At 39.5% G+C, this 114,923-nt stretch overlaps 7 protein-coding genes, 2 long non-coding RNA genes and 1 pseudogene across 9 annotated transcripts; 6 read left to right on the forward strand and 4 right to left on the reverse strand.

Moving 5' to 3' along the window:
* Window positions 1-29,166: 29,166 nt before the first annotated feature.
* LOC117319005 lies at window positions 29,167-30,563 on the reverse strand (annotated as a pseudogene).
* A 22,841-nt stretch (window positions 30,564-53,404) lies between these two features.
* On the forward strand, window positions 53,405-54,061 carry LOC117319006 (3'-5' ssDNA/RNA exonuclease TatD-like). The gene has a single exon (XM_033873918.1). The coding sequence runs from the start codon at window positions 53,405-53,407 to the stop codon at window positions 54,059-54,061; it is 657 nt and encodes a 218-aa protein (XP_033729809.1).
* A 4,330-nt stretch (window positions 54,062-58,391) lies between these two features.
* Window positions 58,392-60,846, reverse strand: LOC117319004. Its single transcript, XM_033873917.1, has 2 exons — window positions 60,549-60,846; window positions 58,392-60,107 (listed from the first exon to the last, which is right to left on the reverse strand). The coding sequence occupies exon 2, from the start codon at window positions 59,368-59,370 to the stop codon at window positions 58,690-58,692; it is 681 nt and encodes a 226-aa protein (XP_033729808.1). The 5' UTR covers window positions 59,371-60,107; window positions 60,549-60,846; the 3' UTR covers window positions 58,392-58,689.
* Window positions 60,847-65,295: 4,449 nt separating this feature from the next.
* LOC117319008 lies at window positions 65,296-70,112 on the forward strand. The gene is made up of 2 exons (XM_033873921.1): window positions 65,296-65,639; window positions 69,124-70,112. The coding sequence occupies exon 2, from the start codon at window positions 69,126-69,128 to the stop codon at window positions 70,110-70,112; it is 987 nt and encodes a 328-aa protein (XP_033729812.1). The 5' UTR covers window positions 65,296-65,639; window positions 69,124-69,125.
* Window positions 68,152-68,709, forward strand: LOC117319007 (retroviral-like aspartic protease 1). Its single transcript, XM_033873920.1, has one exon. It carries the CDS (start codon window positions 68,152-68,154, stop codon window positions 68,707-68,709), a length of 558 nt encoding a protein of 185 aa, XP_033729811.1.
* Window positions 70,113-70,134: 22 nt separating the features above from the next.
* On the forward strand, window positions 70,135-72,491 carry LOC117319012 (3'-5' ssDNA/RNA exonuclease TatD-like). The gene has a single exon (XM_033873924.1). It carries the CDS (start codon window positions 70,303-70,305, stop codon window positions 71,374-71,376), a length of 1,074 nt encoding a protein of 357 aa, XP_033729815.1. The 5' UTR covers window positions 70,135-70,302; the 3' UTR covers window positions 71,377-72,491.
* A 3,679-nt stretch (window positions 72,492-76,170) lies between these two features.
* On the reverse strand, window positions 76,171-80,920 carry LOC117319009. The gene is made up of 6 exons (XM_033873922.1): window positions 80,545-80,920; window positions 80,008-80,211; window positions 79,245-79,444; window positions 77,889-78,336; window positions 77,415-77,511; window positions 76,171-77,118 (listed from the first exon to the last, which is right to left on the reverse strand). The coding sequence occupies exons 1-6, from the start codon at window positions 80,662-80,664 to the stop codon at window positions 76,412-76,414; spliced, it is 1,776 nt and encodes a 591-aa protein (XP_033729813.1). The 5' UTR covers window positions 80,665-80,920; the 3' UTR covers window positions 76,171-76,411.
* Window positions 80,921-83,470: 2,550 nt separating this feature from the next.
* LOC117319011 lies at window positions 83,471-86,640 on the forward strand. The gene is made up of 3 exons (XR_004530539.1): window positions 83,471-83,579; window positions 85,544-85,902; window positions 86,450-86,640. It is a non-coding gene; the product is annotated as an uncharacterized LOC117319011 (long non-coding RNA).
* Window positions 86,641-87,573: 933 nt separating this feature from the next.
* On the forward strand, window positions 87,574-94,672 carry LOC117319010. The gene is made up of 2 exons (XM_033873923.1): window positions 87,574-87,612; window positions 93,673-94,672. The coding sequence occupies exon 2, from the start codon at window positions 93,678-93,680 to the stop codon at window positions 94,512-94,514; it is 837 nt and encodes a 278-aa protein (XP_033729814.1). The 5' UTR covers window positions 87,574-87,612; window positions 93,673-93,677; the 3' UTR covers window positions 94,515-94,672.
* A 17,243-nt stretch (window positions 94,673-111,915) lies between these two features.
* LOC117319003 lies at window positions 111,916-113,987 on the reverse strand. Its single transcript, XR_004530538.1, has 2 exons — window positions 113,518-113,987; window positions 111,916-112,979 (listed from the first exon to the last, which is right to left on the reverse strand). It is a non-coding gene; the product is annotated as an uncharacterized LOC117319003 (long non-coding RNA).
* Between the last annotated feature and the right edge of the window lie 936 nt (window positions 113,988-114,923).

Below are 114,923 nucleotides of genomic sequence, written 5' to 3' on the forward strand. Positions count from 1 at the left end.
TCATACAACTGTTTCGTCTTTCTAGGACTCGTCAGTGATGCTTGGGACATCACACAACTCTTCCTTCCTTCTATGACTCGTCAGTGATGTTAGGGACACCATACAGCTGTTACGTCTTTCTAGGACTCGTTAGTGATGTAAGGACATCAAACAGCTGTTTCTACTTTTAGGACTCGTCAGTGATGTAAGGGAAATCATACAGCTGTTACGTCTTTCTAGGACTCGTTAGTGATGTAAGGACATCAAACAGCTGTTTCTACTTTTAGGACTCGTCAGTGATGTAAGGGAAATCAAACAGTTGTTTCTACTTCTAGGACTCGTCAGTGATGTAAAGGACATCAAACAGCTGTTTCGTCCTTCTAGGACTCGTTAGTGGTGTTAGCAAGATCATACAGTTGCTACGTCTTTCATACAGCTGTTTTGTCCGCCAAGAGGATGAAAGCATTTTATTCTTATCTGTGCTATACTTGAACATTCAAAAATCAGATACATCAGAAAATATTATTGTTGAAAGCCATCCGTGTTTTACGAAAAATTAAAGAAAAAATTAACCCATTGTCATGAGTGATTTTTCAGCCATCATTTGCTTTGATGCAAATTACTATGTGTTTCCATGCTAATTTTCGTGATATTTAGACTTTTTGGAGATAACATTTAATATTCCATTATATTCTTTAGTAACACGTTTGTACCGTGTCAATTTGGTTAATTCTTTTTTGACGTTAACGAAGGAAGAATATGGATTTCGTACTCAACTCTTTAATATATGCAATCTCTATTGTGTTTTAAATGGTTTACTTTGTTTAACGTCCTAATAACAGCCAGGGTCATTTAAGGACGAGCCAGGTTTTGGAGATGGAGAAAGTGGGGTTGCCCGGAGTAAAACCACCGACCTACGGTCAGTACCAGGCAACTGCCCAACATGGGTTGTAAACTCGAGTCCCAAAGGTTGAGGGCTAGAAAAGATTCGTTACACCTTACTCACTAGGCCACCGCGGCCCCGTGTTTATAGTTTGTAATGTCTAGTCATACGATTTGATGAGAGTTATGCCCCTTCTGCCATGAATTACCTCACTGATATTTTGTAAGGAAATTCGACGAAATGTTACAGACTATTTGGCGAACGTGACATTTAAACATTCACCCTTGTCTTACGAAACTTGTAAAAATCAATGACATGTTTTACCCAGCCTGTGCACGACTGATTTAGTAATAATGCGAGCGCGAGCCGAAATTTTTCTGCGAGGGGTAAGGCCCCTGGCGGGTTCAGTGTGTTACACGATAGTTTCATACAATTTTACCCACCCGCACCCCTTTTTCCGAGGAGGATTTTTTAAAGCCGTTAAAATTTAAAATATCAGATATGAGCCAGGGAATCAGGGACCCCCCCCCCCCCCCCCCCCCCCCCGGCCTAAAACTGAATGAATATATCGTGAAATACACTAGAATGCAGGATTTTGCATTTAATTTTTCCCGTGGGAGTACCCCCGAATCCCCCGTAATTTGGCACGCCCCCTAGCTGAAAATCCTGTATCCGACCTTGTTCTCCGATAATAAGAACATGATGGTAGGTACATTAATGCCCATTATTAGTCCATGTTGACTTTATAAATATGGTGTATTAACGAAAAGTCAATAACTTTCTCTACACGAGCAAGTTACAAACTTTCCATAACATTCTCGCACATGAAACTCGTCTTAAAATTTGAATTCAAACAAGAAATATGTGATAGGTGGCAGAAACAACCAAAAACCTTGCTTCTTTCTATCAGTTTATTTCTCAGTTGACAGGAGCGTCGCCACATATATATTTCAGGAGATAGGGGGAAAAAAACCTGGAAAATAAAACCATTATCTAGAATGCTACCAAGTTATAATTACATGAACAGACATTCTATACCAGCATGACAAATAGTCGCGTAAAATTGTTATTCAACATTTGTCCGCGCAATATTAGGCAATTACAGGAATTACATACCTTTAACTATCGTGGTGACACGTAGTCAGGATAATGTCAGTCAATCGTAACTGGTATATATCTTGTATTTCGACGTGGTCCCGTAGAACGTACTTGTCCGTCGATAACATGGCTAGTGCGCCGCTCCCCCCCAAACACTCCACTTAAATACACCCACCAACACGCCTCTTTTACACATTCACACTCACTTGCATGCACTTCACACTTTGACATACCTGGACACAACCGGACAAACAGGTTACAAATATAGACACAATATTACATGACCACTGAACGCACATGGACACTATAAATAGACACACAGGTAAACAGAGAACACTCTCTGTAACCAGTAACACATATAAATACACTTGACAATACAATAAGACGACGATTGACCCTACGACATACTCCCCCTGTTTAAAAATGTCGTCCCGACATCCTTAATATAATTTGACGGGCTGTCCCCCGCAATGACTGGCGTACTGCCTGACGTACAGCAGATATGGGATAACTATCTTCCCTCATTAAGCATCTTACCTCAAACCTCCAAACATTGAACGTCACATCGCCTTTCTGGTCATCTCCACTAAAAGGGGGTATCTTAGGAGTACGAGGTAGCATCATACCTTGATGGCCTGAGGTATTCAACATGGACTCCTCATTTACAGAAGATGATCTCCTAATACCAAGGTTTCCTACTGGAGGTTCCTCGAGCATACTCACACTCACCTTAGCTCTACCTCGACCATATCTCCTTGGAGTACTGGTTTGTCCAGCCTTACCCAGATTTAAGAGGTGTTCGTATTCCTCCGTGGTCAACACTTTATACTTTTTATCATCTAATTTGCTAATCAATTCACTCACCGTGTCTTTGGCTCCTTCATTGTCTCGGCAACTGGAAGGACTGCAAATCTTTATCCTCTCCGCCGGTCGCCATGATGGACCTTACTGCTGTGGATTTTATATCAACTATAGATACAATAACTATCTCTAGTAACCAAATCCCCAAAAATCCTAACATGAATGAAGATATATGTAAATATGGGTCAACACATAGAAACGATAAACATAAAACATAGAAATATAGATACGATTAAACACTAAACATGAAATATTACTCTCCCACATAAATCACACAATATATATTCACACCGAACACCCGACACTCATTCAAAACATTCCCCAAACCCTATACGATACAGTGGTGGTAAAGTGACTACTACCAGGTCGGTCCGTTCGCTGTTACACATTGTCAACCCTGTCACAAAGTTATAAAGTATGTCATACATGATATCCATGAATACAGTAACATTGTGGCGAAGACAAATACAACAAAAATGCATTGAGAAAAATGATTGTCATAGCACTCACTGTCCTAACACAAAACGTGGGTCCGTAGCCTTGACCTTGTCAATGGGGTCCTGGTCACTAGCGTGTTTGTAAGGCATTCCTCAAAGTATCCATCAGTCCTGGTCCCGTAGACGCTTAGTCACGCACTGTGAACGCGATGTGCACATATAGAACAGCGAATACACAGCTCCGCACAAACATTTTAAACTTGCAAGATTTTACACACTGTTAATAGACGAATAACACTATCCCGCGGGGTCGAAACTCGTAGGCCTACTGATAGTTTCTTCCAAAGGAAATGAAGGAATACATGGGCGTTGCTTCAATGTGAAACCAACACTGCCGTGTGCCGCTCGGGGTTTTCCCGTTCTGGTGTGGACGAACTTGTATATATACTGAAACGAAAAAGAAACGCAACATGGAAAATTGTGATTAATTTTGTATTAAATATACATATCTGTATAAAAATCGCGGAAATAAACATGCACCCTGCCTAACACCCATACCAATCTTCAAAATCACCCAAGTGTGACTAGAGACCTATGCACTTCCGGCGCGGTAAAAACATCAAAAACCGTGCCTGTACAAACATATGCGTTCTTTTTTCATTCAAACCAGTATCAATTCATCACTAACATTGAGCCACATCATCGCCAATACTTTTGCAAACAATAATTCCTTTTACAATTATGCCACGGTTATCAAAGGTTGATAGAGGACGTGCTATAGCGATGCTTCTGGCAGGGAACACGCAACTTCACGTCGCTCGACAATTCAGAGTTCACAAATCGACTATTAGTCGATTAGTTTCACGTCTTAACGCAACAGGAAGAGTCGATGACCAGCCGAGATCAGGACGTCCACGCGTAACGTCGCGACGTCAAGACCGGGTTCTTAGGTTGGCACACCTGCGTAACAGGAGATTAACGGCCGCTGAAACGGCAAGGAATACGATTGGTAATCATAACCGTCGAATTCATCCCCAAACAGTGATCAACAGACTGCGTGAGGCTAATTTGCGTGCAAGGCGACAGTACGTTGGTTTACCACTAACACCGCAACGTCGAGCACGTCGTATGCAATGGGCAACGGCACATATGCCCAGACGTTTTCCTATGAGACGTTGGAGGTCTATGCTCTTCACCGATGAATCTCGATTCACGTTATTTCGAGCAGATGGCCGTCAACGTGTGTACCGGCGTCGAGGCGAACGTTTTGCTGACGCCTGTGTTTTGGAACACGACCGATTTGGGGGGTGGATCAGTTATGGTTTGGGCGGGAATCTCCCATGGTTTGAAGACGCCTTTGGTGATAGTCAATGGGAATTTAACGGCCGTACGCTATCGGGATGAGATCCTTAGGCCCCATGTTGTGCCGTTTGTTAGGCAGCATCATCTAACCTTTCAGCAAGATAACGCGAGACCACACGTTGCAAGAGTCTGTAGAGACTTTCTTGCGACACAGAACATTGTTCCTATAGATTGGCCTCCATATAGCCCCGACCTGTCCCCAATCGAGCATTTGTGGGATGAATTAGACAGAAGAATTCGAAATCGCCGTAACCCCCCAAATACCCTCCCTCAGTTAGCAAATGCACTCGTCCAAGAATGGAATAACATTCCAATACGGAAAGTCAATGCCCTGATGAACTCAATGCAACAAAGAATTAGAGATGTGATAACTGTTCGAGGAGGACACACACGATATTAGGGCACGGTTTCAAAACTGCTGCCATTTCAACTTGGATTCACGTAGGGTACTACCAATCATGACCTTCTAGCAAAGTGACCTGTTCTTAAAAATCTCTAAACATTTAAAGGATGTTACATCAATATTCAATATTAACTATTACATATGAAATTTAAACATAATGCTCACAAGTATTATTTTATTAAACCTACAATTTGAAGTTGCGTTTCTTTTTCGTTTCAGTATATTTCATACTCCCGTCTCGTCGTGGTCGCCATTTGTGATAGGTGGCAGAAACAACCAAAAACCTTGCTTCTTTCTATCAGTTTATTTCTCAGTTGACAGGAGCGTCGCCACATATATATTTCAGGAGATAGGGAAAAAAACCCTGGAAAATAAAACCATTATCTAGAATGCTACCAAGTTATAATTACATGAACAGACATTCTATACCAGCATGACAAATAGTCGCGTAAAATTGTTATTCAACATTTGTCCGCGCAATATTAGGCAATTACAGGAATTACATACCTTTAACTATCGTGGTGACACGTAGTCAGGATAATGTCAGTCAATCGTAACTGGTATATATCTTGTATTTCGACGTGGTCCCGTAGAACGTACTTGTCCGTCGATAACATGGCTAGTGCGCCGCTCCCCCCCCAAACACTCCACTTAAATACACCCACCAACACGCCTCTTTTACACATTCACACTCACTTGCATGCACTTCACACTTTGACATACCTGGACACAACCGGACAAACAGGTTACAAATATAGACACAATATTACATGACCACTGAACGCACATGGACACTATAAATAGACACACAGGTAAACAGAGAACACTCTCTGTAACCAGTAACACATATAAATACACTTGACAATACAATAAGACGACGATTGACCCTACGACAAATATGTTTAAAAAAGATAAACGACATAGTTTCAATGCTGGTGGTTATAATGTAAAACTGCTGGTGAAATAAATTAACGAACTAATGTGTTTCAGCACGGATAACAAAATTATATCAGTTTGAATTATTTTTGATGATAATAAGACTGCATTTGAATCAGAAATATAATTTCATTAATGTTTCATTTGAAAAGATACATCCACCTATTCAACTTGCATTCAATCTTGACTTTGTTTCGTTTTTAACTGCACATTGACCAATCACGTACTTCATCTTGACCAGTAACGCCACCTGTCGCGTCATATTCGGGGCCAAAAGAATATTATACGGCTATGCCGAAAAAAATGTCAGACTTGTTTCATGAAATGTCATGTGAAATGAAAATATATATTGTTCCTATAAAAAGTACAGAAGAACTGGCGATTGTGTAAAGTTCCTTAATTTCATCTACGTCAATAATGGAAAGGTCTCCGGAGTGAAATACTACAGACAATCAGCATGACAGTATTGACCGATTTTACGTCACAGACATCACTATGAACACGACCAGCGTTGTCTGTGGCAACCACGTGTCTGACCCCCCGGCCTTGACTGTCTGTACAAGTTGGTATATTTAGAAGAGTGTGAAATACGTAAACAAGTCATTTACAGAGCACCACATGCGGTACCGAGGACCACCCGTCTAAACTGTTCTCTATTGATAGATATTGTGAGATGGGATATCCAGTGAAACCTATAGAACACAACAGGTTTGGGAGGGGGAGGGGGAGGGGAGGGGAGGGGGAGGGGGTGGGGCATTGGTGTCGGTAACTGTATAGGTTATACATACAATTCAAATTCAAATAGTTTATTAAAGTCTCACCCTCAATAAAATATTTACATATAAATAAGAATATCAACAAACATGTACAAAATTTAAAAAAAAAATAAAAAAATTAAATAGAAGTCACTCTATATAGAGTTATGAGAGACTATAAAAACATGATTAAGATAAAAAAAAAAACAGTAAACGATTAAATCTTATAAAATACATTTTTCCTTTTATCTAAAATTTGTTTGCAGGCTTTGGCACTGTAAAAACACATATCACTGTTGTGGAGTATGAAGTTGAATTTATCCGTATCACAAAAATTAGTAAAATTACTATCTAGTTGACTGGCTCTTATATCAGGAAATCCTAATGTACGAAAATGTTCTTTTATCCGGAAATTCCAATTTCGACAGTTATGTCCACTTTTATTACTGGACCAAACAAAAACCTTTCTATTAAGTATGTTGGTATTACTTCTGTATAAACGATTCCACTGTGTGTACACTGAGTCCAAAAGCTTTACATCCGTCGGGACCCAACCAATATCACCTTGCACAGCTGCATTAGGTGCGTATTTTCCAAGTCCCATAAAGACACGCGCAGCGCGGTTCTGTATCGAGTTAATGCACGATTAGGACTTAAAGCCCCAAATAGCTGCACCATAGTTGATAACCGACCACACCAGTGACTCGTAGAGTTTAGAATAAGTTTTAAACTGAAAACCTCCAAATGATTTATATTTAGCTATTACTAGCCCGAGCGCGCGACTTGCTGATTTAGCAACTGCCTTCGCCATGATATCGTAATCCAAATGTTCCGTAATAACGAGACCGAGGTATGAGTATTTGTCGGTAACATCGAGCACAACATCTCCACATGTAAAACAACGGGTTGTCCTAGGGACTGACGGTAGTCTGAAATGCATGATTTTAGATTTAGCATTATTTACAGACATTTTATTATTTCCACACCAAAAGTTCAAAGTTTCAAGTAAGGTTAGAAGATCGTCCTCCGTTTCGGTAATTAGTACGACGTCATCAGCATATACCAATACACACACTTTATCACCGTCTATATCAATTCCAATATCTTGTGAATTTAGTAAATGTATAAGGTCGTTGATGTAAAAATTGAATAAAATGCCGGATAATAAGCAACCTTGTTTCAATCCACAATTAACAGCGAAGAAATCTGTATTCAAATTGTTGACGCGAACACAACAAGATACGTTTTCGTACAATGACGTAATAGCTCTAAGCATTGGGCTTCCAATACCTAGGTCATGAAGCTTTTTGAAATCCTATCGATAGAGTCAAAAGCCTTACGAAAATAGATGAAAGCTGAAAAAGTTGATTTTTTCTGAGCCTTACGCGTACCACAATAGACGTGAATGTCGATAAATGGTCAATAGTACTACGGCCTTTCCGGAAACCGTTTTGCTCGTCACATATAATAGAGTTCACACTTTCCCATAAAACGAGGCGTTGATTCAAAACACTACAATAAAGTTTATATACAGCAGAAGCTAGGGTTATTCCACGATATCCAGATGGGTCCCGCGGATCCGTTGTTGACGATTTTGGAATAGGATTTATAATTCCTTTTTTTCCACAAGCTAGGAATAATCCCGAATTCAAAACATTTGTTAAAAATAACAAGCAGACAGTTTATAGCAGATCTGTTACGTAGTACCTCCAATGGAATTTCATCTATCCCGACAATATTAATATTTTACTGCTTACATACTTATTTGTGGATATCTAAGCTTCAATCAAATATTTAATACATAGATCAATAATTCAGTATATATACATGTATATATATATATGTATAACATAATCAACTGAACTGGGATCCGAATTTTAATACAGTCCTTACTTAATGTGTTGCCAACTTAACTAGTTAAACATAAGAGGTAAAATGTCTCAATAGAAGTATATCCCGGTAGTGGAACACACTGGGACAAGTACTACATGTACATGTTTTCAAACTAGTAATGAAGACATGTCCAACGTGTTTCTTTTATTCCTTTCTCAAAATGTAAAACAACTGGTCATGACTGAATGTAAATATTGTAATACTGTTAACATTGTATATAGGTTAATCAATCTATCTATCAAAGTAGTTTAAGCAATGTACAATGCTAGTCTTTATCATGGAAAACAAAGTAATCAATATGCGATAACATGCCTATAAGTAATCAACTCCCGGTTGAAATGGGTCAAATTAAATGGAATCTTCGTTGTGTTTACAAGTGTACAAACAAGATGAAGTTGCTGACACCAAGCATGTAATCTTCATATATGACATTGGCCGCCTAATCATAATTATTACATAAAAGGAATATATGACTCCTCTTGATAATTAGCCTGCGAATTGCCTCTCAACAGATCAAGATACTTCCTAATACATTGTATATATTATTTAGAGAAAACTACTTCTCTGCCAGTGGATCACTAGTAGACCTATAATTAAGGGGTCAGACAAACGTTCACATACATGTACACAAACACCATCCCTCACACGCACACCACATACACTGTATATATCCTAAGTAAATATATAAGTATGTACGCGTACGGGTTATGGATAGTATCGATCGAACTTAAAAACCGTCAAGACTGGTATAATGGTAAATTATAAACACTATAGATCTATTCAAGTAAGTTTCCTACTAAAAGTATATACTTTATATACTACTAACACTGAATTACAAGTAATCACTACATACATGTATTTTTATAAAATATGGAGTTAATATGACCACATAACTCAAATGTCCTTTGCTTTGTATACATCGACAAATTATATACACACAACCAGTCCACACGTGTTAAGCCACGAGCGTTTGGTGCATGCGCGCCCTCCCTAACGAAAGCATCCCCTTTGCAGAGACCTCTTTTTCGTAAATGTTTTCATCACAACATAGTATTCGATTTTTATTTGTTTATGTTGATTATAATACCGTAAGGGCTAAACGGTTAGTAAAAACAAAAATCCTATACTACCGGCCTTCTTCCAGAAATTATACTAATTATTCTGTATCAAAATTATAGGTCCATTTTCACAAAAGTAAGCGAACCAGCGAAAAAATACCCACTGAATCTAGATCAACCAAGTGTTTGCGTCTTGTACTTTTTTCACATACCTTACTTATGCATGTAACTGATCATGACTATTATATTATTACAAGCATGTTCGGATATTTATCCGTGTCACCACGCTGTGACAGCTGAACCCACAGGGGCTTGGCACGATTTTCCAAATGATAGTCTATATATATATGTATATTTATATAAATATTATCATTAAATTTTCATTATCTTCCTCAATCTGAACATCCGTTTACTCTCGCGTTGTTATAATGACCGTGGTGTTAAGCAAATCATTATTATTGTTACTTATACAATCACACACATACATATATATTGTAACTGTATTATCTCTCTCAATTTGAATATCTGTCATTCTCTTTCACTCTCACTTTGTTATCATGGCCGTGATGTTAAACAAAATCATTAGTAGTATTACTTTAATTAATTACGTATAGGTATGGCTAGAGGTAGTCCGAGTGGTTGGGCCAATCCCTACCGACAAAACTTCCTCCAGTCATATCTATCACATAATTATCAAATGTTAATGGTCTCTTAGATAAACAACCATTTAGCAATACTAATTCTTTAACAAATCAATACCACAAAATACCTGATTGTATGGGTTATCGCTTCGGACTTTTATCCGCCATTACCTTTCAATTAATGTTACTAGATAGAAGGTACATAATTATACATGTGTAGATATGGCTAGAGGTAGTCTCAGTGGTTGGGCCAATCCCTACCGACAAAAACTTCCTCCAGCCATATCTATCAGATACTTGAAAGTAATTGTTCCCCCTTCAAAGTGTTATTCTAAAGTGTTAATTGCGTTATGATATTTTGCGCAATCTCAATAGACAATAGTTTCTTTTTCTTCGAATTAACATAAAAGCGCATATTCTCTAATAAAGAAGAACGAAATTTGTTACACGTTTCTTCCATTGTATAATTACGGCTCTTGTATTTTACGTCATTTCTGTTCTTCCAGATTAGCCACTTTACAGTAACGATGATTGTATTAATTATGATTAATTCCTTATTGTTTCCATGGAAACCAATCATCATTACTTCCTCGGATATCTGATTCCTGTAATCTGGAATAACACAAACCACTAAATCACAGCAAGCATTTATGATGTTTTTCACATGAGCACATCCATAGAATAGATGGTATATATTTTCTTCATACACTTTACAAAAATGACATTTCCCGTTTGATTCGCCGAACTTACGCATTTTAGATTCTGTGTATAAAATGTTATGGATACATTTCCATTGAAATTCTTTCATTTTCTTGGATGTTATTGTCAACCTAATATTATCCCAGATCAGGTCCCATTGAAATTTTTTCTGAAATTCAAATTCCCATTTATCTTGACAATTCGGTTTGCCTTCATTTAATTTCACCATCAAAGTTTTCAGTTTAATTTTTTCGAATGAAATTTTTCGAAAATTTTTGTCAATTAAATCACAGTTCACATCTATTCTAGGATATGTACACTGCACCGTTTGATACTGCACATACTGAATTACTACCATCTTGGATTGTTGTAACATGGGTGTCTAAAGTTTGAGTCCAGAATATTGCTACACCGCCGTATCCTCTTGGTCGTTGTGCTGGACTGATTGGATCGTCCGAATCAATGCACTTTGCGAATACTGAGTGCTTAGGAGAGATATTGTCAAGGTATTCTTTTTCAAAGTCAAAAAGCCAATGTTCTTGTATACAGAGAATGTCGGTCGAGTCCAAAAGTTTTCTGATATATGCAGTATTTTGTTTCACATTTTTTGTATTGAGGATCAGCATCGATAGCTCGAACTTATTTCCTGTATTAGAGGGTTCACATGCTGGCAGGATGTAGGATCGGCTGGTAGTGTTATTTTGTTCTTGGTTTTTCTGTGGCTTATCTCTAAAAAATGACAGTGGTCAGTTTCACTATGCTTGTTATTATTGGATGGTTTGTTCTGATGAGAGATGATGCATTCTTCATTTTCCTTGTTACTGTGAGAATTGGTTCTGTAATGAGTTTCTAGGGGCAGTAGAAAGTTTTTGCCCTGCATTTCTGTTGGATTTTGCAGCTTAGCCTTTTTCGGTGGTTCAAGTTGAGTTGGGTTTTTGTTGCCAGGATTTGGTTTTCTTTTCCTTTTTGGGATCGTGTTGGGATATGGTTCGGTATAATTGGTTTGCTTGAGCTTAGTATCAAGGATTTCGACTTTTTGACTTAGCATTTGTATTTCGATATTAGATATTCTGGTTGATAAGGCTTCACTTTGCTGTTGGTAGACATTTGGAGTGCAGCTAGGCTGGTACATACTTTGCGCCGGTGGGTTTATGATTGGCGGAGGGGAGGATGCGCCCATGGGAACTGCTGCAGATTATCTGTTTCTTGAGCTTTTGGTTTTATTTGGCAGTTACCCTGATAAATTTTGTCTAGTTGCGCAATCATTTGAAGTTTTAGTAACTTATTAGTTTCTTCTATGTCGTTCAGTTTATTCTCTAGTTTGATGATCATCGATTTTGCGAGGGTTAGTTGCCCCGTTAAATCTTTGACGTCGAATTCTTTACTTTTTAATTGTTTTTGTAGGTCTTTGATGGTTTTTTCCTTCTCCTTATCACCGTTGTTTATATTGGTCTGTTGAACATTGTCATGATGGTTGTTTGGAGTTGTCGTACAATTTCTGTTATTGGATCGAGTTGGCGATTCAGATGATGATTTATTCTGCATTTTAGTTTTTGAGGATCGTGGCTGTGAAGTTGTGAGGTTCCCTGCTGGCGCAGTGGTTACTGGTTGGGGGCTATTGCAGACAAAGTTAATGGCATTGTTGGTTGGCGGTCCACTAGTCAGGTTTTTCGATCTATCTTTTGGATTTGGGGTTGCAGTTTTATTTAGAAATGCACATGATACGTAGCAAAAATCTAGCCCATCGTCGATTACTGCACTATTATTGATTGGGAGCTTTTGGCAGCTGGTATGCGCCCAGCCAAGACAATGAGAGCACTGTATCGCTGATTCAGAATCTGTGAGATCGACACTACAAATGTCACATGCTAAGGTGTTGGTTTCGTTATCTTTTATGGCGTTGGCAATGGCTAAATTTAATGGTTTTGGTGCTTTATTACTGGTGTTGGTTACGGGATTTGTTGTTTCCTGTTGGGTGGATTTTGTTGATATAGCTTCACTATTATTGCTAGTAGTTTGTTGTCTAGTAGTATTTTGGGGTTGACTGTTACTTTTGATATTACTTTCTTTATTGCTATTGATTATAAAGCCAATACACATTTCTTTAAGCTTGTGGTTCATTTCATCAAGATGTTTGGATTGTTCAAGCTTTTTAATAATGTTCAGGTGTTGTTCCATAAATATTTGTAGGTTCGCACCATTGACCATGATTCTGGACGTTGTGTGATACATGTTGATACGGTATAGTTGTTTCTCTGCTTTACTGTTTTTAATTTGATAGGATGTTTCCACTACATGTGGTTATATCAAATTCATTAGCTATTAATTTTCAATGGTGCCCAATACCAGTTTTAATTAAAAGATGATAATCTCTCAAATTTTACTGTATTTCTAATTCTACTATAGAACACAGTATATACATAAGGTTGGTAGAGACATTAAGTTACATTGTAGTTACCAGCTATGTTACCGTTACCAACAATATTAATGTTGCAAAATTACATTTGATTCACACTTAACCTTATTTTCCCCTCACAGATTACTAAATGTACTGCCACATGAAATGTGTATATTACTGGAATGCTTCCATTTGGCACTAATATTTGGGATATCTAATGATAATGTGATATTTTTTAATGAAACACTTTCCTGTTGATTATCATATTGGCATCGAGTGAAAATGAAAATATTCTATAACTAAATATTTAATAAACCACATTTGAATCTATAAACCAGTCAAACATAATGGTGTGACAGCTTGACTAATTGTATGCATTTGATTTTCCTTCCTCTATAATAAACATCGGTAACTACAATATAATACAAGTGAAATTTTGAAACTGTCTAATCTAATCCCTGAGTGTTATTAATCCATGACCTTATCCACCATCAGTAAACATATCTTATCCGACCCCCACCCCCTGAGTATTCTAACATCCATGATCTTGCCCGATATGAATCCTGAGCTTTCTAATTTACCAATTAAAATACATGTAAAATGTAGGTACATATGTTTTCTATTTTCTTGTCTATAAAGTAAACAGCAAGCATGTCAAAAGACTTCATGTATAAGGTGGGAATAGCACATACATAGAATATATACATCCTATTTGTTGTGATATTATAAAGCATACTCCGGACAGGTAGAAAAATGAAAGCTTTAGCTTAAGAGTGTTGTCATTAAATGAAAAATATGAAGAGAAAAAAACATTTGTAACTATTGTATTTTTTCAGATACAGCTTTGGAAGTTTTGTCAGCAGCAGCTGAAATAAAGAGGCTAGAACAACAACTACATAGATATGAGCTGCTGAATTTGCACCATGAACAACAAAATACTACATCTTTCTCAAGTGTTATATTGATAGTGATATTAAGCAGAAATAAAATCGATTGACATCCTGAATTGTAACTGTTGTCTAGATTTTTTATCCATCCTGGATCCACTTCTGGTTATAACTAGATATAACATTGTTAGACCTGTACTGTACTGTACTGTACTGCACTTTATAGTTTTAATTACTATACAGGTTTAGGTATTACATATTTTAAATTACTCATTTAAGCTCACTGATTATTCTACTTTGTATCAAGGTTAATAAGGGGAAAATAATCAAAGACAATTAACAGTCCAGTGTCTTGGTTATAGCTCTGTCTACATTGGAACTTAACAATTGTTCCTCTAATCAACCACAGGGACATGTCTTGTCTTATATTAAAAAAAATAGCTAGAAATACCTATATAAATTAACATATAGCAATTTCTGGCTACAAAATGTATTTATTTTTAAATATAAGACTAGACATGCCCCTGTGAATCAAGTGTACATGTTCACAATCGGCGTTGAAGTGATGCAATTTTATGTTTATCATTACATGATCATTACATGGTGATTTTTCTCAAAGACTGAGAAAGCACATCTGTACAGATATGTATAAAAACTGGATTTTCTGGGAAGATTTAAACAAAAATAAAATTGGTTCAAAACATCAATTTCTAACTCCACATACAGGAAACATACGCTATTCAATAATGGTTGGGCTACACTTTCTGAAGTGAAAGCAGCAGCAATTCATTTGGATATTCACATAAAAGTATGGTTGAAATGAAGCAATGGAAATAATTGGCATGTATTCAATGTCATGCTTCGATACTACATTGGGCCATATACCTACAGTTGAACTGCTGTTAGAAAACTCTCATTTTAGGTATATACAGAGATATATGTCTGGTATATAAACACATTATATGCAATAACTCATTCATATGTCTCTGGTAATGATCACATATACTGTACTATGTAAAACCAAGGGCGACACCAATTCCAAATAGTCAACCCCAAACAGAAAATTAAAAAAACAAGTTGGGTTTTGAAAGTCAGCACAAAGCAATCGAGATAACCAATTCACAAACATTCCTGCAAATTCAAAAAATCCTTTGCATGTTGATATTGACCATACATACTACAAAGCATTTCACAAGTTTCTGAGAAATAGCATCTTCAGAAGTCTCTTTGGTTTCCGGTTATAATTACTTTCTAGTTATTAAACGGCGAAACGTTTATCACTATATTTTTATGTTATACATTGGCATACTAGCAAGCTTCGCTCTTTTCATGTATTGCCTGTTTCATATTAATTAGAAGTAGGTTATATTATCTACAGCACATGGGGCTAGTAACCATTTAAAATGTGTCCGAGTAATAGGCCTACTAGGCTACTGTATAGTAATTCAGTGTTCTAGCTAGGTCGGGTTACCAGGGCACGGCGCCCTGCCCTTAATCTGTAAATTGAAAATGCGCCCTGCCCTTTTTTCTTACGCCCTGCCCTATTTCCACGCGCCCCGCAATATGCCCTGACGATTTTTTCATCGTCTTTCATCCCCGTAACTTCAGCTCCGCACTTTCCGCCCGTCGTTTCTAAATTTACGTAACTTCCCGCTTCCTATCTGCTCGCGCATACCGTCCATGCATTCTTCTTTCTTCTTCTTTAATTATGGAACCTCCGTCAAAAATGACGATTATGGTCACAGGAAGGATCGTTGTATGCTTTTAAAAGAAGTAAAAAAGTGCGGGGATTTGGTTACAGTGAGAGGTGTTTTTTTCAAATTTTTTAGTGGAAACTCTATAAGATAAAAACATTATGAGGGTGTGTTTACGGTGTGTGTTTGAGATCATCAAGAGCTGCATTGTGTATATGTGCCTTGAAGATCTCTAGTGTAGTGCATTGTACTGCTGCCACCGGGAGGAGGTTCCATTGTGTTATTGTGTGTAGGAAAAAGGAGTATTTGTATGTGTCATTGGTGGCAGATAGGTGTCTGAAGGTGTAGGGGTGTGTTTGCCTTGTCCTAGGGTCTGCTGGGTGCATGATGCCGTGTGGGTCTATTGCGACATGATGGTGAATGATTTTGTATAATAGTATGAGTCTGGTCTTGAGTCTACGTGTTGAAGTGTGGGCCAGTTGAGTTTGTCCATCATGTCTTGTACTGAACTTGTGCTGTGGTATCTGTTTTGTACGTATCGTGTTGCTCTGCGTTGAATTTTTTCTATTTGGTTGATTTGGTTTGTGTTGTGCGGGTCCCATATGGAAGAGCAGTATTCCAGTTTGGGTCTCACTAGGGCTTTGTATGCATGTTCTTTTATATGTTGTGAGTTTATTTTCAGGTTGCGTTTTAGGAAGCCTAGTGATCTGTTGGCGTTTGCAGTGATGTTGTTGATGTGTGTATCCCATTTGAGATTTTTCTGTAATGTGAGTCCTAAGTATTTGTTGTCGTCGACTTGTTGCAGTGTGTGGTCGTGTAGTTTGTAGTTATAAGTTGTTTTGGTGCGTTTGTTTGAAGTGGATATGATATTGCATTTGTTTGGGTGAAATTTCATGAGCCAGTCTTGTTCCCACTGTCCTGCTGCGTTTATGTCTTGTTGTAATTTGTGTGCGTCGTCTATGTTGTGGATTGTCTTGTAGATGATGCTATCGTCGGCGAAGAGTCTGAGAGTGCTGTGTTTGATGTAGGTCGTTGATGTATATGAGGAAGAGTATGGGGCCCAAGCAGGTTCCATTCGACTTCCGCCATACAATAAACACAGAAAATTTACAATGCCTTCTCGCCAAAGACGTATTCAAGAACTCAGCAAATCGGCAAAGAAATGCCACAACATCTAGTCAATGTTCAGGTACGTATTTGTGCTTATTGTTTGTTATAAATATTGATTGGTATTTTCGTCTGTCGGCTCTCCTTTGATGTGCGAGATGTAATTTAATTTTAACAAAATACACCAATTTTTTTTTAGCCATCAATTGCTGAATTTTAGTAGGCACATTTATAAAATAATGTGCCATTTCATTCGCAAATTAATATTCAAATAACATACCAACAATACAACAGTTCTGGATACTCTGGTTTGTGAGAAAAGACAAACACACGTACAGTAAAATGATGCGTTATATTCTATACAAAACCCGCTTCTAGTCATGAAGAACACTTAATTTAGAAAGTAATATATTATAATCATCATGATCTACAATATACTAAATCTCTCTCCCATATGAATTCCAGTGTTGAAGTCTACAACAAACTTCTACATATACAGATTTTATCCTGGGTATTTTACATGCCATGGTCTCGGGGATTAAGGACGATTAAATGCTTGAGAAAGATATAATTTATATACGATCGTTGTCAGTGAAATTATATCAAATTGATTCGCAACAACTACACCAGACATGGTGACAGGGCCAGAGAAAACTCGGGCTAAAACCATAGGTACTTATTTAAACCATCATTTTAGCTCCGTTTTTTATGATAAAACACATACAATTTATTTCATCGCGACTAATCATAATTAATACTAAAACTTATAAATTCGTAATTATTTTCGTGTATGATTTTTTTTCTTCAAATTTTATGTATTTTTTGCTATTATTTTTGTAATTGTGTCATAATTATCCGAGACCTATATACTAAAGTATAAAGGTATCTGTTATTATGAAGTGATCGATATCCTTGTGGTTTTGCTTTCCATTCGTTTCGCAAGTCATATCTTCACTTAAAAAGGGACTTTTAAAAGATGTATAAACATGTTCGAAGAATTACGAATTCTCAAGTTTGAATTGGTTAGTATACCGCTAAACAATTACCAGGTGTGGAATTACGGTCCACAAGCTCGTCACAGTTGTCACTGCACCACAGGTGTCCGTGATTTCTGGTGTTCTAATCGGCCCACGCCGATAATTGCTTGTGAGTTCACGCGTTTGGTTTCCATGCACTTCAAAAATGTTCCGAAGATATGCTTTTACAGGTTGTACGTTAATTGAGCTTGAACTTTATTAAGAATTGCGTTTATACTATAGGGAATACGTTTCAAGTTGTTGAAATCAAACACATTATTTTTGGAATTCAGTGAGTTTTGTTTTCCTTACAAGCGAATAAAATTCGTATCTCAAAGGTTTGTCTATATAATAATTAACCTAAGTTGCTTCAATCATATGTATACCCACGATGTTGAAAAGTTACTCTATGAATCTTGTCTGGGAGTTACTGATCTTTCATGGACAAGTTTTATCAATTTCGGACAATTATCCAAAAATCACAAATAACGGTATCTTCAAGTGTATTTTCAACGTATCCATTGCTGTTTTGGCTGATAAAAACTCAAAATTTTCAGCTTTTATTTCTCATCGTGTATGAATTACATTTTAAACTTCTATTACTAGAAGTATTATAACCGAAATCAATATTTGTATGTAACAAACCGGTCATGCCCTCATAATAAAGGCTATATGATGTAAATCGTTATAAACGGCCCGTTATTCAAATGTCATACATGTTACAACGACCCGTTAAAATAAAACAATATTCAAATTTTACATGTTATATACGACCTGTTATAATAGAAAATAAATAAGATGATACACGTTGTATTTGGCCCTTTATAATAGAAAATTAGATATTACATGTTGTACACGTATATGGCTCGTTATGAGAGAAAATCAGTGAGATGCTACATGTTATCTATGGCCCGTTATAACAGAAAATCAGCGAGATGCTACATGTTATATATGGCCCGTTATAACAGAAAATCATACGTCCCTGGTTTCGGTAACACTTATAATTAACTAATTAGCAAATATAACTCAAAAATTGTATTCATCAATTTCATTTTGTTGGCTAATTTGCATTAATTAGGCACGTGTTCGCGTTTGTTTTTATATATTACGGCCTTGGGCTTCAGGTGTGTTTTAGAGAAAAATCCCAATTACTCTAATACTAAAGTTGCTATGAAAGTCGGACTTTCAGCATTTTCAGTTTCATCCTAAATCACATTTTTTAAACTTTTCATAGCAAATCGTTCCGGGTACACTTTCAGTAAAAGCATTATGCCCCCGAGTAATGAGTATAGGAACTTTCCAACACTTTGATACAATTTTTAAGAAATAAAATGAAAATTTTCTGTGTAATTTTAGGTGAAAATGGCACAATAAGTTCTCTGAAATTTTCGAAGTCCAATCGCTGTACCATTCTGACAGAGTGAAACGAGGGGAAGTAACTCTGATAGGTAAAAATGCTACAATCGCAACATCTCGGGGACATTTCCGGCAACACTCGGAAATCTATATTTCCGAGTGTTGCCGGAAATGTCCCCGAGATGTTGCGATTGCAAAATGCTACTGTAGAGGTGAATTCTCTTACCATACCGCCAAGGGGACGTAACCATTGGTAAACCGTTGAAAAATAGCTCCATACGAGACATACATGTAGAATAAAACATTGTATAAGTTGGTCCTCCGACGGGCTCTACGTCAAAAAGTGATTTTAATTTCGGAAAACACCCACCAAAGTTGTAAATAGCCCAATGATGCAACTTTACGTTAATTTAATGAAATATTCATTGCAATTAACAACGATTATATAATGGAATATCTATTGCAATTAACAAACAGATTTTTGCAAATAAGAATATTGATATGTTATCGATTTTTATCAAAAAACAGTTTTTTACGTTTATTTTTTTTTTGAAGGCGGTAAAGTCGAAACATTCCAATATACGTCCTTCATCGTTACATGTGTCAAATATAAACATGTGGGAGAAAAAGAAAGAAAAGTTACAAGAGTTTAGGAAGGGTGACGCTGGGGGCATTTGTTAATTTTAGGAACAAACGCTGATTGCATGATAACAGAGAACATAGAGCCATTGGGGCTGCATGTGTTGTTGAAAGCAGTGTAAATACTTATACAAACAAAACTGCAGATACAATTTTAAATTGACAATATAGGGCTATAATTTACACTGATACAATATGTAGATCTAAAATAAACACCACGACAATAAACTGAGATTCTAAAGTAAAGGATATCGCCTTTTTAAGGGAAAAAACCGCTTAGACTGACGAATAAAGTTTTGGGCAAAATGAACTAGTTCTATTGTACCGAGCTGTCATATTTGGAATACCATGCAGTAAGGGGTTAAACTTATAATTAGGAGCAAAACCCTTAAAAATGAATTCCTATTTGCAGTTACATGTACACATCGTTCCATCATTTCCCCAATAATTGATAGTCGAGAAATATAACGATAATTTCTTAAATAAGTAGATCTTCTTTTTTAAACTGGTGTGAATATTAGCACTTTCTAAAGATGAATACATGGAGTGAGCGAAAGATTCAATACTTTAGTGGGTAGCTTAGAACATCGACAACTCCTTAATTTAACAAGGACTTACCAGGTCAGGACGAACGGTCGTGGCGTCAAGGGCGTGTATTGCACCGCGAACATCTTGTCGAGATATAACAACGTCAGAAAGTGTATAAATTTGAGAAAGCTTACCACAGGGGGTCAATATTAGTGTCATCAATAGAAGATTATGATTGACATTATCGAGATCGTCGTATAAAATGTGGCTTTTGTCAAACATAGGAGGGATGACACTTTTAGCGATAGACATACAAAATGTATACGAAAATGTATCATTAATAAATTCCCACCATTCCCTGGCACTAGTGTCATTACTATGTACAGTAGTTGTAGTTAATTTGGATTTACAAACAGCATTTATACTAGTATTTCTGTATTTTATGACATTTAGACAAATCATCTACTTTGCCAAATTGCTCAGCTTTTCGATGAAAATATTTTCTTTTTTTTTCCCGGATCAGTTTCCTGATGGTTTTGTTCAGCCATACAGGAGCGGCATTCTTACAGTTATAGTCTTATTGGATATACATTACATAGCCAATATAAGTACTTATTACAAAATATGTCACCCATGATTAAGATTCATTTTTATTGTAATTATATTCAATATAATGTCAGTAAGTAGGTCGGCACTTTTGTCCATGTCCTTACTATCTAAAGTGCCGCCCCAGTTGATTTTAGAAAGTTCTTTCTCTGTATTCGTCATTGTGACCAAGGTCATCGTCATAGATACCAAGGTCGTATAGCAAAATGTTACGTTTGAACCATGATTAAATGAACTTGGAGATTTTTATGAGTATTATACACAAGACAATGGTAATAGCCTGATTAAGGAAGTTTCATCGACAAGGATGGATCATTTGTACCAACTATGTCTGGGAAAGGGGAAGACAATTCAGCGCAGAAGATGGATTGGCAACGCTCTGGGTAAGATTGAAAGAAATTGTTAAGGTGTGTAAACTGAAGCAATTGGTTACCACTATGAAATAAAGCAAGTTCGATAGAATGAGCAATTGGATTCCAAGAAGATACTGGTTCATCAGGGGCCTATAGAACTTCCCATATAAGATTTATTTGCCAAAGTTGCAGCCGTACGGACTTGACTGTGGGTAATTCTAAGCCTGATTTACGCTGTTACTTACTGTACATATACCGACCCCCCCCCCCCCCCCCCCCCCCCAGAAGCAGAAGCAGCAACTACCATTTTTAAAGACTCTGGTATGTCTCGGCCAGGGGGACAGAACCCAAAGCCTTCCTCACAGGGACGAACGCTCAACTAAAGGCCAAAAGTGAGGCATTGCCAAGGGAGACATTAGGAAGAATAAAGTTGTCAAGAAAGAAGAGAAAAAATAAGATCCCAAATTTAATCGCCTCTTACGATCATGCAATGGAGGCAGCAGGTACAATTCTAATGCCCTACCTGCAGGGCAGCTATAACTCGGTCTTTCCCTTAATTACGAAAACTAAGTGTCCACAGCCGTGTTTTGTAAATACAGTACATTCCAGTTAATCGGGTAACGCTTAATAGGGTATTTCGTTTATTGGGGTAAAAATTCAAAAACCAAAACCATTTTCTCTTGAATCATGTTAAAAAATCGTTTAATTGGGTTGTAAAAGTCGTAGTTTTTCGGTTGTTCGACTACGATAATTTGACAAAAAAAAAAAAAAAAAAAAAATTAGAAATGCTCCGATTTTAAAAAACGGTCTAAAATATGTTACCGCTCGTTAGCAGAACGTTGTGCACGGACTCGTCACTCGCACTCACCTGCTTTCTTTCGGCTCTGATAAAAACATCAACCGAAGTAAATAATAATAAATATTTTTCTTTTGTTAAACCCGTGACAGCGTTACCACAATCCGAAGTCAAATCTTGCGCTGCCGTATATCAATGTGACATAGCCGTCACTGGTTCAAGTGACCGGCGAAAAAAATGTACTTCGTACAATTAAACATAAAATCAACAATTTGATTTGGACGTTTTAATCAATATATTCAAACTGAAGATATTCGTCATTTATATAACATAACTACATAAATCGCTACGAGTTACGCCGATCAGTCTGGCTTTTTCAATTCGGTAGCATGATTTTTTGTGACGTCAAAATTACACCTAATGCAGTGACGTCAGAAACAAACATTGTTCTTCATATCACTACACTAATGAGATTTTTTTTTTTTTTTTTTTTTTGCTTTTGTTTGTTGTTTATTTGCAAGTTCATTTAGTGACATTACGGAGCAAAAGGAAATATTAAAAATCATGATAATATATTTGATATTTATTTATGAATTTCTTCGCGATTAAATTCATCTCCTGGATTCGTTGTACCCAAGTTAACACAGTCATGTATACACGTAGTAAGATGTTATATACACGTAGTAAGATGTTATATACACGTAGTAAGATGTTATATACATGTAGTAAGATGTTATATACACGTAGTAAGATGCTATATACACGTAGTAAGATGTTATATACACGTAGTAAGATGCTATATACACGTAGTAAGATGTTATATACACGTAGTAAGATGTTATATACACGTAGTAAGATGTTATATACACGTAGTAAGATGTTATATACACGTAGTAAGATGCTATATACACGTAGTAAGATGTTATATACACGTAGTAAGATGTTATATACACGTAGTAAGATGTTATATACATGTAGTAAGATGTTATATACACGTAGTAAGATGCTATATACACGTAGTAAGATGCTATATACATGTAGTAAGATGTTATATACACGTAGTAAGATGCTATATACATGTAGTAAGATGCTATATACACGTAGTAAGATGCTATATACACGTAGTAAGATGCTATATACACGTAGTAAGATGCTATATACATGTAGTAAGATGTTATATACACGTAGTAAGATGCTATATACATGTAGTAAGATGCTATATACACGTAGTAAGATGCTATATACACGTAGTAAGATGCTATATACACGTAGTAAGATGCTATATACACGTAGTAAGATGTTATATACACGTAGTAAGATGCTATATACACGTAGTAAGATGTTATATACATGTAGTAAGATGCTATATACACGTAGTAAGATGTTATATACATGTAGTAAGATGTTATATACATGTAGTAAGATGCTATATACATGTAGTAAGATGTTATATACATGTAGTAAGATGTTATATACACGTAGTAAGATGTTATATACATGTAGTAAGATGTTATATACATGTAGTAAGATGCTATATACATGTAGTAAGATGCTATATACACGTAGTAAGATGCTATATACATGTAGTAAGATGCTAAATACACGTAGTAAGATGCTATATACACGTAGTAAGATGCTATATACACGTAGTAAGATGCTATATACACGTAGTAAGATGCTATATACACGTAGTAAGATGTTATATACATGTAGTAAGATGCTATATACACGTAGTAAGATGCTATATACACGTAGTAAGATGCTATATACACGTAGTAAGATGCTATATACATGTAGTAAGATGCTATATACACGTAGTAAGATGCTATATACACGTAGTAAGATGCTATATACACGTAGTAAGATGCTATATACACGTAGTAAGATGCTATATACACGTAGTAAGATGCTATATACACGTAGTAAGATGCTATATACATGTAGTAAGATGCTATATACACGTAGTAAGATGCTATATACACGTAGTAAGATGCTATATACACGTAGTAAGATGCTATATACACGTAGTAAGATGCTATATACACGTAGTAAGATGCTATATACACGTAGTAAGATGCTATATACATGTAGTAAGATGCTATATACACGTAGTAAGATGCTATATACACGTAGTAAGATGTTATATACACGTAGTAAGATGCTATATACATGTAGTAAGATGCTATATACATGTAGTAAGATGCTATATACACGTAGTAAGATGCTATATACATGTAGTAAGATGCTATATACATGTAGTAAGATGCTATATACATGTAGTAAGATGCTATATACACGTAGTAAGATGTTATATACATGTAGTAAGATGCTATATACATGTAGTAAGATGCTATATACATGTAGTAAGATGCTATATACACGTAGTAAGATGCTATATACACGTAGTAAGATGCTATATACACGTAGTAAGATGCTATATACATGTAGTAAGATGCTATATACACGTAGTAAGATGCTATATACACGTAGTAAGATGCTATATACACGTAGTAAGATGCTATATACATGTAGTAAGATGCTATATACATGTAGTAAGATGCTATATACACGTAGTAAGATGCTATATACATGTAGTAAGATGCTATATACACGTAGTAAGATGCTATATACACGTAGTAAGATGCTATATATACACGTAGTAAGATGCTATATACACGTAGTAGATTCTATATACACGTAGTAAGATGCTATATACACGTAGTAAGATGCTATATACACTGTAGTAAGATGCTATATACACGTAGTAAGATGCTATATACACGTAAGTAAGATGCTATATACACTGTAGTAAGATGCTATATACACGTAGTAAGATGCTATATACACGTAGTAAGATGCTATATACACGTAGTAAGATGCTATATACATGTAGTAAGATGCTATATACATCGTAGTAAGATGCTATATACACGTAGTAAGATGCTATATACACGTAGTAAGATGCTATATACATGTAGTAAGATGCTATATACACGTAGTAAGATGCTATATACACGTAGTAAGATGCTATATACACGTAGTAAGATGCTATATACACGTAGTAAGATGTTATATACACGTAGTAAGATGCTATATACACGTAGTAAGATGCTATATACACGTAGTAAGATGCTATATACATGTAGTAAGATGCTATATACACGTAGTAAGATGCTATATACACGTAGTAAGATGCTATATACACGTAGTAAGATGCTATATACACGTAGTAAGATGCTATATACACGTAGTAAGATGCTATATACACGTAGTAAGATGCTATATACACGTAGTAAGATGCTATATACACTGTAGTAAGATGCTATATACACGTAGTAAGATGCTATATACATGTAGTAAGATGCTATATACACGTAGTAAGATGTTATATACACGTAGTAAGATGCTATATACACGTAGTAAGATGCTATATACACGTAGTAAGATGCTATATACACGTAGTAAGATGCTATATACACGTAGTAAGATGCTATATACACGTAGTAAGATGCTATATACACGTAGTAAGATGCTTATATACACGTAGTAAGATGCTATATACACGTAGTAAGATGTATATACACGTAGTAAGATGCTATATACACGTAGTAAGATGCTATATACACGTAGTAAGATGCTATATACACGTAGTAAGATGCTATATACACGTAGTAAGATGCTATATACACGTAGTAAGATGCTATATACACGTAGTAAGATGCTATATACACGTAGTAAGATGCTATATACACGTAGTAAGATGCTATATACATGTAGTAAGATGCTATATACACGTAGTAAGATGCTATATACACGTAGTAAGATGCTATATACACGTAGTAAGATGCTATATACACGTAGTAAGATGCTATATACACGTAGTAAGATGCTATATACACGTAGTAAGATGCTATATACACGTAGTAAGATGCTATATACACGTAGTAAGATGCTATATACACGTAGTAAGATGCTATATACATGTAGTAAGATGCTATATACACGTAGTAAGATGCTATATACATGTAGTAAGATGCTATATACATGTAGTAAGATGCTATATACATGTAGTAAGATGCTATATACACGTAGTAAGATGCTATATACACGTAGTAAGATGCTATATACACGTAGTAAGATGCTATATACACGTAGTAAGATGCTATATACACGTAGTAAGATGCTATATACATGTACATGTATACTGAAATTGTTATTTTGTTTTACAGCCACACTGGCATGTCTATAGTGCCAATATATATATATATTTAATCGGTACACAAAGTTTCTACGAGTTTTATTCTATATATATGTATATACACATATACATAAATATATAAACATACACTATTGCACAGATATTGCCCATTCTGATACTTCTATTAAAGTTTGTGTTATTTCCAATAGAAATATTCAATATAATTTCTGTTTTTGTATTTTCCCTTATTACTGCAGAGTAAACTAATAACACGGATCCCCTCATCTTAAAAAAAAAAAACAACTACAGACCCAAGGTGCATTAAATTATATCAATTTTAAAGGACTTAAATTGAAGATCCTTCTACCATGTGTAATATTTGATTCTGCCATATATTTGGAATGGAATATAGAACATTTTGAACTGTTATTCAGTCACTCATTTTTGGGCAAAACCGCTTTGGACCGAGGACATGTACTTATAACATATGATTTGAAGATCTGTTTATTGAAGATTTGTTTATAGAGAACTTTCAAAAGAAATTCACTTAACAGTTAACATTGTGCGCCTTTAAAAATAAAATATGAATCAACTTTGGGATTACATCAGTATATAATGTTCTGTCAATTTTGTAATATCTGATTGAAAGTTTAAATTTAGTTATTTATATCAGAGTTTTCGAGTTGTCAAACTTTAAATTACCTTATATATATTTTATTACTATAAAAACAAAGATTTTAACTTGGACCAGTGAGATACTTTAATTTATAATCAGTGTTTTTGAGTTATCATAGTTGAGCTAATTAATTTTGATTGTAAATACATGTATACTCTTGTCTCCACTAAAACAGAATTTGTAGCAAATTTATAAGTTAAACCTACTAAGAGTCAACACCATAGACAATTACTCTCCTTTTTGTCATTATGATTAATTACAAAATAATTATAGAAATTCTATAATCTTCCAGGCTTTGCAAATTAACAGCGGTTATTTATAAGGTTTTAATCATATTACACTGTACATGTACATGTGTTCATAAACATTATAATAAATTTGGTTTAAATTTGGTTTACTTCATTTCAAGGGTCATCATAATCCTTCATTACTTTAAATTCAAAGGTTTGGTCATCAAAATTAAACTTATTGGAAAATATGATTTTTTCCCCAAGTAGTAAATCTTTAATTTACATAAATCAAACAGTTTGACTCGCAGGGTAATTAACACAAGTTCTTCAAATTCTAAGTCCTAAAAATTCTTTATTCCTACCAAAATATCACTTTGTACTTGAAAGCCAGTCAGTATTTTTGCAGGATTCATCATTTTGCTGTACATTTTGGCATTGATTCATTTCTCTGTTCAAAAGTGGATTTCATCAGTAAAAAATGTACATGGTTCTGATATCTGAAAGAAGGAATGTCCCTCTTAATTGAGTCTCATTATATAATTAACTGCCAGGGTCATTTAAGAACATGCCAGGCATTGGAGAAGTGTTGGAACTTCGAACACCTAAGATTGTTATAAATTTCCTTTTTATTAATTTCAGGCAATATTTTGTGAAATAAACAGTTACTATACTTAGCAATAGAAATCTGATCTATAATACTCTCAACAGTATAATATGACAATGATTTTATAAACATTGCAAAGAATTATTTTTCAGATAAATTTCATTTAAAATCCAATCATTATTTTTGGTACAACCTACATATGTTCCATGTTGATCTATGTTTATTTCTGCTGACTAATGTAGACTAACTACACATGTACTAAGCCTGCATTTCATAAATGATGAACATCTAGGGTTATCACATGGGCTTTATATAACACTATACAGTAGCCTAGTAGGCCTATTACTCGGACACATTTTAAATGGTTACTAGCCCCATGTGCTGTAGATAATATTACCTTCTTCTAATTATAATAAACAATGCGAGTCAGACACATCGTATCATCTGTAACTAACAATACAAAAGCTGGGACGTAACCGATAGGCATTTGTTTCCAATGCATATGCCTAGCCTAGTTGTCTTTCGGCATGTTATTGTTTACAATGTAAATCAAGTGCCTGTGTGAGTATATGGGTCATACTAATATAGTGAAACCACGTGTAGCGTCACCACATATAACATACATATACAATAATGGTCACTGACATATCACATAGTATGCTTACCAAGCAACGCGGGCGCAGCACAAACAGCAATACAATATATATCACAATAGGTGGAACTTCAAACACAGTGTTCACAGGTTGGCGTTGATCTCAAGACTGGCTTGACTCGCGCGCTCTCACCGGAAGCTCGAAGACACCCGAGACTTCCCGAATGCCCACGGCATTCCGGCAAGGAGGACAACTACTGTTGGCTCAGTCCTGTTTCACCACACTCCTCCCCGTTCTAAAGTCCCTCCTACTCCGTTAAAAGTATAAATAATAGGAACATCAGTCTCCCGTCCGGGAACACGTCCAAGAGGTTGAGCACCATATATATAATACATATTTACAGTCCAGGTCTCGGCTCATCAGTGGTGACGGCATGAGACCTGAATAGATCCCCTGATGGCAAGTTGGAGAATCTACTTTCTACAACCCGTACAGGGCTGTAGCGTTGCTGGTGGCAAGCTCCAGGATTTCCGGGGTCCTAGCATCCAGGTGGGCGGCTACAATGGCGGCTGTCTCTCCGATGTAAGCTGGAGTGCTGATTCTGGTCTTTCCGGGTGGGAAGTACGGAGAGTCAGTCTCCAGGAGCAACCTGTCCCTAGGGATCGCTCGGAGACCCTCAATCTGGGGGTCGTCGAACCGTCTGACTGCGGCTGTGACTCCAAAATATGTTTTCGGAAACCTCCGGAGCCATGCACGCACGACGTCCTCTTCCCCCATGAAGCAATGGAGATGGATCCCCTGCTCCTTGGAACATGCATCCTCCACCATGACTAGAGCAGACCTGTAGACATCTGTGCCGTAGACATCCTCCTTTACTCCCCTCAAGTGCAGAACCAGAGGCTGCGCTGGTCTCGCCATCCTGAGTAGTTTGGCGAAAACCTCCCCTTGGCGTCTCCACTTGGCGGCAGGAACGTACGGTCTAGTCCACACTCTCCTAAGGCTACAACCTTTGGATGCTCCAGTAGTCGCTGGAGGCAGATCTTCCGGTCGACTGTGAGTGTCTCAAAATGCTTTGGATGGACACCCACAGCCACTCTCCAGGGCCCCTGCAGCGTGAAATCCACAGGTGGATAGGTGCTGGGCTCACTGTAGACAATGACACCCCCAACCACGTCCACTGGCAATCCTGGTCGCTCGATCACACTGTCAGAATAGCTGTATTCCAGCAGGTCCTCGACGGTGTGACCGCTACTTTTCCCCCAGATCTGGCGGCTTGTCCTGTCGAGGTGAAAATGGCTGTCAATCACTCGGAGTCCTGAGTGGCGCGAGGGCTCTTCCTCGTCCGAGCTGACTTGGTCCACAACGACGTACTCCTCTAGTCCGGGTAGCTCTTCATCGTAGGTGGTCTCTGGGGTTGGTGATGAAACCTCGGTGACGCTAGTTTCAACCACATGAGTTGGTGGCAGCTCCACTGTGGTCCGGGCCATCCTGTAACTGTAAAAGTCCAGTCTCTGGGCTGAGGTACAGGACTCCAGAATGGTCAGTAGGCATCTCCAGAATAGCAGCACTGCTGGGGAGTTGACGGGGTGAAGGGAGAACTTCTCCGGTCTCTGGATTCCCAGCACTCCACATGCTTGTCTGAAGACGTCCTCATGGCATGGATCTAGGACGCTCCCTACTGGAATCATCCTAGATGTGTTGACCTTGTCCACAGCTGTTTGCAGAGTTGCCTTTCTCCCATAGGCTTTCCGAACTAGCCACTTCAATGCCTCTACTTGGCCAGGAACGTTGGAACAGACGTCGGCAAAAATGGCAGGCAGATGTTTGGCCACTGCATGTCGCTTAGTCCGCTTGTCCTTCGAGTCACAACCACGCATGTGGGTTAATGTTGCGTCCCATTTTGTTGCTCATTAGTGTATTCATGTAAAATATACATTGTTGTACATTGTTGCAACTTGTACATTCCAATGACGTCACATTGTTTACAGATCCCGCGTTGTGTCTGCACTGCCTGACACGAAGGCTTCATTCTGTGTTTTTAGTGTTTTTGTTAGTTTTCTGATAATTCAATTGATCAGGAATGATTAAACAACCCCAATCAATATGAGGTGTGAATGTAATTTTAAGTTTAAACCGCATGTTGCGAAAAATACTTCAACTTTCACTTTGTCAGTGCATTCGTGATCGCAGCTTCGATCGGCTGTCATGGCAACGACGAGGACGGTGGTTTCATCACAGTGACGAATTTACAAACTTGCATGTGTACAGCCGAAAACTTCTAACTATACCTTATGTTTTTGGAAATCATCTGTAAATAATTAATTGAATTAATTTCGATCTATTGCATTCGTTTATTAACGTTTGTTCGTTTCTATATGCCGATTTCGATACTTAAAACACTGAAGAGTTCCAATATTGGAAAATGAACATTAACACTTGCTCTATGAATCGTCCTAGAGCACCCGACTACCCTAAATCAATACTTATGAAACAGGTAAGAGCGTGAAGGTAATTTTATGAGAACAACGAAAAGTGCTGTACATTCTTACGAAAATGACAAACATCGTCAAAATTACTTAAAAAGTAGTCAATTAATCGGCACTTCTTCAATTAACACTAGTTTACAACGCCGTTATGTAACCATACTTGAATAAATAGAAGAATGTACAGCACTTTTTCTCGGTTTCTTAGCACGATGAATAAGTGTATCATATTTGTTTGTACGAGAAAATACGTTGGTCGGGTGCTCTGGCCATATTTACCGACCAAGTGTTAATGTAGTCCTTCGTGCCGGTCACGTGACCACGCGAGAACACGAGGAACGACGAAAACATCCCGATAAAGACGTTGGACACCTAACATTAAAATCCGATCAAAAAAACAAACAGAACTAACCGGGAAATCATTAAATATTGAATTAATATTAAAACATGACGTTTTTTGTTCTTTTTAATTATAAATGCAACATTAACCCACATGCGCAGATAGAGGACAGAAGATAGGCACAGTCTTTGGCTGCTGGGCTGGTTTTGATGACGGTGATGGCGACGGTGAGGGTGCACGCACTGGGCTCACAGGTCTGGTCACCTTCTTCGGGGGTTGCTCCCTGGCGGTCAAAACCAAAGGCCTCTTGGTTCCAGCAACGCCCATATCACTCTCGTGATACGGACGACAAGGCTGGGTCTCGCTGGCTGAAGGGATAGGTGCTGGCGACAACGGTGCTAATGTGTCCATGGCCTCCTCCTGATGTCCCTGGGAAACAACAGGTGTAGATACTGGAACACCAGACGTAAGGTCCAAGTCATCATTGTCATTGGCTGTCGCCATTGGCCCTCCTTCACCGGCGTTGCCGCGGAACACCGACAGTGACGGGTCAGTTTTAAGACGGATGTCTTTGCACATCCCCGGTGCCGGCTCCCTGGGCGTAGCAGCGGCTTTCCTCCTGGGTCTGGATAGACGACTTCCATCCACGGACGGCAGGTGCTGTTCAATCCACTCGTCTGGCAGATCGTAGCTGCAGTTGGTCCTCGTCTCGTGGATCCATCGTCTATCGGTCCGTCTCTGGGCCAGATCATACTGGAGGCAAACCGCTTCCTTCAACTCAGGGGCGGCTAGAGACACTACAGATGTATAAAATGCTGTAGGCTCCAGCAACGTCCCCTCCTGTGTCACTCGACGGACACACTGCAGGATTGACTCCTCCTCGCGTCGAAGACCCTTGACAGTCTGTCGGGAGATCTTTTGAGGGCCGCGCATCCCCGCTGACGATCTGGACGTCCGGGTTTTTGGCCTGGGATGGCCCTGCTTCCAGGATCTCTTTGGGTTAGGACTGTCAGACATCTCTGAGGAAAGAAGAACACACTAATTATTCCCTGGCAAACACTCAGGACAGAGATAAACATCAATTAACTCTGCATGTTCCCTGGTTACACACACACGACCCATGATACCAATCCCTACATTCCTCGCACTGTATCATGAGTTCACCGTTGTCAGGGCCACGACATACACAGAAATTACTCTTGTCAGCTGTGACAACAGCCGGTTGACCCTGAGCACTGTTGCTAACATGGTGTTTGCGCTGTTTTAGTAACCAGGCCGGTAGATCTCTATCTTTGCAAAGCTCGAGACGATCATGGTTAATCGTTACAAGTTTCTTCCTGAGCATTACTTCGTAGACGTAATCAGTGAGTTTACGTACCACTAATGCGGGTCCTTTCCAGGTTGGGGACAGTTTACTGCATCTTCCCTTGACTGTAGCTGTATCTAGAACATATACAGCATCACCCATTGCGTATGATCTAGTATAAGCTTTAAGGTCATAGTCACGCTTGTTGATAGCTTGACTCGTGACCAGCTTACTACGAGCGAGTTCATGAGCACGCTGTATTTCTGTAGCTAGAGTCGAGACATACAACTCATAATTCTCAGAATCTTCATCAGGATGAGGACCTGGGAACACAAGTTCAACTGGTGTGTTTACTTCCCTCCCCAACATTAACATATTAGGTGTGAACCCAGTACTACGATTTACAGCCGATCTGATAGCCCCTGCTAACTGCGGTAGGAATTCGTCCCACTGGCTAGTGGACCGACTTGTGAAACACCGTACTGCGTCCATTACCGTGCGGTTAAATCGCTCAACCTGTCCGTTGGCTGATGGTCTAAATGGTGTTGTCCGAGTTTTGTGTATCTTGAGCTTTTCACAAAGCTGTTTGAACAGGTGACTCTCAAAGTTTGTCCCTCGGTCTGTGAATATCTGGAGGGGGTACCCAAACCTTGAGAAAAACTGATTAACAGCAGCCCTTGCTGTGTCCTCCGCAGACTGATTCAAAAGTGGGATACATTCTACCCATTTGGTAAACTGGTCCACTATCATTAGGATATAAGCGTTGTTGCTACGCGTAACAGGAAACGGCCCCATGAAATCCAAATGAACGCGTTCCATGGGCGCGCTGGCATGATAGGATGTTAATTTAGCCCTTGCCTTCCTGCTTGGCTTCTTGTTGCGATTACACGTTGGACATGAAGCAACATAGTTTCTTACATCCCTTGATAAGTTGTACCAGTAGAACTTGGTTTTACATCTTCCGATTGTCCTCTCCTGACCTTGATGTCCGGCGGACGGCAAGTCATGTGTAAGGGCCAAAATCTCCTTCCTCAGATTTTCGGGGACAACCAAGAGTTTGCTAGTTAGACAGCTTGCATTCCGCTTCCACAAAACACCATCGTCATCAAGGGCAAACAGTTCCCTGTTAATCCAATAATATTTTATCTCGGGGCTGCTTAACATCAAAGCATCTTCGGCGGGAGTCTGACGTGATCTAAGCCAAGAACATAAAATGCTTAGCTTAGGGTCCTCCTGCTGAGCTTTAATAATATCTGCCCAAGTGTACCCCAGCACCCAGGTGAGTTTGTCGACGTCCTGAGTAACCGTTCTAACTGCTGGTGACGGATTTGCTAGCGGCACGGCATCGTCAACGGAGTCAATAAAATGGCTCCACTCGCGGTGCCTCTTTGTGCAGTAATCACATCCACCACACGGCAACTGTTCCGGCAAAACGCTATGTCTGTACTCCTGGCAGATGTAGTCCTCAGACATGCGCGAGAGGGCGTCGTCGTTGACATGCTTACCTCCGGATCGGTGATGAATCTCCATCCAGTACTGACTTAACTCTTCCAACCAGCGTGCCAGTTGACCGTTAGGATTCTTAAAGTTCATCAACCAGTGAAGGCTACTATGGTCAGTCCTGACTTCAAAATGGCGCCCCAACAAATAGTGACGGAAATGTCGCGAAAACCGAATAACCGCAAGGAGCTCCTTCCTGGTGGTGCAGTATTTGCGCTGCTCTGGAAATGCATCTCTCCTCTCCGTCCTGTACTTGTAACAACTCGGCCCCGACAGCGAAGTCAGATGCGTCAGTGTCCAAGATAAACTTACCCTCCGGCGTCGGTATTGTCAGCACAGGGGCGCTACATAAAGCTTTTTTGAGCTTATCGAAGGCATCCTGTTGTTCTGACTCCCAATGAAATTTATTCTTCCCGGTCAGGGCGTACAGCGGTACGGACAGTTCAGCAAAGTCTTTGATAAAACTCCTGTGGTAGTTGGCAAACCCGCAGAAACGCTCGACGTCCTTTGTACACTCAGGAGTCTGCCACTTGCGCATGGTCTCGATCGATCCCTTGCTGATCTCCATCCCTTGGCGCCCTACAACCCTACCGAGATACTCGACCTCTGTTTGGAATAGGTCACATTTCTTAGCCTTGAGTTTGATGCCGTATTCACGAAACCGTTCGAACACCTGGGCAAGATTGTCAATATGATCCGTGAAATCATTACCGAGGACTAACACATCGTCAAGAAAAGCGAGTACTATCTTCCAGTGCAGCCCTCTCAATATCAAACTCATGACTCTCGAGAACGTGCTAGGTGCGTTGGTCAAACCAAAGGGCATCCGCTTGAACTGATACAAACCGTATTTGGTGGTGAATGCTGTCTTACACCTATCTGCGTCCTTGACCTTAATCTGCCAGTTTTGAAAACCACATGTTCCCTGACAGAGTGTCAATACATTCTTCCACTGACGGCAACGGAAATACATCCTTCTTGGTAACATTGTTGAGAGCCCTGTAGTCAATGCAACATCTCACACTCCCGTCACGCTTTCTTACCAACACTGGAGATGACGCCCACTCCGACATTGAGGGTTCAATGACATCAGCTCTGAGCATTTTCTCCAAGTGCTTCTCCTCCTCCCCAACAAAACAGCTTGGCGTTCTGCGGAAACGCTGTTTAATTGGGCGAGCATCGCCTGTGTCAATGGCGTGCTCTATGGCCCGAAAATTCCCGATATCAAATTCGCTCGCAGAAAAAACATCGGCATAAGTAACTAACAGCTGTTTTAACTCTGCACGTTGCCTCTCATCAAGCTCTGTACAGGACCGATGATACAAGTCCTGTAAATGTTCTGGAACTTCCGTGGCTTCTGATGTAGAGAGTTGACGGATACGGAATGTGGTACCCATTTCCGGTGATCCCTCGGGAACAATCTCATCTACTTCATATGCGACACCAACCCGCTGATTTCTGAACAGGGTAACCTTTTTATCGGACGGGTTGATAAATGACATCGTCGGACCTTGGTTACCGTCAAAGCATACACGGCACGCAAGAACTGCCTTAATCTCTGGCTGTATGAAGTAGCTTTTCTCCTCAAGGGGTTGCTCGGCGACACACTGTAACCGAAGAACAGATCTCGCTGGCACAGTAACCCGACGAGCTATTCTGATCCTGACAGCCGAGACAGCATCAACGGAGGCCTCCAGTTTCGTTTTGAAGGGCACTGTTCTGTCCTGAATATGAAAAGTATTCTCTTTCATATCCACTGTAGCTTTATGTTTGGCCATAAAGTCCAACCCAATCAGCATATCGTCCTCAATCGGTGCAACATACAGATTTTCTTGGAAGCTAAGGCCATCAAGCTCTAACTGGGCTAAGTCCAACAAGCATCCCTTCATCTCCATCTCCCTACCGGCACCTCGCAAAGTAAATTCCTCAATGACTACAGGTGGATTTAGTAAACCTTGATAAACCTTGTCGGAAATCAATGTAACCTCCGACGCAGTATCAATTATAGCATTAATTTTCTTACCATGGACTAATACCGGTATAACGATCATAGATGGAGACTTTAACTGTCGTATGACTAGAGGTCTCGGCGTTTTTTGTAGGCCATCTTCAACTTGGATCAGACCTTGGCCTTCTAGGCTGATCCCTCCCCATTTAAATCTTGGGAGAAGGACACATGCTTTGCACTAGAGCCTGCAGCCCTATTGTCGCTTTTCTTTTTTGGACAATGCCGGACCATGTGCCCGGCACCGTCGCAATAAAAGCATCGGCCGTTGTTAGGAAGTGGCGAAGGTGACCGTGACCTTGGTTGACCAGCAGACCTGGGCTCGGATTTTTTAGACTCCAGGTGGCGCAGTAATGAGCGAATATCAGCTTGGACACTTTCCATCCGTTCGTCCAGGCTGTCTATCCGTTTGTCGACATTCAAGTCTCTCTTTGGCTTATCCAAATGACAGGAACGTCGACTCTGGCGCGCTTTGGGTGCTGACTCTGGTTCACCATCACTGCTCGAGTCAGTGTCACGGGACACCAAAACTTCGCGAACTTCGCGTTTGGCACTTGATTTGTCAAAGATCGTTTGATGATTGAACTTAAAACTTTTTATTTTGTCCAACACCAACTCGACCGAATCACAACTCAAGTTCGCAGCGTATTGTCCGGCCTCTTTATCTATGCAGCCATGGCAGATCCTCTTCATAGCCTGCCGCTGCATAAACTCCTCGGGAAGATCAGGGTACGCTCGTATTGCCAACTGCATCACCCTGTCCGCCCAATCCTCAATAGACTCCCCGACCTTCTGACTGGACGTTGCTAGTTGGTCTTGCGCTGTATCTGGTAACAGCATACCACCAAAACGCTTTTCCAGCTTTTGAAGCAAATCGTGGAAGCCTATCCCATCATGCCTCTGGACTGTGTTGGCGTAGTAGTCACTAGCCTTTCCTTCTAAACTCCAGCAGAGATTGTCCCTCATTTCATTGACAGTCCAGTTTTTCACTTCAGCATACCTCATGAATTTGTGCTTGAAGCCCACCCAGTTGTCCTTCCCGTTAAACTTTAACCCATTGGGTGGGGTGTCATTTCGTCGGTCGTTGCCTGCCGCTGGTTGTCGTTGCCTAAGTTGCAGTGGGGGCTGAACTTGAGGTGGCACTATTTGGCCTTGCGGTGGCATCTGTGGCGGACCTTGACCCTGGGGTGGCATCATAGGTGGAACGTGACCTTGATGAGGCATCTGATGTGGCACATGACCTTGAGGTGGCATCTGATGTGGCACATGACCTTGAGGTGGCATCTGAGGTGGCACATGACCTTGAGGTGGCACATGACCTTGATCAGGTGTCTGACCTTGGAATGGCATGTGGCCCTGAAGTGGCAGGTAACCAGGATGTGGCATGTTAGGGTAACCAGGTGGTGGCGGTATGGGGTAATATGGATACGGTGGGTAACCATACTGCTGGCCGTGGTAATTCCCATAAGGAGACATGGGCTGATAACCCTGGGGGTACCCTGGTGGTGTCTGTGGCATATATGGTGACGGTATTCCACCATACACGCCATTAGGCATGCCATAGTGATTTGGGGGGTACACACCAGATAGGGCTTGACTATATTGCCCTGGTGACATATATCCCGGAGTCTGACCATGATGGCTGGGATAACCTGACATAGCTGTTGGTGTCATAACGGTGGACATAGACATTACAGGATGACTCGCAGGTGTGAATGTACTCAATGCTACTGCAGGAGACAACGTATCTGGAGGTGCGAATACCTGGGTTCTAGGGGTTTGTGGCAAAGTAGGCAGTTGGTACTGACCCGGTAGCTGAGCTCCAGGTGCCCTAGATTTAGGTTTAACACCTTGATCCATGCTGGGTGGCTCCTGTTTAGCATGACCTCTACATCCTGAATCTTGTTATGTACAAGACTTCCCACGTTGGCCAACATTTTGGACATATCATCTTTTGTGTCCTCCGTGAGTGAAGGCTGACTGTCCAAACTCTTATCGAGCTGAACTTTGTTGTCCTCACCCCCCATATTTGAAAAATCAAATTCTGGATTTGGCTCAAAATCAACAAAGTCCATTAACTCATGGGCCTTTACATGTCTTATAGACTCAAATGTTTTCTCTGTGATATTGATGAAGCTGTCCTGTCTCCCACCCCACTTAAAGTTTTAAGCTCCTTTGCTGTTGCAAAGTTTACTTTGACTAGAGTACTAGTATTGTCCATAGTGTAAGCAGTGGCCATGACAACAATTAACTATCGTGTTATTCACAGGGAATTAAACAGTTTAGAACCAGGGAACACACGAAAATATCAAGGCAACAATGAACAATACTCAACGACTCGTTGTTGTCGAGTAAAGTAGGTATTATCAGCAAATATCCAACGACTATGTAACGTTGTCAACAATTGACAATCACATACGCTGAAAAAATTCACCGACAATTCTTAACATACAATATATATAAATACTCAAGAACCTAATAACAGTGAAACTTCTTCGAAAATGTACATGCCAAGCAATGACAAATACAACGTCGAAAATTCACTGTCACTGTTACAATAATATGTGCAGACGACAAGTTCCACACACAGAAAAATACAACAAATTATATATAACGCCTGTCAAAATATTGAGTCTTGGATACTTATCACTGTTTAACAATAACATAACAGTGAAATATTTATGAAACAATAATAAATGGCAGTATACTACATGTAAATTATCAGCGACACAAAAATTCAAAAATGGCGACGACTTGCACGTGCTTTTCAAACTTTACAAAAAATATGCCCAGTTCGAAAATTTGCCGACGACGCCAATATAGTGAAACCACGTGTAGCGTTACCACATATAACATACATATACAATAATGGTCACTGACATATCACATAGTATGCTTACCAAGCAGCGCGGGCGCAGCACAAACAGCAATACAATATATATCACAATAGGTGGAACTTCAAACACAGTGTTCACAGGTTGGCGTTGATCTCAAGACTGGCTTGACTCGCGCGCTCTCACCGGAAGCTCAAAGACACCCGAGACTTCCCGAATGCCCACGGCATTCCGGCAAGGAGGACAATTACTGTTGGCTCAGTCCTGTTTCACCACACTAATTACAGCCCGGTACTGCCCGGTACTGCCCGGCACCGCCCGGTACTGCCCGGTGCTGCCCGGTACTGCCCGGGGAATATATATTGACCGCCCGGGCTTTTATTTATATCCAAACACTATTTAAACTATTATATATGGATAAATGGTAGCTTAATCAATAATATGGCAAAATATGGTGAAAATATATCAATATTTGACAGAGCTATGGCTACGTGAAATTAGCGATCTCGCAACCTAACGCTCGGGATGAGCTATAATCTTGTTATTTGCAATTATACGACCGCCCGGGCTTCAATTTTTCTCCAGACACTATTAAAACTATAATATACGGATAGATAGTAGCTTCATCAATAATATGATCAAAAAATGTTGAAAAAATATCAATATTTGGCAGAGCTATGGCTACGTGAAATTAGCGATCTCGCAACCTAACGCTCGGGATGAGCCATAATCTTGTTATTTGCAATTATACGACCGCCCGGGCTTTTATTTATATCCAAACACAATTAAAACTATAATATATGGATAGATAATATCTTTATCAATAAAATGGTGAAAAATTGTGAAAAAATATCAATATTTCACAGAGTTATGGCTACGATCTCGCAACCTAGCGCTCGGGATGAGCCATAATCTTGTTATTTGCAATTATACGACCGCCCGGGCTTTTATTTATATCCAAACACAATTAAAACTATAATATATGGATAGATAATATCTTTATCAATAAAATGGTGAAAAATTGTGAAAAAATATCAATATTTCACAGAGTTATGGCTACGATCTCGCAACCTAGCGCTCGGGATGAGCCATAATCTTGTTATTTGTAATTATACGACCGCCCGGGCTTTTATTTGTAACCAGACACAATTAAAACTGTAATATATGGATAGATAGTAGCTTCATCAATAATATGATAAAAAAATGTTGAAAAAATATCAATATTTGACAGAGCTATGGATACTTGAAATTAGCGATCTCGCAACCTAGCGCTCGGGATGAGCCATAATCTTGTTATTTGTAATTTTACGACCGCCCGGGCTTTTATTTATATCGAGACACTATCAAAACCATGATATGTGGATAGATAGTAGCTTCATCAATAATATGATCAAAAAATGTTGAAAAATATCAATATTTGGCAGAGCTATGGCTACGTGAAATTAGCGATCTCGCAACCTAACGCTCGGGATGAGCCATAATCTTGTTATTTGCATTTATACGACCGCCCGGACTTTTATTTATATCCAGACGCTACTAAAACTATAATATACGGATAGATAGTAGCTTCATCAATAATATGATCAAAAGCGGTGAAAAAATATCAATATTTGATAGAGTTATGGCTGTTACATGTATTTGCATTTATACGATCGCCCGGGCTAAGTATGGGATCGTTTGGATGGTTGGTTAATTGTTTTGTTAAATATAATGCAAAGTTTGCTATTATTTACAGAAGGAAATGCTTGAAATATTATGCCTTTTACGAGTATGAAATTTCCTATGTCGTAACATAGGCTACAGACTTGTTATTTGCATTTTACAAAATATCAAAAATTGACAGAGAAACTGTCTACGTGAAATGGGCAATTTTAGCATGTTTAAAATCAGAATTAATGCCAAACCCAAGGTCTCTATTGTTATGTGTCCTCTCCCTCATCAGTTCGTGATTGTGTGTTAATGTTACAAATATTTGTTGTTTGGGTATTTTTATTATTATCATCATCATTATTGTGTAATTGTTTACTAGATTTGGGAAATTGATAGATAGAAATGGTTAAGAAGCGTATTTCGAGCATCAATTGGCTTTTTGGGAAATTTGGTGGCCCTAAAAAGGGCCGTTTCAAGAATGTCCTTAAAGACACGAGTTAATGGTTCTGCGTATGCTGTGAAAGAACCTCTGGTTCCCCAATCTGTTCAGGTGGACCCCATCAGCATAAAACATGAAACTATGGTGCCAGTAGTCAAATATGCCTTGGGTGGCCATAGTCTTCAGGAGGTAATTGACGGTCTGCTTTTTCCGGTGATAAGCTGTAGACGTCATATTCCGGGGTTTGAGGCGGGGAAACAGGGAACCTACGATAACATGTGGGACCCCAAGGGATCTGATGTAGATGGCAAGTTCTTGGAGCTCCGACGCGATACTTTGCCCTGATCTCTTGGACGAGATGTCGTTGGAGCCCACTTGTAAAAAGACAATGTCTGGCCTCATCTGTGTTATCAAGTAGCTGTCTTTGAGTTTGGTATCATTGATCTTCCTCCCTCCGACTCCGTAAATAGTCAACTGGTACCCTTGGGGTTGGTAGAAATCTTCTGTCTTCGTCCAGTCGTCGAGTCTTCTGGCGAAGCTGTGGCCGAGTACAAGTGCAGTCTTCATACTTGATTTTATGTCTGTATACGTTTTGGTGTGATTATTATATACTATCTTCATAAAGTATACGAGGTTTTCATTGGCTAAAGTCCTCGTCTGAAATTCCAAATTCGCCAGACTCCTTGTCGCCAAAAAAAAAAAAAAAAAAAAAGTTCAGAAGTGCCAATGTCGTTTAGTCGCGGGTGAAGTTGATTAGATTGTTAGGGAAAAAAAAAGGTGACACAGATCATAACACAATAAGATATACTGTACTATATACAGCTATTGTAACAAGATGAAAGGTGACAGACATTCTGTCACACTGTTTCAAGCGATATTTTATATATAAATTAAAAAGAGAAATATTTTATATATAAATTAAAAATAGAAATATTTTATATATAAATTAAAATAGAAACATTTTTATATAACATAAAAATTGGAGAACAATTTTTAAACTTCACATACGTTTAGAATTAGGATAGTTTTACTGTTGTTATTGGAAATTAATTTGTATTAGAATTAATTGGTGTTAAGAAATTCTGGACATAGTCTTAAATAATAGACGCTATGTTGTCTAACAGGTATAAGCCAATTTAGGTGTCTGACACAAATCTCTGCTATAGTCAAAAAGGTATACCAATTATAAACATTCCAAACAGTATTAACCATTTGAAGTTAGGTAATTATATAATTAAGCAAGCTTTCACATGCGCTTGTGACATTCCAGTACAGGTGAAACGCGCATAGGGCGATTATCACCTGGGATTAAGAACACGCTGTATAGTTACGTATACATGTTGTGTAAAACAGGTTTTAACATATAGGGTATACTGCACACATGCGCAGACCCCATTTTTAGTCTACCCTTTGGGTAAATATTGATTAGGGAAAGTAATTTCATTGGGTGATAATTAATCCCTACAAATTTCATTGGTCAAATGAAATATCTCGAAGTTGAGATATACCATCTGTTTCCAAGAGAAAGCGTCACTCTGGACGCAGCAGTCAAAGAATAAACATATCGATCTTGGAAACTGATTCTTGCGTATATCTCAGGTGAGTAATAATATAATCATTTTTGTATTTTGCTATTATTTTAAAGTTAAGTCAAATATAGATATAAATGATAAAGTTAATAAATGTTTCAGTTTTTATAATTTTCAATGTGGTATGTACTACATATTTTGTAAATAACATTATTCATATTTTTCTTGTATCAAACTTATCGATACAGTGTATAGTTGAATTTGTTTTATGCTTGTACATACATATAATTTTTACTTTAAAGTTGTGATCATTAGTTGTGATTATTACTAATCATTATTTATCTATAATCAAATAAATAAGTTATTTATTTAGATATATAGATTTGTATTTTTATAAAAAATAAGTTTTTTTTATCTAAAAGCTAAAATAGACAAACTAGCAATATCCGGAAAATTTGGATACTGTCCGGAATTGGTTCTAATTTTATGTATAGTTGTTTAATTTCCGGCTCAATTCGCGTGTTGTAAAAAGAAACAGATTAGACACTTAAAAAGGGAAGTATTTAACTACTCAATAATCTCAGATTATTTATTTTGGTATTTCATTATTCATCTAAGCGTTATGCATCATGTATGTCCATTGATAATTAATTGTATACCATCAATAATTGTAAAACACTTATGTTATGATGTATTCATGTAACGTCACTCTGGACGCAGCAGTCAAAGAATAAACATATCGATCTTGGAAACTGATTCTTGCGTATATCTCAGTTATTCCAGATAAATACACAGCATCCAAAGAAAAAGGTACGACAACCCTCATCACAATTCGATAAATGTTTACATTTTAATATTTTCTATAGTTTTTTTAACCGGTTTGATTACCTGTTTTCATTTTATGCCCGGGATATTCATATAAAACGCTATATTGTGAGATACTACTAACCATTCATGATAATAAATGCATTATTATTAAATTTTGAAATCTAAAAAAAAAAACACTAAATATATTCATTTCATTTCAACAAAGTTTATTTTTTAAAATAATAATAGGATTGAACATCAGGCTTAGCCTATTTGAAGTTATCTCCGTGTTATAATAATATTGTAGTGAAAATCCAAGGAGAGTGATCTCCCTTGGTAGGAACTCGCTCCGTGCACGAGCTGGAGGTGCGCTCGTATGTAATCCCGCGAAGTGACGGAGAGCGCCCTCTTTATCTCAAACCAGCGAACGGAATAGACGCACCAAACGTGAGTAGTCACTGTATTGTATGGTTTTGGGATACGGGAGCATTCATTAGTCTTCTAGAGAAGGCTGGTGATAACCCACACCAGTTTTCTCTACACTGGTGTCAGAGTGTGTGAGAATTTCACGCCAAATTCTATTTTTTTCTACATGTTTGTTCAACTTAGTGTCGTCCTGTTCCGGACAGCACGTGTCAGCGCCATTTTGTTTTGACCTGCACATGTTGCCTACGGAGCAGAACGACACTCTGTCGGACTATTAGGGTTTTTTTGCTAACTATTTGTAGGTTAGGGTAGGTTGGAACGATTTAATTGTCGTTCCAACAAACATTTTTTTTTTTTTTTTCGTGTTTTTGCTGGTACACTTGATCGTGTGGGCCGCCCATATCGGCGGCATACAAAGGCCGAGTGTACAATCATACAGTAACATAGGTTTTTTTTTAATTAGAAATTAGTTTAGGTAGTTATTTTTATACGGCTACGCACCTGTGCTGTGGGCCGCCCATTATATTTTGGCGGCGTACGGAGGAGGTGTGTTATAATCGCACGTATTTTAGGTTAGCATAGTTAGATTAGGGAAATTATTTTTAGTTATAGGAAATTAGTGTTAAGTTAGTATTAGGATAGCATAGATTAGATATAATTACATGTATTATTGGTGTTATTTTACATAGCACCACACAACAGTAGCCTACAAACACATGTAAAAACTGTGTTGTGTTCTTTATTTACACCACCCCTTTTGCATACAAAAACTGTGTTGTGTTCTTTATTTACACCACCTGTGTTGCCTTCTTTATTTTTCCTGTGATAACCATGCCTTGTATTAATTTAAGGGAAGCAACAGAGGAGGAACTCTGTTCCCTTCCAGGTATAGGGGAAGTTTATGCAGGGAAAATAATAGAAATCAGGGGGAGGGAAGAATTAACATTGTCTTCCCTAAAGGAATTAAGAATTAGTAAAGACACTTGGCTAGATTGGGTATGCCAGGGAAGGATTACAGGTATGAACCTGAGGCCAACCTCACCACCCCATTCACCCACTCCCTCCAGAGGGTCACACTCCCCTAGTAAAATCTTAGAAAGTCGCCTGGATAAACAGGACGATGCAATGAGGGACATGCACCTCAAATTTACAGAGTTATGGGGTAAGCTTGATAAATTTATGGTAGACAGGGGGACAGCGGATCTCTTAAAGGAGGAGTCCGCTGTTACCAGGTCAATTCCTGGTAAGGTGGTACAACCGGGAACAATTCAGCTAACCACCCCTAGTGGGGCGCAGTACATCCATGACCAGGTACCACTAGACCCCCAGCCCTTAGAACCCACAGTTCCTGACTTTCCGCCAGTATGGGGGGAACCCACCCAACAACGGGAGGCACCAGGGGGGTTGGTCATGTCGGGGACCCTTCCACAAGGTAACCCTTATCTGGACAGCATCATAAATGTATTACCTAGGGATGGTCGATACATAAGGGATCGAGTTACCTCATACCCTCCTCAATCTAAAGCCAATACATGGGGGATACAGATATCGCCTGAACAACAAGAAATTAAAACATCTTGGGGTTTTACAGAACCTCAGAACAACATGAACAGTTCTGTGGATCAGCCACTGGTATCTAGGGATACTATGGGCATTACCATATCCCATGTTGGGGACAATCTACCATGTCAAAGTATTCAACCTATAGCCAATGACATACCTGTAGGTTATGGATTTCAACCAGGTCCCCAGGTAACAGGCAGGCACCCAGTATCTGCTGGAGTCCAGGCATTTGCTGACTTAGACCCTTTATGTTCCAGGGACCTGGGTGGTTATGGTGGTAACATTACTACCAAACTACCACCAAATGATTATGGGGGTCTACACCCATACCACACCCACAGATACATGACTTGCCCACAGCCCCTGTATGTAGGCCCAATGTAGAAACTCCCTTATTAGGGTACATAGATGGCCTCAGTATACCAAACCGTGTTAAACCGGATAACTCAGGGGATAGTAAACCTCCTCCCAATATGGGAACAGAGACCCACGTGGAAAATACAGCTGTTAAGTATACCCGTAGAGGTTCGGTAGACAGACAGTCAATATACCATAGAGACCCAGGGGGGGGGGGGGGGGAGGCACACATATGATAGGCATAATCGGGACGACCACGGTTCTCGGCGCGGCTCAACCGATCGAGGGGCCGCTGACAATAGGCGTGCCCGCAATCCGCGTCGTGCCCGAGTGGAAAACCGCCGTGCCGACTCATCGGACAGTGAATCATCTGACTTAGATTTCTCGAGTCAGGAGGAGCCTAATGTGGAGTCATCCAGTGACAACTTCAACCGACATCGGAGAGATGGACACCGCCACCACCGACATCGCAGTAAAAGCCCGCAGCGCCACAAGATGCCAACATTTACTGGTAAGGATAGATGGGAACCCTTCATCCTAAAATTTGGCCGCATAGTAGCCGACAACGCATGGTCAGAGCGTAAGACAATTAACCGGTTCTTTGATTGTCTAAGCGGGGACGCGCTAGAATATGCAGATAAACTACCCGGCGCGCTCTCCTTTCATCGGCTTAAAAAGAAGATGAAGGAGAGATTCAGTGACAAGGATGTACCTGTAGTAGCTAGGCGCGAGCTCCAGTATGCCAAGCAGGAAGAAACGGAGACCCTTGCTGAGTACGCTCAGCGTATCCAAACGCTTACCAATGATGGGTATGCTTATGCTGATGAGACCACCCAAGATCAAATCGCGACAGAATCCTTCTTAAAGGGATGCCGGGAGAAGGTGGCGGCTCAAAAAGCAATGGAAAAGAATCCCAAGACGGTTCATAAGGCCCTTAAATATATAAAGGCCTCGGTAGCGAACCAGCGCGCTTTATTTGGCACACGCTCATCACATTTTCCGAGTAGACAGGTGGAGTTCGCTGAAGGCACCAAACCCGGGGACGGTGAGACACAGCAGGAGATTATTAAAATGCTACGCGATGAGGTAAATGATCTCAAACGGTCGCTTACGCGTGGTGGGACAGCTAACTCACCGTACTACCAGCCTTGGCCCCCACCTCCATACCACAATCAGGGTGGAGGTGAGGTGGTATCTCCGTATTACCCGCCGGCGGGGGATCCACGTTGGTATCCTCCGTATCGCGAAGGGAATCGAAATCCCGACCGAAGACCTCGATCTCCCGGGTACGACAGTTCCCCGCGGCGCTTCCAACGGTCAACGGATAATGACAGCCGTCAATTTCTGCCTAGGGACCGGGATCGTTCCCCTACTGCTGACCGGAAGACGTGGGACCGAGGACGTAACTCTACGCCACCAGGATGGAGTAATGGTAGGAGCCAGGGCAACACGGAAGACAGCCGCGTCCCGGTAAACAATTCCATGTCCCCAGACCGCCAGAAAAGCTTTCCTACGCGGTCCCGCTCACCGTCACCCGCGAATAAGGGATCAAGGGATTCATCCCCTCATAGGGAAATAAAGTTAGTAGTCTCAGAAGGGAGTAGTCTGACCATACCTGTGACCTTGAATGGGACAACCATAAGGGCAGTCGTAGATACAGCCGCCACCATGACGTTAGTCCGGAGAGGATTACTGGACCACCTGAACGGGCCGTTAATACTTGGAAAGCGCGTACAGCTCCGAGGGTTCACCGGCAACGTGGAGAACGTGTGGGAAATAAAAGATCTACTCATCGGCGTGGGAGACATAGTAACCCCCTGGACGGTATGTGAAGCACCGATTACCGACGACATGTTGCTGGGGGTAGACTTTTTAGCCAAAAACAACTGCGTTCTGGATATGAACTCCGGGAGGCTCCTGATGGCGGATCAGATAATTCCCCTCACCCCGTATAGGGAGAACAAACAGAATACCACTAAGGTGTCGGCGACTCAGACCACCACTATCCCTCCAAACTCCATAGGATTTTGCAATGTAGCCTGGGATAAAACCGTCCAGCAGTCAGCCATGATCCAGCCTCATTCCAGCCCAATAGGACCGCTACTCAGCAACACATTTGTAGCCTCGGGAGTGGACCATGCTATAATGAGAGTGGTGAATGATTCCCTGAAGTCCTTTAAAATTAAAAGGGGGAAGGATGTTGGGAAACTGGAAACCGTGGAGCTACTTACACCACTTCCGGCACGGGAGCAAAGAGAAGTTCGGAGTGCCCCAGCTTCTGACCAGGAAAATAGGATACCAGAATTTCTACGAGATCTAATCAGTCGGTCAAGCCAGGAGCTGAGCCTCAGTCAACGACGGGAACTAGAAGACTTACTATCGGAGTTCCAAGATACGTTCGCCAAACATGATCTGGATATAGGGTGTTTACAGGAGATAACACACAAGATTGACACAGGCTCCGAGGACCCCGTTCGGCAGAGAATGAGGAGGACCCCTGCTCATTTCCAGGACCAGGAACGGGAACACCTGGAGAAGATGCTAACCGCTGGTGTTATCCAACCCTCAAACTCGGAGTGGTCCTCAGCCCCGGTGTTGGTGAGGAAAAAGGACGGAAGCCTAAGGTGGTGTATCGACTACCGAGCCTTAAACGACAAAACCGTCAAAGACCGGTTCCCATTACCCAACATAGACGACTGCCTGGACTCGCTGAAGGGGACCAAGTACTTCTCAACGTTGGACATGGCCTCCGGTTACTATCAGATAGTCCTTGACGAGCAAGACCGGAAGAAGACGGCGTTTATAACCCGGTACGGCCTATTCGAACACACCAGAATGGGTTTCGGGCTGTGTAACGCCCCAGCAACGTTTCAGCGTGCCATGAACCTTGTTCTGCGGGGACTAACTTGGTCCGAAGTATTAGTGTATCTGGGCGACATAGTCATCCTCGGTAAGAACTTCCCAGACACTCTCAACAAGCTAAGGAAAGTCTTGGAACGGTTCCGCCAGTATGGGTTAAAGCTCAAGCCCAAGAAATGCGAGCTATTCCGGAAAGAAGCTGTGTTCCTGGGTCGCCTGGTCAACGAGCAAGGAGTCTCCATTGACCCTAAGAAGATGGAGGCAGTAAAGTCTTGGACGGTTCCCACCGACAGGATTAAACTCATGTCCTGGGATTTGCGAACTATCATAGGAATCATGTTCCCAACTACGCCGGGATTACTCAACCGCTCTATGAGCTAACAAAGCTGACAGTAGATTTCCGGTGGGGGGAGGAACATCAACAAGCGTTTGAGCAAGTCAAATCAGCCCTGTGTGGTGCACAGTGTCTGTCATACCCAGATGGTGAAGGGGAGTTCATACTCGACACCGATGCCTCGGACACCACCATAGGAGCAGAGCTGTCACAAATACAGGACGGGGAGATCAAGGTCATCGCCTATGCTAGCCACGTACTGATTCCCGCTCAGCGTAAATACTGTACCACCAGGAAAGAGTTGCTGGCAGTGGTGAAGTTCTGCCGGCATTTCCGTCATTACCTCCTAGGCAGGAAATTCTTCGTACGCACGGACCACAACAGCTTAGTCTGGCTTACTCGGTTCAAGCATATCGAGGGTCAGCTGGCTCGCTGGCTCGAGGAACTGGCCCAATTTGACATGCAGATACTCCACAGGCCTGGGAAAACCCATGGGAACGCCGATGGCCTTTCCCGGATTCCGGACACCAGAGGAAGTTGCAATTGCTACCAGGCGGGAACGAAAGTGGAGAATCTACCGTGCGGAGGGTGCCAGTTCTGCCAGAGGGCGCACCAGCAGTGGGAGAGGTTCAGCGAGGATGTAGACGACGTAGTCCCCCTTGCTCATCGCAATTTCTGCTCCCAGGAAACCCAGGAGCTCCAGGGGAGTATCAAGCGGGCGACAGCCTCACATTTGGATGCAACCTCCTCGGACGAGGACGACTCTGACAACGAGGGGGACCCCTCAGGAAGACCTGACACAGTCGTTAACTGGATGGAAGGATTATCCAGTGAGACCCTGGGTAAACAACAAACCCAGGACCCCTGCATCGCGCCAATCTACCACTGGTTAGACCAGAACATCGAACCGACAGAAGGAGAACTATTCTCGTATGGTCGATCCGTGAAAGCTTTGTGGTTGCTACGCGCCATGTTATCCATCAGGCAGGGAGTGCTGTACGTCGTTCCAGAGGGACACCAACGTCCCAGGGTGGTTCTCCCACAACAACTCCAAGCGATGGCCTTGACCTGTGCCCATGATCACACCGTAGCGGGCCATATGGGGGAGAACAAGACCTACAAAAGACTGAAACACCATGTCTGGTGGCACACGATGAGGTTGGATGCTAAACTGCATGTCCGTTCCTGTACCACATGTACCCGCAATAAGAAAACTAGGAAGCCTAGAACGAGCTTAGGAACCTTCCACGCAGGTTTCCCCATGGAGAGGGTCCATGTGGACATACTGGGACCTTTCACACCCAGCAAAGCCGGAAATCGATACATCTTAATGATGGTAGACCAGTTCACTAAATGGGTCGAGTTGGCCGCGCTCCCGAATCAGTCCGCGGAAACCGTCGCGTATAGTTTTGTCGAACAGATTCTGTCCACATTCGGGTGTCCTCTCCAGGTACACACAGACCAAGGCAGTAATTTTGAGAGTCAGCTGTTCACCGAGCTGTGTCAACTGCTAGAGATTACCAAAACCCGCACAACACCCTACCACCCGAGTTCAAACGGACAGGTGGAACGCCTAAACCGGACAGTACTGCAGATGGTGAGATGTTGCATACAGGGACAGGATGATACTTGGGACTACTACCTCCCAATGATCAAGATGGCTATGCACGCAACTGAGAACAGAAGCACGGGATTCACCCCAAACATGCTAATGCTGGGACGGGAGGTGTTTCAGCCTTTGGACCTGATGGTGGGTTCACCACCGCCTAAGGCGGAGACGTCCCACCAATGGGTTAGGCACCTCACCGAGTCATTTTCCCGTATACACGAACTAGCTCGACAACACCTAGGACGCACACAGCGCCGACAGAAGAGAGATCACGACTCAAAACTGACAGAGAACATATTTCGGGTGGGAGACATAGTATACAAAAGAGATTCATCCACCAAAGTCGGGAGGAGCTCCAAGCTCAAGCCGCCATGGCTGGGACCATATCTAGAAGAAACATGCAAACACCCAGTCTACAAGATCAGGAACCGAAGAGGGGCCAAGTATTGTCACCACGATCGCTTAAAGCTCTACGCGGGGGATACGTTTCCCATATGGCTACGTCGCCTAAGACACAACCTCCTACCGGAGGCCGCGTACGATGATCCCTCGCGGACGGAAGTACCCTCGGACGAGGAGGACATAGACCCGTGTAACGCGAGTTCAGGGGAGGACAATGACGCTCCGACGGCGAGTCGTGGGGGGAAACACCCCGGAAGCGGTAGTAACACACCGCCAAGTGTGGTGTCCCCGAAAAAACCATCAACAGGCCCCGGGGTCTCGAACCGCTCGAATACCGTTGGCTCTCTCGATAGCATTTTGAGGGGGGACCAGAATAAACCAGTAACACGTACGGGGAGACAAACCAGACAACCCCGTAGATTTGACAACTACTTCCTACCCTAGGTTACACTACGGGAGGGGGGTAGGTAAGTTAGGCAAGCGAATACAGGTGGTGTGTGTAGGCACAAATGCAGGTGGTGTATAGGAGTATATAGATAGAAAATGCTACTATTCCGGTCCATACAATGCAACTCTCAGTCAATTCTGTTGCAGGACTACAAATGGATATCCTCGAGATACACCACAGGGAAGATGGGCTCGAGGACCTCCTTAGGGTCCGACTCCTCATTTGGAGTCGGAGACTTCCTCGCCCCCAGGGTCCGTCCGTGCTCCCCTCGCAGAGCCGGAGAACACGGACCTCGAGGGCGACAACATTCCCCCTGAAACGTCCGGGGGGGATACCCCTTCACCAACCCGGGGCCCCACTCCCACTAAAACATCGGGCCTGCCTTCTGGGGAGCCAGAATCTGATCCCCAGGAGGCCAGTCCAGAGCCCCGACTGTATCCCCGGGGGATACCCTTCAGGACTGCTGATTGCCCGGACGGGCCACTGGCTGTCCCGAAGGTGCCCCTAGGGGTACCGCTGCCCACCCTCAGGCTCATGGAGGAAATGAAGGCCTCCGCGGTTCCATTGGAACCCCGGGTGGCACCTTCCATGAGCCACCCCACATCCGGTCCAGTTCTCTCGACCCCTGCGGAGAAAGCATCCCTGCTAATACCCGGGGTGATCCCCGCGGGAGCCGAGGGGACATCTGCACCAGGAAGCGCTTCCTGGGGATGGGGAGACGCCGACCGTGTCCTCCACCCTAGGAAGAGGAGGAGATCCCGGAGGAGGCGGGGTAACACCCCCAAATCCGGGCTCCCCGCTTCAGAGTCTCCCCTGTCCAGCCCTCCCATGCAGGGAGGGGGATTAGGAGGGACTCCGGGCCCAAATCGACCTTTGCCCTCGCCGGGCCGCCCTCCTATACAAGGAGGGGGTTCGGCGAAAACGCACAAGAGAAATCAACAGCGGGCCCGTAAACGGGAGAGGGAGGCCGCGTCCAATGCACAGTTTGGCTTCGCCGTTAAGCCTACAGCATTGCCGGCGGCCTCCCTAGCCGGGAAGCGCCCAGAATGGCCTCTGGGATCCCGGCCGCGCCCGGCAAACACCGACGGTGATTCAGTCACCGTCCGTGTCTGCCGGGATGGCGAGTTGTGCCCCCTTTGCCATAGGGAGGTGACCAACCTTCGGTCCCACGCGCTGGAAGTTCATTTGAACTTCCTAGCCAGCGTGGACGGTGGTTGTTTCACCTGCCGGCAGGGGGGGGGGGGGGGGGGCCTCCAGGATCTCCCACTTAAATGGCCATTCTGGTCATCGTGGGACCCTGGAGGAGAATGTGGCCCCGTGGATCGCGGGTCTGAGACGCATGCTCTGCGCTCAGGCCCACGATTGCGGGTGCGAGGAGGTCGGGGAGCTGTTAGGCCTGATTAAGGGCTTACACCTCCCTACAGAGGAGGGGCCTTCCGGGGAATTCTCTTTGCGAGAAGGGGAGGTGGCGGAGGCCATCAACTCCGAATTCCAAGATCCCCGGGATGTCTCCCCCTCGCCTCCTCGGTCCGTTGGGAGTCTCCTCTATTGGAGGCTCCAGCTGACCATTTTGGGCAAGATGCCCCCACACCTGAGGGAGGGCTACCGTGAGTCCGGGCGCTTTCTGGTCCCGGGCTCCGGTGTTCCCCCGACTAGATCTTCCCGAGTGGCAGTCTATGACTGCCACTTCCACCTCGACGCCCTCCTAGCTCGGACAGGAGGCAGGTCTTTCGCCGAGTTGGAGAGGGCTGAGGATGGAGGGGGGAAGGCAGAGATCACCCTACTCGGGGGGTAGCTAACTACGCCTACCCGAGGGGTTGGTCACTGATGAGGACGCAGGTCCAGGGAGATACCAGGATCGTGGTATCCGTGGGCCTGCACCCTCATCAGGTGGGGGAGGGCCAGCACCTTCTACCATTTCTGAGGTGCTTGGACAACTCGGCCTGCGGGGCGTTGGGGGAGGTCGGGATAGACCTCACCACCAACTGCGCCTGCCGGCCGAGATGCAGAGATCCAGTCGCCTGCAGGAGGGGTCAAACGGAAGGGCAGGAGGTCGTTTTGACCACGGTCCTTCAAAGGGCAGTGGTCAGGGCCTCCCTACCGTTGGTCCTTCACTGCAGGGACGGGGGAAGCGGCCAAGCGGCCGCTTCGGCCCTGAAATGTATTCGCCAGGTGCCCGGCGCCACCGAGCTTGTGATACATTGGCACTGGGAGAGGTACCTCCCAAACCTGTACCTGGGGGTGACGGCTCTGTCCCTCAGGACCGAAGCCTCTCGCCGGGTCTTGAGGGAGCATGACTCCAGCAGACTGCTATTGGAGTCGGATGCTCCCTATCTGGTGCCTTCTGGGGCAGGGGAGGGGCCCAACACTCCCTGGCTCCTGGGGCACGTGCTCCGGGGGTTGGCCGGTCTAAGGGGGGAGGATCCAGGCCAGCTGGCGGTGGTGCTGAACACCACTGCCAGGAGGGTCTACTCCCTCCCATAGAACCGCCCCTCAGGAGGTTTCAATCAATGCCAGTAAGTATGCCAGCTACGCCCCTACGGGGGACGTCTAGACCAACAGCCATTATAGGGTCTTATTATGGATTTTCTTGAAACTTCAAAGTATCTCCCTTTACGAAGGGAGGGGGGAAGTTATAACGGGTTTTTTTGAAACTAAATAATGGTAATAAGGTTACAGTACAATTACAATAAGGACATAAAATTAGGGAATAGTAAGGTTGTTCAGGGAACCCCTGGGGTAACTCAGGCTGGGGCCTTCGGAACAACCTCAAGAGTCGGTAATTTAGGAAAGAAAAAAAAAACAAATAAGCGTAGTTGTTCAAGGATCCCCTGGGGTAACTCGGGCTGGGGCCTTCGGAACAGCTCTCAAATTTCACCCCTAGAGTATAAAAATTATAGGTGTCCGCTCAAAGGGAGCAGGATTGATAGTTAGGGAATTTGGGAGTAAGAGCTCCCCGCCATCCGTCGTCTATATGGCAGTTATGTCTAGAACTGCCAATAGAGAAGAATGAAATACGTTAGAAAATAAACAATAGTTCCCCTCTTTTTCTCATATACCCTAGGTAATATGATAGGGCTTAAAATAAATTATACCAATATAAAATTCCATGAAGGGAACGGTTCAAAATAAGTAACGTTCCTATTCATGGGTAAAACTAAAAGTTTAGCTTAAGGGGGCTCATACCACTTGTTCCTCACGGGAGATTCCTCGACCCGGACACCCACAGGCTAATCTTGGACCCATGAGCATCCTGAACGACTCCTCTCCACCTGTTTGCCCTGAGGAACCAACGTCCAGAAGGGGGCCTTCATAAAACGGGGAGGAGTGTAGTGAAAATCCAAGGAGAGTGATCTCCCTTGGTAGGAACTCGCTCCGTGCACGAGCTGGAGGTGCGCTCGTATGTAATCCCGCGAAGTGACGGAGAGCGCCCTCTTTATCTCAAACCAGCGAACGGAATAGACGCACCAAACGTGAGTAGTCACTGTATTGTATGGTTTTGGGATACGGGAGCATTCATTAGTCTTCTAGAGAAGGCTGGTGATAACCCACACCAGTTTTCTCTACAATATTAACAAAAAAGAAACCATCCGGTATTAATAGCATACGATATAGAGTAATATTTAGTATTGCACACACACACGCACACACACTCGCACATGTTATACATGTATATGTACAGGGGAAAGAAATTCAAATTCTCTATGTATATATAAAGTGGGTTTTCCATTACTGTTATAATTAGAATTTATAAATATGTTTGATATTGCATGCTATTTGAATACACACCTTCCCCCCAACCCAGGCAGACACTATGCACACATATGTGTTTTTAACTTTTTCTTTCCAACTTAGAATAATTAATTATAAACTCAGAGTATTACATGGTTTAGTATTACTCATCCAAACTGGGTCACCTACACAGATTCTTGCGCAAAACTGCACAGACATGAACAAAATTTTAAGATGTTCATAATATCTCATCAACTATATACAAGGATACATGACAAATACAATTTAACTAAGATCTTAATCTGATCAAAAATTTGATCAAAAATATACATGTACTAATGAACCACTAAATATCCTACACTGGTTTAGTCTGACCTTTACCCTTAAGACCAACTAATAGATAATAGACTTCCAGTACAAAAGACTTGAATAAGACCCCGACTTTTGACTTAATGACTAATGTAATAGTCTATTTGTGTTTTTAATATATCTAATTACATTATTAAAGATATGAGTGTTTATATCATCACTGTAACTGTCAGAACCATTTAGGAGTATGTCAATATGAAAATATTCCTGCTTATGTAATCTATTAGAGTATCTCTATGCACTCTCTATGCACAATATAGTTAAGGCATAACAAGAAAAAATGATATGAATATTTCACGGTGTATCCCATCTCGGCATTGTTCTATATATATTTTTAACAGAAATATATATGGATTGAACGGTGTTTTATTGCGGTGGTATGAACGCAATGGGATACAGACATATTCTATATAGCGGGTTACAATAGAATATGTCTGTATCCCATTACGTTCATACCACCGTAAACGAAATAAAGAAACTATTAAATTCATATATTTAAATCAAACAAACACAAAAAAAATGTATTTGTTTTGTTTTAGTTTGTTGGTTTTTTTTGCCAAATTTTATTCCTTTATAAACACAGACAGTTACAACAATGTCATACATGTTTGGTAACTATGGCAGTCGTGGCTGCTAAGATAGCATAATTCCGGTGAATCTACGTTAAGACACCAGTACTGTTTACAAAATTAAAAGAAACAACTCAACATTCTTATTTAATTCAATTTACGTTTTCAATCAATTCATATATATAAACACACCACAATTTCGGTCTCGAATTAACTATGATTGTTAAACACAGGAGGTATTGACACAGATATAGGAACTGTAAAATTGCGTTGATCAGTCCTTTGAAAATCCTTTATAAAGGATTCAAAAGTCAAAAGATTCTTACCAGGTTATTTCGATCTTCATTCATAGAAAAGAAAACACCTATGGGAAGTTACGTTAATGTAAGCTGGTTTTAAATTTACAAAACATATTTTCTAGGCCCTTTTAGCTCTCTTGAAAAGAGTCTGAAAGTAACTAGAACACTGACACGTCAGAAAGGGCCCCGCTATGTGTCTGACCCTTCAGGGTAAATGTAATAATTATTGTCAGTGTTTTTCCTGCCTACATAACTGGGTGCGCCAAACCATGGCAACAGACGGTTTCATAAGTGGTACCATTGTGTTTGGCTTCCCTAAAAACCACTATGTACCAATTTTCACCGAAATCGAACAATATAGAAATTTCAACCAATCAGAAACCTCCATTTGTTACCATGGCAACAGACGGTTTTGTAAGTGGTACCAATTTTCACCGAAATCCTTCAACTCTTGTCAATAATTTGGCGCAAAAGAAAAAAACGGACAGACGGACAGACAGACAGACAACCTGATTACTATAGGGCACCACATCTTCGATGCGGGGCCCTAATAAACCAGGTTATTTATTAAACAAAATTACAGTTAACCTGGTTATTGCTACAAATTAAAATCAATCAGGTTATAAGATTAACCAGGTTATAAGTACAAACTTCAATGGGAAATTTATATAATTAACCAGGTTATTAGTACAAACTACAATAAGTTATATAATATTATATTCAACTTAGGTTATTGGTATAGGAGCAGTTGATGGTGATATCACGTCGGAAAACTAAGTAAGCACAAACATTTCATGTTATTAGATGATTTGTGCTGAATAAAGCCTTTTGAATAATGATAGGATTACATTCCTTTTCTAAAAAAAAAGTAAATGACAATTTTAGACCTTTTAAATCCTTCAAACGAATTTAAATTGTTGAAGCAATCAAAGTTTCCAATTGAGAACAAGATCATTCATTGATAAGAAAATGTCAAAATTGTTTTGACTGCTAAAATCCAAAAGGGTCGATTACCTGGCATTTTGAAGCCGACCCAGGATGACCTTGACCGTTGACCTTTGAACTTGTGACCTTGAACTATGAGTTTGATCATTCTGTCAGTTAACTCTTGGTTTATTTCTTGACAACTTTGCATAATCGAATAGTGAACAGTTAAAAACAACAAAGATCCAGTATTTTCATGTTAATGTTAAAATCCAATATGGCCGCCTAACAGCCATTTTGAATCCGAATGAAATACTACACATCTGATCTAGGATGCATGAGGAATCATCAGTTCCAATTTGATACAAATCCTTCATCTCCTTCAATCATTTTTGTGCAGAAGAAAAAAACGGACAGACGGACGGACGGACAGACAGACAGACAGACAGACAGACGGACGGACAACCTGATTACTATAGGGCACCCGCATCTCTCGATGCGGGGCCCTAATAATCACTATCAAGTTATATACAAGAACATCTTCTGAATAAACTGACTTAAAAGAGTAAGATAAAAGATTATTGAAGAGTTCGAAATTGACAATCTAATGATAAAATCAAATTCCATGATGTGAGCTAAGGAGTTCCAGAAGACTTTATTAGCTCAATTTCAGCCCTTTTACAGTAATATATTTACCCAACATCAGGACTTGAGCTTTTGTATAGAAGTAATGAATACAAAACAGAATTCATAAATAATTAGAAAGAAATCTCCAAAACATGGTTAAACTTATTTATGTTGCATTGGAAGTCCTGAGGTCAGGTAAATATATTAATGGAAAAGCTGATCATATGTCACAATATAATGCGACCATGAGAAAACAAATAACAATTACTATGTACGTACATGTAGTATTAAGTTACCAGTAATTTTTATTTTTCAGGCAATTAATTAAAAGTCAAATTGAAATCAGTTGTATTTGATGAAAACAACTTTTTAACCCTCACTTCAAACACATCAGTGATTTTCAATGCTTTAAATTCATATTATTCTGTGTCATGTTGATACTTCACAGAAATTTATCCGTCAATTTCTGGAAACAGTTCAATTTTCAAAGTTTTAACTGATGCAGCATCAAGGAGTAATGTTAATTGAAATAGTCCTACACATCACTTAAACATGAACACTCTGTAGGTCCTCAACGAAATTTGGTAAAAGTTTAGTAAAAAAATGTTTTGCAAACTTTCACGACCTGCTTTTGGAAAAAATCCTTGTCACGCTTGATTTGTACAGTTGTCATATCATTTGGTGGAACAAAAACCACAAAGTCACAAATATCAATTCCAGTCAAATTCAACTGGCACTGAACTTGAAAGTAGTAGTCATGGGTCTTTCTCAAGAGTACTTCACCACCTTCTGAATATAAGTAGAAGTTTTTGTCCCTAAGTTGGTTTTCAATTTTGGTTTTCCTTTGAAATAATGAAAAGGGGCATTTGATCTCAACCAGTCGGAGCTGTCCATCAACTTTTACTAGTCTGTCTGGTGTTGCAGCTAGGAAGGGAAGCTTTGGATTGACAACAAGACCAACTGGACAGTTTTGACAGGGTTTCTTCTCCACATACTTTGCGAATGCCATTGCCTCGTAGTTTAATCCATGTCGAACACTTCTTGTGGTGAAGAACTTTTTCTTTTGCTTGAACGTTCTAACAGGATCCGTTGCTTCCTTCATTCGACAAAATGAACCAAAATTTGAAGCAGTTATTCTGTATTCTCTCTGTTCAAACCAAAATTTAGATTTGCTTTGAAGCCTTGTGTTCTTTTCTATATGACGCATGCAGTCAATGTCACTGTCAACCACTGCAGCAAAATGATGCTTCATTTCTGGTGTTGCTGTGGACATAAAGGAATCCTGATCAATTCCAAAAGAAGTATCTATGATAGCACTATATAGCTCATCATATAGATCAGAGTCAGATAACTGTTTGGTCACGACAGGTGCATAATTATTGGCCCTTATAGTTTCCAATACTGGCAGTTTCAAACCTGATGCATCGTAAATGTTTACTAACCTTCTCACTTTTTCCTCTGTCACACTGGTACAGGGTTGTGTTCCTTGATGCTGCAGCACAAATCACGTTTCATTTGTTTGTCAGGGTCATGCTTCACAAAGTTAATGTCGCTAAACAGCAGTGGTTCATCTGTAACTGGCTTACGAACATGCCACATTTGGAGCTTATCAGTACACGTCTTCACTTCTGGAATACTAGTAACACCCTGATGATGAAGGTCAATGATGCTATACAATGCTGCAACTAGGTGTTTGCACTGGCCATCGATACCTGCAGGGCATGAACATGTCACCCATTTAACTTTTTGTCCTCCTTCTTTGAAACAAACATAAACACTGTAAGCTTGTTGTCTCAGCTGCTTGGCACACACTTCTTATAAATATCTGGTTCTTTGTTGTGTTGCTGCTGAGACTGTTCACTCTTCCCTCTCGATACAGTTTCCATCCTTCCACTTTATGACGCTTTGTGTTGATTTGGTCTGTGATGACTCTTTCATCAATATCCTCTATGGGGAAATCATCACTCCATCCAGTTTTTGGAGCCACCCTTCCTTGAAATCCCAAGAGACCTGAAAACCAACATATGAAATATTTTCAACATTGCAACACAATATGATATAAATATTGTTATATTATCAAAATGCTAGCTGTACATGTGGTTTTCGAACTCAATTGTAGATGAACAGTAGATTTTTAATCCAGAAGTTCCCAGTTTGGTCCCTCGATAGCTATAGCAATGGTAGTTATTCAGATGCATATTGATTCTGCCCTCCATTAAATTTAATCTTGAGTCAGTATTTATGTTTTAAAATATAATTAAACTGAATGGAACATTTACAATACTTAGGGGTAAATTAAAATACCAACAAAGAATATGGTCAATGCATATACCAAATATCAACGTTTTCACAGAATTGTTTTGACAAGACACATTTCTTGTATATTGCATATTATTTTAGATACATCTGAAAGCCAATTAAATATTAAAGATTTTGGTAAGCATGCTTTACCTGTACGTGATATTGTTGGGTTTAATGCCATAATATCTACACATCCAGGACAACCAAGAACTCATGTCGTCAACTTCATCGCCATCAATGTTCACACAGTTCGGATGATACCATTCTTCACAGAAATCACACTGAATCATGACTTTTTCAGGATCATCCTGGGACCTACATATGCAGTATAGCCGTCTATCTTTCTTTCTACTCTCCTCAGTGTGGTTGGATTCATTTGGATCTGTAAGCTTTCTTTTCTTGGACATCTTGACACTGTTAAAAAATAACCAACAATATTTAATCATTGCAACTGGACCAAAACCGTATTATATCAGCTAAGTCCTCATAGGATTTGTCCTTTCTTATATATACTCACATGATAAATTATAACACAGTAAGTTAGAAAATATTAACTATATTACTATACCAATCCGTGTCATAACATTTAGAAACTTTTTAGAAATGAACCAGACGATTAAAACTTGTAAACAGTAACTACATAAGATATGGACTTTATTACAAAGATCAGAAGTACAGCATTACACAAAGAGAAAACCTATGACCCTTAATCCATACAGGGGTATAGTAAACATGGGACATGTAACCTGTACAACCATATTAAGGGTAGTTATGTTCCAATGAGCCAGAATATTAAAATTGCTGATAAATATCTATCAAGGACCAGGTTACAAAGAATATACCATATAATTTTTAACCTTGCCTACTGTTATGTTTAAGGTAAACAAATAAGGAAAAATGATATTTTTAATTTCATTTATGTTTATTATTCCTGTATAAATATATTAACGAATATGTACTTATTGAACAAAAATGAAGCGAAAAATAATTACTGATTGATTCACAGATTGCCAGGAATCCATTTATGAGAACATTTCCTAAAATTTACAAATATCAACTGAAACTTGTACTAGCAGCCTTATGTCACGTGATCGAAGCGGTGTCGGGTCGTTTCTGTAACAAGTCCTATCGGTACCTTTTCGGAAGTTGTTTCGGGACATTCGGAAGTCGTTTCGGTAGAAGTGCGGGTTGTTTCGGGAGACATGAGCAAGTCGTTTCGGTACTTTCAATCAACATTAACATGAATTAATCTGTTTTTAAAACGATTCATAAATACCTATTACGCTTCAGATATTTTGATTATGACAACAAATGTATCGATAATACAAACGGCATTGTTTTAACCCCCAAGCGCAGTGTTTTCTTTAAACCAGCACTGGTGGTTCTTTCCTTTATGATCGTACCTAAACACGTTATTATTTGGTTCATATTTTCAAACTTCTATTACAGAAGCAATACAATCAAAATCAAAATTGGTATATAACAACCCATGCCCGAGAAATAAAGGCTATACAGGGTGATTTCATTACTTTTTTTTTATTTCGTATTAGGTTTGTTAAATCATTATGTTCATACATGTAGGTATGGAATTAAATACGTTAAGCTAGAGAAATATATACATTTATAGAAATATATAAAGTTAGAGCACAAACGCGACGGTCGTATGCCGACGTTGGTCTAATGTGTCCAACGGTCGCATCTTATATTTGTTGTTGATTTGTAATATCGAGTTATACTAATTACCGATATTATTGTTATGGACGGTATATCATGATTGTTTGATATTAATGAAAAAAACTTAGCAAGAATTATGCTGTTTTTGTGTTGATCATTTAACGTTATCACGTGGTAGTCTACAGTAAACGTTGTAAGGGACATTAACCCCCCAGCGGGCACACAACGTCTGGAGAACGTTGCAGTTACGTCAGGATGCAACGTTGCATTTAGGTTGTAGGAATGTTGCAAATGAAAGTTTGGGGAACGTTTTCATACAACGTTACCACAACGTTACTGAGTTACGATGTGGCAACGTTTTATTTACGTTGTATAGACGTTGTCGCAACGTCGTATTATTTTAATTTCTACTATTGTTACCTATTATGTACAACAAAAACTCAAGTTGTTTTATACAGTATTTTAATGTCTTTATTTCCATGTGTTCATGTGCTTGCACTCCTCCCATCACTCCTATCTGATGTCTCTGATTACCTCGGTGCATCCAGTTATCACCATTTAATCTGTAAAGAAAAAAATCAAAACAATAATTATTGATATACCGTAAACTTTTCGGCAATATATCATAACGTGCTCGGTTAACAAATATGCGTAAAACTTAACTTATGCCCGGTGATACCAAAATCGTACATCCGTTGTACGAACGTACGTGAAGATAAATCATAACATGTCCGATCTGTTTGTAAATAAACACAAGTCAAAATCAAACGCAGTGTAATAAACAAAATACGAATCATATAGAACTTACCTTGATTTACTGATCTGTATTCAGGAAGAAAGCTGATTCCATATGTTATTTTGAAAGCAAATACATAATCCAGTACAGCAAGTCAACAGTCCGATTGAAATGTGTGTGTGTACGGCCCACGTGTGTTTTCAGAACAAAGAACCGGAAGTTAAAATTACCGCGCAAATATCAATACTGTTTTTTCTTCTCTTTATCTATTTCTTTTCCCGAAAAAAATTGCAATGGTTTCAACCAAAACATGATATTTTCATGCAGTTAAAACTGAAATGAAAGTCGTTTTAAAAAAATGGTTTTGAAATGAATTAGACTGGATTACCTGCCGTAGTTTTTCTACTCTCCGCTAGGCTTCGCTTCGAAAATACAATAGTAGTCATGAGCGCAACCTAGCGGAGAGAAATGCTACTAAGGCAGGTAATCCAGTCTAGAAATGAATGTGAATGTTTGTATTGCCCCCTGACGGATATATATTGCAACATAAAGGGAGGTAACACCGATTTGTTATCGTAAGCCTGTAAGTTCGAGTTTGATCACATTTATTGGTATAAAAGGAGGTCTAACGGCAAAATTGGATCAGGAAAGGATCAATGATCAATGTTATATTATAAGGGCACATTATAGGCGACGTAGATTGCTTTTAAACTAATCTAAACATATTCATTATTGACAAATAAAATTTCGAGCCAATTAGATAATTAAATTTATCATGAAATTTGATGTTTTCGTTCGGTATGTCTTTGGCATTTGTGTAAACTTGCAAGCCGTTTAAAATTAACAACAAATACACAAAGTTTGCATTAAAACCTTGTTACAACGTTGTTACAACGTCAAAAGCTAACGTTGCACTAACGTTTGACATAAAACGTTCTCACAACGTTGTAGGAAAGTCCCGGACGTTGTGACCTGAATAGGACGTTTTCCGGACGTTCTCCGAACGTTGTGTGTCCACTGGGCCGAGTCGTGGCTAGTAAGCATTATAGCATTATATTCCAATAATAGATTGTTGATGCAATTATAGTCACTTAAAAATGCAATGAAAACACAAAAATGATAGAATCTGCATTGTTTTATTAGTACCGAAACGACCTACCGAAGTCCCGAAAAATCTCGCGTATGTACCGAAACGACCCCGAGACTTTTCGGGACTCCCGAAACGACTTGCTACCGAAACGACTTGTTACCGAAACGACTAGCATTCATCGAAGCAGGGGGTCTTACCTGGGGACCATACTTCCACCTGTACATGTGTTTACACCTGTATAAATATAACGCGGGGGGTCTTGCCCAACGGCCATGTTTGTTTACCTGTGGATGTTCACCTGTATTATTTGGCTATATTTCCGAGAATAAATACGGCCCCAAGAATCATTATTTCGTACCACAAACCCAATAAAAATAATGTGTGTAACAACAAGATCGCTTTACCGAACATTTAACAGCGACATTTTACGTGTTGAGTCGATTTTCCAGCATAAAATAACGTACATTTTATATTGAAATAACAGGTGATTTTTGTCTATGGTCATGTAACATCATGTTTTTAGGCAATTACGTAAGAAATTGAAGATAACTTGAATGGAAATATAATCTTAAATGTTAATACTTACGTTATGCGTTGATATATACAGTTGTCGGGATGTAAATATGTCGGAAACAGCGAGTTAGCGGATCAAAATACGATTTTCTACGTAAGGTGCTGATGACACCTTAGGCGGCCATGACAGTTTTGCACACCAGGTGGCGCGGAACTAGAAATAGGTCATATTTTCAATTTATATTCGTCCGTTTTATTTTTGTTATGAAAATCCGTAAATTTACATGTAATCGGTAAATTTGTACAACCCAGTACATCAGTTAGTCTAGACTGGATTACCTGCCGTAGTTTTTCTACTCTCCGCTAGGCTTCGCTTCGAAAATACAACGACAGGTCAGGGCTATCGATCCTGTCATTTTGATTGGCCGATATAAATAAAACCGGAAAGACATCCCCACGACGGATGTCGTCTGCATCAATACAATATTGATATGGAACTTTGCGTTTGGAGCAACCCTAATTTTGATGAAATGTATCATTCTACAATATTTAAGTGGGACGGAGGTCGAGATGTTTGACACTACGTTGTTGTATTCTTTGTGTGCAGTACTCGGTCGTTTTTTCTACGTCACTGTTTGAACCAAAGTGATTGTTACGTTTACTGCTCATCAGTCCTTTGTGTAACTACTAAATGTAAGTCATTGTAATACAAGTCTGCCTCAATGGACCATGTTCTATATGTAACACATAATAATGGCGACTGGTCATTTTTTAGCAAAACTGAATTTCTCTATAAAAACAAAAATTGCATTATTCAATATTAATGAAAGTCGTTTGAAGTGTTATAATTACCTGAAACCTGGACAATTTCAGTGTGTTGTAGTGTCTCGGGCCGAGTTGACCTGATTACTTACGCCGGAAGTGCGTCACGGTTCACTGGCCCGTGCCAGATAAAGATCTACCCCGTGTACAGTCTCTTCACACCTGACCGGCAATCAGACAACACGTGTGTTAGACCATCTCTCGTTTTTAACGGAGTCAGTATATCTCTACGTAAGTAGTGTCAGTTATCTTAGTGCTCCGGGCTTTTAGCTAGGACACTAAGCCAGTATATTCTATTGGATAAGTATTTGACTGCTGTATCATCACCGTATCCTGACCTGTCCAGCGACCCGTGGTGATATAGATCGACCTCCATTGTAAACCAGATAGCGTGACCAACAGCGAGGTAACTAGCTTGTGGTGTAACAGCAACGTTACTTTAATGGTGTCAGCAGTATTGGCTAGTAATTGATAAATTAATGTTTATTCATTGAGTCCTGTATTTATCAATTTTCGCGCAGTTTTCCTGATTTTTCTGTGGTTTCAATTACGATTTTATCGAATTGTTCCTCAGCCAGCAGTCACGTGGTTTACAGATTCATGATACCGTTCCTGTGTGTTATTTTATAATACGAGGATTAAATTTGTATCATTTTCATTGCACAACATTATTCTACACCACATATTCCTGTGTTATTTTATGATACGGAGTATTTTTTACGGTGGAATTTTGTATTTATTGTATGCCTATTTTTTGAATAAAAAATATCCAACCTCTACTGTTTCATCAAAATGGCGTCAGTTCCGGTTAAAATGGCGTCGCTTCCGGCTAGAAACATAAACACGGCAACTTTTGAAGATATGGTCCGGTATTTACCTGGAATAGGGGAGACACGTGCAAGGACCCTAATTAATATGAGATTTAATTATGGGAAATAAACCGCAGAGCACATTACAGCGGCTTTTGGTGGCAGAAAACCAAGTCAGGAGTTATGGGACTCTATTTATTTTGGAGAGCCAGGCAGGCAGTCCCATAAGTCACCGGAGTTTGCTGATTTATTGGACATGGGGGAATTCCTAACCCCAGTTCTCGCCCCACCCCAGGTACCTATTACCACATCGCAGCCGTCAATACAGAGACATGGGACTCCGGAGTTTTCAGAAATATCGGAATTTGATCCCATGTCTCGCGCCAACATGGTTGGGTTCCCTAATGTAGGGAATCCTACGCGTATTTTATATAACACGGGTGTTGACGATACAGACAAAAAATGGTCACCAGTTAATACTTTGGTGAAACCTGTCAACAGCATGGATTTAATGCCAATGGACTATCCGGATGTCCCGGTATTTGACCCCAAACAGGAAATGGGGGCCATTCCCAAGTCTAAGCAGCCAGAGTCAGCCAAGTTACCTATACCTATGAAGTTGGAGCCGCCATCTTCATATGATGAGATGACTAGGCATCGACTTAGTTCACTCTGGTTAAATCGACCCGAAGTATCCAGTCAACCCCCACCCAGTCATGCGCCCAGCTACTACCCAACTGAGGACAAAGCTAGTGTCCAAGTATCGAGGTCGGACAAGACACCTCAAAGGTCATGTAAGTCTTCGAGGTCACCTAGCAAAGGGACATCGTCTTTCAGGTCTCTTAAACCAAGATCATCAAGGTCATCGAGGTCACCTGGAAAGCCGATGCATCATCACAAAACTAGGTCACCATCAGATACTAGAGCCAGTTCAAAGGGTAGGTCTGGACACCATAGGCGCCGTCATGACTCCAGGTCAACATCCAGGTCTAGAAGGCAACCTAGTTCTTCTAGGCACCGAGGATATTCGCCATGTCGTCATGACCGTATGAGCACTAGCCGGAGTGTTCGGTCTCCTTCAAGGAAAGGTTACAGCGATCGCTCTGTTTCGCGTCGCCACAAGCGCTCTGTTCCGCGTCATCGCAGTCGCGGTCATCACAATCGCTCCAGTCGTGAGAAGTCGAGATTTTATTTCGACACCTCAAGTTCTGGTAGCGAGTCCAGTGGAGATGATTATCATAGCTTGGGACCACGGGGTAAGCCACAGAAGCTACCGAAAAACCTCAAGTATGATGGTTCAACAAACTGGCTGTCATTCAAGCAGAAGTTTGACAGTTTCCGTACGGTCCTTCACTGGTCAGAGGGAGAATGCCGTGACTACCTGACGTGGGCATTAGATGGTAAGGCCTTGGATTATTTCACGATGAATGTCGGCATGGGACGGGAATGTTCTTTCCGTACAATTATGAAGAAATTGGAGGGACGTTTTGGTGCTAAGGAATTACCCGAGACGTCGACGGTCAAATTCCAACAGGCCACTCAGAAGAATGACGAGTCACTCGATGACTGGGCCGATAGAGTTATGACCCTCGCCACACCCGCATTTCGTCACCTACCGGAGAAACATGCCCGTTCCGAGGCCATTTCCAGATTTTGCCAGGGGAGCACTGACAAAGACGCAGGGAAACATGTGTTTCTCATCAGACCACGGTCCATGGAAGGAGCTCTGAACCTGATGAAACAATATCAGTATGTTAGCCAGGCCGTGGATGGAAAGAAGAAAAAAGGAAGGGAGGAAACCTCAGTCAATGCAGTGAAGTCTTCTCAAGATGAGATTAAAGCTCTAATTGAGAAGGAGGTCAACAAACTTGCAGCTAAACTGGGGAAGACCAATCTACAGGCTCAAGGACAGTCTGGTTCCAACGAAATAACCTGCTTCTTTTGTAAAGGAGCAGGCCATATGAAAAAAGACTGCCGCCGCTACAAAAGGTGGTGTGAGAAGAACCCAGACAAGGTCAAGAAGGCAAAGAACTCTACCGATTCTTTAAACTAGTAGGGCCCAGGACTACGGGCCAAGCCCCTGAGCCACTTGTAGATTTAGGCCTAGATATGGATTCTATGGAGGTTTTTAACCCCATGCCTACTACTCCCATGGTTGTTTCAACCGATCCAGCAAATGTTTTGCTAGATATTTCTTCTTCTTTACCAATTTCACAACCTGTTAACTCAGAGGCTACTGGTGCTTTTAGTACAGTAGATGATGCATTTTGTGTCACCTCTAAACCTGAGGTTGTTTATATCAATAGGATTTGTGCTAGCTCCTCATTAGTTAAGGTCACAGTTGGAGAGGTACCTATTACAGCCAGGATTGATTCCGGAGCAGAGATGACTATTATCTCCACATCTGTATTTGACAGACTTCGGAAAAAACCTAAGAAGTTGAAAGATGTTGTAATGCACTTGGCAGACACAGAATCTTCTCTGAATGGCACTTGGATTGCGCCAATTAGTCTGAAAATTGGTTCCAGCGTGTTTAAGGAAAGCGTGTATGTGGCCCCCATCAGTGATGAAATGTTATTAGGACATGATCTCCTACACAAATGGGGCACCATCCACGATATGAAAACAGATACTCTTCTGATAGGGGAGATGTCGTGTATCTTTTAGATACTGCAGTCACCAAGGGTAAATGTAAAAAACTATGTTCCCCTTGGAAAGGACCGGGAGTTATAGTGAAGAAGATATCGCCTTACCTGTATCAAATCAAGCTTCGCAGTTCCGTTTTGGTGACCAACCATGATAGAATGGCCCCTTGTAAAGATAGGAAAATCCCTGCGTGGATCCAGACCTTTAAGACAAAAGGGGGAGGAGATGCGGAGCTACCAGACCAGAGTACAGAAGTTTTTTGTGTTTGTCGTAAACCATGGCAAGGCCGGTTCATGATACAATGTGATTATTGTCAGGAATGGTATCATGGATCTTGTGTCAACGTAACTGCTACTGAGGCACTGGATATTGACAAATACAAATGTAAGGGTTGCTGTAATAAGTAATCATGTGCTCTGTTCTGATTATTTACAGATATGGCAAACAGAGGGACCACTCAGCCCATTGATGAGCAGGCAGCAGCGTGTTTACGCCGAGGTGAGCTGTTTCAGCCCCCTACTGCATTCATCGAACGGATGGCCCTCTGTATGATGTCGGATCAACGCTTTGACGAGATCGTCTTGGATATGTGCAGTTTGGCAAAGGGTAAGATGGGTAAGAAGGGAGCTAACCGGAGACAACTTGAAGGTTGGCTGAAGAAGGTCGCGGAAACCTTGGACTCGCTGCAGCTCCGTTCATTCGCCTGGATTGAGCAGCACGTCGCCCCGCTGAGTCGTCGCCCTAGAGTAGGACCTGTACCTGCAGAGTCGACGGCTTGTTACCGTGACATTCGCCTGTCTACCGACCCCAATCTGGAGCGCAGGATCGAGGATGCAGTTACCACTGAGGCCCCTGCAGCATCGGAAGATGACCTGGACCTCTTGGGGGATGACCCGATGGATATTGAGCTCATGCCCCCAGTGGATACCATGGATACCCCCGTGTTGGAGGAGCCATTGATTGGATCGCCTGCTGTATCCTCATCCCAGCGACCAGATAGCCAGACTGTACCGTCAGGTCGCGTCTCTGCCAAGGGTCCAGCCAGTGTGCGTGAGGATTTTATCCCCGTCTCCCGTGCTAAACCCAAGGTAAGTGACCGGCCATCCAGGAGTACTCGCCGGACCAGTCCTCGTAAGAAGAGTTCCCGTAGGAGTCCCTCACCTGTCCGTCATCGTTCCAGTCCGCGGAGAGCTGCCAGAAGCCCTTCAGTGTCTGCCCCTATGCGTCGGACGAGCCCCCGTAAGCGCCCTCACAGCCAGTCAACTGGACCTATTCCCAGGAAGACGGTCCACGTTGAGGAGCCCCGTACCACTCGAGTTGTGACGTCTGCCGAGACGAGGAGGAATAGTGGTAGAGGTTCCGAGAGGTTCTGGATCTACGTCGCGAAGCCGAGCGCCGAGGGTCAGACACTGTGTGATTCCTGACTGCAAGGAGGTTGGGAGCTACGCCAAGCCCCACGCGTTCAACCATCATTTGCCGAGGGTTTTTGACGAGCGCCTGCCCCCTGCAGCAATCAAGGTTCTTCGTGGACGGAAGGAGGCCCTTTTACAAGCCGCTGTATGGCTTTTGAGAAGAGCCGTGGACAACCTGGACGACCTTGTGGAGTACGTGGAGATGCAGCACCTGTTGACAACATCATCGGAGAAGCTCAGCTTTTCAGACTGCCAGATAGTGGGGATGAGGGCATTTTGTGGCTATTTGAGTGTACCATGTCCAGACAACTTCACGTTGGAACCGGTGAACTCTGTAGCCGTCCTCCTCCACTGGAAGGTTTTGTTGCTGATAGCTGCCCGGATCCCTGCTACCGAGCGAGAGTATTGGAGGACGTTATTTCCTGCCCCTGAGGAAGTGGGAACCCGAACCCCTCGGGCGTTTGATGCTCACTTCCATCTTGACCGCACCCTGAAGGCCATGGGATTACGACTGGACTCTACGTTCCAGTCCGTGTTGGATGGTACCAGGATGGACAAGGGAAAGGAGGTAATCGTCGCCGGGACTTGTGCCTCTTTCTGCGACCCGGAGACTTATCCAACCACGGATAGTCTGAAGACCCTACCAGCGGATATGGAGGTCGCAGTAGGGGTACACCCCAAGAAAAGATACTCGAGCTCGGAGTTGGATCGTGTCATCAGGAAGCTGAAGGACCTCGTACGACAACGCAGAGTGACAGCAGTTGGCGAAGTTGGTGTTGACCACTCCGTACCACCGGAGCAGTGGCCGCAGCAGTTAGTCATGTTGGAGAAGATTCTACCATTGGTGGAGCCTCGACATGTCTTGGTTCTCCATTGTAGAGGGATGTCCGGAGATAGTGGAGCAGAAGCATACCTCCTTCTTCTACACTACGTAAAGAAGGCAGTGCCTGAAGACCAGCGGATATATCTCCATTGTTTCAATGGGGATTCCTATGTCCGTGAGCAGTGGTCTAGTGCTTTTAGGAATCTGTACTTCGGATTTACCAGCATGGCTGCAGGATTCACCCCACCTCAGGTTCGCGCCTTGAAGTGGATCAACCCTGAGAGAGTGTTGTTGGAGACCGACGCCCCCTACTTCAACCGGTCAGGCCGCAAGTGGTCTGCACCCAACCAATTGTATTGGACGGCGGAGGCTGTAGCAAAACACCTCAGTTACACGGCGGAATCCCTGCTGAATGCGACCGTAACCAACGCTCAACGACTGTTTCGTCACTAGGAACTCGGAAAGGACAGTTAGGGACGGGGTTGTACCTCAGTATTTTACTAGGTAGTGAGTCTATTTTATAGGCGACCCGTACCCTCATCATCGAGGATTGTATTCTAGACATGGAGGTCGGGATTGCATCCATGTATTTTACAGGATTGTGTGTCCTTTTAGGACGACCCGCGCCTCATAACCGGATTTGACTGCAAGGGATTTTATCCCTACTATTTCCCCCTTTTTGGAGGAAGCAACCCAGTAGTAACTTAAGTGACTTCATCGCAACGCTTTTAGTGTGCAGAGTCAAAATTTAGGAACTTGATCAAGACACGGAAGATCTTTGTATATACCATTACCAACCCTCCGGCCATAAAGGACTTTCATTATAAAGTTGGGAGGAATGTAGTGTCTCGGGCCGAGTTGACCTGATTACTTACGCCGGAAGTGCGTCACGGTTCACTGGCCCGTGCCAGATAAAGATCTACCCCGTGTACAGTCTCTTCACACCTGACCGGCAATCAGACAACACGTGTGTTAGACCATCTCTCGTTTTTAACGGAGTCAGTATATCTCTACGTAAGTAGTGTCAGTTATCTTAGTGCTCCGGGCTTTTAGCTAGGACACTAAGCCAGTATATTCTATTGGATAAGTATTTGACTGCTGTATCATCACCGTATCCTGACCTGTCCAGCGACCCGTGGTGATATAGATCGACCTCCATTGTAAACCAGATAGCGTGACCAACAGCGAGGTAACTAGCTTGTGGTGTAACAGCAACGTTACTTTAGTGTGAACAGTTTACTTTCAAATTCAAAAGATGTTGTTTGCGTGTTACCGACAGGATATGGGAAATCTTTGATATTTGAAATTGTACAAAAAATTACTAACTCTACTGTCATTTTGATAAATCCACTGAACTATATTACTGCCGAGCAGGTAGACAGGTATATGCCAAATCTGTATGTGTTTGTCCTGAACTCCATAAAAAGTTTCTTTATTCTTCAAAAACATTCATTTTTGATTGGACACCCGGAGCATTTCCTGCAGGATGATATATTCAGTGTGTTACGTTCGGACGAGCTCCAGCATAATGTTAAATTCATAATTATTGATGAAGCACACTGCATTCATCTTTGGGGCGAGGAATTCCGACAAGATTTCATGAAAATACAAAAACTGAGAGCAGTATTTCCAAGTGGTGAGTATAGTCACATATATATACTGTCAGTGTGATATAGTACATTTGTAATAAGGAGATAAGATAATGATAGATTTATATGATTTGTATGGTAAAATACAATGTTTATTTCCATGTTGAAAATCACATAGTGCAAAATTTAAGTAAAAAGTTTTGATTGTATAAGCTGTATTTCTTTTCTACAGCATGATTGTTACTGGGTTGGTCTAATTAATACTTAGTCATTCTAGTTTTACAATGGATAAATACTTTAGCAGTTCCATTACAATATCTATAATGTGTCACATACAATATATAATGCAATAATACATTTTAAGCAATAAGTTGTTTTCAATCAACTGATCAGGGGTAACAATATGTTTCTAATGATTGATTGATCAATCTGTGTAATGAGATATATAATCCTGATATTTGACATAAGGGTGGCGTGATGTCTGGGATCAAATCCTTCTCTAATGGGAGAGGCCCTTATATATATCTCACATTGTATAACAGGTTATCAAATTTATGAAGGAACAAACATGAATAATTTATGTCATGTACAGAATACTGATTTCATCCATATATTATATTGTATATATTAATAAATGTGTTTTTCACACATACATAACAATATGTACAATATTTTTATCATAACAAAAGTCAAAAACATATTTATACATGTACATGGGTACAAAGACATGAGAAATAAATTTAATATACATATCTTTCAATTTTCATTCTTAGCAAAAGTTTTAGCACTGACTGGAACTGCTGGTAAAAAAACCATTCAATTGATCACATGTAATCTTTTGATGGATGACTTTGTTCTGATAAAATCCTCGTTGTGCAGAAATAACATCAAATTTAACTTTCAAAAACGCCCTGCAAATAAAGACAATGAAAGTTCATATTTATCTATCATTCAACCATTAATACAACAACTTGTAAGCAACAAGAATTTCCCTAAAACTGTTGTGTATTCAAAATTGAAATGGTGTGGATTTGCATACGAGGAATGCATCAGGATAAGCCATGATTTGAAAAGAAAAGTGGCCCAGTTTCACTCACCTTGTACACTGGATGTAAGTTCTAAAGTTGAATAATTAACAACCCAATATTTCCTGTATTAAGTACAGTTTCATTAGGTTTTTACTGTTTAATTTCATACCTGTCAATCTTCCCATTTTAAATTTGAGGAATTGATATATGCAAATCAGTTTAATTAAAAAAAAAAAAACAATTCATTGATTCATTCCAGGATCAGGTTGCATGGAAGCAAACTTGTTTTGATTTCAGAGATTTTGTTTCAATTCACATTTTATACCGGCATGCATTTGTTACACTGAACTTATTATTTGGTTGCTATAATAATCAATTAAGTCTGTTTTAACTGTTAATAATGTTCATAATGTAAAAAAAAAATGAAAATCTCCCTGCAAAAAAGTCAGAAAATAAATTTTGTAGTTTTTACTAAATCAACCAAATAAAATTTGTAGCTTTTCTTATTAGACCGATGCAGTGATATTGTTGTTCATTGTGAAGTCACACATGTGAAAGACATTTAATTAATGTAATGGAACCCACATTGACAATATCGATGACCTCAATCAACTAATGAAAAATTAACTTAATTAAGACTTCAAAAAGGTCAACCCTTTATATAGAAACTGCATTGCATGTTAGTGATAAAGGCATGCACATAATAAATAAAATTTATACATAAGGCCACTATCTATGTCAAAATGTTGTTTTGATAATTTTGATCAAATATGTAATATATAAATTTATTTAGATGAAAGATGATGTTTTGAAGAACTTCAGCTGCCCTGATGGAGACCTTCGCCTGATCTTTGCCACAGAAGCTTATAGTATGGGCACAGATGTTACAGACATAAGGAGAATTATACATCTAGGTGTTCCTTCATCCTTGGAAAGTAAGATATGCATGTACATCTTAATTTTATGACGGTTATTAAGAATTTTGAATAAAATGACTTATAATGCTAGATATGTATGATTATGGGGTGGGGATCTCAAATGCTTCAAACATATAGCCCAGAAATGAAGTCAAGACTCAACATGATTGTGTTTAAAGAAACCTGAAGTCCCTCGGGGGTGGGGAAAGACCCCTGGGCCAATTTTTACATCAGGATTGTGTTCATCTCTTGATGCCCAGCAATGCTATTTATGGTTATGGGGTGGGGATCTCAATAGTTTTAAAAATACAAGAAGTCCTTTATAGCAATATAGTCAAATTGCTCTCTTTTGCCCTGCTCATTTTTGCAATGTCATCCATTGTTTAGGTCCAGAAAAGAAATGTAAGCAATTATCCAATAATTTCTTTATATTTACAGTATATTTGCAAGAAGTGGGGCGAGCAGGTTGGGATGGACAAATGGCGGAGGCCATTTCTTACTTCAACAACAGGGACTTGGCCTCAGATGTAGTTGATAAATCTGTAAGAGATTTGTGCACCACAAAAACATGCAGGTGGACTTTTTTGTGCATTTATTTTAATTGTGTAAAAGATGAGCACCCAGTGCTTCACAACTGCTGTGACAGGTGTTGTCAGCACTGCAAGTGTAGGGAATGTTTTAATCTCAATTCAGATTTGGATATGAATGAAAATACTGCATTCCCAACAGAGGAGATGTTTCTTGGTGTTGACTCAGTAGTAGCTAGCAAAATTTATGGAACTCTTGTAGAGTATTTCTGTGAAGAAAACTCATTGCACAAAGTCCCAAATCCATCTCTGTATACTGGCTTGACAAACAGTTTAGCATCCTCAATTGCAAACAAATATCCAATTTTTCATAGTAAGCAGTCAGTTTTATGGAAAGCTAGTCATCTAAATGACATTTATGCAGAAAATATTGCATCCATTGTTACACAAATAGGTACAATGTAATGTATCATCGTTCAACTGAAATAATATACAGTACATGTATATATTAAGTAGGCTTCTAATATATAAAGTAAGGCTTCATTTCATTGTATATCAAATACATTGTATATATGATCAAAGAAATGATATTGACAAATCAGAAAAGCAAATTGTCTTTACAAACCAGTCTGGCTCTTGAAGATTTAGGACACAAGTATAATATATCATTAAAAAAACACTTCAAAGGAATAAAACAGTACATAATGTCACAATATATGTTCAGCTAATCCGACACTGAATGCCCTTTTGTAAGTAAAATCATCTTTTACAGAATACAGTGATTTTATTAAACATGTATAGCTCACAATAATCATATATATACATCATAAAATACCAGCTGGTAGTGTATATGTATTTACCACTTTAGCCAAGTATGAAAATTGTCTACATCAAGACAAATATGAAAATTGTCTACATCAAGACAAATATGAAAATTGTCTACATCAAGACAAATATATAAATTGTCTACATCAAGATGAATATGAAAATTGTCTACATCAAGACAAATATATAAGTTGTTTACATCAAGATGAATAAGAAAATTGTCTACATCAAGATGAATAAGAAAATTGTCTACATCAAGACAAATATATAAATTGTCTACATCAAGATGAATATGAAAATTGTCTACATCAAGACAAATATATAAATTGTCTACATCAAGATGAATATGGACATTGTCTACATCAAGATGAATATGAAAATTGTCAACATCAAGACAAATAGGAAAATTGTCAACATCATGACAAATAGAAAAATTGTCTTCAATATGATAAGCAAACATTGTTTTTCACTGTTCAACATCAAAGAAGCTATTTCTCTGATTGCACTGGGTTTTTTTTTATCAAATCATGAATTGTCTCTTTAATAATCATTTTTGCTTAATTTCCTAATTCTGTAGCAACTACATTAACTCGTTTCTTAATTCAGTCATGAAAATGGTCTATATCAAGATACTTCAACATTGTTTTGTGCATTTTAGGGAATGAAGAATGAAATCTTCCTGGTTGATTTTGGAAAGGCTGCAGTTGCTGTAAATCTTTTACTAATACAAGTTCATCATCAAAATAGCTTCCTCTCTGATGTTTCTTGGCCCTTGCTTTAACATATGTTTGCGTATCATATTGCTCTGCAATAGACTTCAAACACGACAGACCCCTTGTCCTTGTTGCAATGTTAGACATGGTTTTATTACTAAACATATGTTTCATATGTTTCTTTATATCTTTTACAAGGTACTCCATTTGTAGGTCAGCCGGAATATGTGAGTGAGGTGAGCCAGTGGTGTTAACAAACAAAGAATGAATTACCTTTGTTGACTCTCTCTCACTCATCAATACAAGGTGTTGGACCAAGAACCTATGACATTCAAGGGCATACTTACTGTTGTTGCTTTTTGCCTTGAATATAATCATACATTGTTTCATAACCCTAATCAACCTTTCTCTGTCTGGAAGCTTGCAGAGATCAATAAGCTCTTTGTATACAAGACCCATTTCAACTACAATGCTTGCATAGTTAAAAACAGTGTCCTCTAGATCTGTTTCTGGTGTTGTTGATGCATGATGTTTGACAACTGGCACATGTATGATCTTGCCTGAAGATAACTTAAGTACAACAAATTGTCCATCATCTGAAAGAAAAGTAAATCTCCCCTAGAAAAGATTATACACATAACTAACACAGCAATATTACTAGTGAGCTTATGCTATTTCCTGAGTAAGCTATCATTCGAAAGATTTTCCAGACACAATTGTACTTGCTACCAGTAGATATATACATGTATATACCAGGTATTCCTTTTGTTATAAGAACCCAAAGTGAAAAAACATTATCTTTTGGCAAAAATATTTATGTTACCAATTTATGTGGTATGTTCGATGACAGTGTGTTGTCTAAACAACCATGACATCATGTTCCTAAACTCACCAATGACATCGTCTGAGGTAGCACTTTGGGGCTGGTTTGAGGCAACAATTGTATCCACAAGTTCTCCAAATGTTGCAAAAACCCATCTTTTCTTCATCTGTGAAGTTGGAGAGTTTTTTTTAAAGAGCTTAGTTGCAAGACATAAGAGTAAACATTGATAAGCTCTAAGTATTTTCCTTACATAAATGTGTATAATAACTGTGTACATGATTGTTTTATAGGCGGTTTTATGATAATAGTTTTGAAATGAAAGTTAAGTTTCATTATCCAAATGATGATAATTATATTGATATTTGAAATTATAACTAATACTGGAACATGTTACTTTTTAAAGTTTATATTAGGATACAATTTATCAGGGATGTATGTCCCTGACATTATATATCTGTACAGGTTTTCACCAAACAAGTATGCTATTAATCTGTATCAGACACACAAAGGCAACTGTACCAGATCATATGGCAAAACAATTACCTCGTCATTCTCAAACTCTGGAGGAACATGTTTTTGTAAAGGTGAATATATATCCTCCATTCCGAAGAAATCTCGCATCAGCTCCACCAAATGTGCATCAACAAAACTGACAATAAAATCTTTGTCAGCGTCATATGCTTTCCGTACGTCCTCATCAAAATTTGTCCTCATAAGTCTGTCAACCTCACACTTCAGAGTTCCAATTTCCTTCGAACTGCAATTTTTGAACAATATTTTGTTGAATGTTATCAGGAAATTCATCAGAAGATGAAACATCTCAAATGTGATGGGTGATAAGTGGCCAAAACGAGATGCTATGTCTGCTGCTCCTGCACGTAGACACTTTGCACCAGAAAATCGTTCACGGGTCAATTGGTCTCCACCAATTTGTATGCTTGACAGTGGCAACTCACAAGCCCCAAAGGCTTCTTGTAAAATACTTTCATAACTGTCAAGTATAGAAACCACATGAAAAAAATATAAAAAGAACAAGGTAGAGTCCACATTCTCACGAGCTTTTCTAAGCTTTGTTTGCAAAAGGATTATCACACAAGAATTTTAGAAGCTTTCCAGATATGAAAACTTTACTTCAAAGGTCTCTATGAGGATTCTACGCTTTTTCAAGAAAAAACCTTGGAACTCTGAGGAAACCTCAGAAAAGAGACAGTCAGGAATTGCCTGCAATTCCATCTAAGATCATTAGCACATATTTTTTCCAAACTTACTGTAAACAAGTTTATTAAATAGTTCAGAGATAATCTTGAAATTCTACTTATTTGTAAATATAAATCAAAACAATATTACATGTTTTTAAATAGTTTTGTTTTTTTGTGAATTTTTTCAAACTTTGGTAAGTTGTCCGTTAACATATCAATAAACACCTCATCATATTTCTGTTCATTTTTGTTCAAAGTTTCAAGGGGAATCACTTCGGTTTTCCCATATCTCAATATTTTTGTTGGCAGATCATCAGGGATCACATCTTGAACAAATGTCAAACTTGGCATGAATTTGACTGCAACCCTAGTTATATGAAAGAAAATGTTTTACATTTAAATCTTAATTTGCTGTTTGATTTTAAAAGTTTTCATCTCAAATTTGTATCAATAAGACTACATCTAACAGCATTGTGCATTAACCGATATGGGAAAGACTACTATTAGAATTTAATCTGTTGACTGTTGTACAAATAATTCCTGTTGATCGGTGATTGAAGAAGAGAAGAGTAATGCTGTTTAAAACTGTTTAACTTATTGACCCATTAATATGAAAAGTAGATTATGATCAATGGAAAACTTCCTATGTTTAATTTGAACACAGTTTGAAAGTTCAAATGAATGAGGTAATTATTCATACCTAGCAATAAGAATTGTGTAAACTTGTCTTATATTTTTGAGGTCTGCTTCATTCACAAGAAAGTCTTGGACTGTGAGATTGTTGGGCTGGGGTTTATGATCAGGTAGGTGGTTGAAGTTGAAGTGATTGATCAAGGCAGCACTTGCAAATGCATGATGCATAGTCTGGAAATGAAGAATGGTTTTTCTTATCAACATGAAATACATGTAACAAATTACAGATATAATTTAGGCCTGGGTGATAACTGACAAAAACAACACATTTAAAAGCATTAATTTTGAATTTACAACTTAATTATCATCTTATCTATTATGGCATCTATTTCATTTGATGATGTTTGTTTTAACATAAATTTCTCAGACATGGAAACTAATTTGTTAGTGCACATGCAACAAAACAAACTTGTTTGTGCCAATCAAAAAAGAAGTGCCTATAATAAGAATGATGATTGTTAAATATTTACCATTGTATGGCACTGCCACTATATAACCCTACCAATTCAGTTGCGAGTTCACCAGCTTATGAACTGCCAACTGAAATTTGAAAATTAAAAAAAAAAAAATCGCACGACAAATAAAAAATTGCAGATGGTAAATATAAGCATTGAACGGCTTTCAGTTGGCATTCATAGTCAATATGAATGCCAACTGGACAGAGGCAAACTCAACATGAAGCGCTTCATGGAATTTGCCTCTGTCCAGTTGGCATTCATATTGACTATGAATGCCAACTGAAAGCCGTTCAATGCTTAAATGTACCTTACCTTTGTTTTTCCTTCGGTTGATTGATGCTGATCTGTAACCTTGACAGAAAAGTTGACATTGTCGCCAACTAATCTTATAACTTTTCCGGCTTTGATAGCCTCTACCAATTTTATGTTAAAGCTGCCAGCTCCAAAGATGTGGAGTACCTCAAGGCTAGTCTGATAACTCAGACACAGTCCAACAGGTTGCAAGCGATCATATATCTGTTAGATATACAATGTACATACATGCAAATTCAATAGCTGGTGTTAAAAAATAGCTTTTGTCCAGTAACATTGTTTGTAACTTATTGTTTTTACTGCAGATTACTTAGAATAGTGTTGTTGTAAAAACATGCTAACTTTATATATACCTTATATGAATTCTTAATGTGCTTTGTCCTTTGCCACTAAACATTTTTTTTATTAATTTAAAACATTTGATATTAAATTTATTAATCTAATATTCAATTTGCATATATAATGCATACAAATTTTGCAATCTCTGTTATAAGTCCATTTTAAACAATTACCATAAACATAGTACATATGTATCACCTTTTGATCTGCAATATTGTCAAACAGGATCATGGATATCATTCGCTGCACTGCTGATAGTTCAGGTATTCTTCCCTGAGATATGATTGCATATATCATACCCAGTCTGGGTAACTTCATTCTGAAATTTGAACAAGTGGCAGAACAGTGTAAAAATGTATGAACACCTTAGACTGGAACATAGAAGAAAAATTAAAAGTAGCCAATAAAATACCATTTGTTTAAGCATTTTTATACCGCTGAACAATTTCAAGAATTCTTAAATTTAGCAATATGTATGAGAAAACTTAAGGATTAAACTGTCTTTTTTTGGTGTCTATGGTCGATATAGATGCCAGAGCTTTGCAAACAAACGTCATATTAGAACACATGTATATAAACAGTAGTAGTTGTATTTTGCATGATGTTCAAGTTATACGTGATATGCATGAAAAATGTTGAAATCAGATATGGAACATCCATTGAATTACTTATATATAAAATACAATGGCATCAAACTTAATTTTACCTGATATCAGCTAGTCTATGAATTGACTCTGGTGACATCATTGTGGCAACTGTTAATTTCATAAGAAGAGGCAGTTGAGCAAAGGCTTCCTCAACAACTGCATCCCATGAAAATCTTTTTAAATCTGTGAACCCTTTTGTCATTAAAGAGCTCACAAAACCATGTTTTCTGTTGCCCATTTTTGAAATGGCCTTTCGTTGCTGTTCCACAAGAAGGCATTGTAATGCTGTAAACAGTTTAGCATTGTTGAATATATATTCAAACAAAATTGAAAGGGAACCAGTTAACACCTTTCCCACCAAAACTTGACTTTCCTCTGTTGTTAATGTCATGTTACATGATATGAAGACTGATATGAGCCAACATAAGTACACCAGAAAATTGTTGTAACTGATTCATGAAATTAAATAGATATGTATAACATAAAATATATCTTTTGAATAAAGTTCAGGATCTTGTTTTCCTTAATTTCTTTTTGTCTGTGTTAATTCTGTTTAATTATACTTGCCAAAAATCTGTGCAGTAATATTTTGTATACATGTATTTGCTATGAATATACGTCAAACATAATCAAAGTCATTTAGATATCCTTATCAATGTCCTTACTTTCCTGTAACACTTTTTTAAATATCATGAAACTGTGTTTAATCATATTTCATTCTTACTCAATACATATATTTGTTCCCTCATGAAAGTGATAATCTGTTGTGCAATGTGAGATATAAGGGTCTCTCCCATTTGAGAGGGATTCGATCCCAGACATCACGCCACCCTTATGTCAAATAACAGGATTCTATCTCTTTACAGATTTATCAATAATTCATATATCATTGGGAAATATTGTAAATTCACAGGTTCTTTCATTATTCATTAAAAAAACAAACATAGTTCTACAATAGTTGGGCTCATCACCAAGAAAGCATTGTAAAGTCTACAAATATAAGAAGCCATTTTACTTTTTTGACATTAAAAAATAATTGAATTATTATAAAAATCATAGGTGGTAACATTGAATATATAGGGGCCGTTTTACTATTTCATATTGGTTTTTTTAATGATGGATATAATTATTGTTTTATAAAAGAAAATTTAAGTAAACGTTTCATAATATATATATATATATATACATACCCCCTATGCAATAAGCTTGATGATGCATGTATGCTAACTTTAGCTACGATAACGTACTGTAGCTCTGGACTAGACTACGGACGGACAATTTCCGACAGATGGTCGCCAACCCCAACCCTGTCGGATCGGAGAGCAGTTACTCCAACAATGTTAGAGGTTTTACACGGCGAGATACTTTTGACAGGCGCCGTGTAACCTCTAACTGCCCATAGCTGATTTTCCCGATGCTGACGATGAAATTTTCAAAGTTCATATATTGAAAAAATATAGCGTGTCAACTTACATTTAAATGATCCACAGGGTCCAATATATATTTCTTTCCATAATCGAATGATTAAATGAGAATAATTTCGTAAAAAAACACAAATTATGAAGTTTTCTTCTTCCGAAGCGGAGCAGAGCTCAAGCAGACAATACTGTCGGTAGTGATAGTAGAAATACCACGTGATTTGCCGGTTAATACAAAAATGGATTACAACCTCTGTCCTACAAGCGGAATACAACAAAGTCCGTATCATTTCGTTCCGTTTGAAATAACGACACCTATTTTGTATCAACCATTAGGCAGCCATTATTAAAAACGACTAGAAAAGTGCTACAACGACATGGGCATGTATTTTGTGTGTTATACACCGTATTATACTATATATTTGTGTCTGTGACATACATATGGGATAAATATTGCATACATGATACGTAGACATCGTTGTAATGACCTGTCAACCTCTTAAGAGTTTTTTTCAAGCATATTTAGTTCCGCCCGGATTTCGGGCGGAAACTGCATCAAAGAATTAGTGCTTCGGAAATAAGAGGTCGCAGTCGGCAAAATAATATCCGATAGAAAAAGAGCCGACCAGCGGCCTCTTATGTTATAGGAGTAGGAGAGCAGTGTGTATGCATGCAGGGTATGCTAATCAGCTGACCGAATCTGGTATCTATATTCGCAATAATTTTCGATCAGTCTTTATAAATAGCATAAATGGGAGACTGCAAGCTTACAATGCTGTAATCCAAAGATAGAATAGCTCATCGAGCGGTTGCTGATACAGCTATAAATCGTGTCAGTCCCTGATTTTGTACAATCAGAGTCTGTTTTTCAAAAAAAAATCTTAATAAATGGATTCAACGCTTGTGGACGGTTTACAAACCTGTTTTCTTCATGAAAACACGAGTTGAATTCATCTATCGTTGTCTGAATGCATTATGAACGGCGGCACTCATGCAGTGAAGTTCAAGCGTAAACAAACATTGGGGGAATAGACCCTTTTCACGCAGCATGTTTTATTACCTGCCCTTGGTAGAACTCTTTTGCGTTTCGATCGAAAACGAGGCGACCGGTGTTGACTTGTTTGTTGACAAAGATCGAGTCGAAGATTCGCTGTACCGGCTTTGGCAGGTAAGAGTATTTCCGTGAAGAATATCGCACAATTTGGACAAATAGAATAAATTCCTTATTAACTAATGCATTAAAACAATACAAAGATTTTCTGTTTAACATCAGAAGGTAAATAACAAAACAAAAACGATACAATTTGCGTGTTGTCAATGTCAGAGGGGGCGGGGTTGTTTTTGTAGATGTAATTCAGTAATGTTTCTATCGGTCGTTTAGAAGTATGGCAATCACATATTCACTGTTGTTGTAACGACAATTGTCTTGTCAGTAGCCGTATCTACGAGTACGATACCAGGAACGTACATACACCACACAGGGATTGGTAGCCTGTCTCTATCTGTCTATCTATTGTAGTATATTTCGTTATTCAATTGTATTTAGTTAGAAATGTTAGTGTTAGTAGTTTTAGTAGTTCAGGTTTATGTTGACCATGAGTAATTAGATGGGGTGCCCTATTTGCCCTACATTGCCCGACTTAATTATGTACATGCTGACCGTGAGATTTTAGGCAGCATAATACACCGGTCATTCACTGATAACGTTTTAATTACCTTGATCCGTGGCTACTGGTCTACGTTTGACACTGTTTGGGATTTATTGCCCCATGGCTTCGGGAGATCACTCTGGGGGTTCTTTGTAGGTCCTCTGTCTATATTACCTATGGTCATCATATACTCATCCCTAATCACCATCTAAATGTTTACGTGTATGTGTATCCACATATCTAGGTCAACGGACCGCCTGCTCCGACAGTTTGCCCGACTGCTCCGACAGGATTTGGTCAGGTTATGTCAGAAGGTCAGTTCAGGACACGTTTGCCCGATCGGGCAATCGTTGCCCGACAGACTTTAGTATATAAGGAAGAGTGAGAGAGAGCTCGGGGAGTTCGAATTCGAGGTGCCTAGGTGTTGCTATGCTGGATTGTGCTGGATATGCTTGAGAGGGATTTACCTCAAACTGTGTAACTGTTGTACATGTTGCCGATACTGAATACAAGAGTCTGAAACTGGGAGACGGTGTTGTTTTGTGATGTTCTCGACGGCCCACGCATACTAAATTATCCAAAACTCGGACATTGTAGCGAGTGCCCGACGCTACCACTGAGGGCATTGCCGAGTGACTCCGGAACTGTGACACGGTTGTTGAGTTCGCCGGGGGTTTTCGCGCTACACTATATTAATAACGACATATACATTGCATATATGGCGAGATGACATCGAGTGAACTACAAAACCATCGTGACCTCATTCCTACTTCTCGTCAAATCCTTTTCATTTTTGAATCAGGAGAAAGTTGAATCAATTAAAAACGGAATACATTTACATTGCTTGTGATCAAGTTTATTAGTAACCTTTTTTGAAAAGTGTACTTAATTTTACATAAATTTTCAGCAGGGCTTTTCCCACTGGTTTGGGAAAGGGCCTTTTTGTCTCATTTTGGGAAAGATAATTGGTGAATTGGAAAAGATTTTTTCAGGAGTGAACTGCAAATTTTGGAAATTTGGCTTAAATATGAAATAATTTCAATTGGGAATGGGGCCCATTAACGCGCCCCCCCCCCCCCCCCCCCCCCCCCCCCCCCACAAAAAAAAAAAAGCCATAAGAAAAAGCCCTGATCAGACCTTTGATGAAATTATCCAATTTACCTTATTGCTGGTATAGTTGTAGCAACATATAGTGGTAATCACACCTTCATGGCTCAATTCACAAATACAAAACTCATCCTATGTCAGTCTCCAAACTAGTTGAGTTGCTAATTCCGCTATGTATATCCCTGACAGAACGACGGTTTTCCGGACTGGGTGTATCCCGGGCCACTTAAACTATTTATTGTAACATTTTTATAAAATGCCAATTGATATACATGTAGGTCATTTCCATTTTTCTCAGTCAAACCTGTGTAAATATTAAGATCTATATGCATTAACATATTATACATAAATATTTTTCAATAATCCATATCCACAGATATGCTGACATCCAATGGGAAGCAGTGTTCTGTTTATGGATGCGACAACTTTGCCTTCAAGAAAGATGGAACTAGCACAGGATACATTGTTTTTCAAAGACTGAAAAAGGTTTTGGAACAAAGGAAATTGTGCTCATATTCTTTTATAAATATATGAATGGAGCACATTTCCATTGGACTTATAAGTAAAAACTGGACATTAAAACCTGACCAGACACCAAAAGTCTTCTCATGGATAACTGTACATACTCCTAGAAAAAAGTCCATTGAAGAGGTCAACAACCATGAATGAGACTACCACTGGAATCGGTTGTAGATGATTCTGAGAATTTGGATGTTCCTGAACTTGTTTGGAGTGGTAAGTTTTTAATACCATGATTTTTTTTACAGTATTAGGTAGCACTTAGGTGTCGGGTGGGGGTGGGGGACTGGTTAAAGAATGCAGCATTTATTAGGGATCCATAGAGATCTAAACTAGATTGAATAATAGTAATAATAATAATGTAAACTTTTATATACCATTTATCACAACCATTAGACCAGTTCTAACCTGATCATTGGTCCATTTGCACCAAACAGAAAATTTCTCATATTTCTGGGGAGTATATAGCCAAGCAGCCGATAACGCACTTCACATTCACATGCCCAGCACATAGTAATGTAGAGTGAAGTGACTTGCCCTGTCTGGGGCTTGAACCTAGGTCCTCTGGTCGGGTTACAAGTCACACTCGCTACCACTGTGCCTCATCCCTCCTAAATTTCCAGTAGGGAGCTTGAGGGATAAATGCTGTAAAACTAAATGTAATTTACCTAATGTATATATGGAGTTTAGATTTTTTTAGTTTTAAGGATACGAAAATTGAATGTGTAATGAATTAATGCAAACAATATTTATTTTGTTTTAGGAAATTGGAATTCAAGCAGGTCCTGGCACTAGTGATGTAGGCTGCCAGACAGATGATGGTGATGTGACAAATATCTGTGATCATAACCACTCTAGCGACCACATTCTTGACCACATTTACAGTTTTCATGCCGATGATGATGGCGAGAATGAAATTGAAAATCTACAGATAGAAATTGAAAAACTGTCAACGCAAATAAATGATACGGAAGATCGATTGAATGAATTTATAGGGAATAGTTTTTCCGTTGAAAAAAATAAAAATGACCCAAAAGCAAGACTTTTTGTATACAGGATTTATTTACTGTTCTGTGTTTGAGTGCATATTAAAATACTTATCTCCAAAAGCAGAAAACTGTTATTGGTGAGGTAAAGGTGTATTTGTTTGCTCATCTGAAAAAATAAAAACTTTCAAATTTTAATTGGTGGTTTTGGTCATTCATGCACCTCACTTTGAAAACAATATTAAGGTTAAGAGTACCTAAAGCTAGAAATGTACTAAAAGATATGGGTATAATTATGTAATTATCTTATTGGTCTCCACAACACGTTTTGAATTTTTGTCATTGTAAAATTTTAAAATTACAAGATTATTTTAAGTAATTATGGTAATATTTATCAATAATATAAATCCCTGTGCATTATAATTTAACAATATACAATACTAACTTTGGGAAATTTGATGTACCGGGTAATTAAAATGTTGTTTTACATAAAAAAAAGTTATCGTATTAGTGTTGACATGAAAAACTCTTTTCTCGTTTTAATAAACCTTTGCTGCGGTCCTTTTTACCTTAAATTAGAAATAACATAATGTATACCATGTAACATATATGTAGTTTAACAATTCAAAATATGTGACAAGCATATTTTCACCTATCCAGCTGTTTGTTTATTTGTACAAATGTTATACAGTTCATAATGTTACAATACCTGTTTACTTCCGTGTTTTGATACAACCTCGGTGTCAATAATAAGCTTGTAGCATGGCGTGATTAGAGCGCGTAACATTCAAACATTTTAAAGACAAAGATATAGTATAGGAAAGTTCCGGCGGGAACATAGACGGCGCTACCTTCGGGTTTGAGAGGGTATATAAAGCCGTCTGCTAGCTTGTCAGTTAGACCAGACTTCGATGACTGACCAGGCAGCATCACTAAAAAGGTACGGTAATAAACTACGAGTTGAAGTGAGTGAGCAGACTGTAGACGTAGCTGAAATAGTGCTTTCCCTCAGTCTTGCTCTCTTCACATGCATCCCGTAGGTTAGAGCGGTCGTATAGTAAATAATATACGGGCCCTGCTGTAGTGAGCAGACGCTGTAACGCGTGCTCTGGAGTGTTCTGAGCACTGGTACCTGAGGCTGGCTGTGACTGTGAGCAGCGGTGCATTGTAGCTGTTGTGTGTGTGCGTACTGATCGGTGTTATAGGAGTTATGTCCCTTTGAGCGTACCGGCGTAGTAGTCTGGTGGGAGTACTCGGGGATCGAGTACTGGGGTCTGACATAGCCGTAACATTACTTGCTCTCTCTTATAATTTACCTTGTATTAATAGTTGATATTTAGTGTTGTTTAAGTAGTGAGCAGATATAGGTAGAGACGTTTTGCCCTTTGCTCTACATATAGTCAATATCTGTAATTATTGTTAGTTAGTTCTGCTCAGTAAGGGTGTATATATTTTATTATTGCTACCATTCTTGAGCAAGGCATGCTCAGGATACATTTTTGTATATATCGGCACTTTTTGAGCACCCGGTAAGAGCACATATAAGGGATCCCAAGAAGTAACTTGGGTACGGACCCCCGACACGTTACAAAAACTGGTGGCAGCGGTGGGATCCCTGTGACTTGAATTTATTTTTATTTTTATCAATGTAGATATCAGTTGATACTGGTAGATATATTTTGAGCAGTATTTTGTGAGTAATTAATATTTGTTAAATTACCTAAAAGAATGGCATCTTATGAAGAAGCCATGGAATCAATAAATGAGCGCCTTGAAGGTCTCCGTCAGCAGTCAGCTAGCCGTGATAGAACACCTAGCTTAGAAGCTCGCACCCCCAGAACCACATATTCCTCCTTACCACGGACTCTAAACTTACCTAGAGATTCCGGGTTTGAGTCACGACGAACCACCAGTATTGACCCTGGGTTGGGGTTCGGTAGTGATGATGATGGAGATAGGGGCATTTCCAATCAAATTGATGAGGAAATTGAGCAGCTCAAAGCACAGCTGAATAAACTTGATGTATAAAACCGGAGCGCTAGGGAAACGACTGCTAGTCCATTACCTACTTTTTATAGTGGTACACCCAACCGACGAAGGTCAAGAGTGAGGTTTTCTACCCACGAAAGCGACAGAATCGAAGGTATGGGTGAGGCTGATTTAGTACTGCCGAGTAATGTCTCAACTCGACGAAGGAGACATGCTCAGGAGGAGTTGGAATCAGAATTGGAGGGAGCAGAGAGTGATAATGACGAGACGCTTGTGAGGAGACGACGTTCAAGGACAGTCTCAGTGAAGGCTGCCACTTATGATGGTACGTCCGCCTGGCTGGATTACAAGGCACACTTTGAGGCGTGCGCTCGCATCAACGGCTGGTCAAAGAGGGAAAAGGTGCTGTACTTAGCAGTGAGTTTACGTGGACAAGCACAAGGCATCCTCGGTGACTTACCACGGGGAAACCAGGAGGATTATGAAGCCTTGGTGAAAGCATTACAGGAAAGGTTTGCTCCTCCTGATCAAAACGAGCTCTACCGTGTGCAACTCCTGGAAAGAAGACAAAAAGCTTCAGAATCCTTGCCAGAGTTGGGTCAAGCAATACGGAGGCTGGTGAACCTGGCATATCCTACTGTGCCAAGTAATGTACGCGACACACTGGCTAAGCAGCAATTTATTGAATCGCTGGCAGACTCTGAAATGAGGATCAGAATTAAACAAGCCAGGCCCCAGGATCTGACTAATGCAATTAGGCTTGCGGTCGAGTTGGAGGCGTACAATAGAGCGGAGAAACACGGAAAAGATGGACGCTCATATTTAAGGACAGCTACATCAGAGGAAAGCAACCCTGTTCCAACAGAAAAGGGAGAGACAGAGAAAATGCTGACTGACATGCACCTTAAACTTGACGCTCTCAAGAAAGAAATTGAGAAATTACGTAGTAAGAGGGAAGGAAATCAAAACGCAAATCGAGGAAAAGATCAGCCGACCAATACATCACCGGGCTCCAAGGCTTGCTACAAATGTGGAAGCAAAAATCACTTTCGGAGAGACTGTCCTCAGCTCAAGCAGGATAAGGATTCCAAGGGCCTAAAAACCCCTCCCAAACCATCTGCAAAACCTGCTCATACCAAGAGCACGGCTGGTGTAGGAATATCTTCAGCTGCTCTTGAAGCTGGGATGTACGTCAAAGCTAAAATCCAGAATATTGATGTTCAATTATTAGTTGACACTGGAGCAACAATCACCATAATATCTGATGAGGTGTACAATAGGATACCTGTAGCCATGAGACCTGAATTACAGAAAGTTACGCAGGAGATTTTAGCTGCTAATGGAGCGGCACTGGAATCTCTTGGCCGAGGTAGCTTTCTAATCAGACCAGAAGGATGCAATACCATGTGCTTTGAGGCGGTGGTAGCCAAGATAAGCACCGATGGCTTATTGGGTTTGGACTTTATGAAATCCAAGAATGGAGTAGTGGATTTGAAGAAAGGTTGTCTTACCATAGACGAGGAAGAGGTCGATATGAGGTATGAAGGGTCTCTTGGATGTTACAGGGTGTGCTGCTCTGAAAAGATAATAGTTCCTGCACACTCCGAAGTGCTAGTCCCAGGGAAGGTTTGTAAACCTGTGGAGAAAGAAATTCGGACTGACTCCTTGCTCGTTGAAGGGCTGGCAAAATTTATGCAGAGTGATAGAGCATTAATTGCCCGATCATTGGTCAGGAATGAGCCAGTGATACCTATTAGACTGATGAATCTGAAAGAGGAACCCCAAGTGATTTACCCGGGAACCTCTCTTGCTCAGGTGACACCTATTCAGGACACCTTGGAGACTGTAGAGGCGAATACATCAGGGGCTTCCTCGGAACTGAGAGCAGATTTAGAGCAGCTACTCAGTCGGTCAAAAATACATCTGAATCCTCAGCAGAGCAACAAGGTTAGAAATATGCTTAAAAGACATGAGCGATTGTTCGCGGAGTCAGACCAGGATCTAGGTCGTACCACTGTGGTGCAACATTCGATCGATACAGGGAACACTCACCCTATCAAACAGCCACTTCGCAGGGTACCGGCTCACTTCAGTAGTGAAGTGGATAAACAAGTGCAGGACATGTTAAAGAATGGAGTAATACAGGAATCTACAAGTCCATGGTCGTCGGGGATAGTATTGGTAAAAAAGAAAGATGGTACTCACCGATTTTGTGTGGACTACAGGAGGTTGAACTCAGTATCTGTGCAAGACGCATATCCCCTGCCTCGTATAGATGAGGCACTGGACCAGATGTCTGGGTGTACATGGTTCTCCACTCTCGACTTAAACGCAGGCTATTGGCAAGTAGGGGTTGAGCCGGAGGACCGACCTAAAACGGCTTTCTCCACCAGGACTGGCTTGTACGAATTTTTGGTAATGCCTTTTGGATTGAAGTCAGCACCCGCTACCTTTGAACGACTCATGGAGACGGTATTAGCTGGCCTTCAGTGGCAAATCTGCCTTATATATCTGGACGACATTATAGTGATGGGGAAATCCTTTGAAAACATGATGAGCAACCTCGAAACTGTTTTTAACCGACTTCTAGCAGCTGGACTGAAGCTTAAAGCAAGAAAGTGTCAACTTTTTGGCAAAAGAGTTTTGTATCTCGGTCACGTCATCTCGGAGGAAGGGGTCGCTACCGACCCAGAGAAAGTGAAGGCTGTAAAGGACTGGCCGAGACCAACCAATGTAAAAGATGTTCGCTCGTTCCTGGGTTTCTGCAGCTACTATAGAAGATTTATACCACAATTCTCCCGAATAGCAAAATGTCTGCATCGGTTAACCGAGAAGGGCAGGACATTCGACTGGAGCTCTGACTGCGAGGAGTCTTTCGAATTCCTAAAGCAGCAGCTCATTAGCGCTCCAGTGCTTGCTCATCCCGATTTTACAAAAACGTTCATTCTGGATGTTGATGCGAGCAACGACGCTATAGGAGGTGTGTTATCACAGGTCTTTGACGGCATGGAAAGGCCTCTTGCCTATGCAAGTCGGACACTAACAAAGGCAGAAAGGAGGTATTGCGTAACAAGAAAGGAACTTCTGTCGGTGGTGCATTTCACTAAGTATTTCCGACATTACCTTTATGGAAGGACATTCACGGTTCGCACTGATCATAGTTCGTTACGTTGGCTGTTGAATTTTAAGCAACCTGAAGGACAAATGGCCAGATGGCTTCAGGTGCTGAGCTCATACGAAATGACGATAGAACACCGACCTGGAATCAAGCATCAGAATGCTGATTCTCTGAGCAGGATTCCTTGCAAAGATTGTGGATTTGATCCTCATTGGGATGATAAAAACGAGGCGATGGTCTGTACCATCAAGGACAGGGAGATAGATTCTCAAACTAAAGTAGAAAGTGTGGAAACATTGGCAGAGAAACAGAAGAACGACCGAGGCATTGCAGAGATTCGCAAGTGGGTCAAGAATGGACAGAAACCTCCGTATAAAGAGGTTGCAAGCTGCAATGTTGGGACAAAAACCCTTTGGTCACAGTTTGAATCCTTAATTCTCCAGGATGACTTGCTCTATCGGAAAAACCCCCACAAGAAGCAATGTCTTCAAGCCATAGTTCCAGCTTCCGAAAAAAGGGTCGTGTTGACTCACTGCCACGACAACAAAACGTCTGGACACTTGGGGGTCACCAAAACCCTTGCCAAAATTAGACAAAGCTACTATTGGCCAAAGCTCCAGGCGGATGTTAAGAACTATGTGCAGGGCTGTGATCAATGCAGTAAACGGAAAAATCCCGTTCAAACAAAACGTGCTCCTATGCAAATAGCACCAGCGGGGTATCCCATGGAAAGGATGGCCGTTGACATCCTGTGCGAGCTTCCACTTACCTCTCGAGGCAACAAGCATATCTTAGTAATTGCAGATTATTACACCAAATGGACAGAATGCTTTGCGTTGCCCAACATGGAAGCCAGGACCGTGGCAAAAGTGTTTGTAGAGGAAGTAGTGGCAAGGTTTGGAGTCCCGAGCAGTCTGCACTCTGACCAGGGCTCTCAGTTTGAAAGTGAGTTGTTTCAAGAAATGTGCCACTTGTTGAGAATCAACAAAACTCGCACCACTCCATACCATCCACAATCCGACGGGATGGTGGAGAGATTTAACAAGACCCTCGTGAATATGCTGAGCATGTTCGTTAACACGCACCAAACGGACTGGGATGAGCATTTGCCCTACGTCATGATGGCGTACCGATCAACGGAGCATGAAACCACAAAGAACTCCCCAAATAATGTCATGTTGGGAAGGGAGGTGAGCACTCCGTTGGATGTCCAATTTGCCATGCGAAGAAATCTAAAGAGTATACCTCAGAATCGATGGTCCTGGGAACTCCAAGAACGAATGGAAGATGCCCATCAGACTGTAAGGGAAAATATTAAAGGTGCCATGCTTCGGCAGAAAAAGCATCATGACCAGAAACTGTCCTATGATACCTTTAAGCAGGGGGACTCTGTATTTGTCTTTTTCCCAAACGTTAAAGTAGGCACCACTTCCAAATTAGCAAGTAGGTGGAGGGGGCCATTCAAGGTTGTCAGGAAAATGTCTGAGGTCAACTATCAAGTTAGATGTGGGTACAAAGGGAAAGTGCAGGTTGTGCATGCTGACCGAATGAGAAAGAAACACTGGCAAGTGTTACATGGTGAGGGGCAGGAAGAGATAAGAGGTATGAGAGATGTGGGAACGCAAGTGAGCAAACCAGAATCCATAGCTGGTGGGGAGCAAACTGATTGTTACGAAAGCGTTGATGCTGAAAAGTGGGAGGCACTTCCAAGTGAAAATAACGACAAAAAGAGTGCGAATGATCAGAACGAAACAGTCCCAGTCAGCCCCAGGCGTACACGTCGACCGCCTCGATGGCATTCAGATTACACTTCCGCGTTCTGTGTTAACTCAGTATGTTTTGCTGATGTTCCTGTACAACCAATAAATAATTGCGTGTCTTATGTCTTTCCAGTGGATATGGTGAAGACAAAAACCACTCCCCGCAGGGAGCACCAGTGCCCCATGTGCAGGTATCAGACAATTGACATGGAAAAGTTGAAAGCACACATGGTTGACTGTGGCCTGAAACAAATGAGTAAGCAACTCCGGTGCCCCCAATGTAGTTTTACTACAATGAGGAAAAACAACTTAACCAGACACGATAAGAAACATATCAAGGATCCCATCACGTCCCTAGCAGATGAGTCAGATCCTGAGTCGCAGAAAGCGAGGGTAGACTCAGATGCGGAATCATGGAAGGGAGCCGACCCGGGAGATCTTGGAAGTGTTATTGGGTACATCACCTCAAGCGAGCCTAGTGACGAAGAATCTGGCGAGGATGAGGAGGTAAAGGACCCTCAGGCTCATGTAGTATCCCCTCAGCCTGATGAACCAGAACTTATTGAAACCGTTGAGCTGGGGAGAACCATTTCAAAGCCAACAAAGCCCAGTCAAGTATTTTCTCCGAAAAGGAAAAATGAAAGTTGTCCTACAACCGTGTCCGCCAAATACCTGGCGGGTACTATTCCAAAGAAAGTGGCAAAAGTTTCAAAACCAGCGCCCAACATGAGGGAAGTTAAGAAGAAACTGGCTCAGCACTACGCTCAGACTACCCAGTCTGCTCCTAAGGTGGGGTTGATGGCGGGATCTACAGCAACGATCACAACTAGAAGCACCGGGGTACAAACCGACCCGATGATGATAACGCTAACGCGCAAAACAATCAGAAGGTTTCGGGAAGGTGAAACAGAAGTGGAGCAAACTGAAGTAGAGGAGGCCCGGCCCTATTGTCCCACATGTGTCCAGCTGCAGTGAGGGTACTAGCTGAAACTGCGTTTCCATATGAACCATAACATTTGCAAGACAACGTGCTATGATTTTATTAGTTTGCAACTCCAGATAGGTGTTAGACTTCGGCAGGCAGCGCGAGTCCTTTTGCTCATAATGTGATTTTATCAACAATATGTGTTCCAATCGTTATTACAAGTTGTTACTCAAATACAAATTTGAATGTGTTTTTGTGTTTTAGTTTTGGACGCGAGGACGCTTTCCTCGGAGGCGTGGGTAGTGTGACAAGCATATTTTCACCTATCCAGCTGTTTGTTTATTTGTACAAATGTTATACAGTTCATAATGTTACAATACCTGTTTACTTCCGTGTTTTGATACAACCTCGGTGTCAATAATAAGCTTGTAGCATGGCGTGATTAGAGCGCGTAACATTCAAACATTTTAAAGACAAAGATATAGTATAGGAAAGTTCCGGCGGGAACATAGACGGCGCTACCTTCGGGTTTGAGAGGGTATATAAAGCCGTCTGCTAGCTTGTCAGGGAGACCAGGCTTCGATGACTGACCAGGCAGCATCACTAAAAAGGTACGGTAATAAACTACGAGTTGAAGTGAGTGAGCAGACTGTAGACGTAGCTGAAATAGTGCTTTCCCTCAGTCTTGCTCTCTTCACATGCATCCCGTAGGTTAGAGCGGTCGTATAGTAAATAATATACGGGCCCTGCTGTAGTGAGCAGACGCTGTAACGCGTGCTCTGGAGTGTTCTGAGCACTGGTACCTGAGGCTGGCTGTGACTGTGAGCAGCGGTGCATTGTAGCTGTTGTGTGTGTGCGTACTGATCGGTGTTATAGGAGTTATGTCCCTTTGAGCGTACCGGCGTAGTAGTCTGGTGGGAGTACTCGGGGATCGAGTACTGGGGTCTGACATAGCCGTAACATTACTTGCTCTCTCTTATAATTTACCTTGTATTAATAGTTGATATTTAGTGTTGTTTAAGTAGTGAGCAGATATAGGTAGAGACGTTTTGCCCTTTGCTCTACATATAGTCAATATCTGTAATTATTGTTAGTTAGTTCTGCTCAGTAAGGGTGTATATATTTCATTATTGCTACCATTCTTGAGCAAGGCATGCTCAGGATACGTTTTTGTATATATCGGCACTTTTTGAGCACCCGGTAAGAGCACATATAAGGGATCCCAAGAAGTAACTTGGGTACGGACCCCCGACACGTTACAAATACGGACACTACCTACACATACCTGCACCAATAAACAGAGGAACCTCAACTCTACGACTTCATCATTATTCAACTCTACAACTACATCTAAGACTACACAACAAAACACATAAGAGTTATATTTTATTTGATGCCGTGACCTCGGAGCGAAGCTAACACAAAGCGGACACAACGTGAAGATGAAGAATCCACTTTATACAACTATATGTCCACGCAACCACTATACGATCATCGGTGACAGTAAAATTCCATGGTAACAAGATGCAGGTACGTTGATTTTACTTCTGACTACCTTCGTAAACATTTGCCATTGATAGCTATATACTTTTTAAACTCACTTTAGGCTTTTGATACCTAAGTAGGTTTGTTTCTGAATTAAACTAAAACATTTTTTCTTACCGTAATCAATGATTTTTTTTAATGAATTATATTAATTGCGCTGTTTTCATATCATTACCAGAAAATTCCTATATACTTCAATATTAATAGTTTTTACATTTTACATATATTTACACATTTAACCTATGGTGAGTTTCGCCCACGTGATTTAACACGGGGATTATATGGTAAATGAAACATCATCATATTGTCGGAGTTCAGAGATAGTGATGCGGTTTTACGCACACATAATATATACATGGTATGATAAATCTACTGTTCTCCTTTGACAACATACTACACATACACGTGCATTATCAGATCAGAAACACTCGGTTTCAATGTATTCCAACCAGAACATCATTTATAAATGTATTACTACGGATTTTGGAATACCTCTTGACTTTATGCCGAACAATATGTTTCGAAAGTATCTGAATGTCCACATATTACACAAATACACAACTAGGATTTTTTTTTCTGGTAAATTTCATTTCATCTATTTTATCTTATTGTCAGCCTAATCAGAGTGCGACATATCATGGCTTGATTTTGTGTACGGTAGACGGCACAACAAGCACTTTTTTTTTATTCATATCTTCATTTTTGAAACAGTTTGCAAATTATGTATTTCATGAAAGTTATTTAATGAATCAATTTTAAAGTAATTTCATACAATTTTAGCGTTACTTGTTGCTGTTTTCTTTTTTTTTCTTTCTTGTCTTTCAATTCATTACATTCATCCTTTTAGCCTCAGCCTAATTGGAGAGCGAGGTATATTAAGCTTGTATAAGTAGGCGGTATTACGCCCTCAAGCTATGTTTTTTTTTCTCACTATCAGCAAATAGCGACATGTAGTGCTACAATGTATACAGTATAGTTAATTTGGAAATTACAATGTATAGTTTCCCTATATTTTAAAAACACCATAAAGAATATTTAATTCTATTACCTATCTATCTCACAATTGAGTAAGTATTTGTTTTTTAAATAATGTTTTACACAACATTTTATATGCGTAATTGCAATTCAAGGCATTATTACGATATTACTATTTTTAATGTACGGCAAATGTTTACGTAAGATTAGAAGGAAGGTTAAATCTGCAAAACTTGTTAATTGTGACACCAGATCAACATGTAACCTGTTCACTATCAGCAATACCTCCAATATCAACCTGGCCATTTGAAGACTTTCCTGAATAGATACCAACATAAATCAAAGTCGAATTGTGACCAGCTCTAAGAATATTCCTACGACCACCCATGATGTCCAACTGGCTATGGCACAGCAGCTGATTCCACCATCGTACCAGGCACAACTTTACCCACGTCTCCACAGCATCATGCCTCCTCCGGAGATCGCTGAAGAGTCCGTTTGAACAGATTACTTTAAAATATACCAACATATCAACGAGTTCCTTGTTTGTCAACACAAATTATTAATGTCTACAACCTTTAGCAGAGATTCCTCACGTGGTATTAACACGGAGTTGTTTAAGTAATTATGATTCTACTGCTAACTGTGAAGAGACATTGTTGTAACTTACGTCTACATTATTCCTATGAAGAGTTTTCCTCACATGGTTGTACATGGAGTGAACATTTTGTTTTATGAAATATAAGTGACATTATATGAAGAGTTCACCTCACGTGGTTATAACACGGAGTAATAAATAAATTGTTTAATGAACTCTCATAATATTTCGTCATGTTGTTGGACTGATTCATATCCGATGCAGTTTTTATGCCGGAATATTACAATGTATCTACGAAATTTTGGACCAGCCCCTCATAACAACTGACACAGTCACCGGAACATTTCAACCACATATTATGATTATTGAAGGAACATTTTCCTGTTTTATCTACAAATATGTTACAAGGAACTCAGCTCTACTTTACCAGTCTTAGCCTTATTGTGTGCAAGACGTTTTTATCCTGGATTAAACAGACGGTTGTACGTCACTCTTAGGAACTTTTATTTACTTTATATATTGTTCAACAGTTTTCTCGACGGATTATTGCGCGCCTGAACGTGGACCCAATACAACAGCTGTGCCAGACGAAGAACAATTTCAATAATAAAATTTAATTACCAGTGACATTCAGTGATGAACTTGTGAAACCTTCCTTTGATTTGACATTTTTAAATATTTCGATATGCTAACATTTACCTGTTAAAATCGTGAGATTTACTCAGATTTTCTTATCGTGTTAATTGTTTTAACACGCTTTTCATTCAACATTTATTGCAAATATATTATAAGCAATAATATCGCACTTTTAAGTTAATCTTGATTTACATGTTATAAACCTATATTTCAGGTTAAGAAGAATTCACATGTGTAGGTGAATTTTTAAAAGTACATTAAGTCATGATTTTTTTTTGTTTGTTTATCAATAACATATTCGTATTCAATTGATAAATTTAAACGTTGTACATAGGTATATTTTCTTCAGAAATACTAGTAATAACTTTTATACCAGAGAGGCGTAATGTACCCATATTATGTTGACGTCGAAATTATTACTAATTTGGCGATCAATTAGTACAGAGGGGCTTAATGTTACAATTACATATACATGTATTTACATTGACAATATTATCAGTATCAGTATTTTGTATCCTATTCATTTTAATAAGTTAAGGATAGATTTCGTTAAATTGTACAAATACTTTTTTTATATTTATTGCATAGAAACGTTAATGTACTTCATACTTTTGATTTAACCTGTTAATCTACCTGTTAAAAATAAGTGTTAATTTCGACTATTTCGCTTACGCTTGATGTCAAATTATATCTAATTTGAAATCTTTTAAATTACATAGAAACGAAATGTACTGTAAAATGTTCAGTAGAAGTTTATATAATTATACCTAGAACTGGTAAATAATCATATCTACATGTACACATGTTAGCTAATTTGCCAATAATTAGATGGACCTCGGTTCTCTAAACAACTTGGATGTTATCTATACTATGTCCATGTAATACTGGTTGTATCCAATTATCTTTGTGTAGTTATAATTATTATGGGGTTTACATGTAGACTTCAGGTCACGAACCCCATAACCATATTAAGTTAGGGGAAATCTATCTGTCCGGCCGATGCACATCATATAACACATTGTATTAATTGTATATAATATTTAAAAACTTATTTTCACTATATGTTGTCATTACAAGGGGCCTCGGTACAACACATGAAGTCATGAATCACCAAAATTTATCGTCAACAAGTCTTTTGATAACCTCCTGATTATTAAAGACCTCTGTAGTAATTTTGACAATGAGTAGAATATATTTTCTATTCAAACCATGAACTATTTAACCACTCGGGGGTGTTTATTTAGAAATAACTTCACTTAACTAAATTAACTGCTTAGAAAGTTGTTTTGTAATGATTATAAAGATCCATGTTGGTATTTCTAGTAAAGGTCTCTATTTTCCCCTTTGATTCTCAATCTTCTTCCAGTCGGTAGGAAGAGGTCATCCCCGCTTTACCCTCCGTGTCTGTCCACGATTTACCTTTAGCCACAGGTGCCTGAATCGTTTTATGAAATATTAACTTATAAGAGTACATATAAATGTGATTATTTCATAAAACGAGTCAGGCACTTGTACATGTGCTAAATAGCACTGGAATGGGGCCTACAACGCGTCATAATCGACGTAATCAGTGGATCAAAACTTAAAATGTCAATATAATATTATCACCGACATAGGCGCTTTCTAACCGGGATTTCAAAGCAATGGAACGGACACAAGCATACTATTATTTCCGGTAATACTTTCTTGATAATACCGCAATATATTTTTCAGGTCGGGAACTTTAAATTTAGGCATATGCTTTCGATATCGGTGTCACGAAGTTGCAATTCAACCCCAGTCTCAGCGTCAACAGTTTTGCCGTCGTTAATGTCAACACCGGTCGCCTCGTTTTCGAATCGGAACTCTCCTGTACTCTCGTTTAGAACGGCGGTGGGAAACTAGCGTATTCCAACGCTCAACTGATTCGGACCAATCAGAGCTCACTTGGTCAAGATCCTGACCAAGATGGCGGCCCTGACCTGTCTTAGCAGTAGTCATGAGCGCAACCTAGCGGAGAGAAATGGTACTAAGGCAGGTAATCCAGTCTACAGTTAGTCAAACTGTATTTGTTTCCTTTATCGGAACTCCTTTGCGTTTTTCGTTAACAGAGCATGCTAACGTTTGTTTACTATATTACCAGCCCTGAAATATTTATACTTCCGTGTTGATTTTCCGTAGTACAACAACTTACAACAACTTGTTTTACTGGAACATTTTGTTTATGATATTTTTTGTTATATTTTGACAAGAAAGTTAGATGTTGTGCAAAATTAAACTTGAACCACTAGTGAAAACCACGATACTAACCGACTGAATAGAGTTCGGCAATTCGGGCGGTGGCCCTGATAGATAGAGCTGTTTGTGTCAATTTTTGTGTTTGTGATTCCTAGCTAAAAATTCACAAGAACGTTGGGTTTTTTAAGAAAGTGATAATTTAAATGAGTTATTTTTCATTAATAAATGAAACTTGGTCAGTAAAATAATCGAAACTGCGGGTACATTATACATTGTGACTCTAATTTTTTTTTTTTTATTTGGGAAATTCCCATACGGAAGTTGTTCCAAAATAATCATTTGCTTAGTCACTTTATAATCTGTGGATACGCATTGTTAAAATAATTCAAAAATATTTCTTTCTGTCATAAGTATTGCTTATTTGAATGATTTTTAAAATTCAAAACAATCGAAACTACCGATTGATTATAAGCAGTAGCTCTGTTTGATTTGGGCGTTACCTAACATACATCGATTTACGCTTCTCGCTCAAATTCGATACCAATGGACCCGGTCATATTTAGTTCAACGTCTTCATAATTCAGGCTACTAAATCAGAAGGGGAATCACCTAAAGGGAATTTCCGAGCTGCAATGCGGGGGAAATTCCAGGTAAAACTTTATTGTCGTCTGGGAAACCAACAGTTCGGCAAAAACCATGACGCATACACACAAGCTTCACTGACACGGATAGCCTCTATTCAGTGTTGAACATTGTCATTTGAGATTAAAAAAAGGTGTTTTCGAGTTTCATTCTATCAAGTTACAGGAACGATAAGACGAAAAGAATGTAGAAATAGATCCAAGAACGTTAAAACAATACCCTTTTACAAGTCTGCCGTATGATTGGCCCCGATACCAACTACAATTTACCAGGAAGTTTTAAAGAGGCTTGCCCGCAGAGAGATCAGAAAAATTGGCTAATAGAAAAAGATTTTTTTACACATGACATATTGTTGGAATTGTTGAGTTTTTCATTTTATTTTCCTTATAAAACGCTGAAAAGTGATATTAAAACCTCATTTTTTAAATATTATTTATTTAATCACAACCCGCAATAAGTCCCCGCTATAAAGTGAAGTCTAATTTGATTGACACATCAAAGAAACAAGCACGTGCACAGTGCGGCACAGTGATAACTTCAAATGCAGCGGCGATTTACAAAGAAGATTTGCCGTTATATTCCATACATTTCCCTCTCAGGTTGAGTTTTAAAACGTCTTTTAAATACATATTCTGTAATTGTTTTCAAGAAATAAAGTCGGAAAGCCTCTAATTTTGTCACATAGAAACGTGTACTGAAGTTTATTTAGTGATCGGAGATGTGCCGTTTACCGGTCCGTCTGCGGGTAAGCCTCTTTAAGTCACTGGCAATAACATAATTACACTATTGACATTTGATATGCCAAGATTAAGATTAAATTTTTCAAACTCTTTTTTTACGTGCTCAATCGATAAGGTTAACATGCAGCATTATTGGACTTTTTAAAGAGGAGTATATGTTTTGAGTCTTTGATCAAAGTCCATGGTTTGTAGGAGTGAGTTATACTTTGTAATAATTACTATGGTACTATCATGGTGTCAGCTACTGGGATGTTTATAAACTCACGCGACTGAACAATATATGTGGTGTTCTTGCCATAATGTCTCAGCTGAATATATTGAACTTTTAAACAGTGGTAGATTAATTTATGGTTAATAATGCTGATATATTTCAAACTTTAGGTTTATCATTATCTTCAAGTGTTATGTTTAATGACACACGTTCAATTTGTAGGTATTACAGTACAAATCAAGTGTTTCTGTGTAATCAGACACACATCTTCACCACAAATATAACCACGCCAGACTTGTTCAGTTCCGATAATACTTATGATTATGAATCATGCTGGCGTGTATAATATCAGATGCCGTCGTAGGGTTGGAAAACCCGGCCTTCCTAGAAATTTATATGATGAAATTGTACACAGAACAATAACGTGTTTATCCCTGATATGTACGTGTATATTGATAAATAAGGAAACTAAAAGTCATGCTGTAGCAGTCGATATGGCTAAGTATGATCAGTCGACGGAAATACAGATCTATTGTCCGGTAAATATTTCCCGGTGTTAATGGCGACGAGGAGGATGTACATACGATGCACGTGTCCCGATATCAGTAAGCACGAGCTTTTGCACATCCGACATGCACTTGACTTAAAACACGCGCTACTTAGACGGTATTGATTATGAGCAAACGGAAATTGTATTTTTATTTCTGATAACGTACGTAGATTGTCGGACATTGGATGGAGACTTGTAAACAGCCGTCACGTCCAAGGACCACGTGGAATTAAATAAAAAGCTGGTCAGGGATTTCAAACTCAAAACTTTATCTTATTTACAAACGAGTCTGGGTTCTCTATACATTATTCTTTCGATAATATCTCTCGACATCACGGCTAGCAATGGTTATTTTGTGAAATTTGTGTTAGACTCCAATATCATCATAATCTGGTAATCGGGATTGGTAGACGGTGGGATATCTTATCAGTTTTAGCGATTTATTTATTTACAACGATCTTCTGCCCCGTTGAAACTCCTTGGATCTCAAATCTTTCCTTTCTTTTCTCACTACTCCGTCTTTCTGTACTTTGCCACCTTGACACCCGCCGTCCTATGGCCCTGGCTGTTACGAGGACGTTGACTCCCTTAAAAAATACTGCGACTTAGGGCTTCCATACTCGCTGTATCATCGGCTTTGTATATAGAGAATCTTGCATGAGTGTCTATGTAATATGAAATTTATAAAACGCGTTCAATAACATGACTTTCAATAATAACATCCAACAATGACAGTTTGTTGACTTTTTTTAAACAGTTTTCTTTATGGGCTATTTCACTTATATTATAGGGATTAAATCCTTGTGGTGAGGTTCAAAATATATTAATCACACCTATATTGATGTGCAGTACTGTATTTATATGTTCACGTGATGCCCTAACTGAGCTGACCGGTGTGTGTGTGGTGCGAACATTTTTTCTAAAATACGGATACGTATGGACATTTTTCTGTGTTTCTTACAGCAAGTAAGTGTATATGAACATTCAGTTGTTAACTGCAGAAAATAGTTTTGACCAAATCTAGGACTATCTGGAATATTGTCAACTTTTGTGATCTGTGCAACTACCTATAGAGCGGCCATTTCTAAATATAGTCACTCCGCTATCGAACATTCCACGTGCACGTATACGTCCTAGATATGGCTAATCATGACCAGCAGAGCAGGGTGAGTGCATCCAACGACGATAAAGGTTTACGAATCACCCCGGACCAAGCCCTAGTTTTTACAACCCCAGTGAGTGATAGCTATAGTTCAAAAGATAAGCGTAAGCAAATGTCTAGCCCACTGTCCCCATATTTGATGGAAAACAAGCGTCCCGATTTTGGGTTGACGGACAGTCATGTCCCCATATGTGACAATAAACAGTCATCGGGCACACCGAGTATGGTTGAATCCATGTTTTCGCCTGAACTTATGCAAGATTTCGCCCAAATGCTGGCCCCTACCATAGCCACGATGGTCGCTACGTCAATTGAACAATCACTCTCTCAGTCCATCCAGCCCCTTATCCATAGTGCTGTGAATGCCGCCATACGCGACAATACTCAACTTGACACTGTTATCTCTGAGCAAGTTAATGCGAAGGTAGCACCACTTGTTGATATAATACAAACTCAATCATCAGAGTTACAGAACTTAAAAACGGAGTTAGGCGATCTCCGAACGGCTTTAGAGGAACAACAGCAGTATTCAAGGCGCACTGCGCTTAAGTTCCACAACGTCCCAGTCCCTAGAGGTGATATTTCGGCCTTTGATACCCATCAGGCAGTCATCGACATTGCTCGGAAAATTGACGTCAACATCAGCCGCAACGACCTTTCCAGGACCCATATCCTTGGAGGAGTCAGGAATGGAAAAACGACGGTCATCGCGCGCTTCGTCCGCTACTCAGACCGATACAATGTGTTTAAGAATAAAAAAACTGTGCAAAAATCAAGCTGATAACATTTTTATTACCGAAAGTCTGACAAAACACAGATCCTTCCTTGTAGGCCGACTCAACAAACTGCGCAAAGACAAACATATTTATTCCATGTGGACAATGGACGGTCGCATTTTTTATAAAGTAAGCGAATTTTCTCAGAAAGTTCTAATCAAGTCCGAGTCGTGTGTGACGGCACTTGAATCTCAGTATCGCCCAAATCCAAACGTCGTTTCTGCAACCCAATGATTCCATCCTGCAGTTTGCTATGATTTTTGAAGTATCGAACAGTCTCTGCAATGAATATAGATATATTGTGTTGTGACAATTTGTAAATGTGTTTATAAACCATAGGTATACTAATCTTAGATGAGATGTTGTAATCGGTAACCGTGTGTATGATCGTCTAAAATAAGGTACAACGTACATCTGTAAATTACATTGTAATCTTTGTGAGAACAATTTTTTTTACTACCTCGTATATAATACTCATTCCACTATATAAGTCGAATTGTTTCGACCAATTTGTGTTGTTGCCTTCATATTACCATTATTATTGCTAGTGTCTCAATAAGATAAACCACTGACTTCGGGTTGCCCCAGTCTCACCTTCTGGATGATAGATTATTTTACGTACGCGTGCAGTAATGTCAGTAAATGTAATTGATCTCGGTAATTGATGTCTGAAACGCTCGGACGTCGTGGAAGACATACTAGTGTATGTGTGCGCCTTTGCTGTAGTGTTTACTCAAGCATACCTTGCCTGATTGCATTTATCCAGATGGCGTTTGGTGATGCATACTGCTTTAGTGTGACAACTTAGACATAAAATGCTTACACAATAATAACTTATTGAATATGTAAGCTGTATTTTTTCAAGTCTTTCTGACACGTTCAAATCCTATGTCAAATGTAAATACAATGCAAGCAGGTAAGATATGTGATGTGTGAGTAAGGTACAGTGTACACGTGTGTGCATGAGTATCGAGGGTGCACGCCCACGTGCGTGATTTCATTTAGCCGTGACATGTATATAGTTACAATATATTATATCAATTAAATATGGTTAATGTAAATATGAACAATGTATATATCAGTCTAATTGTTTGAAAGCAATAATTAAGTTCAAAATTTTGATAAGTGCACCGTAAAACGTTCTAGTGTCTAGCTGGTTTTCTGCTACAGTCAGTCTTGTTTAAATCTTACGTGTTACCAGTTCTTGTAAAGCAATCGTGAGGAACTATTCTAAAATTTAGTATTCTAGTGTTGATCATTGCTCTTTTGGCAAATTTTAATTAAATCATTATTCATTGTATCTACTAAGTATACAACCGAATGATATATTCCCAACATAACTATACATATTTTTTTATTCAATTTATTTTCAATGTCCACGTTTCATTTGTATCAATATGTCTTAACATAATACCCACCATACAACCCGGATACTCCATTGAGTATCTGCTGTAACTTACCTGTACTTACCTGTACTTGTTTATCTTCTTCTCTCTTTATTACCTCCTTTTACATTTGTCTGCCTCGCCTTCCGAATGGCATTCATCTTTTTCCTTTTCCTCTGTGTACTTTCTTCGCTTGGCTCGGTCTCCCCCCTCCTTCCCAGTATATACGTATGCACCGCGGTCACCTATGGCAGACCTCCATCAATGCTTAGAGAATTTTATTTTTGACCCTCCATGACAGGTAATGATGTTTGCGCCTGGAGAGCTGCCATAGGATGTTTCTATTGTAAGTTGGCATGTATACCAGTCACATTTGTCTTCAATAATGATTTCTCCAAAGTTTTTAAAACAGCTATCTCCAATCTGAACTGTCTCCATAGGATATATATTTTGCTACTACAGTTGTCCCATTACATCCATCATCCATACAATGTAACCTTAATTATTTTATTAATAGCTGGGGATATTCACCCAAATCCCGGGCCCAACTCTAATAGCAGTTCGGCTACCAGTGTCATTAGTTTGCTCCATTTAAACATCCGAAGTTTAAGAAATAAGGTTCAACATTTGTGCTCCCTAACAGATGATGTTGATATTGTATGTATAACTGAGACCCACCTCGATAACTCCATTCCAAACTCCGATATTAATATCAGTGGTTTTTCTGAACCCTTTCGTAAAGATCGAAACATGTTTGGGGGAGGGGTTGCCATATATTTCTCTGAATCACTTGTAGCCAAGAGAAGAATCGATCTTGAATTTGGTAACGATGAAACAATATGGTCTCAAATTAAATTTCGTAATACCTTGTATCTAATTTGTAACGTATACAGACCACCCTCTTATACTGGTACTGGTTTGTGGCAGAATTTACGACACTCGATTGATATTGCTTTCGAAGAAACGCCCAATATAATAATTACTGGTGATTTAAATATTGATTTTTTAAAGCCTATCAGAGGTGATCTGTGTGATATCCTGTCCAATTATAATTTAACTAATGTTATTACCGAACCTACTCGACAAACCGATACCTCCTCTACACTACTTGACCCGATCATTGTAAGTGATACTGTTAATGTCGTTTTTTCTGATGTTATTGAAATTGAGCGAACCATCAGTGACCATGATGCTGTTTTTGCAATTATAAATATCCCTGTCAAAATTAAACATTATTTTAAAAGAAAGGTTTGGCTGTATGATCAGACTGATATTGATAAACTGAAAGTCATGATTAATAGTATCCCATGGCTTGACAGATTTGCGAACCTATCACATGTCAATGAAATGTGTAATTTCTTTACTGAGAAATTCCTTGATGCCGTTGACAAATGTATACCGTCCAAAGAAATAGTAGTACGCGATAGTGATAAACCGTGGATGAATGGAATAGTTAGACGTAATATGAGAAAAAGAGATCGACTTAAAAAAATAATGTTCAATAATAGAACCGAGTCGAACAAAAATAAATATAAGTATATGAGAAATAGAGTAAACAATATGATCAAGAGGGCTAAAGAAATATTTTATGATAATATAAATACAGTTATAGATAAAAGTACTAACAGTCCTAAGACGTATTGGAAACTTCTTGGGAACATTCTTAAAAGTAAAAAAACCCCAGATATATCCCCTTTACTAGATAGTACTACAAACGAAATAATATACGACAATGATAGAAAATGTGAATTACTAAACAATTACTTTAGCTCTGTGTGTACTTTACCTGAAAATGATATAGATAAACCATTGCCAGCTTTTGAGAGGCGGACTGATTCTATTTTATCAGAAATACATATAGATTACAGTGAAGTTGAAGATATTATAAATAATCTAGATGTTAATAAGGCATCTGGCCCTGACGGAATTAGCCACAAAATGTTAAAACTACTGTCCAGTGAAATAGCTATACCGCTATCTTTTATATTTAATTATTCTTTGTCTTCCTCTATATATCCTGACAATTGGAAAATTGCGCATGTCATGCCTATTTTTAAGGCTAATGACGCAAGCATTGTCTCCAACTACAGACCTATCTCACTGCTAAGTTGTATAGGTAAACTATTTGAGCGTGTAGTACATAAACATATTTATAATTTCTTAATCGAAAATGACCTTATTTATAAATATCAGTCCGGGTTTCTACCAAACCATTCCACAACACATCAACTTATCGAGTTATATCATTCAATAATTACATCATTAGAAAATTATGAGCATTCGATTTTAATTTTTTGTGATTTTTCAAAGGCCTTTGACCGTGTGTGGCACAAAGGTCTTCTACATAAACTTAACAATTATGGTATCTCAGGACCTCTTCTAAGATGGATAACTAGTTATCTGTCGAACAGAAAACAATCAGTTTTTATTAATGATTCTATATCTTCGCGTAAGACTATAAATGCTGGTGTCCCTCAAGGATCAGTTCTAGGTCCACTTTTCTTCCTTCTTTATATAAACGATATTTCATGTGAACTTTCTTCCCTATCTAGACTCTTTGCAGATGATACCTCTCTTTCTTATTCGTCCCATGACTTAAACACTATTGAAGCAGACGCAAACGCAGATCTTATTAAACTTGAAGTCTGGTCTAAAGAATGGCTAATGTCCTTTAATCCTACTAAAACTGAGGCCCTGGTTATCTCAAATAGGCAACTTCCATTTATCCCATCTTTAACATTCAACAATACCCCAATTCAAATCACTAACCAACATAAACACTTAGGTGTCGTTTTTTCTAATGATTGTAAATGGAATATCCATGTTGAATATATGGTTAAAAAAGTTAATAAATATATAGCCACACTTCGTAAATTAAAACTTATCCTAAATAGGAATACATTAGAAAAAATGTATCTTACTTATATTCGACCTCTACTCGAATATGCCTGCGAAGTATGGGACAACTGTGGTACAACAAATTCATTGCTATTGGAAAAAATAAATTTAGAAGCTGCGAGAATAGTTACAGGGCTGCCCATATTCACAAAAAAAGATTTCTTATATCAAGAAACCGGCTGGTTACCCCTTGCGAAGAGAAGGGATGCTCGGAAACTGTCTTTATTCTATTCTATAGTTAATAATTTGTCACCTACTTTTCTCGTCGACTTATTGCCAATGTATATTGGAAATATAATTCCATACAATTTGCGAAATGCACATCTTTTGAGAGAACAACACTTTCGTTTACAACTTTCAAACAATTCTTTCTTTCCCTCTACGTCAAAACTCTGGAACGACTTGAATATCACTATTAGAAACTCGCCTTCTCTAAGTTCTTTTAAGTCAAATGTAAAGAAATCTATGACAGCAAACAATATATTATATAGTAAGCATTTTATAAACTATGGACCTAGGAATTTAAATATTATCCACAGTCGACTGAGAAATCGAGCTAGCACACTAAACTATGATCTTTTTAGAGCTAATCTCGTAGATTCACCCGAGTGTCAATGTGGGCATCCCTGTGAAGATTGCTATCATTTTTTCCTTATCTGTCCTTTGTATGCCAATTTAAGAAGAACACTTATTACTGAAATATCATGGTACGGTCCTGCCAACATCGATGTTCTTTGTAAAGGTGATCCTAATATTTCACCAAATGACAATGTAAAAATCGCCAAAGCTGTGCAAAACTTCCTGAGAAAGTCGGGTAGATTCGACTAGCTGCCGTTTCTTACTCCCCCTCCCTTTTTCCTCTCCTTTTCTTAATCTTATTAGTTCATAAACTTGCTTCAAAAGTGTCCTATCTATCCGTACTTTATATATAGTGTAAGGACAACAATGGATCAATTGAATCCATCTAAAAATGTAGGTTGTATTTCTGGTCCTTCCGGATCCAAACGGCACTTGAGAAACGTAGTTAACTGGAAGAGCGGACGGAACCAGGAGAAAGCCACTTACGCACGGGATGTGATGAACATTTGAAACAGCTGAAAGATTGGAAAGTGAATAGTGTAACAAGTGTCGTCTGTGTCGGGAAGGATCGGAAACACAATCTCAGTTCATTAATTTTACTTGTTGCAAGCTATACAAAACTATTGTCACCCCCCCCCCCCCCCCCCCCTCTCTCTCCTCCTGCCTGTCTCTCATTCTCTCTCTCTTTTTCCATCCCTAATAAAATATAACCTTTTTTTTTTTTTTTAAGAAAGACAATTCATAAATCATCTTTTGTTTATCATATTGTTGAATATTTGTACATATCATCATGTGACCACTGTTTATTATCATATGTCATTTATGCGGGAAAGGTCATCAATAAGTTGGCAAAACTTACCGACCAATCCCTTTGTCATTTTATGTCAATAAAATATGTTTAAACTAAAACTAAAACTTGCAAGACAAACTTTTATGAAATTACAGAAAAGTTGCCTCACTCGTGCGGAATAAAGAATTGAAGTGCAAGTGAAAATAACATGCACATAACTTCCATTTACATGTATTTCAAATGCAGGTGTACAACATCCTTGATTAGTCTACTCGAACAACATTCAGTTTTTCACAAAACACATCTTCACAATCAAGGAACCATATGTACCATCTCTCTACTACTGGTATCTTTGTTTTAATAATGAAAATCATCCTCAGTGTAGTCAGAATCTATAAACAGTAATGTCACATGCTTGTAATTTAACTATGCCCTTACCAAAGGGTTTAACATTGCACTACAAATTAACACTGACGTTTTTATCCCTCTACTGTTTTTCAAGTAATGTTCAGATAACATTTATTGTTCTCCCGCAGAATATAGAGTAAAGTTGGAAAATGCAAGTAATTCCTGTGGGTTTAGTGTGAAGCAACCAATAAACATATGCATGTAGGTACAAATATATATATATTTTAATTTGAATGAATTATTGAAATTGATTATGAAATAGATATTGTTATTCAAGTTTCACATGGAAGCAGATATGGTGTATGATATATGCTAGATGGTCTCAAGCAGTGTGGTATGTTAAACATGGTAAGAGTTAATTGTCGTTTGTCTTTTCGAGAGCAAAATGACTTTTTTCACTATTTGATCAAATTAGAAATGATTGTCGGTCCAGCCTGACAGAACACAATTACTTTAGCCGTTGAGACAAATCCAAGCAAGAGGCAGAGTCAGTTAGGCGGTAGACCAGTAACTAACCAACTAGCTGCAGAGAGTATACATGTACACACTGGATATGTATCTGTCAAACACAAATTCACCTGGAGTTATTTCTGTAATAAACAAATTAAAAGTCTAGTGCTGTACATTTAACAATTTGAACATTGATAAACCATATGCCTGGGTAGCCATGATAAGTGCTTTAGCTTCATCAATTTTGCATTAAAATAACAGGAGTGGAAAAATTCATGGACCATACTCGGACTCGAACCCGGGACCTTCAAACTCTGGACGAACACTTTAACTTTTTGAGCTACCTGGCCACGGGCGTTTAGCCTACAGGTGTAGTTCCTCTACAAAACTATGATTTTTACCTGGGAGGTCCCAGGTTCAAATAGAAGGCAGATGCATTAAAAAAATTAATATAATACACTATATTACAGTTAAAATACATATTTGGTATAACTGAAATAGAAACACACACATTGTCTACATTGTTCATGAAGAAATGTGGAAACTGTTCGTCAACACCAAGAACCAGAGTACAAGTCAAACCTGCAGGTAGGTATTAATTTTACAAAAATGAAACTATTCCAAAAAACCAGTCCAATAGCTCAATTAATTTAACACTGTGCACTGCATGAAATAGTGAGTTTAATTAGGAAGGAAACCTGAACTAAACTCAATTAAACCAGTCGTTTAATAGGGTTTCATTCCAAATTAAATTCCCCTAAACTTGAAGTTTAAGTCTAGTTTTGTAGCCGTTTTCGATCTTGGTAAACTCCGCCATTTAATGACGTTTTGTTGACCTCTTAAACTGCAAGTAAACGTCAGATTTTAGAATAAAGTAAACCACGCAAAATTCTCGTAAACTCAATTTTTATTTCAGGAAACTCAATGTAAATTTCAGTAAACCTAATGTAAATTCCAGCAAACTCGCTGTAAATTCCACTAAACTCAACGTAAATTCCAGGAAACTCAATGCAAATTTCAGTAAACCACATGTAAATTCCAGCAAACTCGCTGTAAATTCCACTAAACTCAATGTAAATTCCAGGAAACTCAATGTAAATTTCAGTAAACCTAATGTAAATTCCAGCAAACTCGCGGTAAATTCCACTAAACTCAACGTAAATTCCAGGAAACTCAATGTAAATTTCAGTAAACCTAATGTAAATTCCAGCAAACTCGCTGTAAATTCCACTAAACTCAATGTAAATTCCAGGAAAATCAATGTAAATTTCAGTAAACCTAATGTAAATTCCAGCAAACTCGCTGTAAATTCCACTTAACTCAACGTAAATTCCAGGAAACTCAATGTAAATTTCAGTAAACCTAATGTAAATTCCAGTAAACTCGCTGAAAATTCCACTAAACTCGCTGTAAATTCCAGGAACCTCAATGTAAATTTCAGTAAACCTAATGTAAATTCCAGCAAACTCGCTGTAAATTTCGATACACTCCCTATAATGTCTAGTAAATTCAATGCAAATTCCAGTAAACTCAATGTAAGTTCCACTAAACTCAACGTAAATTCCAGTAAACTCAATGTAAATTCCAGTAAACTCAATGCAAATTTAATCTTGCCATTAAGTTTATCTCTTTAAACTAGACACTCAATTTTCTTGCTATACCATTCCGTTACTGTTTTATTGTCAATCTCAAGTAATCGTATTAATCCGGACATTTTCTGCTGGACACTTCTGTCGTTTATACTGTTGTCTTTTAGAACTTTTCAGTTTTTTGCCTAGTTCCGTAATGATCTTATCTATTTCATCGCTCCTTCGTGGTAGGACATTGATATTGGAAAGGCTGTCTTTGTCTGATTCGTCCTCATATTCTGAAGACATCATTTCTACTTTCTAATTTTTCCCCTTCGTTCTATGATGCCTACTTCAAGCAAGCAGCTTCCCTTGTTGTGAGTTTCTGAAATAAAGGAATAAACTTGTATAAACTTTAACCGTCACCAATATATGTAATGCATTGCTGTATTAATATACATATGCATATGCGATATCAATTATTATTCAGATATATCCTCTTTCTTTTAACTTATCAAACTTGAAGTACAAAAACAAGCTCTCAATTTTCAAATAAAACAAACATGTTATTACAATTACTAAAACACTACTAATTCAGGAGACACGGAATTGTATTCTACAGGGATCAAACAGCCAATAGAAGGCATACATAACGGTTACTAGTTGAAAGTGAAATCGATATCAAATAACAGACTGGTTAATTAACTTATCAGCGTGTTTCTGTCATTTATTCCATGCAATACCTGTATTTATATACTGAGTATATATTCTCTAGTTTCATTGGTTAAATTATTTTTTTTTTAAGTTTTTCTATAAACTGAATGTTAAACCAAATGTAGGTCGTTGACCACACGGTTTTATTGACTTCAGACTAATTATCTATAGTTCATGTATACTGGTAATGTTTACACTAGTACACTTACATCAGGCGTAATCCGATCCGGCGTTGCCTTCCTGCTGCTGCTTTGTCCACTCCCTGGCGCGCTGCTTGACCTGTGTCCAATATGAGTGCGCACATATACATGTGTGGATCTCGATGAAGATCCTGCCGGAGTTTTATTGTTTATATCTACTGTACCATTTTTGTAAGTCTGCGATTTCGTATTTCATTTACTCGAATCCTTTCGGAGAGACCTGGACTACGGTAAGACGTTGTCATATATTTAAATCTCGACGATTGATTGGCGGCACGTACATCTCCTCATCTTCCGATAAACTATCCACAACATGATCATGAGAAAAATCACTTTTTCCTCAAATTCGGCGGAAAATAAATCGGTTCGTCGACCCAGATAGAAACGATGGATTATCCGACATACTTGAAGGTTTTTCACCTATTATAATCTCACATAGTCACACCAGTTTGTAGTATTTCAATTGACTGACCACTTGTGTGTACAGTCGAACCTGTCTATAAAGGACACCTAAGGGACAAGACAAAAGTGTCCTTTATAGAGAGGTGTCCTTTATATAGAGGTTCAACGAGTTATGTCCCTTATAAACGAAGAAACAAACCAAAGTCTGTTTATAGTACACTATATGTCTCCTGATTTATCATATTTAAACACTTAAACTAATGAATAAAAGACAAATAATTTAAGATAAATGCTTAATTAATTAATTTTCAATCATTCATCTGACACAAAAATTGAAGTTGATATTTTTAATAATTTATATTAAGCCTATAGTTTCAAAACAAATCTTCACAATATCATACTATACTGAATATCTATTCAGACAAATTCTCAACATAGTAAAAAAGTAAAGGTAATTCTTATCATAGTAAAACAATTTTCATTAATCCTCAATATTTTGGAAAACAAATATGTTTGAAATATCTTTTCTATTACAACATTAACTCTTTATAAATGAAAGTGCATTTTCCTCTGATAATTATAATCCCTAAGCATCTATTTTGAGACATATTTTCTGAAATCCATGTAGGGATTTAATTTAATGAATACCGTTTTCTGGTTCAGTCAATTAGTATAGTGTATACAAAGACACTCGGAACTCTTCAGCTGTTCTTAATATGTTACGTAGTCGTATTCCGAGGAGTTCCGAGTGAGAGAAAATGGCGGCTTATAACCATGTGCCTGCCCTGTCAGATTTGCATACGGTTGATTTTGTAAGTAAAACAATTATGACAGACATAACTATTGCTTTGTCCCTCTTTTGTTGGTCCTGATAATGATTTAATTACCCCCTGACCATTCTTGTTGTCTAGGCTATGGTTGAATGGCTAAGCTTAGCTGTCACCGGTGGGGTTGAGTAAACAAACACCTCTGCCGATGGCGATCGGTCACTCTCTTGTAATTACTGCCCATTG

The sequence above is a fragment of the Pecten maximus genome, unplaced genomic scaffold, assembly GCF_902652985.1.
Source record: "Pecten maximus unplaced genomic scaffold, xPecMax1.1, whole genome shotgun sequence".
NCBI classification, from domain to species: Eukaryota; Metazoa; Mollusca; class Bivalvia; order Pectinida; family Pectinidae; genus Pecten; species Pecten maximus.

Coding starts and splice junctions, on each gene's coding strand:
- LOC117319009 (XM_033873922.1), bottom strand. CDS start 80,664: ATGAAGTTACCCAGACTGGGTATGATATATGCAATCATATCTCAGGGA. Junction 79,445..80,007: donor CAACCGAAGGAAAAACAAAG/GTAAGGTACATT, acceptor TGTTACATGTAT/TTCATGTTGATAAGAAAAAC. Junction 77,512..77,888: donor CAGAGTTTGAGAATGACGAG/GTAATTGTTTTG, acceptor CCAACTTCACAG/ATGAAGAAAAGATGGGTTTT.
- LOC117319008 (XM_033873921.1), top strand. CDS start 69,126: ATGGCAAACAGAGGGACCACTCAGCCCATTGATGAGCAGGCAGCAGCG.
- LOC117319012 (XM_033873924.1), top strand. CDS start 70,303: ATGCAGCACCTGTTGACAACATCATCGGAGAAGCTCAGCTTTTCAGAC.
- LOC117319004 (XM_033873917.1), bottom strand. CDS start 59,370: ATGTCCACAGCAACACCAGAAATGAAGCATCATTTTGCTGCAGTGGTT.
- LOC117319007 (XM_033873920.1), top strand. CDS start 68,152: ATGGATTCTATGGAGGTTTTTAACCCCATGCCTACTACTCCCATGGTT.
- LOC117319010 (XM_033873923.1), top strand. CDS start 93,678: ATGGTGAAGACAAAAACCACTCCCCGCAGGGAGCACCAGTGCCCCATG.
- LOC117319006 (XM_033873918.1), top strand. CDS start 53,405: ATGAGGACGCAGGTCCAGGGAGATACCAGGATCGTGGTATCCGTGGGC.